We start from the raw sequence: 143,392 nt of genomic DNA, 5'->3' as shown, positions 1-143,392 counted from the left end.
GATTAGTTCGCTCCGTCTGTCCATTAGTCTGAGGATGGAAAGCAGACGAAAACGACAAGTCAATGCCCATCCTACTACAAAAGGATCGCCAGAATCTGGAAACGAACTGGGATCCTCTGTCTGACACAATATTCTCAGGGATGCCGTGCAAACGAACCACGTTCTGGAAAAACACAGGAACCAGATCGGAAGAGGAAGGCAGCTTAGGCAAAGGAACCAAATGGACCATCTTGGAGAAGCGATCACATATCACCCAGATAACAGACATGCCTTGAGACACCGGAAGATCAGAAATGAAATCCATGGAGATATGTGTCCAAGGTCTCTTAGGGACAGGCAAGGGCAAGAGCAACCCGCTGGCACGAGAACAGCAAGGCTTAGCTCGAGCACAAGTCCCACAGGACTGTACAAATGACCGCACATCCCTAGACAAGGAAGGCCACCAAAAGGATCTGGCCACCAGATCTCTGGTGCCAAAAATTCCTGGGTGACCTGCCAACACCGAGGAATGAACCTCGGAAATGACTCTGCTGGTCCACTTATCAGGCACAAACAGTCTGTCAGGTGGACAAGAATCAGGCCTATCAGCCTGAAATCTCTGCAACACACGTCGCAGATCAGGAGAAATAGCTGACAAGATAATACCATCCTTAAGAATACCAACAGGTTCAGCGACTCCAGGAGCATCAGGCACAAAGCTCCTGGAAAGAGCATCGGCCTTCACATTTTTAGAACCTGGTAAATACGAGACAACAAAGTCAAAACGGGAGAAAAACAATGACCAGCGGGCCTGTCTAGGATTCAGGCGTTTAGCAGACTCGAGATACATCAGATTTTTGTGATCAGTCAAGACCACCACACGATGCTTAGCACCCTCGAGCCAATGACGCCACTCCTCAAATGCCCATTTCATGGCCAACAACTCCCGATTGCCCACATCATAATTTCGCTCCGCAGGCGAAAACTTCCTAGAGAAAAAGGCGCAAGGTCTCATAACAGAGCAACCAGGGCCTCTCTGCGACAAACGGCCCCTGCTCCAATCTCTGAAGCATCCACCTCAACCTGAAAGGGAAGCGAGATATCAGGCTGGCACAAAACAGGCGCCGAAGTAAACCGACGTTTCAACTCCTGGAAAGCCTCCACGGCAGCAGGATCCCAATTAACCACATCGGAGCCCTTCTTGGTCATATCCGTCAAAGGTTTCACAATGCTAGAAAAGTTAGCGATAAAACGACGGTAGAAGTTAGCGAAACCCAAGAACTTCTGAAGACTCTTAACTGACGAGGGCTGAGTCCAATCAAGAATAGCTCGGACCTTGACTGGGTCCATCTCCACAGCAGAAGGGGAAAAAATGAACCCCAAAAAGGGAACCTTCTGTACACCAAAAAGACACTTTGAGCCCTTGACAAACAAAGAATTTTCACGCAAAATTTTAAAGACCATCCTGACCTGCTCCACATGCGAGTCCCAATTATCAGAAAAAAACAGAATATCATCCAGATAAACGATCAAAAATTTATCCAGATAGTTCCGGAAAATGTCATGCATAAAGGACTGAAAAACTGAAGGGGCATTAGAGAGCCCAAAAGGCATCACCAAGTACTCAAAATGACCTTCGGGCGTATTGAATGCGGTTTTCCATTCATCTCCTTGCTTAATGCGCACAAGGTTGTACGCACCACGAAGGTCTATCTTGGTGAACCACTTGGCACCTTTAATCCGGGCAAACAAGTCAGACAACAGCGGCAAAGGATACTGAAATTTGACAGTGATCTTATTTAAAAGCCGATAGTCAATACAAGGCCTCAAAGATCCGTCCTTTTTAGCCACAAAAAAGAATCCCGCACCAAGAGGGGAAGAAGACGGACGGATGTGTCCTTTCTCCAGAGACTCCTTGATATATGAACGCATAGCGGTATGTTCAGGTATCGACAGATTAAACAGTCTTCCCTTAGGAAATTTACTGCCTGGAATCAAATCTATTGCACAGTCACATTCCCTATGAGGAGGCAATGCACTGGACTCAGACTCACTGAAGACATCCTGATAATCAGACAAATACTCCGGAACTTCCGAAGGCGTAGAAGAAGCAATAGACACAGGCAGGGAATCCTCATGAATACCACGACAGCCCCAACTAGACACTGACATAGCCTTCCAGTCAAGGACTGGATTATGGGTCTGTAACCATGGCAGCCCCAAAACAACCAAATCATGCATTTTATGTAGAACGAGAAAACGTATCACCTCGCGGTGTTCAGGAGTCATGCACATGGTAACCTGTGTCCAATACTGCGGCTTATTTTCTGCCAATGGCGTAGCATCAATACCCCTAAGAGGAATAGGATTTTCTAATGGTTCAAGAATAAAACCACAGCGCTTAGCAAATGAGAGATCCATGAGACTCAGGGCAGCACCTGAATCTACAAACGCCATGACAGGAAAAGACGACAGTGAGCAAATCAAAGTTACAGACAGAATAAACTTAGGATGCAAATTACCAACGGTGACAGGACTAACAACCTTAGATATACGTTTAGAGCATGCTGAGATAACATGTGTAGAATCACCACAGTAGTAGCACAAGCCATTCCGGCGTCTATGAATTTTCCTCTCATTTCTAGTCAGGATTCTATCACATTGCATCAAATCAGGTGTCCGTTCAGACAACACCATGAGGGAATTTGCGGTTTTTCTATCACATTGCATCACATCAGGTGTCTGTTCAGACAACAACATGAGGGAATTTGCGGTTTTGCGCTCCCGCAACCGCCGGTCAATTTGAATAGCCAGGGACATGGTATCATTCAGACCTGTGGGAATGGGAAAACCCACCATAACATTCTTAATGGCCTCAGAAAGGCCATTTCTAAAATTAGCGGCCAGTGCACACTCGTTCCAATGTGTCAGCACGGACCATTTCCGAAATTTTTGGCAATACACCTCAGCCTCGTCCTGGCCCTGAGACATAGCCAGCAAGGCTTTCTCTGCCTGAATCTCAAGATTGGGTTCCTCATAAAGTAAACCGAGCGCCAGAAAAAACGCATCAATATCAGCCAATGCCGGATCTCCTGGCGCCAACGAAAAAGCCCAATCTTGAGGGTCACCCCGTAAGAATGAAATAACAATTTTTACTTGTTGAGCAGAGTCTCCAGACGAACAAGGTTTCAGGGACAAAAACAATTTACAATTATTCCTGAAATTCCTAAACTTAAATCGGTCTCCTGAAAACAGTTCAGGAATCGGAATCTTGGGTTCAGACCTAGGATTTCTGATAACATAATCTTGTATACTCTGCACACGAGCAGCAAGCTGGTCCACACTTGTAATCAAGGTCTGGACATTCATGTCTGCAGCAAGCTTAAGCCACTCTGAGGTAAAGGGGAAAAGAAAAAAAAAAAAAAAAAAAAATGAGAGAGGAAAAAAAAAACTCAAAATTTTCTTTCTTATAATCCCACTTCTGCAATGCATTAAACATTTAATACGGGCCTGGCATACTGTTACGACCCCAGTGGACAGGGTCTCAGAGGAACGTGTAAGTCTGCGAGATTCAAAAATCCAGCTCATAGGGCTGTGGTAACTGGGTTGACCAAATAGCTACTCCTAACGCCAACACTAGAAGTAGCTGGGGATCATGCCTACGGTGATCGCTAGATGACTCGCGCCAGCCGGAGAATCTAACTACCCCTAGGAGAAGAAAACAAAGACCTCTCTTGCCTCCAGAGAAAGGGACCCCAAAGCAAGATACAAGCCCCCCACAAATAATAACGGTGAGGTAAGAGGAAATGACAAACACAGAAATGAACCAGGTTCAGCAAAGAGAGGCCAGCTTACTAATAGCAGAATATAGCAAGATAACTTATCTGGTCAACAAAAACCCTATTAAAAATCCACGCTGGAGATTCAAGAACCCCCGAACCGTCTAACGGTCCGGGGGGAGAACACCAGCCCCCTAGAGCTTCCAGCAAAGGTCAGGATACAGATTGGAACAAGCTGGACAAAAATACCAAACAAAACAAAAGCAAAAAGCAAGAAAGCAGACTTAGCTTGAAATACAGGAACCAGGATAATAGGACAAGAGCACAACAGATTAGCTCTGATTTCAACGATGCCAGGCATTGAACTGAAGGTCCAGGGAGCTTATATAGCAACGCCCCTGAACTAACGGCCCAGGTGAGGATATAGGAAAAGACAGAAGCTCCAGAGTCAAATCACTAATGACCACTAGAGGGAGCAAAAAGCAAAATCACAACAAAGATCCTGTCTGCAGCCACCACTAGGGGGAGCTCCCTGTATACAGAGATACATGATAAGATCTTGTCTGCAGCCACCACTAGGGGGAGCTCCCTGTATAGAGAGATACATGATAAGATCCTGCCTGCAGCCACCACTAGGGGGAGCTCCCTGTATACAGAGATACATGATAAGATCTTGTCTGCAGCCACCACTAGGGGGAGCTCCCTGTATACAGAGATACATAAGATCCTGTCTGCAGCCACCACTAGGGGGAGCTCCCTGTATACAGAGATACATGATAAGATCCTGTCTGCAGCCACCACTAGGGGGAGCTCCCTGTATACAGAGATACATGATAAGATCTTGTCTGCAGCCACCACTAGGGGGAGCTCCCTGTATAGAGAGATACATGATTAGATCCCGCCTGCAGCCACCACTAGGGGGAGCTCCCTGTATACAGAGATACATGATAAGATCTTGTCTGCAGCCACCACTAGGGGGAGCTCCCTGTATAGAGAGATACATGATTAGATCCCGCCTGCAGCCACCACTAGGGGGAGCTCCCTGTATACAGAGATACGTGATAAGATCTTGTCTGCAGCCACCACTAGGGGGAGTTCCCTGTATACAGAGACACATGATAAGATCCTGTCTGCAGCCACCACTAGGGGGAGCTCCCTGTATACAGAGACACATGATAAGATCCTGTCTGCAGTCACCACTAGGGGGAGCTCCCTGTATACAGAGATACATGATAAAATCCTGTCTGCAGCCACCACTAGGGGGAGCTCCCTGTATACTGAGATACATGATAAGATTCTGTCTGCAGCCACCACTAGAGGGAGCTCCCTGTATACTGAGATACATGATAAGATTCTGTCTGCAGCCACCACTAGGGGGAGCTCCCTGTATACAGAGATACATGATAAGATCCTGTCTGCAGCCACCACTAGGGGGAGCTCCCTGTATACTGAGATACATGATAAGATTCTGTCTGCAGCCACCACTAGAGGGAGCTCCCTGTATACAGAGATACATGATAAGATCCTGTCTGCAGCCACCACTAGGGGGAGCTCCCTGTATATAGAGATACATGATAAGATCCTGTCTGCAGTCACCACTAGGGGGAGCTCCCTGTATACTGAGATACATGATAAGATTCTGTCTGCAGCCACCACTAGAGGGAGCTCCCTGTTTACTGAGATACATGATAAGATTCTGTCTGCAGCCACCACTAGGGGGAGCTCCCTGTATACAGAGATACATGATAAGATCCTCTCTGCAGCCACCACTAGGGGGAGCTCCCTGTATACAGAGATACATGATAAGATCCTGTCTGCAGCCACCACTAGGGGAGCTCCCTGTTTACTGAGATACATGATACGATTCTGTCTGCAGCCACCACTAGGGGGAGCTCCCTGTATACAGAGATACATGATAAGATCCTGTCTGCAGCCACCACTAGGGGGAGTTCCCTGTATATAGAGAAACATGATAAGATCCTGTCTGCAGCCACCACTAGGGGGAGCCCCCTGTATACAGAGATACGTAAGAGCCTGTCTGCAGCCTCCACTAGGGGGAGCTCCCTGTTTACTGAGATACATGATAAGATTCTGTCTGCAGCCACCACTAGGGGGAGCTCCCTGTATACAGAGATACATGATAAGATCTTGTCTGCAGCCACCACTAGGGGGAGCTCCCTGTATATAGAGATACATGATAAGATCCTGTCTGCAGCCACCACTAGGGGGAGCTCCCTGTATACAGAGATACATGATAAGATTCTGTCTGCAGCCACCACTAGGGGGAGCTCCCTGTATACAGAGATACATGATAAGATCCTGTCTGCAGCCACCACTAGGGGGAGCTCCCTGTATACAGAGATACATGATAAGATCCTGTCTGCAGCCACCACTAGGGGGAGCTCCCTGTATACTGAGATACATGATAAGATTCTGTCTGCAGCCACCACTAGAGGGAGCGCCCTGTATATAGAGATACATGATAAGATCCTGTCTGCAGCCACCACTAGGGGGAGCCCCCTGTATACAGAGATACGTAAGATCCTGTCTGCAGCCACCACTAGGGGGAGCTCCCTGTTTACTGAGATACATGATAAGATTCTGTCTGCAGCCACCACTAGGGGGAGCTCCCTGTATACAGAGATACATGATAAGATCCTGTCTGCAGCCACCACTAGGGGGAGCTCCCTGTATATAGAGATACATGATAAGATCCTGTCTGCAGCCACCACTAGGGGGAGCTCCCTGTATATAGAGATACATGATAAGATTCTGTCTGCAGCCACCACTAGGGGGAGCTCCCTGTATACAGAGATACATGATAAGATCCTGTCTGCAGCCACCACTAGGGGGAGCCCCCTGTATATAGAGATACATGATAAGATCCTGTCTGCAGCCACCACTAGGGGGAGCTCCCTGTATATAGAGATACATGATAAGATTCTGTCTGCAGCCACCACTAGGGGGAGCTCCCTGTATACAGAGATACATGATAAGATCCTGTCTGCAGCCACCACTAGGGGGAGCTCCCTGTATATAGAGATACATGATAAGATCCTGTCTGCAGCCACCACTAGGGGGAGCTCCCTGTATACAGAGATACATGATAAGATCCTGTCTCCAGCCACCACTAGAGGGAGCTCCCTGTATACAGAGATACATGATAAGATCCTGTCTGCAGCCACCACTAGGGGGAGCTCCCTGTATACAGAGATACATGATAAGATCCTGTCTGCAGCCACCACTAGGGGGAGCTCCCTGTATACAGAGATACATGATAAGATCCTGTCTGCAGCCACCACTAGGGGGAGCTCCCTGTATATAGAGATACATGATAAGATCCTGTCTGCAGCCACCACTAGAGGGAGCTCCCTGTATACAGAGATATGTAAGAGCCTGTCTGCAGCCTCCACTAGGGGAAGCACACTGTCAGTAACTGTGAAGTGGGCTCCCTCTAGTGGTAGCTGCATGTATTGTGTATGTTACATTTTAAATCTATACCCATCTAGGAAATATGGAGCTACTTAACCAAAAATATAGAGCTCAGGCCTTTCAGATCATAGAATTATTGATCTAAAAGTCATATCATGATGATAAATGGTTGGGATTCCCTTTAAGTTATATCTTGTGTTATGTTAATGTTTTTTTAAAATATTTTATTGGAGCTGCTCCCTAACATGGAAGCTCAGGCTCCAACTCTGTATTCCAGCTCCTTTCAGCCACTAGGGGGCGATGTGCTTGTGTCCTTTCAGATGAGCAGTTGCCAATATTACTGAATATAGTTTGCCCTCTAGAGGCTGAAACAAACTACTGCAATCTTTATATCCCCAGATTACTAGTAGTCACAGCCATCTCCATATTGTACATGGGGCACAGTGTTCGGGGGTCTGGCTCCCTCTTATAGATGTTGGATCAGGTGCCAGGAGCTGCAGTGATTTCTTTGATGCCATAAAAATTGGCCTTTTGATATGATTCTTCGTTAAGTCATCAGTATCAGATCGGTGATGGATTGTTCATTTTGCAATATTAAGAAGAACGTCCGTATCAAGGCGAAACCTCCATCAGTACCTGAAAATAAGATTTATGTGGATAATGTAATGCACACATTAAAACTTAGCCAGTAACCAGGATAAAATGTAATAATGCTCCAGTCACAACCAGAGCTGCATTTATAGTTCTGCTCAATCCATGCTGAAATGCTTCCAAACGTTAGAGACCACTAAGGCTCTGTATGCTCTGTCCTGTGCAGGTTTTGTAAGTGCAGCGCCCCCACTGCCGCAGGGCCGAGGGGTACCCGGGACCGGGCCTCTGAGTCTCTGCTCTGGGGTTGTCACGGTGGCTAGACCCGGTCCGTGACCCTGCTGAGGGGCGCCCAATGAAAGGTGTGGATGGTGGTAGTGGTGCGGTGCAGTGTCGGTCGCAGTTAATAACGAGGACACAAGGTTGCAGTCTCTTTACCTCTTTACTGAAGGCTTCTGGGTCCTCAGTCTGGAATATGGTTAACCGGACTGCGCAAGTCCGGCCGGTCCGATGGCACCTCCAGAGTTCCCTTTGCAGGTGGAAATCTGTGCCTTTCTTCTAGCGCTTGTGTGTTGTGGTCCTCCCCTGCTGTGCTTACGGGATAGTCCCCACAACTGTTGTGTCTGTTCCTCGTGTTCCCTCACAACAACTCGATTCTGATGTTCTTCTTAATCTCGTCCCCCAGATCTTATGGTAGGACGCACCCGTATGACGGGAAGGCTCGGAGCTCTTCCGGGACCCTAGAGTCGCCCCTCTCCAAAGGTTGCCCCCTATGTCTGCGTAGGTGATGTAGGTGAGACAGCCAGCCTATAGCTCTCTGCCCTGCCGTTGGTTTGAAGTAATGCCTAGAGCTCTGTACTTCCTCGGCGTTCCGGCCACCGGTTATTTACGCCTCAGTAGGATGTTGCCTCGGTCTAACAGCACGACTCCTACTGGTATTTCTCCCTGTTGCATTGATCTCGTTTCTCACTCAGCACAATAAATCTCGCTTCTTGTCCTTTCTTAGGGCACCGCCGCTATGAAGTGCAGGCGCGGTCCCGTAGCTTTCTCTCTGATTGCCAGGCCTCTGTCAGGATCCCACCCCTGACAGGGACCCTACCGAATCTTCCCCTACAACACCCTCTGCCACAAGGTGTTGCCTGGTTCCAACCCAGTCAGCGTTCTTCCCAACTTCCTGCCTAACCCCCAGTTTTACCAGACTGTGAGGAGTGGCCTAATGAATAGTACCCTTAGCTCCCCCTGGAGGCCAGACTGTGAAATGTATTGGTGTCTGTGATACCTGGTCAGATGAACTCCTTCAGTGCCATCAGACGTACCATAGCCCCCCTTAGCGGCGGAGCCACAGTACTGCAACGACCAGGACTCTGGGGCGCTGCATTCCCCCCCGGTTAAATCCAGTACTCCTGGACTGGGAAGAAAACAACAATACATGTCAGCAAAAAGACATACAATTTTGAAAATGCAAGTACAAGTCAACTTTTTAACAGAGCTTCCCTTTATGGGAGGTGAGGACTCTTGAACGTTACAAACATGGTTAAATACTTTTTAAATAACTTTACTATAAATAACTTTTCTTACCCAACCGGGTATTCTACTAAGTGCAAAATTTTGAACAATAATTTAACATTGCCTTTAAGGACGCACTCGCTAAATCCACTAAAGACCTTCTTATATCACATATAAGGCTAATTAACTTTTATGGATTCTCCTTCTTTAAATCTGCAGGACCGCCTGTCCTAACTGCTCCAGACCTACTGCCTCTCCTTTCTGTTACAGGACCGCTCCTTTCCGCCCGAGCCTACTGTCCTTCCACTACTATACACAGTATAGAACATATCATTTTTCTTTCAGTTTAAGATCACTGAGCCATCTCTATATGGCTCCTAGGAGGACTCACTACTAACCCCTACGGGTTCACTTCCTGTCCTCATCCTTCTATTAACATTATTGAACATTTCTTACAATCAACTAGTTGGTTACATTTAACTTTCACATATCAACATCATCAATACTTTCTTTTCAGGACATTATTGCCATTCAACCATCTTAAGGCAACACTGTTCATAAGTGCAGGATGTGAACATCCCCTTTAAGAGGGGACCAAGTCTCTATGAGGTAGTGCAACTTCTCAAGCTGCAAGTCCGTATGCAGCAAGGACTCCAGTACAAGTTCCAAGAACCGTATCTTCGCAAAGAGTCCGTCTTTTATATAAAACCAGTAGAGAGCACCTTTAAGAAGGTGCAAACTATATACAAGGAGTTTGTATCATGCATTGTTCATGATTCGGCAGTTCTTTGATAACTTGTGCAAACGTAGAAAACAAACAAAAATAAGAAACAATAGGGATCCCGGGTCAACAAAGGGATCCCTTTAAGAATAACCCTAGACGGGTTTTAGCAGCAAAATAGCAGAGGAAAACAAGGAACTATTTACAGTCATTAAAGCTTACTCACTACTCAGTTTCTGGCAGCCCCCACCGAGGCTTTACCTGGCAGGTGGCTTTCTGCGACCCAGATAGGCTGAATTCCAAGTTTACTCCCGCGGCCACGTGTACCCCATGGGTTCGGGTCTTCTGCACGACCAGGTCGTGCGCTGCGATGAGGGTCTGCGTGGGTCGATGGATGATGCTGGCGGCGGCGGCAGCAGCAGCTTCAGCGGCAAGCTCCTCCCCCTCGGTTCGGGATACCGCCAGAACGGCTGTGCAGCGCTGCATATCCCAGGCCCACCAGCTGCTCCCTTTTAGGTGCCGGCGATATGTGACCACATCCCCCGGCTTCAGGAAGGACTTGGCGCCGTCTCCACACAGGCAGGGCTCCACTTCATCCCGGGTGATGCGGACTCTCAGGGCTGTTCCGATCTCCTGCACGAAGCCTTTTCCTGTCTGGGGCAGGTAAACAATTACGACGCCCCACTTCAGCAGGGAGCCCTCTAGCAGCTCACCACGCGCCTCCCGCTCCACTTCCCGCTGGAACTCCGCAATCAGATGATTCCTGTACTCTCCCCAAGGGAAGGGTCCCATGTCTGGTCCTCTCGGTTCCTTGGGATCAGGCGGCAGGAATGCTGGGGCACCAGTGGCCACAGCGGCGGCCGAGCCTGGTGCAGAGGTGAGGCAGTCTCCCTGGGGGTCACGGCACTCAGTACCCCTACCTGGGGTGACTCCTCCAGCGTCACTCCTTTCCCCTGGGGGAGGCACACGGGCTGGGGACCGTGCAGGCGAAGGATGCCCCATCGACCGCTCCGACGGATCCAAATCCTCCAGCGGGGGCATATCAGAATAATCCTCTGGTGACGGGGGTCGATGCGGGGCCATCCTTTTCTGCAGGCCTTCTCTGGTCTCCAGTCCCACCTCATCTGAGTCATAGTTTCGTTTCTTCGGTCTCCGCCCGCCATAGAAGATTAGTAGGCGGATCTCCCCTGTTAACGGGCCCGCCCTTAGGATGCAACAATATTTAGACTGGGCGGCCATGGTCGTTCGCGCTCTCCAGCTTGTCTACGCCCACTCCACGCCCCTCTTCTTCTCCTGCGCTCTCCTCAGCGCTGTAATGGCGGCGGATTTTGGCGGAAAATGACACAGCACAGTCTTTGCAATAAATCACAGTCCAAGTATAATAAATCACAGTTCCAAGGCACACATGACCCGATTCCTCAGGCTTAAGTAGATCCTGTTCGTGATGCCAAGTTTGCAGCGCCCCCACTGCCGCAGGGCTGAGGGGTACCCGGTACCGGGCCTCTGAGTCTCTGCTCTGGGGTTGTCACGGTGGCTAGGCCCGGTCCGTGACCCTGCTGAGGGGCGCTCCAAATAAATAATAGGTGTTGGTAGTGGTGCGGTGTAGTGCCGGTCGCAGTTAATAACGAGGACACAAGGTTGCAGTCTCTTTACCTCTTTACTGAAGGCTTCTGGGTCCTCAGTCTGGAATATGGTTAACCGGGCTGCGCAAGTCCGGCCGGTCCGATGGCACCTCCAGAGTTCCCTTCGCAGGTGGAAATCTGTGCCTTTCTTCTAGCGCTTGTGTGTTGTGGTCCTCCCCTGCTGTGCTTACGGGATAGTCCCAACAACTGTTGTGTCTGTTCCTCGTGTTCCCTCACAACAACTCGATTCTGATGTTCTTCTTAATCTCGTCCCCCAGATCTTATGGTAGGACGCACCCGTATGACGGGAAGGCTCGGAGCTCTTCCGGGACCCTAGAGTCGCCCCTCTCCAAAGGTTGCCCCCTATGTCTGCGTAGGTGATGTAGGTGAGACAGCCAGCTTATAGCTCTCTGTCCTGACGTTGGTTTGAAGTAATGTCTAGAGCTCTGTACTTCCTCGGCGTTCCGGCCACCGGTTATTTACGCCTCAGTAGGATGTTGCCTCGGTCTAACAGCACGACTCCTACTGGTATTTCTCCCTGTTGCGTTGATCTCGTTTCTCACTCAGCACAATAAATCTCGCTTCTTGTCCTTTCTTAGGGCACCGCCGCTATGAAGTGCTGGCGCGGTCCCGTAACATTCTCTCTGATTGCCAGGCCTCTGTCAGGATCCCACCCCTGACAGGGACCCTACCGAATCTTCCCCTACAACACCCTCTGCCACAAGGTGTTGCCTGGTTCCAACCCAGTCAGCGTTCTTCCCAACTTCCTGCCTAACCCCCAGTTTTACCAGACTGTGAGGAGTGGCCTAATGAATAGCACCCTTAGCTCCCCCTGGAGGCCAGACTGTGAAATGTATTGGTGTCTGTGATACCTGGTCAGATGAACTCCTTCAGTGCCATCAGACGTACCATAGCCCCCCTTAGCGGCGGAGCCACAGTACTGCAACGACCAGGACTCTGGGGCGCTGCATAAGCTCCGCTCTGCTCCGCGCAGGTTCTGTAAGCTCTGCTCCACTCCGTGCAGGCTCTGTAAGCTCCGCTCCGCTCTGCACAGGCTCTGTAAGCTCTGCTGTGCACATGCTCTGTAAGCTCCGCTCTGCACAGGCTCTGTAAGCTCTGCTCCGCACAGGCTCTGTAAGCTCCGCTCCACTGTGCACAGGCTCTGTAAGCTCTACTCCACTCCGCGCAGGCTCTGTAAGCTCTGCTCTGCTCCGCACAAGCTCTGTAAGCCCTGCTCCGTGCAGGTTCTGTAAGCTCCGCTCTGCTCTGCACAGGCTCTGTAGGCTCTGCTGCCCTCCGCACAGGCTCTGTAAGCTCCGCGCCGTGCAGGTTATGTAAGCTCCGCTCCACACAGGCTTTGTAAGTTCTGCTCCGCTCTGCACAGGCTCTGTAAGCTCTACTCCCCTCCGCACAGACTCTGTAAGTTCTTCTCCGCTTCGCACAGGCTCTGTAAGCTCCGCTCTGCTCCGCACAGGATCTGTAAGCTCTGCTCTGCTCCACACAGTCTCTGTAAGTTTTGCTCCGCTCCGCACAGACTCTGTAAGCTCTGCTCTGCTCCACGCAGGCTCTGTAATCCCCGCTCTGCTCTGCACAGGCTCTGTAAGCTTTGCTCCACTCCACACAGGCTCTGTAAGCTCTGCTCCACTCCACACAGGCTCTGTAAGCTCTGCTCTGCTCCACGCAGGCTCTGTAAGCTCTGCTCCGTGCAGGTTCTGTAAGCTCCGCTCTGCTCTGCACAGGCTCTGTAAGCTCTGCTCCCCTCCGCACAGGCTCTGTAAGTTCTGCTCCCCTCCGCACATGCTCTGAAAGCTCCGCTCCGCACAGGCTCTGTAAGCTCTGCTCCGCACAGGCTCTGTAAGCTCTGCTCCGCACAGGCTCTGTAAGCTCCGCTCCGCACAGGCTGTTTCTTTATGGTATGTGCTTTTCTCAGTTTTTGTAGGTTTTGTAAGCTCCGCTCTGAACAGGCTCTGTAAGCTTTGCTCCGCTCCACACAGGCTCTGTAAGCTCTGCTCCACTCCACACAGGCTCTGTAAGCTCTGCTCCGCTCCACACAGGCTCTGTAAGTTCTGCTCCGCACAGGCTCTGTAAGCTCCGCTCCGCACCGGCTCTGTAAGCTCCGCTCCGCACAGGCTCTGTAAGCTCCGCTCCGCTCTGCACAGGCTCTGTAAGCTCCGCTCCGCTCTGCACAGGCTCTGTAAGTTCTGCTCCGCTCTGCACAGGCTCTGTAAGTTCTGCTCCCCTCCGCACATGCTCTGTAAGCTCTGCTCCGCACATGCTCTGTAAGCTCTGCTCCGTACAGGCTCTGTAAGCTCTGCTCCGCACAGGCTCTGTAAGCTCTGCTCCGCACAGGCTCTGTAAGCTCCGCTCCGCTCTGCACAGGCTCTGTAAGTTCTGCTCCGCTCTGCACAGGCTCCGTAAGTTCTGCTCCCCTCCACACATGCTCTGTAAGCTCCGCTCCGCACAGGCTCTGTAAGCTCTGCTCCGCACAGGCTCTGTAAGCTCCGCTCCGCACAGGCTCTGTAAGCTCCGCTCCGCACAGGCTCTGTAAGCTCTGCTCCGCACAGGCTCTGTAAGCTCCGCTCCGCACAGGCTCTGTAAGCTCCGCTCCGCACAGGCTCTGTAAGCTCTGCTCCGCACAGGCTCTGTAAGCTCTGCTCCGCACAGGCTCTGTAAGCTCCGCTCCGCACAGGCTGTTTCTTTATGGTATGTGCTTTTCTCAGTTTTTCTTTGCTGCCATTTTTGATATTAGTGTAGGACTGGCAGGTGTGAGGACCGTGACGTTTGGTTGCGAGATTTTATCTACTTTGGCCAAAATATCAACCGATACCTCATTTAATATATTTATCATGTGCATTCATTATTCTTCTTTTATTGCGCTTTTTATCATTTTTTGCAGGATGCAGCCAGGCCCCTTATAGTTGCATTTGGGGTAAAGTTGAAACTTCTCATAATTCAAATTAATAAGTAAAACTTTGTAAAGGCCGTGACTAGCAGGGAATGCTGGGAGATTTCAGCTCTGGAGTATAATACTGAATAGTAAAAGATGACGTATCTGCAGAGTTAATGTTGGGTCCTGATGTAGGACTGTTCCCCCTCCCTGCGGCTCCGGCCCTTCCCCCGCTCCCCTCACTTCATGACTTGCACTTTTTGTGGCTCTTTACATTGAGTTTTGCTGTGTAATGTCGGCGATTTCTGCTGCGTCATCCACAGAAACAGAACAAACCTGCTGAAAGGCCCGGGAACGCGGCGTCATGGCCGGAGGCGCTGGCTCCTCTGTAGCCTTCATTTTGCCGACTAATTTAGAGCTGAAAATATAAATGTAAAATGACACAACAAAATGAGAATCTAAAATCATCTAATAAATGTCCCATAATGTGATGCTCTAAATAATATAATAATACGGACATATGGTGTGATAATAGCGCCCTCATGTAATAATACAAGACAATGTGAAGACTGTAAAATAATCTAAAAAATATAGAAATGCAGTAATAGTAATCATGTAATACAGGAGAGGGGCGAGCGCAGTGTGCAGGCGGCTGCGGGTCACACCTTGGTATTCAGGGGGACAGTGTGGGGCATATTCTATTCAGGGGGACAGTGTGGGGCATATTCTATTCAGGGGGACAGTGTGGGGCGTATTCTATTGAGGGGGACAGTGTGGGGCATATTCTATTCAGGGGGAGAGTGTGGGGCATATTCTATTCAGGGGGACAGTGTGAGGCATATTCTATTCAGGGGGACAGTGTGGGGCATATTCTATTCAGGGGGACAGTGTGGGGCATATTCTATTCAGGGGGACAGTGTGGGGCATATTCTATTCAGGGGGACAGTGTGGGGCATTTTGTATTCAGGGGACAGTGTGGGGCATATTCTATTCAGGAGGACAGTGTGGGGCATATTCTATTCAGGGGGACAGTGTGGGGCATATTCTATTCAGGGGGACAGTGTGGGGCGTATTCTATTGAGGGGGACAGTGTGGGGCATATTCTATTCAGGGGGACAGTGTGGGGCGTATTCTATTGAGGGGGACAGTGTGGGGCATATTCTATTCAGGGGGACAGGATGGGGTATATTCTATTCAGGGGGACAGTGTGGGGCATATTCAATTCAGGAGGACAGTGTGGGGCATATTCTATTCAGGGGGACAGTGTGGGGTATATTCTATTCAGGGGGCACTGTGTGGGGCATATTCTATTCAGGGGGCACAGTATGGGGTATATTCTATTCAGGGGGCACTGTGTGGGGCATATTCTATTCAGGGGGACAGTGTGGGGCATATTCTATTCAGGGGGACAGTGTGGGGCATATTCTATTCAGGGGGCACTGTGTGGGGCATATTCTATTCAGAGGGACAGTGTGGGGCATATTCTATTCAGGGGGACAGTGTGGGGCATATTCTATTCAGGGGGCACTGTGTGGGGCATATTCTATTCAGAGGGACAGTGTGGGGCATATTCTATTCAGGGGGCACAGTGTGGGGCATATTCTAGTCAGGGGGCACATTGTGGGGCATATTCTATTCAGGAGGACAGTGTGGGGCATATTCTAACCAGGGGCACAGTGTGGGGCATATTCTATTCAGGGGGCACAGTGTGGGACATATTCTATTCAGGGGGACAGTGTGGGGCATATTCTATTCAGGGGGACAGTGTGGGGCATATTCTATTCAGGGGGACAGTGTGGGGCATATTCTATTCAGGAGGACAGTGTGGGACATATTCTATTCAGGGGGCACTGTGTGGGGCATATTCTATTCAGGGGGCACAGTATGGGGTATATTCTATTCAGGGGGACAGTGTGGGGCATATTCTATTCAGGGGACAGTGTGGGGCATTGTTATGATCTGGTGACCTTGGAGCCGCATGAAACTTTCTCTGGAGTCGGTGGAACCTGTACTGACCACAAATCCTGAACTAACACCGCAACTAGAAGTAGCCGTGGGGTGTGCCTAACGGACCCTAGACACCTCGACACAGCCGGAGGACTAAATACCCCTATAGATGGAAATAGGAATGCTACCTTGCCTCAGAGCAGACCCCCAAAGGATAGGCAGCCCCCCACGAATAATGACTGTGAGTAGGAGAAGAATAGACACACGCAGGTAAAAAACAGGATTTAGCAAAAGAGGCCACTCTAGCTAAATAGGAAAGGATAGGACAGAATACTAGACGGTCAGTATTAAAACCCTTCCAAAAATATCCACAGCAGATAATACAAAAAGTTCCACAATCTAACTAAAGACATGGAATGTATATCTGCCACTCCAGAGAATCCAGCAAGACTGAGAAAATACTGACACAATCTAAGCTGGACAAGAAAACACAAAGAATAGCACTGAATTGTGAAGCACATAGCATGTGTGCCACAGGAAAAAAAACACCAGACACTTATCTTTGCTGATTTGGCAGAAAGGCAGGAGGAACCAAGCAGAGGTCCAACACCTCCCAACAACAATTGGCAACTGGCAAGGACTAATGAATCCTGCACGCCTAAATACCCCAGTCAGAACTGCAATCAGCAGATACACCTGACCAGGACTGCAACTCAGGGGCAACTGCATTACCACCTACAACCACCGGAGGGAGCCCAAAAGCAGAATTCACAACAGTACCCCCCCTTGAGGAGGGGTCACCGAACCCTCACCAGAGCCCCCAGGCCGATCAGGACGAGCCAGATGAAAAGCATGAACCAAATCAGCAGCATGGACATCAGAAGCAAAAACCCAAGAATTATCCTCCTGGCCATAACCCTTCCATTTGACAAGGTACTGAAGCCTCCGCCTCGAAAAACGAGAATCCAAAATCTTCTCAACCACATAATCCAACTCCCCATCAACCAAAACAGGGGCCGGAGGATCAACAGAGGGAACAACGGGCACCACATATTTCTGCAATAAAGATCTATGGAAGACATTATGGATAGCAAAAGAGGCCGGAAGCGCCAATCGAAAAGACACCGGATTAATAATCTCAGAAATCCTATAAGGACCAATAAACCGAGGCTTAAACTTAGGGGAAGAGACCTTCATAGGAACATGACGGGAAGACAACCAAACCAAATCCCCAACCCGAAGCCGGGAACCAACACACCGACGACGGTTAGCAAAACGTTGAGCCTCCTCCTGAGACAACGTCAAATTGTCCACCACATGAGCCCAAATCTGCTGCAACCTGTCAACCACAGAATCCACACCAGGACAGTCAGAAGGCTCAACCTGCCCCGAAGAAAAGTGAGGATGAAAACCAAAATTACAAAAAAAAGGCGAAACCAAAGTAGCCGAAGTAGCCCAATTACTAAGGGCAAACTCGGCCAATGGCAAAAAGGCCACCCAATCATCCTGATCAGCAGACACAAAGCATCTCAAATAAGTCTCCAAAGTCTGATTAGTTCGCTCGGTCTGGCCATTTGTCTGAGGATGAAATGCAGAAGAAAAAGACAAATCAATGCCCAGCCTAGCACAAAAGGCCCGCCAAAACCTAGAAACAAACTGGGAACCTCTGTCGGACACAATATTCTCCGGAATACCATGCAAACGAACCACATGCTGAAAAAACAACGGAACCAACTCTGAAGAGGAAGGCAATTTAGGCAAAGGCACCAAATGAACCATCTTAGAAAACCGGTCACAAACCACCCAGATAACTGACATCCTCTGGGAAACCGGAAGATCAGAAATAAAATCCACACAAAAGAACGCACATCCCCCGACAAAGAAGGCCACCAAAAGGACCTACCAACCAAATCTCTGGTACCAAAAATACCAGGATGACCAGCCAACACAGAACAGTGAACCTCAGAAATCACTCTACTAGTCCATCTGTCAGGAACAAACAATTTCCCCACAGGACAGCGGTCAGGTCTGTCAGCCTGAAATTCCTGAAGAACCCGTCGTAAATCAGGGGAGATGGCAGAAAGAATCACCCCTTCTTTCAGAATGCCGACCGGTTCAAGGACCTCAGGTGCATTACCACCTACAACCACCGGAGGGAGCCCAAAAGCAGAATTCACAACAGGGCATATTCTAATCGTGGGGACAGTATGGGGCATATTCTATTCAGGGGACAGTGTGGGGCATATTCTAATCGTGGGGACAGTATGGGGCATAGTCTTATCAGGGGGCACAGTGTGGGGCATATTCTATTCAGGGGGACAGTGTGGGGCATATTCTATTCAGGGGGCACATTCTGGGGCATATTCCGATCCTTGCTGATACATTTCTCTGGGCCCGGTGTCTGGCACAGGGCAGAGGGCCAATGTTCTAGGAACGAGTCCAGCTTTTGGGAGTTATGTCACCTTTATTCTCCAGGTGGCATTGGCTTTGCGTTATTAACAATTAGCGGGCGCGCCCAAAATCTTATCCAAACAGAGCCGATCCCTTCTTCCCATACAACCTGCCCCCTGGGTACTGTGCTGAGTCACTGGGGCTGGCTGCAGTATAAGGAGCAGCCCCCTGTAGTGTACACCCCACTGCTGACTGGGGAGCTGCACGGATCCTCATGGCTGCCAGGAAGATTATCACAGTGTTCGGGGCCACAGGTGAGTGCAGGTCCTGTGGCTGCGGGGCCGCTATCCCTCATGGGCCTCTGTTCCTATAAAGGAACCCTAGGCCAAAAACTAAGGACCTGTGCAGACGGTGCGCTGCGCTGCGCAATTTACAGGGGATGCAGAAGTTGCAGTTGCACCTGGGCCCTGGTATCACAGGGCATCATCACTATCAACGGCATGGGGGTCCGGATAAACGTTTACCCCGAGCTGCGTGTCCGGGTGTGGACATTAGTAAGGAGGCGCACTAGCTGCAGCGGGGTCTCGAATGCTTTAGTGCTACCTCTACCTCACTTTTAAGGAGCTGCATCTTCACGGGTTAATATCACAGAAAACCAGATCTACAGCAAGTTTACATTGGAAATTCTTAGCGAGATTTGTGGATATAAACACATGAATATCCCGCAGGGCGATCAGTGACCATCCTATATCCCGCTGGTCGATCAGTGACCATCTTATATCCCGCAGGGCGATCAGTGATCATCTTATATCCCGCAGGGCGATCAGTGACATCTTATATCCCGCCGGGCGATCAGTGACCATCTTATATCCCGCAGGGCGATTAGTGACATCTTATATCCCGCAGGGCGATCAGTGACATCTTATATCCCGCAGGGCGATCAGTGACATCTTATATCCCGCAGGGCGATCAGTGATCATCTTATATCCCGCAGGGCGATCAGTGACATCTTATATCCCGCCGGGCGATCAGTGACCATCTTATATCCCGCTGGTCGATCAGTGACCATCTTATATCCCGCAGGGCGATCAGTGATCATCTTATATCCCGCAGGGCGATCAGTGACATCTTATATCCCGCCGGGCGATCAGTGACATCTTATATCCCGCAGGGCGATCAGTGACATCTTATATCCCGCAGGGCGATCAGTGACCATCGTATATCCCGCCGGGCGATCAGTGACCATCTTATATCCCGCAGGGCGATCAGTGACCATCTTATATCCCGCAGGGCGATCAGTGACATCTTATATCCCGCTGGTCGATCAGTGACCATCTTATATCCCGCCGGGCGATCAGTGACCATCTTATATCCCGCCGGGCGATCAGTGATCATCTTATATCCCGCAGTGAGATCAGTGATCATCTTATATCCTGCAGGGCGATCAGTGATCATCTTATATCCCGCCGGGCGATCAGTGACCATCTTATATCCCGCCGGGCGATCAGTGACCATCTTATATCCCGCAGGGCGATCAGTGACCATCTTATATCCCGCAGGGCGATCAGTGACCATCTTATATCCCGCCGGGTGATCAGTGACCATCTTATATCCCGCAGGGCGATTAGTGACCATCTTATATCCCGCCGGGCGATCAGTGACCATCTTATATCCCGCAGGGCGATTAGTGACCATCTTATATCCCGCCGGGTGATCAGTGACCATCTTATATCCCGCAGGGCGATTAGTGACCATCTTATATCCCGCCGGGCGATCAGTGATCATCTTATATCCCGCAGGGCGATCAGTGACATCTTATATCCCGCAGTGTGATCAGTGATCATCTTATATCCCGCAGGGCGATCAGTGACCATCTTATATCTCGCCGGGCGATCAGTGATCATCTTATATCACGCAGGGCGATCAGTGACATCTTATATCCCGCAGGGCGATCAGTGACATCTTATATCCCGCAGGGCGATCAGTGACATCTTATATCCCGCAGTGTGATCAGTGACATCTTATATCCCGCCGGGCGATCAGTGACATTTTATATCCCGCAGGGCGATCAGTGACCATCTTATATCCCGCAGTGTGATCAGTGACCATCTTATATCCCGCAGGGCGATCAGTGACATCTTATATCCCGCAGGGCGATCAGTGACATCTTATATCCCGCAGTGTGATCAGTGACATCTTATATCCCGCAGGGCGATCAGTGACCATCTTATATCTCGCCAGGCGATCAGTGATCATCTTATATCACGCAGGGCGATCAGTGACATCTTATATCCCGCAGGGCGATCAGTGACATCTTATATCCTGCAGGGCGATCAGTGACATCTTATATCCCGCAGGGCGATCAGTGACATCTTATATCCCGCAGGGCGATCAGTGACCATCTTATATCCCGCAGGGCGATCAGTGACATCTTATATCCCGCAGGGCGATCAGTGACATCTTATATCCCGCAGGGCGATCAGTGATCATCTTATATCCCGCAGGGCGATCAGTGACATCTTATATCCCGCAGGGCGATCAGTGATCATCTTATATCCCGCAGGGCGATCAGTGACCATCTTATATCCCGCAGGGCGATCAGTGACATCTTATATCCCGCAGGGCGATCAGTGACCATCTTATATCCCGCCGGGCGATCAGTGACCATCTTATATCCCGCAGGGCGATCAGTGACATCTTATATCCCGCAGGGCGATCAGTGACCATCTTATATCCCGCAGGGCGATCAGTGACATCTTATATCCCGCAGGGCGATCAGTGATCATCTTATATCCCGCAGGGCGATCAGTGACATCTTATATCCCGCAGGGCGATCAGTGACATCTTATATCCCGCAGGGCGATCAGTGCCCATCTTATATCCCGCAGGGCGATTAGTGATCATCTTATATCCCGCCGGGCGATCAGTGACCATCTTATATCCCGCCGGGCGATCAGTGATCATCTTATATCCCGCCGGGCGATCAGTGACCATCTTATATCCCGCCGGGCGATCAGTGACATCTTATATCCCGCAGGGCGATTAGTGATCATCTTATATCCCGCCGGGCGATCAGTGACCATCTTATATCCCGCAGGGCGATCAGTGACCATCTTATATCCCGCAGGGCGATCAGTGACATCTTATATCCCGCAGGGCGATCAGTGACCATCTTATATCCCGCAGGGCGATCAGTGACCATCTTATATCCCGCAGGGCGATCAGTGATCATCTTATATCCCGCAGGGCGATCAGTGACCATCTTATATCCCGCAGGGCGATTAGTGATCATCTTATATCCCGCCGGGCGATCAGTGACCATCTTATATCCCGCAGGGCGATCAGTGACCATCTTATATCCCGCAGGGCGATCAGTGACATCTTATATCCCGCAGGGCGATCAGTGACCATCTTATATCCCGCAGGGCGATCAGTGACCATCTTATATCCCGCAGGGCGATCAGTGATCATCTTATATCCCGCAGGGCGATCAGTGACCATCTTATATCCCGCAGGGCGATCAGTGATCATCTTATATCCCGCAGGGCGATCAGTGACATCTTATATCCCGCAGGGCGATCAGTGACATCTTATATCCCGCAGGGCGATCAGTGACATCTTATATCCCGCAGGGCGATCAGTGACATCTTATATCCCGCAGGGCGATCAGTGACATCTTATATCCCGCAGGGCGATCAGTGACCATCTTATATCCCACCGGGCAATCAGTGACCAAATGACCATCTTATATCCCGCAGGATGATCCCTGATCATCCTACATGTTGGCGATCGGTGATCATCGTACAGCTTGCACGGTGATCAGTGACGTTAACCCATTACCCATAAAAGCGCCTGGAGCTTCAGGAGCACAAGGCAAGATTTGGGACCATCATCTAGAATACTGCGCCCTCCTTCCCAGAGCCTGGGGTTGCTGCCTCCTCCTACAGTTGTGCCTCTGCCAGTATCAGACGCTCAGTGCAGGGATGGGCAGAGCGTTCTGTAATTTTTGCCCAGGGCCATGACAAGGATTTCTGGAGACAAGCGTCGCTGGGATCACCTTCCCTATTGTAAAACTAACTGGTTCTACTGGTTCTATATTTAGTGGGGCCAATGATGATTGGGGGCACTTGTATACATTGCGGTTAGTGTTGGCTTGCGAGATGGGTCACTTATGCTGGTGTTTGACTTTTTAGGGACCTATATACTATGTTATATGAAGAGTTGTCAGTTGCCAATCCAACCGAACATCTGTCGCTTGCCATAAGCATGTAATGTTTCTACCCAGAATCCACCGATGTTTTTCTTTTCCTCCTGAGTCTCTCCGTTCCTGAGATATGGCCCCTCTCGTCCCTGTATATAAATATTGTCTTGTTAAACAAGAAGGCGTGGTCTCACTGGAGACCACACCTACTTGGTTGAAAAGACTAGATTACTTGTAGGGAAGATCGGGGCCATATCTCAGGAACGGAGAGGCTCAGGAGCAAAAGAAAAACATTGGCGGATTCAGGAGAACAGCGGCATTTACACCAGATAGAAACATTACATGCTTATGGCAAGCGACAGGACTTCCGGGACATATCTGCAGACCAGTTGCTGACCGGTGGAGCGAGGTGAGGGAAAACTAACTTATTCAAGGTTAAAACGAGTGAAACATTCACAAGGATGGAATCTGAAGCAGAGTCAGGGATAGCGAGGGCTGCGCTTTGCAAGTCAGAGTTCAAAGGAAGAATAAAAAGTTCTTAAAGGGGTTTTCCAGGCCCCTAAAAATCATTATAGGATACCCTGATCCTCTAGCAGTTGATCCATCCTAGTTTTAGCAGCTTGAATTGTGACTAGATCTGTGTGTGGAGGGGACTGGCTGGTGGCCCACTTTAATAGTTAAGCCAGCCCCCAGTCAATATATTAAGGGGGGCTGGCTTAGCTATTAAAATGAGCCACCAGCCAGCCCCCTCCACACACAGATCTGATCCCGTACTGGCACAAGAAACGTGGTCTAACTGCCAGGACCCAATATGCGGCATCAGCCAGAAAACGCTATTATCTAGTCCTACATGGCATAAATGTGTGTTTTTTTTTTTTTTTTTTTCAGGGGCTCAGGGCGGATCGGTCGCCAGTGCCCTCTTAAAGGACCACAACTTTGCGGTCAGGGCAGTAACTCGTGACACCAGCAAACCGGCGGCTGTGAAGCTAAAGGAGGCCGGCGCGGAGGTCGTGTCCGCGGATCTGGAAAATGAGAAAAGTCTAGAGGCCGCACTGAGCGGGGCGTACGGGGCGTTCGTGGTCACCAACTTCTGGGATCACTTTAGTAAGGAAAAGGAGGTCAAACAGGTAAGATCAGTAGTCAGAAGTAGAAAAACTGTGAAAAAAATTGTTTAAAAATGCAATACCAGCAGTGACCACAAGGGGCAAACAGGGGATTGCATGTAATTTGTGCACTATGGAGGGCAGGGATCGGTTATACCGCGTGTTGTACTTTTGGTACTGGCCCGTGGTGGGCAGGTTGGGTTGTTTGCCCCAGGAGTTATATTATAAATTCTTGTATTCCAGGGTAAAGTCATCGCAGACTTGTGCAAACGCCTGGGCCTGCAGCACGTGGTCTACAGCGGACTGGAGAACGTCAACAAGTTGACGGGAGGGAAGCTGGACGTGCTGCATTTTGACGGTAAAGGAGAAGTGGAGGAGTATTTCCGAGCGATCTCCTGCTCCATGACCAGCGTCAGACTCGCCTTCTACTTCGAGAACTTTTTATCTGACTGCAAACCCCAAAAATCTAAGGACGGCACCTGCTACGACCTGGGTGAGACTTCAGCCAATCAGAGCTCAGCCTTCTTGTCATTGGCTGATTTTTACCGCCAAGGTTTCTCATAATTTTTTTTGTGGGTTTTTATTTTTTGCAGTTATTCCCATGTGTGACGTCGGCATGGACGGGATCTCTGTGGCGGATCTGGGCCCAGCAGTTGTCAGCATCTTGAAAAGTCCCAAGGATTATATAGGGAAGGACATCGGACTGAGTGCCGAAAAACTGACGGTGGCGCAATACGCCCAGATCATGTCCAAGGTCTCCGGGAAGACCATCAAAGACGCCAAGGTCCCTCATCTTGTAACAAGGCAGAAGACTCCTCAAGACTTTAGGAAAGGTTCCTTAATATTATTCTGTCCCTTTTTTTTTTCTCACAGATCCCCCCTGAGGTTTACGAAAAGCTGCCCTTCCCAGGGGCTCAGGAAATGGCCAACATGTTCAAGTTTTACATGATGAACCCTGATCGGAACGTGGCGCTCACCCATAAACTGAACCCCTGCACCAAGAGGTTCCAGCCGTGGTTGGAGGAGAAGAAGGAGGCCTTCAACAAAGCCTTGTGAAGGGGGGAAGATAGGAATTTGGGTTTTTTTTTGCAATTAAAACGTTATAAAAAAAAATCCGTGTGAATCCTTTATTGTTTCCCACCGGCAGAAGTCACCCAACCTGCTAATGCTCACACAAGGAGAGTCGGCCCTGTATATCTGACCGGTCTGTGCTGGGCGCGGCTGGAGGGGATATAGGAATCTTCCAGAGGGGTCTGGAGGGGGACAGAGGAGTCTGGGGAGGAACAGAGGAGTCTGGAAGGGAACATGGAAGGGAACAGAGGAGTCTGGGTGGGAACAGAGGAGTCTGGAGGGGATATAGGAATCTTCCAGAGGGGTCTGGAGGGGGACAGAGGAGTCTGGAGGGGATATAGGAATCTTCCAGAGAAGTCTGGAGGGGAACCAAGGAGTCTGGGGAGGAACAGAGGAGTCTGGAGGGGAACAGAGGAGTCTGGGTGGGAACAGAGGAGTCTGGAGGGGATATAGGAATCTTCCAGAGGGGTCTGGAGGGGGACAGAGGAGTCTGGGGAGGAACAGAGGAGTCTGGAAGGGAACATGGAAGGGAACAGAGGAGTCTGGGTGGGAACAGAGGAGTCTGGAGGGGATATAGGAATCTTCCAGAGGGGTCTGGAGGGGGACAGAGGAGTCTGGAGGGGATATAGGAATCTTCCAGAGAAGTCTGGAGGGGAACCAAGGAGTCTGGGGAGGAACAGAGGAGTCTGGAGGGGAACAGAGGAGTCTGGGTGGGAACAGAGGAGTCTGGAGGGGATATAGGAATCTTCCAGAGGGGTCTGGAGGGGACAGAGAAGTCTGGAGGGGATATAGGAATCTTCCAGAGAAGTCTGGAGGGGAACCGAGGAGTCTGGGGAGGAACAGAGGAGTCTGGAGGGGAACAGAGGAGTCTGGGTGGGAACAGAGGAGTCTGGAGGGGATATAGGAATCTTCCAGAGGGGTCTGGAGGGGGACAGAGGAGTCTGGAGGGGAACAGAGGAGTCTGGGGAGAACAGAGGCGTCTGGAGGGGATATAGGAATCTTCCAGAGGGGTCTGGAGGGGACAGAGGAGTCTGGAGGGGAACAGAGGAGTCTGGGGAGAACAGAGGAGTCTGGAGGGGATATAGGAATCTTCTAGAGAGGACAGAGGAGTCTGGGGGGAACAGAGGAGTTGGGGGGAGGGGACAGAGGAGTCTGGAGGGGAACAGAGGAGTCTGGAGGGGAACAGACCAGTCTGGAGGGGAACAGAGGAGTCTGGGGAGGAACAGAGGAGTCTGGAGGGAAACAGAGGAGTCTGGGTGGGAACAGAGGAGTCTGGAGGGGATATAGGAATCTTCTAGAGAGAACAGAGGAGTCTGGAGGGGAACAGAGGAGTCTGGGTGAGAACAGATGAGTCTGGAGGGGACAGAGGAGACTGGGGAGGAACAGAGGTGTCTGGAGGGGATATAGGAATCTTCTAGAGAGGACAGAGAAGTCTGGAGGGGAACAGAGGAGTCTGGAGGGGACAGAGGTGTCTGGGGATGAACAGAGGTGTCTGGAGGGGATATAGGAATCTTCTAGAGAGGACAGAGGAGTCTGTGGAGTCTTGGAGGGGACAAAGGACTGGAGGGGAACAGAGGGGGTCTAGAGGGCGTATAGGAATCTTCTAGAGGAAACAGAGGGGTCTTCTGGAGAGGAATGGACTCTGAAGAGGACAGAGGTGTCTTCTGGAGAAGACAAAGGGGTCTGGAACGAAAAGCAGTCTGGAGAGGACAGATGAGTATGGGGAGGACAGTGAAGTTTTGGAAAGGAGTCTGGAGGGACAGAGGGGTCTCAGGAGAACAAAGTAATTTGGGAGAGCACAGTGGAGTCCTGGGGGACAGGAGTTGGGAGGGTACAAAAGCATCAAGAGGGGATAGAGGAGATTTGACAGTGACTATCTGAAAACACTGGAACACTCGATCAATTTGCACGTTCCTGTTTATGGAGGTGATGGCTCAGTCTTTTCGGGTGGGTCCAGATTTGGGGGAGTTTCTCGGACACACAATTTTAAGTGCTGACAGATTCCATAATTATGTTTCACCCTAAAATGTAAAACCATATATTCACAACTTTAAAGGACAGGAATCAATGTTTCTCAATTGCACAGGTTTCATGGTCAAGCCCCCTTTTCCGGGAAACATCTCCTCTGTGCCAATAACATGCCGCCTCCACAACCCGTTACCAATGTCCTGAAGGTCCATGGTGGAGATCCTCAAGATCAGGCTAGAAAACTAACCGGAGCTCAGCTTTCTAGAGAAGTTCAGCAGCGCTTGGGGCATTTGCCATCTCTACCTGGAGATGGAGAGGTTTTGTCATTGGCTCCGGGGCAGCGCTCCGCTCCCTTCCTTTGACAGCCGCCCTTTGCTGTACTCCACCTTGGGTTTCGCAAGTTGCCTGGAAAACCACAACGATGTAATTACCCAAGGCCTTTTAATGCTGACATAGACACTCATGTGACGGGAGTATTTAGTAAGCTTTGTGTTTAGTTATTCCTCACCATTTTTCCTGCCAACCTGTACCACCAGTCAGTGGCAACTCCGAGGACTTAGCCCAATGACCCGGTGGTAGACCACATTCCTGCGAGGTCCTCTGGAACCTGATAGAGTAGCTAGCGCACAGCGTGTCCATGATTGACCTTTTTAGCGCTACCAGGTGACCACTAATAGTGGCCTTGTAACAGCTGTGATTTTTGGTCTACCACACATCTTCAGTTTCTGTGCTTGTCTACACCCATGGCTCTGGGTCTCCTGGTGTCATGTTCCGCTTCCTGTCTGTGGTCCAACTTACTGCATTGTCCTGGTCCTCACTATTCCATGTGTCATCCGGGAAGTCCAGGCCGCTGTGCCATCATCTTTGACCCAGATGGTCACCCTGACCTTCGGCTTAGTGAATCCACCTCACAACATGAGCCCTGCTAGGTGCGCCCTATTTCCGGGAGCCTCTCAAATGTTTTGGGAAGAATATGTAAAACATAACTGGTAAAGAAACCATGTTCAATCATTCCCTCCTAGGAAAGGGTCGGAAGACCCCCTTACGCATCAGTGCAGAAGGATCTGGCTTCCAATTTTCTAATGTGTACAAGGCCCTAACAAATGACAGGAATGAGGAACAAACTCAACCAGTAAACCCATCGGGGTGTGAAGACTTTATTGAGGGACACACAGACATTACCACTTGAAGGCCTCCTTCTTCTCCTCCATCCACTGATGGAAACTCCTAATTTTGGGGTGCAGTTTGCGGGTGTGCTCCACATCCCGATCGGGTTTCATCCTGTAAAATCTGAACATGTTGCCCATGTGGTGGTCTCCTCCACGCTCCTCAAATTTTTCTGGAAGAATCTAGAGGAAATAAATAAAAAATTAAACCAATTTGAAAAAGAAGTAATGGGTTCAACTGGAGTCTACTGCTGGAAAGGAGATGGCCTCTACTGGTGTCGGTGGCATAATACTGGGCAGGACCATCTCTGCTTGTAGGCTACTGTCTATGAATACACGCCACTCTCTTGTGCTCACCCTCACCTTGGCATCTTTGATGATCTTCTTGGAGATTGTGGACATTATCTTGGCATATTCCTCCACCAATAACTTCCCTGCGCTCAGCCCGATGTCCTTTCCTTTGTAGCAGGCTGGAGATTTCAGAATCGCAACAACGATTGGACCCAAATCTTCTACCGATATCCCATCCAGGGGTACATCACCCATCGGAAGACCTGGAAGAACACGCAATGCAAAATTCATCAGGATTGCAGCATTATAGTGGTTATATTCTTGTACATAGGGGCAGTATTATAGTAGTTATATTCCTGTACGTAGGAGCAGTAGTATAGTAGTTATATTCTTGTACATAGGGGCAGTATTATAGTAGTTATATTCTTGTACATAGGGGCAGTATTATAGTAGTTATATTCTTGTACATAGGGGCAGTATTATAGCAGTTATATTCTTGTACATAGGCGGCAGTATTATAGTAGTTATATTCTTGTATATAGGGGCAGTATTATAGTAGTTATATTCTTGTACATAGGGGCAGTATTATAGTAGTTATATTCTTGTACATAGGGGCAGTATTATAGTAGTTATATTCTTGTACATAGGAGCAGTATTATAGTAGTTATATTCTTGTACATAGGGGCAGTATTATAGTAGTTATATTCTTGTACATAGGAGCAGTATTATAGTAGTTATATTCTTGTACATAGGGGCAGTATTATAGTAGTTATATTCTTGTACATAGGAGCAGTATTATAGTAGTTATATTCTTGTACATAGGAGCAGTATTATAGTAGGTATATTCCTGTACATAGGGGCAGTATTATAGTAGTTATATTCTTGTACATAGGGGGCAGTATTATAGTAGTTATATTCTTGTATATAGGAGCAGTATTATAGTAGTTATATTCTTGTACATAGGGGCAGTATTATAGTAGTTATATTCTTGTACATAGGGGCAGTATTATAGTAGTTATATTCTTGTACATAGGAGCAGTATTATAGTAGTTATATTCTTGTACATAGTGGCAGTATTATAGTAGTTATATTCTTGTACATAGGAGCAGTATTATAGTAGTTATATTGTTGTGTATAGGGGCAGTATTATAGTAGTTATATTCTTGTATATAGGAGCAGTATTATAGTAGTTATATTCTTGTACATAGGGGCAGTATTATAGTAGTTATATTCTTGTACATAGGAGCAGTATTATAGTAGTTATATTCTTGTACATAGGGGCAGTATTATAGTAGTTATATTCTTGTACATAGGGATCAGTATTATAGTAGTTATATTCTTGTATATAGGATCAGTATTATAGTAGTTATATTCTTGTACATAGGGAGAAGTATTATAGTAGTTATATTCTTGTATATAGGGGCAGTATTATAGTAGTTATATTCTTGTACATAGGAGCAGTATTATAGTAGTTATATTCTTGTACATAGGGAGCAGTATTATAGTAGTTATATTCTTGTACATAGGAGCAGTATTATAGTAGTTATATTCCTGTACATAGGGGCAGTATTATAGTAGTTATATTCTTGTACATAGGGGGCAGTATTATAGTAGTTATATTCTTGTATATAGGATCAGTATTATAGTAGTTATATTCTTGTACATAGGGAGAAGTATTATAGTAGTTATATTCTTGTATATAGGGGCAGTATTATAGTAGTTATATTCTTGTACATAGGAGCAGTATTATAGTAGTTATATTCTTGTACATAGGGGGCAGTATTATAGTAGTTATATTCTTGTACATAGGAGCAGTATTATAGTAGTTATATTCCTGTACATAGGGGCAGTATTATAGTAGTTATATTCTTGTACATAGGGGGCAGTATTATAGTAGTTATATTCTTGTATATAGGAGCAGTATTATAGTAGTTATATTCTTGTACATAGGGGCAGTATTATAGTAGTTATATTCTTGTACATAGGGGCAGTATTATAGTAGTTATATTCTTGTACATAGGAGCAGTATTATAGTAGTTATATTCTTGTACATAGGGGTAGTATTATAGTAGTTATATTCTTGTACATAGGAGCAGTATTATAGTAGTTATATTCTTGTACATGGGGCAGTATTATAGTAGTTATATTCTTGTACATAGTGGCAGTATTATAGTAGTTATATTCTTGTACATAGGAGCAGTATTATAGTAGTTATATTGTTGTGTATAGGGGCAGTATTATAGTAGTTATATTCTTGTATATAGGAGCAGTATTATAGTAGTTATATTCTTGTACATAGGGGCAGTATTATAGTAGTTATATTCTTGTACATAGGAACAGTATTATAGTAGTTATATTCTTGTACATAGGGGCAGTATTATAGTAGTTATATTCTTGTACATAGGGATCAGTATTATAGTAGTTATATTCTTGTATATAGGATCAGTATTATAGTAGTTATATTCTTGTACATAGGGAGAAGTATTATAGTAGTTATATTCTTGTATATAGGGGCAGTATTATAGTAGTTATATTCTTGTACATAGGAGCAGTATTATAGTAGTTATATTCTTGTACATAGGGGGCAGTATTATAGTAGTTATATTCTTGTACATAGGAGCAGTATTATAGTAGTTATATTCCTGTACATAGGGGCAGTATTATAGTAGTTATATTCTTGTACATAGGGGGCAGTATTATAGTAGTTATATTCTTGTATATAGGAGCAGTATTATAGTAGTTATATTCTTGTACATAGGGGCAGTATTATAGTAGTTATATTCTTGTACATAGGGGCAGTATTATAGTAGTTATATTCTTGTACATAGGAGCAGTATTATAGTAGTTATATTCTTGTACATAGGGGTAGTATTATAGTAGTTATATTCTTGTACATAGGAGCAGTATTATAGTAGTTATATTCTTGTACATGGGGCAGTATTATAGTAGTTATATTCTTGTACATAGTGGCAGTATTATAGTAGTTATATTCTTGTACATAGGAGCAGTATTATAGTAGTTATATTGTTGTGTATAGGGGCAGTATTATAGTAGTTATATTCTTGTATATAGGAGGCAGTATTATAGTAGTTATGTTCTTGTACATAGGGGGCAGTATTATAGTAGTTATATTCTTGTACATAGGAGCAGTATTATAGTAGTTATATTCTTGTACATGGGGCAGTATTATAGTAGTTATATTCTTGTACATAGTGGCAGTATTATAGTAGTTATATTCTTGTACATAGGAGCAGTATTATAGTAGTTATATTGTTGTGTATAGGGGCAGTATTATAGTAGTTATACTCTTGTATATAGGAGGCAGTATTATAGTAGTTATATTCTTGTACATAGGGGCAGTATTATAGTGGTTATATTCTTGTACATAGGAGCAGTATTATAGTAGTTATATTCTTGTACATGGGGCAGTATTATAGTAGTTATATTCTTGTACATAGTGGCAGTATTATAGTAGTTATATTCTTGTACATAGGAGCAGTATTATAGTAGTTATATTGTTGTGTATAGGGGCAGTATTATAGTAGTTATATTCTTGTATATAGGAGGCAGTATTATAGTAGTTATATTCTTGTACATAGGGGCAGTATTATAGTGGTTATATTCTTGTACATAGGAGCAGTATTATAGTAGTTATATTCTTGTACATAGTGGCAGTATTATAGTAGTTATATTCTTGTACATAGGAGCAGTATTATAGTAGTTATATTTTTGTGTATAGGGGCAGTATTATAGTAGTTATATTCTTGTATATAGGAGGCAGTATTATAGTAGTTATGTTCTTGTACATAGGGGCAGCATTATAGTGGTTATATTCTTGTACATAGGAGCAGTATTATAGTAGTTATATTCTTGTACATAGTGGCAGTATTATAGTAGTTATATTCTTGTACATAGGAGCAGTATTATAGTAGTTATATTGTTGTGTATAGGGGCAGTATTATAGTAGTTATATTCTTGTATATAGGAGGCAGCATTATAGTGGTTATATTCTTGTACATAGGAGCAGTATTATAGTAGTTATATTCTTGTGTATAGGGGCAGCATTATAGTAGTTATATTCTTGTACATAGGAGCAGTATTATAGTAGTTATATTTTTGTACATAGGAGCAGTATTATAGTAGTTATGTTCTTGTACATAGGGGCAGTATTATAGTAGTTATATTCTTGTACATAGGGGCAGTATTATAGTAGTTATATTCTTGTACATAGGAGCAGTATTATACTAGTTATATTCTTGTACATAGGGGCAGTATTATAGTAGTTATATTCTTGTACATGGGGCAGTATTATAGTAGTTATATTCTTGTACATGGGGCAGTATTATAGTAGTTATATTCTTGTACATAGGGGCAGTATTATAGTAGTTATATTCTTGTACATAGGGAGCAGTAATATAGTAGTTATATTCTTGTGTATAGGGGCAGCATTATAGTAGTTATATTCTTGTACATAGGGGCAGCATTATAGTAGTTATATTCTTGTACCTAAGGGGCAGTATTATAGTAGTTATATTCTTGTACATAGGAGCAGTATTATAGTAGTTATATTCTTGTACATAGGAGCAGTATTATAGTAGTTATATTCTTGTACATAGTGGCAGTATTATAGTAGTTATATTCTTGTACATAGGGGCAGCATTATAGTAGTTATATTCTTGTACCTAAGGGGCAGTATTATAGTAGTTATATTCTTGTACATAGGAGCAGTATTATAGTAGTTATATTCTTGTACATAGGAGCAGTATTATAGTAGTTATATTCTTGTACATAGGGGCAGTATTATAGTAGTTATATTCTTGTACATAGGGGCAGTATTATAGTAGTTATATTCTTGTACATAGGAGCAGTATTATAGTAGTTATATTCTTGTACATAGGAGCAGTATTATAGTAGTTATATTCTTGTACATAGGAGCAGTATTATAGTAGTTATATTCTTGTACATAGGGGCAGTATTATAGTAGTTATATTCTTGTACATAGGGGGCAGTATTATAGTAGTTATATTCTTGTACATAGGAGCAGTATTATAGTAGTTATATTCTTGTACATAGGGAGCAGTATTATAGTAGTTATATTCTTGTACATAGGGGCAGTATTATAGTAGTTATACTCGTGTACATAGGAGCAGTATTATAGTAGTTATATTCTTGTACATAGGGGCAGTATTATAGTAGTTATATTCTTGTACATAGGGGCAGTATTATAGTAGTTATAGTCTTGTACATAGGAGCAGTATTATAGTAGTTATATTCTTGTACATAGGAGCAGTATTATAGTAGTTATATTCTTGTACATAGGAGCAGTATTATAGTAGTTATATTCTTGTACATAGGGGCAGTATTATAGTAGTTATATTCTTGTACATAGGGGCAGTATTATAGTAGTTATATTCTTGTACATAGGGGGCAGTATTATAGTAGTTATATTCTGGTACATAGGAGCAGTATTATAGTAGGTATATTCTTGTACATAGGGGTAGTATTATAGTAGTTATATTCTTGTACATAGGGGGCAGTATTATAGTAGTTATATTCTTGTACATAGGGGCAGTATTATAGTAGTTATATTCTTGTATATAGGGACAGTATTATAGTAGTTATATTCTTGTACATAGGGAGCAGTATTATAGTAGTTATATTCTTGTACATAGGGAGCAGTATTATAGTAGTTATATTCTTGTACATAGGGGCAGTATTGTAGTAGTTATATTCTTGTACATAGGAGCAGTATTATAGTAGTTATATTCTTGTACATAGGGGCAGTATTATAGTAGTTATATTCTTGTACATAGGGGGCAGTATTATAGTAGTTATATTCTTGTACATAGGAGCAGTATTATAGTAGTTATATTCTTGTACATAGGGGCAGTATTATAGTAGTTATATTCTTGTACATAGGGGGCAGTATTATAGTAGTTATATTCTTGTACATAGGAGCAGTATTATAGTAGTTATATTCTTGTACATAGGGAGCAGTATTATAGTAGTTATATTCTTGTACATAGGGGCAGTATTATAGTAGTTATATTCTTGTACATAGGGGCAGTATTATAGTAGTTATATTCTTGTACATAGGGGCAGTATTATAGTAGTTATATTCTTGTACATAGGGGCAGTATTATAGTAGTTATATTCTTGTACATAGGGGCAGTATTATAGTAGTTATATTCTTGTACATAGGGGCAGTATTATAGTAGTTATATTCTTGTACATAGGGGGCAGTATTATAGTAGTTATATTCTTGTACATAGGAGCAGTATTATAGTAGTTATATTCTTGTACATAGGGGCAGTATTATAGTAGTTATATTCTTGTACATAGGGGCAGTATTATAGTAGTTATATTCTTGTACATAGGGGCAGTATTATAGTAGTTATATTCTTGTACATAGGGGCAGTATTATAGTAGTTATATTCTTGTACATAGGGGGCAGTATTATAGTAGTTATATTCTTGTACATAGGAGCAGTATTATAGTAGTTATATTCTTGTACATAGGAGCAGTATTATGGTAGTTATATTCCTGTACATAGGGGCAGTATTATAGTAGTTATATTCTTGTACATAGGGGCAGTATTATAGTAGTTATATTCTTGTACATAGGGGGCAGTATTATAGTAGTTATATTCTTGTACATAGGGGCAGTATTATAGTAGTTATATTCTTGTACATAGGAGCAGTATTATGGTAGTTATATTCCTGTACATAGGGACAGTATTATAGTAGTTATATCCTTGTACATAGGAGCAGTATTATAGTAGTTATATTCTTGTACATAGGGGCAGTATTATAGTAGTTATATTCTTGTACATAGGGGCAGTATTATAGTAGTTATATTCTTGTACATAGGAGCAGTATTATAGTAGTTATATTCTTGTACATAGGGGCAGTATTATAGTAGTTATATTCTTGTACATAGGGGCAGTATTATAGTAGTTATATTCTTGTACATAGGAGCAGTATTATAGTAGTTATATTCTTGTACATAGGAGCAGTATTATGGTAGTTATATTCCTGTACATAGGGACAGTATTATAGTAGTTATATCCTTGTACATAGGAGCAGTATTATAGTAGTTATATTCTTGTACATAGGGGCAGTATTATAGTAGTTATATTCTTGTACATAGGAGCAGTATTATAGTAGTTATATTCTTGTACATAGGGGCAATATTATAGTAGTTATATTCTTGTACATAGCGGCAGTATTATAGTAGTTATATTCTTGTACATAGGAGGCAGTATTATAGTAGTTATATTCTTGTACATAGGAGGCAGTATTATAGTAGTTATATTCTTGTACATAGGGGCAGTATTATAGTAGTTATATTCTTGTACATAGGAGCAGTATTATAGTAGTTATATTCTTGTACATAGGGGCAGTATTATGGTAGTTTTATTCTTATACATAGGGGCAGTATTATAGTAGTTATATTCTTGTACATAGGAGCAGTATTATAGTAGTTATATTCTTGTACATAGGGGCAGTATTATAGTAGTTATATTCTTGTACATAGGAGCAGTATTATAGTAGTTTTATTCTTATACATAGGAGCAGTATTATAGTAGTTATATTCTTGTACATAGGGGCAGTATTATAGTAGTTATATTCTTGTACATAGGAGCAGTATTATAGTAGTTATATTCTTGTACATAGGGGCAGTATTATCGTAGTTATATTCTTGTACATAGGAGCAGTATTATAGTAGTTATATTCTTATACATAGGGGCAGTATTATAGTAGTTATATTCTTGTACATAGGAGCAGTATTATAGTAGTTATATTCTTGTACATAGGGGCAGTATTATGGTAGTTTTATTCTTATACATAGGGGCAGTATTATAGTAGTTATATTCTTGTACATAGGAGCAGTATTATAGTAGTTATATTCTTGTACATAGGAGCAGTATTATAGTAGGTATATTCTTGTACATAGGGGCAGTATTATAGTAGTTATATTCTTGTACATAGGAGCAGTATTATAGTAGTTTTATTCTTATACATAGGAGCAGTATTATAGTAGTTATATTCTTGTACATAGGGGCAGTATTATAGTAGTTATATTCTTGTACATAGGGGGCAGTATTATAGTAGTTATATTCTTGTACATAGGAGCAGTATTATAGTAGTTATATTCTTGTACATAGGAGCAGTATTATAGTAGTTATATTCTTGTACATAGGAGCAGTATTATAGTAGTTATATTCTTGTACATAGGGGCAGTATTATCGTAGTTATATTCTTGTACATAGGAGCAGTATTATAGTAGTTATATTCTTGTACATAGGGACAGTATTATAGTAGTTATATTCTTGTACATAGGAGCAGTATTATAGTAGTTTTATTCTTATACATAGGAGCAGTATTATAGTAGTTATATTCTTGTACATAGGGGCAGTATTATAGTAGTTATATTCTTGTACATAGGGGGCAGTATTATAGTAGTTATATTCTTGTACATAGGGGCAGTATTGTAGTAGTTATATTCTTGTACATAGGGGCAGTATTGTAGTAGTTATATTCTTGTACATAGGAGCAGTATTATAGTAGTTATATTCTTGTACATAGGGGCAGTATTATAGTAGTTATATTCTTGTACATAGGAGCAGTATTATAGTAGTTATATTCTTGTACATAGGGGGCAGTATTATAGCAGTTATATTCTTGTACATAGGGGCAGTATTATAGTAGTTATATTCTTGTACATAGGGGCAGTATTATAGTAGTTATATTCTTGTACATAGGAGCAGTATTATAGTAGTTATATTGTTGTACATAGGGGGCAGTATTATAGTAGTTATATTGTTGTACATTTTTATACCTAAAAGGAACACCTTCCCATCGTCGCTCTTCTGCGGTTTGAACTCGTGCAGCAGGTTCTCGTAGTAGAAGGCTACTCGGACACTGGCCATGGGACAACCAATTTCTCGGAAATACTCTTCCACCTCGCCTTTGCTGTCAAAGTGAGGCACGTGCAGCTTTCCCCCGGTGGTCTTCTTCACGTTTTCCAGTCCGCTGTAGACTACAATCTCCAGATTCAGGCGTTTACACAGATCCGCAACCAACTTTCCCTGTTTCACAAACAAGACAATGAAGGATGTTCTTGTTCTTTCATACACTTATTTGACTTTTCCAGACTCCTAAATGGCAGAATGGGTCTTTTACCCTCGTTGGTGCCTCCCTGAGGCTACGTTCACACTAGCGTTGTGCGCCGTTGCGTCGGCGACGCAACGCACAACGCACGCAAAAACGCGTCAAAACGCACGCAAAAACGCTGCGTTTTTGCGACGCATGCGTCGGTTTTTGCCGAAAATCGGACGCAAGAAAAATGCAACTTGTTGCGTTTTCTTGGTCCGACGCTTGCGGCAAAAAAGACGCATGTGTCGCACAACGCAACAAAAAAAACGCATGCGTCCCCCATGTTAAGTATAGGGGCGCATGACGCATGCGTCGCCACTGCGTCGCCGACGCAAACCCGACGCACATTAGCTTAACGCTAATGTGAACGTAGCCTTATTGCTTATGATGACGAAATAAAGATAAAGTACAGACACAGCGCGCAGACAGCACAATCTGCTCCACGGACGGGGTCACTGCAGAGCGTCACCTCTGCTCTCAGTTTGCCCCATAGGGAGGTACATGAGCTCGCTGAGACTCCTCACTTTCCTCCATGATCCTCTGGCTGCAGTTTTCCTGCAGACCATGGCGTCCTCATTACCTCACCTGGATAATTTCTTTGTCCTCCTTAGAGCCTTCAAAAGCATTGGTGACCACGAACGCCCCATACGCCCCGCTCAGGGCGGCCTCCAGGCTCTTCTCATCGTCCAGATCCGCGGACATGACCTCCGCTCCGGCCTCCTTTAGCTTCTCAGCTGCCGGTTTGCTGGTGTCCCGAGTCACCGCCCTGACCTCAAAGGTGCCATCATCCAGCAGAGCGGCAGCGACGGATCCGCCCTGAGCTCCTAGGGGGAGAGAGGCAAACACACAAGAAAGGCTAAACTAAAAGTATATTATGGTCCTGGTGGAAATTTGCAGTGACTGAAGACGTTCAGCCTCACCGCAGCGGTCCCTGATACAAGCTATGTATATAGTCACGAGGCCAATGATAAAATACCGTCTTACTGCAGCAACCACTAGAGGGAGCTCTTGAGCGGTCTGTATACAGTCCTATCACTGGCCTCTTCCTGAATCCACCACTAGAGGGAGCTCTGGAGCTGTCTGTATACAGTCCTATCATTGGTCTGCCTGCAGTCTCCACTAGAGGGAGCTCTGGAGCAGTCTGTATACAGTCCTATCATTGTTCTGCCTGCAGTCTCCACTAGAGGGAGCTCTGGAGCAGTCTGTATACAGTCCTATCATTGTTCTGCCTGCACCCACCACTAGAGGAAGCTCTGGAGCAGTCTGTATACAGTCCTATCATTGTTCTGCCTGCAGTCTCCACTAGAGGGAGCTCTGGAGCAGTCTGTATACAGTCCTATCATTGTTCTGCCTGCAGTCTCCACTAGAGGGAGCTCTGGAGCAGTCTGTATACAGTCCTATCATTGTTCTGCCTGCAGTCTCCACTAGAGGGAGCTCTGGAGCAGTCTGTATACAGTCCTATCATTGTTCTGCCTGCAGTCTCCACTAGAGGGAGCTCTGGAGCAGTCTGTATACAGTCCTATCATTGTTCTGCCTGCAGTCTCCACTAGAGGGAGCTCTGGAGCAGTCTGTATACAGTCCTTTCACTGGCCTCTGCCTGCAGTCTCCACTAGAGGGAGCTCTGGAGCAGTCTGTATACAGTCCTATCATCGTTCTGCCTGCAGTCTCCACTAGAGGGAGCTCTGGAGCAGTCTGTATACAGTCCTTTCACTGGCCTCTGCCTGCAGTCTCCACTAGAGGGAGCTCTGGAGCAGTCTGTATACAGTCCTATCATTGTTCTGCCTGCAGTCTCCACTAGAGGGAGCTCTGGAGCAGTCTGTATACAGTCCTATCATTGTTCTGCCTGCAGTCTCCACTAGAGGGAGCTCTGGAGCAGTCTGTATACAGTCCTATCATTGTTCTGCCTGCAGTCTCCACTAGAGGGAGCTCTGGAGCAGTCTGTATACAGTCCTTTCACTGGCCTCTGCCTGCAGTCTCCACTAGAGGGAGCTCTGGAGCAGTCTGTATACAGTCCTATCATCGTTCTGCCTGCAGTCTCCACTAGAGGGAGCTCTGGAGCAGTCTGTATACAGTCCTTTCACTGGCCTCTGCCTGCAGTCTCCACTAGAGGGAGCTCTGGAGCAGTCTGTATACAGTCCTTTCACTGGCCTCTGTGTTGTGAATTTGGATTCTGGGCTCCCCCGGTGGCTACTGGTGGAATTGAACTGGTGTCTTCATCTTCTCTGTTCACCTGTTCCCATCAAGATGTGGGAGTCGCTATATAACCTTGCTGCTCTGTTAGTTGCTTGCCGGTCATCAATGTTATCAGAAGCCTCTCTGTGCTTGTTCCTGCTCCTAGACAACTACTAGATAAGTTGGACTCTTGTCCATGTTTGTTTTTGCATTTTGTTCCAGTTCACAGCTGTAGTTTCGTTACTGTGTCTGGAAAGCTCTTGTGAACAGGAATTGCCACTCTGGTGTTATGAGTTAATGCCAGAGTTTTAAAGTAATTTCTGGATGGTGTTTTTGATAGGGTTTTCAGCTGACCATGAAAGTGTCCTTTCTGTCTTCTGCTATGTAGTAAGTGGACCTCAAATTTGCTAAACCTATTTTCATACTACGTTTGTTATTTCATCTCAACTCACCGCCAATACATGTGGGGGGCCTCTGTCTCCTTTCGGGGTATTTCTCTAGAGGTGAGCTAGGACTAATATTTTCCTCTGCTAGCTTTATTTAGTCCTCCGGCTGGTGCTGGGCATCTAGAATCAACGTAGGCATGCTACCCGGCCACTGCTAGTTGTGCGTTAGGTTTAGTTCATGGTCAGCTCAGTTCCCATCTTCCAAGAGCTAGTTCCTATATATGCTTATGCTATGTTCTCTTGCCATTGAGATCATGACACCTCTGCCTGCAGTCTCCACTAGAGGGAGCTCTGGAGCAGTCTGTATACAGTCCTATCATCGTTCTGCCTGCAGTGCGCTCTGTGGTCAGGTAGTTCGTTATTGACTTACCTGTGGCTCCGAAGACCACGACTACCCTCTTCCCGGCCATGGCGCACTGGGTCTGTACAGATGGGTTGATATGAAGCCTTCTCCTCCACTGTCTTCTCTCTTATAGCCGATCGCTGTGACTCAAAGGACAAACAATGCCCAGGTGACGGCAGATCCCAGGGGCGCAGCTCATTTTTGTAAGCGGTCCAGCCAACCAGATCCGCGATTCTTAAGTCTCCAATATTTACTGAGGAGCCCAGAGATGGCGGCGAATAATCCCTCCACCCCGAAACTGAGCTCCACGACCCGACCTCAGATTGTCCTCACTTCACCCGCACAATTAGCGCTCCCTATACCACCGAGCCGCGCTCCCTATACCACCGAGCCGACAACAGCCGAAATCTCTGCTACACGGGCTGTCACCGCCTCTGACCAACACTGGTGGGGACCAAACACCCAACACCCCGAACTATGTATCTAATCCTCTCCTGTGTGATACTGTCTGCTGAGCCGTGTATCTAATCCTATCTTGTGTGATACTGTCTGCTGAGCCGTGTATCTAATCCTCTCCTGTGTTATACTGTCTGCTGAGCTGTGTATCTAATCCTCTCCTGTGTGATACTGTCTGCTGAGCTGTGTATCTAATCCTATCCTGTGTGATACTGTCTGCTGAGCCGTGTATCTAATCCTCTCCTGTGTTATACTGTCTGCTGAGCTGTGTATCTAATCCTCTCCTGTGTGATACTGTCTGCTGAGCTGTGTATCTAATCCTATCCTGTGTGATACTGTCTGCTGAGCCGTGTATCTAATCCTATCCTGTGTGATACTGTCTGCTGAGCCGTGTATCTAATCCTATCCTGTGTGATACTGACTGCTGAGCCGTGTATCTAATCCTATCCTGTGTGATACTGTCTGCTGAGCCGTGTATCTAATCCTATCCTGTGTGATACTGTCTGCTGAGCTGTGTATCTAATCCTATCCTGTGTGATACTGACTGCTGAGCCGTGTATCTAATCCTCTCCTGTGTGATACTGACTGCTGAGCCGTGTATCTAATCCTCTCCTGTGTGATACTGTCTGCTGAGCCGTGTATCTAATCCTCTCCTGTATGATACTGACTGCTGAGCCGTGTATCTAATCCTATCCTGTGTGATACTGTCTGCTGAGCTGTGTATCTAATCCTATCCTGTGTGATACTGACTGCTGAGCTGTGTATCTAATCCTCTCCTGTGTTATACTGTCTGCTGAGCCGTGTATCTAATCCATCCTGTGTGATACTGTCTGCTGAGCCGTGTATCTAATCCTCTCCTGTATGATACTGACTGCTGAGCTGTGTATCTAATCCTCTCCTGTGTGATACGGTCTGCTGAGCTGTGTATCTAATCCTCTCCTGTGTGATACTGACTGCTGAGCCGTTTATCTAATCCTCTCCTGTGTGATACCGTCTGCTGAGCCGTGTATCTAATCCTCTCCTGTGTGATACTGTCTGCTGAGCCGTGTATCTAATCCTCTCCTGTGTTATACTGTCTGCTGAGCCATGTATCTAATCCTCTCCTGTGTGATACTGACTGCTGAGCTGTGTATCTAATCCTCTCCTGTGTGATACTGACTGCTGAGCTGTGTATCTAATCCTATCCTGTGTGATACTGACTGCTGAGCCGTGTATCTAATCCTCTCTTGTGATACTGTCTGCTGAGCTGTGTATCTAATCCTATCCTGTGTGACACTGACTGCTGAGCCGTGTATCTAATCCTATCCTGTGTTATACTGTCTGCTGAGCCGTGTATCTAATCCTCTCTTGTGTGATACTGTCTGCTGAGCTGTGTATCTAATCCTCTCCTGTGTGATACTGACTGCTGAGCCGTGTATCTAATCCTATCCTGTGTGATACTGACTGCTGAGCCGTGTATCTAATCCTCTCCTGTGTGATACTGACTGCTGAGCCGTGCATCTAATCCTCTCCTGTGTGATAGTCTGCTGAGCCGTGTATCTAATCCTCTCCTGTGTGATACTGTCTGCTGAGCCGTGTATCTAATCCTCTCCTGTGTGATACTGACTGCTGAGCCGTGTATCTAATCCCCTCCTGTGTGATACTGACTGCTGAGCCGTGTATCTAATCCTATCCTGTGTAATACTGACTGCTGAGCTGTGTATCTAATCCTATCCTGTGTGATACTGTCTGCTGAGCCGTGTATCTAATCCTCTCCTGTGTGATACTGTCTGCTGAGCTGTGTATCTAATCCTACCATGTGTGATACTGACTGCTGAGCCGTGTATCTAATCCTCTCCTGTGTGATACTGACTGCTGAGCTGTGTATCTAATCCTATCCTGTGTGATACTGACTGCTGAGCCGTGTATCTAATCCTCTCTTGTGTGATACTGACTGCTGAGCTGTGTATCTAATCCTATCCTGTGTGATACTGACTGCTGAGCCATGTATCTAATCCTCTCCTGTGTGATACTGACTGCTGAGCCGTGTATCTAATCCTCTCCTGTGTGATACTGACTGCTGAGCTGTGTATCTAATCCTATCGTGCATGATACTGACTGCTGAGCCCTGTATCTAATCCTATCCCGTGTGATACTGACTGCTGAGCTGTGTATCTAATCCTATCCTGTGTGATACTGTCTGATGAGCCGTGTATATAATCCTATCCTGTGTGATACTGTCTGCTGAGCAGTGTATCTAATCCTCTCCTGTGTGATACTGACTGCTGAGCTGTGTATCTAATCCTATCCTGTGTGATACTGACTGCTGAGCCGTGTATCTAATCCTCTCTTGTGTGATACTGACTGCTGAGCTGTGTATCTAATCCTATCCTGTGTGATACTGACTGCTGAACCATGTATCTAATCCTCTCGTGTGATACTGACTGCTGAGCCGTGTATTTAATCCTCTCCTGTGTGATACTGACTGCTGAGCTGTGTATCTAATCCTATCCCGTGTGATACTGACTGCTGAGCTGTGTATCTAATCCTATCCTGTGTGATACTGACTGCTGAGCTGTGTATCTAATCCTCTCCTGTGTGATACTGACTGCTGAGCTGTGTATCTAATCCTATCCCGTGTGATACTGACTGCTGAGCTGTGTATCTAATCCTATCCTGTGTGATACTGTCTGCTGAGCCGTGTATCTAATCCTATCCTGTGTGATACTGACTGCTGAGCCGTGTATCTAATCCTATCCTGTGTGATACTGACTGCTGAGCCGTGTATCTAATCCTATCCCGTGTGATACTGACTGCTGAGCTGTGTATCTAATCCTATCCTGTGTGATACTGACTGCTGAGCCGTGTATATAATCCTATCCTGTGTGATACTGACTGCTGAGCTGTGTATCTAATCCTCTCTTGTGTGATACTGACTGCTGAGCCGTGTATCTAATCCTCTCCTGTGTGATACTGACTGCTGAGCTGTGTATCTAATCCTCTCTTGTGTGATACTGACTGCTGAGCCGTGTATCTAATCCTCTCCTGTGTGATACTGACTGCTGAGCTGTGTATCTAATCCTCTCTTGTGTGATACTGACTGCTGAGCCGTGTATCTAATCCTCTCCTGTGTGATACTGACTGCTGAGCCGTGCATCTAATCCTCTCCTGTGTGATACTGACTGCTGAGCCGTGTATCTAATCCTCTCCTGTGTGATACTGACTGCTGAGCCGTGTATCTAATCCTCTCCTGTGTTATACTGACTGCTGAGCCGTGTATCTAATCCTATCCTGTGTGATACTGACTGCTGAGCCGTGTATCTAATCCTCTCCTGTGTGATACTGACTGCTGAGCTGTGTATCTAATCCTATCCTGTGTGATACTGTCTGCTGAGCCGTGTATGTAATCCTATCCTGTGTGATACTGTCTGCTGAGCCGTGTATCTAATCCTCTCCTGTGTGATACTGACTGCTGAGCCGTGTATCTAATCCTCTCCTGTGTGATACTGACTGCTGAGCCGTGTATCTAATCCTCTCCTGTGTGATACTGACTGCTGAGCCGTGTATCTAATCCTCTCATGTGTGATACTGTCTGCTGAGCCGTGTATCTAATCCTCTCCTGTGTGATACTGACTGCTGAGCCGTGTATCTAATCCTCTCCTATGTATACTGACTGCTGAGCCGTGTATCTAATCCTCTCCTGTGTGATACTGACTGCTGAGCTGTGTATCTAATCCTATCCCGTGTGATACTGACTGCTGAGCTGTGTATCTAATCCTATCCTGTGTGATACTGACTGCTGAGCTGTGTATCTAATCCTCTCCTGTGTGATACTGACTGCTGAGCTGTGTATCTAATCCTATCCCGTGTGATACTGACTGCTGAGTTGTGTATCTAATCCTATCCTGTGTGATACTGACTGCTGAGCCGTGTATCTAATCCTCTCCTGTGTGATACTGACTGCTGAGCTGTGTATCTAATCCTCTCTTGTGTGATACTGACTGCTGAGCCGTGTATATAATCCTATCCTGTGTGATACTGACTGCTGAGCTGTGTATCTAATCCTCTCTTGTGTGATACTGACTGCTGAGCCGTGTATCTAATCCTCTCCTGTGTGATACTGACTGCTGAGCTGTGTATCTAATCCTCTCTTGTGTGATACTGACTGCTGAGCCGTGTATCTAATCCTCTCCTGTGTGATACTGACTGCTGAGCCGTGCATCTAATCCTCTCCTGTGTGATACTGACTGCTGAGCCGTGTATCTAATCCTCTCCTGTGTTATACTGACTGCTGAGCCGTGTATCTAATCCTCTCCTGTGTTATACTGACTGCTGAGCCGTGTATCTAATCCTCTCCTGTGTGATACTGACTGCTGAGCTGTGTATCTAATCCTATCCTGTGTGATACTGTCTGCTGAGCCGTGTATGTAATCCTATCCTGTGTGATACTGTCTGCTGAGCCGTGTATCTAATCCTCTCCTGTGTGATACTGACTGCTGAGCCGTGTATCTAATCCTCTCCTGTGTGATACTGACTGCTGAGCCGTGTATCTAATCCTCTCCTGTGTGATACTGACTGCTGAGCCGTGTATCTAATCCTCTCCTGTGTGATACTGTCTGCTGAGCCGTGTATCTAATCCTCTCCTGTGTGATACTGACTGCTGAGCCGTGTATCTAATCCTCTCCTATGTATACTGACTGCTGAGCCGTGTATCTAATCCTCTCCTGTGTGATACTGACTGCTGAGCCGTGTATCTAATCCTCTCCTGTGTGATACTGACTGCTGAGCCGTGTATCTAATCCTCTCATGTGTGATACTGTCTGCTGAGCCGTGTATCTAATCCTCTCCTGTGTGATACTGACTGCTGAGCCGTGTATCTAATCCTATCCTGTGTGATACTGACTGCTGAGCCGTGTATCTAATCCTCTCCTGTGTGATACTGACTGCTGAGCCGTGTATCTAATCCTCTCCTGTGTGATACTGACTGCTGAGCCGTGTATCTAATCCTCTCCTGTGTGATACTGACTGCTGAGCTGTGTATCTAATCCTATCCTGTGTGATACTGACTGCTGAGCTGTGTATCTAATCCTCTCCTGTGTGATACTGACTGCTGAGCCGTGTATCTAATCCTCTCCTGTGTGATACTGACTGCTGAGCCGTGTATCTAATCCTCTCCTATGTATACTGACTGCTGAGCCGTGTATCTAATCCTCTCCTGTGTGATACTGACTGCTGAGCCGTGTATCTAATCCTCTCCTGTGTGATACTGACTGCTGAGCCGTGTATCTAATCCTCTCCTGTGTGATACTGACTGCTGAGCCGTGTATCTAATCCTCTCCTATGTATACTGACTGCTGAGCCGTGTATCTAATCCTCTCCTGTGTGATACTGACTGCTGAGCTGTGTATCTAATCCTCTCCTGTGTGATACTGACTGCTGAGCCGTGTATCTAATCCTCTCCTGTGTGATACTGACTGCTGAGCCGTGTATCTAATCCTATCCTGTGTGATACTGTTGTCCTCTGGTTACTTGTCTTGTTCCTTTGTCTGTGTTAATAAAGCTTTATAGAGAAGCCCCGCCCTCTCCTCTGACTGCGGGCTCGCGCTGCCGGTTGCTATGGGGACGAGCACTTCCTGTTTTCTGCCTCTTGGGGATTAGTAGGTCAGAGGTCAGCGGGGAGAGCGGAGCAGACGCGGGAGGCGCCGAGCACCGGTCAGTGACTGCAGCCTGGGCTTGTGACACGTGACTGACGGCTTATGTGACCGCCAGGGGGCAGGGGACCTGATCCTGCTGCGCCATGTAGTTCTCCTGTGTGTTCAGGCTGTTATACAACAAACGTTTAGTGTCTTTTTATTTTAGTCAGCAAATTATTTACAGCTTCGCAAAGTGTACACAAATAATACTGCCACATAGTGCTGAGACAATAGCACAGAGCCTAAATACTGCCACATGGTGCTGAGACAATAGCACAGAGCCTAAATACTGCCACACAGTGCTGAGACAATAGCACAGAGCCTAAATACTGCCACATGGTGCTGAGACAATAGCACAGAGCCTAAATACTGCCACATAGTGCTGAGACAATAGGACAGAGCCTAAATACTGCCACATAGTGCTGAGACAATAGGACAGAGCCTAAATACTGCCACATGGTGCTGAGACAATAGCACAGAGCCTAAATACTGCCACATGGTGCTGAGACAATAGTACAGAGCCTAAATACTGCCACACGGTGCTGAGACAATAGCACAGAGCCTAAATACTGCCACATGGTGCTGAGACAATAGCTCAGGGCCTAAATACTGCCACACGGTACTGAGACAATAGGACAGAGCCTAAATACTGCCGCATGGTGCTGAGACAATAGGACAGAGCCTAAATACTGCCACATGTTGCTGAGACAATAGGACAGAGCCTAAATACTGCCACACGGTGCTGAGACAATAGGACAGAGCCTAAATACTGCCACATGTTGCTGAGACAATAGCACAGAGCCTGAATACTGCCACATAGTGCTGAGACAAAAGTACAGAGCCTAAATACTGCCACATGGTGCTGAGACAATAGGACAGAGCCTAAATACTGCCACATGTTGCTGAGACAATAGGACAGAGCCTAAATACTGCCACACGGTGCTGAGACAATAGGACAGAGCCTAAATACTGCCACATGTTGCTGAGACAATAGCTCAGAGCCGAAATACTGCCACATGGTGCTGAGACAATAGCACAGAACCTAAATACTGCCACATGTTGCTGAGACAATAGCACAGAGGCTAAATATTGCCACACGGTGTTGAGACAATAGCACAGAGCCTAAATACTGCCACATGTTGCTGAAACAATAGGACAGAGCCTAAATACTGCCACATGGTGCTGAGACAATAGGACAGAGCCTAAATACTGCCACATGGTGCTGAAACAATAGGACAGAGCCTAAATACTGCCACACGCTGCTGAGACAATAGCACAGAGCCTAAATACTGCCACACGGTGCTGAGACAATAGGACAGAGCCTAAATACTGCCACATGGTGCTGAGACAATAGGACAGAGCCTAAATACTACCACATGGTGCTGAGACAATAGTACAGAGCCTAAATACTGCCACATGGTGCAGAGACAATAGGACAGAGCCTAAATACTGCCACACGGTGCTGAGACAATAGCACAGAGCCTAAATACTGCCACATGGTGCAGAGACAATAGGACAGAGCCTACATACTGCCACATGGTGCTGTGACAAAAGTACAGAGCCTAAATACTGCCACATGCTGCTGAGACAATAGGACAGAGCCTAAATACTGCCACATGTTGCTGAGACAATAGGACTGAGCCTAAATACTGCCACATGGTGCTGAGACTATAGGACAGAGCCTAAATACTGCCACATAGTGCTGAGAAGATAGCACAGAGCGTAAATACTGCTACATGGTGCTGAGACAATAGCTCACAGCCTAAATACTGCCACATGGTGCTGAGACAATAGGACAGAGCCTAAATACTGCCACATAGTGCTGAGAGGATAGCACAGAGCGTAAATACTGCCACATGGTGCTGAGACAATAGCACAGAGCCTAAATACTGCCACATGGTGCTGAGACAATAGTACAGCGCCTAAATACTGCCACATATTGCTGAGACAATAGCACAGAGCCTAAATACTGCCAGATGGTGTTGAGACAATAGCTCAGGGCCTAAATATTGCCACATGGTGCTGAGACAATAGCACAGAGCCTAAATACTGCCATATGGTGCTGAGACAATAGCTCAGGGCCTAAATACTGCCACATGGTGCTGAGACAATAGTACAGAGCCCAAATAATGCCACATAGTACAGAGCCTAAATACTGCCACATAGTGTTGAGAGGATAGCACAGAGCGTAAATATTGCCACATGGTGCTGAGACAATAGCACAGAGCCTAAATACTGCCACATGGTGCTGAGACAATAGTACAGCGCCTAAATACTGCCACATATTGCTGAGACAATAGCACAGAGCCTAAATACTGCCCCATGGTGCTGAGACAATAGCACAGAGCCTAAATACTGCCATATGGTGCTGAGACAATAGCTCAGGGCCTAAATACTGCCCCATAGCACTGAGATAATAGTACAGAACCCAAATACTGACCTGTAGTGTTCAGATAATAGTACAGAGCCTATCCGCAATCATATACTGCTGAAATAATACTACATGCTGAGCCCAAATACCACCATATAGTGCCTTATAGCACTGACATGTAGTGCCGAAATAATAGCAACAGCTCAGAGTCTAACTAACATTGTCCACTGCTGAAATAATACTGTAATATAGTGCTGAAACATTAGTACCTATAGTGCCTAATAGTACTGACATATGCTGCTGAAATAACAGTACAAAGCTCAATTACCATCATTTAGTACATAATGCCGCCACATGGTGCTGAGAAAATAGTAGAAAGCCTTACTACTGCCATCAAAAGCTGGGCGGCAGCGGTCATGAGAGCGATGTGCAGCATGTGACCAATGCCAAGAATTGATATTAAAGGGGGTGCGCGTAAAATAAAAATAAATAGTGGCATAGTCGCTTTCCAGCGCCTTCCACGGATTTGGCGGAGGATTGCGCCGGCTCTGGAAGCAATGCCTGCAGCATTGCTGTCTGTGATTGGCTGCAGCGGTCATGTGACTAGAGGAGCTTGTGATCGGCTGCAGGCTGTCCTCTGACTTCCCACAGGAGCAGGCATCGCTCGTTAGCGTCCGCTCTCCCTCCGTCTCAGTCTCGTTTATTGTTCTTCTTTGGTTTTTTATGTTCTTAGATTTTGCACTTTTTTACCTTTTTTTTGTATTGATTATAATATCTAAGTGACTGGTACAATCCGCAGCCGCCGCTTTCTGCTGAGTCACGCCACAATCACTCACACCACAATCACTCACTTCCTGTTTTTCGGGAGCCATTGGATCTGCTGAGTCACTTTTAGAAAAAAAAAAAGAAAATCCCTGACTGCAGCAGAGGAATACGGAAGTGAGTACGGAGGCAGCGGCTGGGATTGTATATATACAGGTCACCCTGCAGCCGGTCACCAGCTCTGCGCTGTACCCAGTAAGTGGCAGGTGAAGGGTGACAGGACCCCGGCGGGGGCACACGGGGGGTCGGCCTCTGGGCCCTAGAAGCTTTGTGCTCTCCTGCCTCATCCGCTTCTGTCTCTTTGTGTTTTAACAGACGGCTGAAACTTTTCCATCCTCGCCCAGAACACAGACGCCATGTCCTCCGCACAGGAAGAGAGCGGGACGTATGGATCCGCGTCCGGAGAGGAGGACCAGCAGCCCCTGAGGTGAGAGGGGGATCTGAGCACGGTATATGGCGCTGACACGTGCCCCCCATTGTCAGCACTCCGATATGGCGCAGATGTAGAGCACTGGTTCCGTCTGGGTCTGTGGCGACCTGTCACTGTCCACCTGGTCGTGCCCCGGCTCACGTATTACAGGCAGCCTTTATACGAGGCTTCGCCCTCCACCTGGTCGTGCCCCGGCTCACGTATTACAGGCAGCCTTTATACGAGGCTTCGCCCTCCACCTGGACGTGCCCCGGCTCACGTATTACAGGCAGCCTTTATACGAGGCTTCGCCCTCCACCTGGTCGTGCCCCGGCTCACGTATTACAGGCAGCCCTTATACGAGGCTTCGCCCTCCACCTGGACGTGCCCCGGCTCACGTATTACTGGCAGCCTTTATACGAGGCGTCGTTACATGAAAGATCCCGACGGCGGCTTCTGTCCACGTGACCGTATACGTCAGTCACACAAAGCTCGCGCTCGTCTTTGTTACAATGTGTCAGTGCAGCCAAAAGCGTATCAGTCCGGAGGGCGAGATATAGGAATAGGGAGGTCTCAGCCCCTCCTATCAGGACGGGAACAGGAAAAATAGGGAAAATAATGAGGAATTGAGACATAAAAACAGATTAGAAAGTCTGAGAATTTAAAATATATATATATATGTATATATATGTTTATATATATATATATACTTAGATATTTATTTTTATATATATATTTATGTAGATATATTTACTATTTACCGTATATACTCGAGTATAAGCCGACCCGTGTATAAGCCGACCCCCCTAATTTTGCCACAAAAAACTGGGAAAACTTAATGACTCGAGTATAAGCCTAGGGTGGAAAATGCAGCAGCTACCGGTAAATGTCAAAAATAAAAATAGATACCAATAAAAGTGAAATTAATTGAGACCTCAGTAGGTTAAGTGCTTTTGAATATCCATATTGAATCTGGAGCCCCATATAATGCTCCATACAGTTCATGATGGCCCCATAAGATGCTCCATACAAAATACGCCCCATATAATGCTGCACAAAGGTTAATAATGGCCCCATAAGATGCTCTATACAAACATTTGCCCCATACAATGCTGCATAAAGGTTGATGGCCCCATAGATGCTCCACACATTATGGCCCATTTGCTGTTGCTGCGATTAAAATAAAAAAAATCACATACTCGCCTCTCTTCACTCAGGCCCCGGCACTTGCTATAGTCACCTTCCTCGTTCCAGGCGCCGCTCTGTCTTCCATCCTCCGCACTGACTGTTCAGGCAGAGGGCGGCGCGCACACTAATCGCGCCCTCTGACCTGAACAGTAAACGCAGAGGATGGAAGACAGAGCGGCGCCTGGAACGAGGAAGGTGACTATCGCGCAATGCTCACCTCCCCCGATATACTCACCTGCTCCCGGACGGTCCCTGGCAGCGTCTCACTGTCAGATGGTCTCTGGGAGCCGGCGGCATCTTCCTGTGTTCAGTGGTCACGTACCGCTCATTACAGTCATGAATATGCGTGCATATTCATGACTTTAATGAGCGGTACCACGTGACCGCTGAACACAGGAAGATACCGCCGGCTCCCAGAGACCATCGGACATGCAGGGACTGCGCCAGGAACAGGTGAGTATGTCACCGCGCCGCTCCCCATTCCCCGCCAACCCCCCCGCTGCCAATGACTCGAGTATAAGCCGAGAGGGTCACTTTCAGCCCAAAAAAGTGGGCTGAAAATCTCGGCTTATACTAAAGTATATACGGTATTTGTATATATATATTTATTATTCATTTATACATATTATTTACATATATATTTACTATTTATTTTTATATATATATTTATTATTTAAATATATTTACTATTTATTTTATATATATATTTATTATTCATAAATATATATTATTTACATATATATTTACTATTTATTTTTATATATATTTATTAATCATTTATATATATATTTACTATTTATTTTTATATATATATGTGTGTATATATATATATATATATATATATATATATATATATATATATATATATATATATATATATATATTTTAATATATATATTATTTACATATATATTTACTATTTATTTTTAGTTATTTATTTTCATATATATAATTTTTCATTTCTTTTCTCTATCCGTATAGTTTTATGCCTTTTTTTTTTATTTTATAGAATTATTATTTATTTTCTATTTTGAGTCTTATTAGATGTAAAGTGCTAGAGGTGAATATTTGTGTTGTTTTTTACAGTGAAGGAAATAAGTATTTGATCCCTTGCTGATTTTGTACGTTTGCCCACAGACAATGACATGAACAGTCTGTAATATTATGGGTCGGTTAATTTTAACACTGAGAGATAGAATATCAAAAATACAATCCAGAAAATCACATTGTATAAATTCTAATCTTACTTTCTTTTCCCTTTTGTACGTGTTGTTTTACACTCATAACAGACCCCTGGGGGGAATCCACACTTAGTTTCCAGGTTTGGGGCATCTGGAGGGAATATTAGTGTCCGGAGGAGCATGTCGGGGTCCTGACTTTGGTCACTGGGACCAGTAGGAGCTGTGATATTGCCGCAGCTCATTGACCCATATGTAGAAGACAGAAGCGGTTATAAGCCTCCTCTGTCTTCTCCATTGGGCCTCACCTTTGTCTTTTATCCGAAAACCCAACCCGATAGAGTTCAGGCGCTTTACATTTATAGCATTTGATCCTAAATGGGGTAAATCGACAAAGGCTGGAGTGACTTTAATTTTTTATTTTTTTAATCTTTTTTTTTCTTTCCAATTACATCCAGAGCAGTTTTCAAAATTCTGCTCATGTCCTATGGTAAGAGACTGCAGTTTAGTTCCAGATCTACGAGTCTCGTGACATCTCTGCAGTGCTCTCCATTCACAGGAAACTGGCAGAATTCTGAATTCAGCTCTTAATGTGAACAGGAAAGAAATGCGATAAAACCTGCAAAGTAAACGATTTACAGTTACACAATCTCAGAATTTAGCTGACTCCAGATTTCTTGCAGATTTTGGCCGTTTCCCTTTTTGCAGAGATTTCCTGTAAATGAGAGCCATCATCCTCTTGGTAATATCCGATGCCGGCCATCTTGTCTGACCGGGTCGTCCTCTTGTCTTCTCTAGGCCGACAGATCTGTCCGAGCTTCTCAAGGAAGGAACCAAAGTGTCTCACGAGAAGGCGGAAAACACCAAGTTCGTGAAGGATTTCCTTAAGGGTCGGATCAAGCGAGAATTATTTAAGGTGGGTGAAGGCTGAGTGTAAAACACGGAGTGGTCGAGTCACCCAGTGCCAGAACAATTCGCCTGGTGCCGTCCCCTCCTGCCAGTATCTTCTACAGTCGTTTGTAAGAAAGCTGGGTGGCTCCAGCATCCAATATGGCCGCCGTCATGGCCGTCACCCAGCGCTAATAAACATAACTTTATTCTAAAATCTACAAATAACCGAACTGACATAACACATGGTGCACTCGTGTATTTCCATTCTTAGAGTGACACAGAGAATTTGAGACGGAGACATCTTATTTTTATGACTACAATAGATCACATCGGGTTTTTGTTTCGTGGAAATTTCTGTCACCGTAGGAATTGAAATAAATGAGTGCACCCTGTGCGATGTCAATAATATTTTAGAATAAAAGTTACTTTTTATTATCCCTTTCAGTGAGTCCTAATATTTCATGGCTAAATAAACCTATCATTGATATTATCACCCAGCTTTGCCTGACTCCTGAACAGCAATTTTCACTAAATGGAATTATTTATACCCAGGGTGATATCTCGTTACATACGGCTTCTTGTACTTTCTGGGATTAGTGCGGATCCCCGGAGCGGTGACATGACTAGGGGCCTGTGTATCAGGTTGCAGGCTGCTCTACATCCTCCTCAGTCAGTAACAGTGTGGAGAGACTAGCTCCGCTGTATAATAATAATATATGTATATGTGATGAATGTCTGCGGGATCACTCACCTACATATAGGGATAATGAGCCAGTCACAGAGCAGACCCACTTTCCGTCCCTCCCTTTTCCGTCCCTCCCTTTTCCGTCCCTCCCTTTTCCGTCCCTCCCTTTTCCGTCCCTCCCTTTTCCGTCCCTCCCTTTTCCGTGCCTCCCTTTTCCGTCCCTCCCTTTTCCGTCCCTCCCTTTTCCGTCCCTCCCTTTTCCGTCCTTCCCTTTTCCGTCCTTCCCTTTTCCGTCCTTCCCTTTTCCGTCCCTCCCTTTTCCGTCCTTCCCTGTTCCGTCCCTCCCTGTTCCGTCCCTAGCTTTTCTGTCCCTCCCTGTTCCGTCCCTCGCTTTTCTGTCCCTCCTTTTTCCGTCCCTCCTTTTTCCGTCCCTCCTTTTTCCGTCCCTCCTTTTTCCGTCCCTCCCTGTTCCGTCCCTCCCTGTCCCTCCCTGTCATGTCCCGTCCCTGTTCCGTCCCTCCCTGTTCCGTCCCTCCCTGTTCCGTCCCTCCCTGTTCCGTCCCTCCCTGTTCCGTCCCTCCCTGTTCCGTCCCTCCCTGTTCCGTCCCTCCCTGTTCCGTCCCTCCCTGTTCCGTCCCTCCCTGTTCCGTCCCTCCCTGTTCCGTCCCTCCCTGTTCCGTCCCTCCCTGTCCCGTCCCTCCCTGTTCCGTCCCTCCTTGTCCCGTCCCTCCTTGTCCCGTCCCTCCCTGTCCTGTCTCGTCCTTCGCTTTTCTGTCCCTCCCTTTTCTGTCCCTCCCTGTCCAGTCCCGTCCCTCCCTGTCCAGTCCCGTCCCTCCCTGTCCAGTCCCGTCCCTCCCTGTTCCGTCCCTCCCTGTTCCGTCCCTCCCTGTTCCGTCCCTCCCTGTTCCGTCCCTCCCTGTTCCGTCCCTCCCTGTTCCGTCCCTCCCTGTTCCGTCCTAGTTTTTGTGTAAAAACGCCAATATAAATGTGATATCGCTGTAATCGTACTGATCTGCAGAATGAAGCTTCCTTATCAATTTTACCACACGCGGAATGGCATAAAAAAAAAAAACCTGAATTTGCTAGTTTTTGTTAATGCTCTCTCCCAAAAATAAGAATAGAAAGAGATAAAAAAATGCATTGTGACCGAAAACAGTACCAATAAAACGTCAGCTCGTCCCGCAAAAAACAAGCTATCAAAATATGGCGATGCAAAAACTGGTTTTGAAGTTTAAGTGTGTGACAGCACAAGGAACGGCGTAAAAGAAATCAACTATTCTTCACCTGCTGTTCATTTTTTTATTCTGCCTCCCAAAGATCGCAGTAAGGCTCGGCGCACATTTATCCTGCGCTCTGCGCTGAGCGCTTACACCGGGGTTTCCATGTAAATCTCTGAAATAATTGATTCAGACGGAACCTCTGGTGGAAGGTTCCCTATAATGAGGCAGATGGAGGTACTGTGGACGCCTTCTGAACTGTGATCTGGCGGTGTTCGTTTTTTAAGGTGTATTAGTACAGATGGATCGACAGCCTATAAATTGTTCACACCCCCTTGTCTGCATCTTGTATACAGCTCGCCACGGGTGCTCTGTACTACACGTATTCTGCGCTGGAAGAGGAGCTTGACCGAAACAAGGAGAACCCGGCCATCGCTCCCCTGTATTTCCCTCAGGAGCTGCACAGGGCGGAGGCGCTACAGAAAGATGTCACCTACTTCTATGGTGAAGATTGGAAGGACACGATCCAGTGCTCCGAGGCCACACAGGCTTACGTAGACCGGATCCACCACTTGGGCCGTCACAAGCCAGAACTGCTGGTGGCTCACGCCTACACCAGGTACATGGGGGATCTGTCAGGAGGACAAGTCCTGAAGAAGGTGGCACAGAGAGCCCTGCACCTGCCCAACACCGGGGAAGGGATCCAGTTCTACATGTTTGATAATGTCACGAATGCCCAGCAGTTCAAGCAACTCTACAGGGCCCGACTCAACACGCTGGAACTGAATGCCGAGGCGAAGGAGGACATGGTGGAAGAAGCAAACAAAGCCTTCCAGTTTAATATGCAGGTTTGTGTCTAACAATGCCTGGAATTATGAGAACTATAATACTGCCCCTATTTACAAGAATATAACTACTATAATACTGCTCCTATGTACAAGAATATAACTACTATAATGCTGTCCCTATGTAGAAGAATATAACTACTATAATACTGCCCCATGTACAAGAATATAACTACTATAATACTGCCTCCATGTACAAGAATATTACTACTATAATACTGCCACTATGTACAAGAATATTGCTACTATAATACTGCCCCATGTACAAGAATATAACTACTATAATACTGCCCCCATGTAAAATAATATTACTACTATAATACTGCCCCTATGTACAAGAATATTACTACTATAATACTGCCCCATGTACAAGAATATAACTACTATAATACTGCCTCCATGTACAAGAATATATCTACTGTAATACTGCCCCTATGTACAAGATTATAACTACTATAATACTGCCCCTATGTACAAGAATATAACTACTATAATACTGCCCCTATGTACAAGAATATAACTACTATAATACTGCCCCATGTACAAGAATATAACTACTATAATACTGTCCCCTATGTACAAGAATATAACTACTATAATACTGCTCCTATGTACAAGAATATAACTACTATAATACTGCTCCTATGTACAAGAATATAACTACTATAATACTGCTCCTATGTACAAGAATATAACTACTATAATACTGCTTCTATGTACAAGAATATTACTACTATAATACTGCCCCTTATGTACAAGAATATAACTACTATAATACTGCTCCTATATACAAGAACATAACTACTATAATACTTCCCCCATGTACAGGAATATAACTACTATAATACTGCTTCTATGTACAAGACATAACTACTATAATACTGCCCCCATGTACAATAATATAACTACTATAGTACTGCCCCTATGTACAAGATTATAACTACTATAATACTGCTTCTATGTACAAGAATATAACTACTATAATACTGCCCCTATGTACAAGAATATAATTACTACAATACTGCCCCTATGTACAAGAATACAACTACTATAATACTGCTCCTATGTACAAGAATATAACTACTATAATACTGCCCCATGTACAAGAATATAACTACTATAATACTGCCCCTATTGTACTATAATACTGCTTCTATGTACAAGAATATAACTACTATAATACTGCTCCTATGTACAAGAATATAACTACTATAATACTGCCCCTATTGTACTATAATACTGCTCCTATGTACAAGAATATAACTAATACTGCTCCTATGTACAAGAATATAACTACTATAATACTGCCCTTATGTACAGGAATATAACTGCTATAATACTGCCCCTATGTATAAGAATATAACTGCTATAATACTGCTCCTATGCACAAGAATATACCTACTATAATACTGCCCCTATGTACAAGAATATAACTACTATAATACTGCTCCTATGTACAAGAATATAACTACTATAATACTGCCCCCTATGTACAAGAATATAACTACTATAATACTGCCCTATGTACAAGAATATAACTACTATAATACTGCCCCCTATGTACAAGAATATAACTACCATAATACTGCCCCTATGTACAAGAATATAACTACTATAATACTGCCCCTATGTACAAGAATATAACTATAATACTGCCCCCTATGTACAAGAATATAACTACTATAATACTGCTCCTATGTACAAGAATATAACTACTATAATACTGCCCCCTATGTACAAGAATATAACTACTATAATACTGCCCCTATGTACAAGAATATAACTACTATAATACTGCTCCTATGTACAAGAATATAACTCCTATAATACTGCCCCCTATGTACAAGAATATAACTACTATAATACTGCCCTTATGTACAGGAATATAACTATAATACTGCCCCCTATATTGAAGTGTTTGTGGTAATTTTGTACTTTTTCATTTTCTGAAGGTATTTGAGGAGTTGGATAAGATAGGAACCACCATCCCTGATGAAGCACAAGATGGCGGACTTCCAGTGCATGATGGGAAGGGAGATGTTCGCAAATGCCCGTATTATGCTGTAAAAGGTGCGTGTTGGTGTCACACCTTACATATGTACACATACGTAAATACGCACAGTATAGTGATGTGCCGGGGTCTCATCTCCTTCTCTCTCGCAGATGCGGCCTCCTCAGGATGTCCACTCCACGCTGCCCTGGCTCTAACAGGTCGCCCGGAAGTTAAAGCAGCACTAGCCGCTTTTGCCGCCGCCATCGCTGCCACCATCGCTTGGTATCTCATGTGATCTGGGTCACTATTTGGTTTTTCGGACTCTGTGTGGAAGATCTTGGCCACAAGGACATTAACATTCCCATTACAATGCCTCCTCCCCTGATGGCGCGTTGGTTTGTGATTTTTTTTTTTTTCCCTGCTGTGATCTTGTCTCGCTTAACCTATAGACTGCCATTAAAGAACTGCCGGGAAGGGGGTTTCTCGGCCTAGGGAGTATTAACCCCTTAATGTTCAGATTGAGGGGTTATATGCACTATAGCTGTGTTCTACTAGGTCGGTGAGCACAGCCATAAGCACACAATAGCTCTTACCCTAGAAGTCGCCATCGGCTGCTCATCTACCACTTATATTACGAGATGTGTTGAGAGGATTTAGCCATATGTATATGCAAGACTCCCAAAGATGATTTCATGATTTATTACGGATGAAGTATTAATGGTTTGGTGCTGCCACGTGAGGAAACCATCTTGTTTTTGGAGCTGTAGTTCCTCGTAGATTTTTAGATATACTGTGACGACAATATGGCCGTCCATCGACACAGCCCGGAATTTCGTGTCTCTTTGAGAATCCATTCACTTCTAACAGTTTACTCCTCAGATTTTACATATCGATCAATGAAGATCATCCATCCAATATGGCCGCCGTGACGCCTTTCCTGAGGGCTACAATGGGATTTTGCCTAGGGATGCATCTCCTGTATGCATTTTTTACAGTCTGACCACCACTGTTGCAGCCATATTGTGTTTGAACCAGATTTTCCAGAAATGGATTTCTAAGAAAGAAATTGCTAAGAATTTGGATTTTTCCGGGGGGGGGGGGGGGGGGGGGGGGGGTAGGGAATGACGCTGTGTAAATATCACCAGTAACAGAGACTGGGTGTAGGCGGCCATATTGGTGACCATAGATTACAACTAGAAAGGCGCAAATAACATTGTGCCTCATACCTCATTACTCCATCAACGGTTCGGCTAGAAAATGGCCGCCTTTTGCTGTCCTTAATTCTTCTAAGGTAACGGTTGTGTGAGTGTGCAGAGCTCGGATACCTAAGCGTATCGCTGGTCTGAGCCGTTCCTCGCTTGGAGATAACAAAAGGAGCTTTTTGTGTAACTCAATAAATTATATTAAAATATCGAATGTGTAAGTTGTTCCTCCTTCAGATGCTGTTATCGTGGATAAGTGGCGCCCGTATCAATCACTATTTTCCTCAATGACTCCCCGAGACACTTTCTCTGCCATCGACCTCAGTGGTATGAGACTGTCTGGTTGCTATTCACTCTTAGACAGTTTGTCCACAGCAACTGGTCTGTCAGACATGATTAAGATCCCTTGTAGTGATGAGCGAATATACTCATTACTCGAGATTTCTCGAGCATGCTCGGGTGTCCTCCGAGTATTTTTTTGTGCTCGGAGATTTAGTTTTTCTTGCCACAGCTGAATAACTTACATCTGTTAGCTAGCATAAGTACATTCGGGGATTCCCTAGCAACCAGGCAATCACTACAAGGGATCTTAATCATGTCTGACAGACCAGTTAAAAAATACTCGGAGGACACGCGAGCGTGCTGGGAAATCTCGAGTAACGAGTATATTCGCTCATCACTAATCTCTTTTCATCCGGCATTATTAATCAGATGTTTTCCCAAAATTTGACTCCCTTGCCTCAGGAAGAGAGCATCACCCCCAACAGCCGCCTCTATTTATTGTATTCATGTCATTAGTCAGGTATTATGTTGTGTGTCAGACTACATCGCCCCCATAGGCAGACGGAGGCTACGACAAAACATGGGGCACTGCACTCCGACCTTGTTTGTCAGAACGGTTTTATAAACCATGGCAACCAATCAGCTTCTTATTCCACCACAGAGCAACCAATCGGAGCTCAGCTTTCGTTTTACCTCAGCAGTGTAAGATATGACTGAGGTGGTCATCTACTTTCTGTCAGTCAGTGTTTCTCTGTGGAAGGCGGTAGGGTTGTGAATGTCTTCATCATGGCGAGTTGTGATAGTCAAGACCAATGTACCCGCCACATTGTAATTGGCCACCGGACACGGAGGTAGACGGCCATGTAGAGTCGTCACAATAGATCATGGCGGATGAATAATGATAATCTTTATTTTTATATAGCGCTAACATATTCCGCAGTGCTTTACAGTTTGCACACATTATCATGGATGATGTGCGATTCTATGGAACCGGGTGTGTTGCCTCACACGAAAAATAATTTCCCCTTTATGACCCCAAAATCTGCGTTTGATGCCCGGATGATGGGTTTTATATTCTGTGGTGAGAATGTGAACACGTCCGTGTAGGGGAACTTCTTCCTAAAATTTCTTGCACAGGGACCTGTTTGTAGCCCACCCTGGCTTTACTCCAATTGGAGACCACTTTAGTAATCTTTTATAATCTTTTATTTTTATATAGCGCTAACATATTCCGCAGCGCTTTACAGGTTGCACACATTATTATCGTTGTCCCCATTGGGGCTCACAATCTAAATTCCCTATCAGTATGTCTTTGGAATGTGGGAGGAAACCGGAGTACCCGGAGGAAACCCACGCAAACACAGAGAGAACATACAAACTCTTTGCAGATGTTGTCCAAGGTGGGATTTGAACCCAGGACTCCAGCGCTGCTGTGCTAACCACTGCGCCACCGTGCTGCCCCGTAAATCATTCTCCCCACAGCCAGGTCTCCGTATAATGATCTTTGGTTGCCAATAGAAATGGCTTTCTGTCCTACTTCTCCGGAAAGGATCAGAGCCTCTGCAGTAGATGGCAGTGTAAGTGAAAGGAAGATTATATTGTCATACAGTATGTGCATGAGTTGCCAGAGGGGGAAGGAGACTTATCTTCTCAAAAGCACAGAATGGCTTCATGTGGAAGCCAAAAATGTTTAAAAAAAAGTATCTTGATACTAGAAAAAAGATGACTCAAGGACTTACATTTACCGAGGGCTAAAACAAAGTTTTGTGGCTCATGTCGTGATATTTTTTACTTTGGCCATAACAAACCATAATGAGTGAAGTTTTTTGGCTCTATTTAAGTAATGGGAACTAAATATAAACCTACGGAATAAAAGCCACCTTGAGGAGCAGTGTAGTGGAAACTAATCCATAGACTGGCTGAAACGTTGGACATCTTGTTAAGTGTGGTACACTAGACATGCCGACAGATCAAGGAATGTAATTCACAGCAATGGAGGCGTGCTATGGGCTTTCCTACGTTGTAACCATAAGAGGGTATCCTCTACGTCTAGAGGAAGAAAGACAAACTTTCTGCACCAACATATATGAGGATTCCTTACTGTAAGAGCACTGAGAGCATGGAACTCTATGCCGGGGGGAGTTGTAGTGAATTAACTACAAGGGTTTATAAGGGGGCATGGATGCCTTTTTGAAAGTCATAATATCACAAGTTATGGCTACTAGACTTCTAGAAATGCAGCAGGTCATTATTCTGAGTGTCAGATTTGGAGTCTGGAAGGAATTTTTCCATTTTAGGATGAGGAAAATTGACTTTTGCATTGATGAGTTGGGGGGGGGGACATGCTGAACGAGATGTCCTCAAGTGTTGTATTTTGCCATGCGTGGTATATTACGAAGTTACACCATCGTTCCTCATGGTTTCGCTGCCTCCTCACGTTTCTGCTGAGTCACAATCACTTTTAGGGAACCATTGGATCTGTTTAGTCACATTTTTATTAAAATAATAAATAAACCCTGACTACAGCAGAGACTTACGGAAGTTATCATGGGAGGTAGCTGCTGGGATTGCATATATGGAGGTCACCCTGCATCTGGTCATGTGCGCTGCTCTGAACAGAGGGTTGGGACGATGGGTAGGCTTGTGCAAACAACACTGGCAGGCACGGTACCGCATAGGGAATGTGCCTCGGACTGCGGAGCCCCTATGTAAAAAGCTAGTAGGAAACTGCAGTTCCATTTCCCCCCTCCCACTACTCCCCCAGGTGATGCCATAATTAGGACGCCCAGATGACCAATGGGAAGAGAGAGGAAGGGGCGTCTTGCCACACCCACAAAGGTAAATCCAGGTGCCGGGGTCAGCACCTTCCTCTTTCTCCCCGGCGGACCCTCTGGAAGCGTTTGTCCCACCCTCTGTCCCTTACATATTCACTGATGTTTTGTGCTGTTAGGATAAAGAAAAATGTTTTAATATTTGAAATTTAAAACTGATGATGATAATACTGTTAGTAATGATTATAAGGGATAACTCAGGAGACTCTTAGCATGGAACAAGACAACTACAGGACACAGTTTTATAAGTGGACTGGTAAAGTCTATATTATCACACGGTGATTCAAACAGGTGCAGAGAGAAACTCAAGTCCACAACACTTGGTGTAAATATTAAACGCAGCTTAGCATTCTATAAGAAACTTCAGAAGAAAATGCAATCAAGCAGAAAGTCTATGAAGCACAGTTATTCTTGAGGATACTTGACACGAATAAGTCCTTGGTAGTCCAAACACATAGATATGCTTATAAGGCAGTTCAAATAATATCTTAGCTCAACCAGGGAGGCCTGGGTAATAGTCTCAGGTTTAAGCAGAGCAGCAAACAGCTTACATGTCCAGCAAATGCAGATGGAAACAAACACAAGCAGCCAGATGGAGGATTACTGGAACTGGTGTATGCAGCAGGAACTCAGAGCAGAGTAGCAGGATCACCACACAGGAGCAGGTGCAGGTGCAAAGCCAGGGAGTCATCAGGAGCTGGATGCAAGGCAGAATACTCTAGCACAGACTAAAGGCTTGGGTGGAGTTTTATAGCAGGAAGACAGTGCACATGAGACCAAAGAGGCCATCTTGGAAAAGGGCAGTAATGCACAAAAGGTAATAAAAATGTTCAGAGTCCTGACACTGTTATTATTAAGTCACAGCGGAAGTGGAGGGAGGGGCGAAGGTTCGTAGCCGCTCATTGGCTGCCCACCTGCTGGTCGCTGACTGGGCCCACGGCTGTGAGCCCGTTGTGAAATGTAATTGCCCCTCCCTGCTTATCAAATTAATAAACTGTGACCGACTCGTTTCAACCCATCTAGGCCTGTTTGTGTTGTCTTTTCGGGATCAGGGGGAGGGGGGAAGGCACTGTTTACGGCACACAGGTCCCCGCAGTCTTAATTTTCAGGGCACCATGTCGGGATGTGCTGCAGAAGATTGGAGAAGAAGGAAGTCTGCAGAGAAGAGCTGTGGATGTTAAAAGTCACCATGGCATCTGGACAAGATGGAGACAAAAAGAAATAAATGACTCAATTAGAGAAGATGGCATCTATAAGGTACTTGTGTGTAAATGTTTACTTGTTGATACTGGCTACGTCTCGTGAGTACTGTGGTTCTTGTATGGTCCACAGTCTGATAATGATATAACAACAACTCCCAGCATCTTCTTACTATTGTTAAGGACATACTGGGAGTTGTACATTCATGAAATATAAATGTAAATGGGCCTGACTTGATATTACAATTGATAGCTGTACTAAGCTTTATGATGTATTAATGTACTGATGGTGATTCTGGTGCTGTGTTCGTGTACTAATTATATTTAAATAGCTTCCCATTTGCTGTGTGTCCATGTTCGGGACTAGGTCATGCTCATCCCTTATTCACATAGGGTGAATAGGACTAAATCCATGCCAATTTATATGGAAACTGGGGATGGATCACCTTTATCTTCTGGACCTGTTAATCATGAGACAATTGCAATAGAAATCTGTATTGAACCTGATCATTGTGTAACTGTTAGTTTTCATCTTATTTCTTCTCCAAAGTTTCTATTTTAGGAATTCCCTGGTTTTCAATTCATAATTCTTTTATCAATTGGGCATCAAGGGCCATTACCTTTCCCTCTGAGTGCTGTAAGGACAATTGCGACACTAATCAATCTGTTCTCAAACAAATCCAAGTCTCCGAGATTTCTCGTCAGAGTTACAGTTATGGTCGAAAGTGTTGGCACCCTTCACTTTGTTCCAGAAAATGAAGTATTTCTTCCAGGAAATTATTGTAGTTACGGTACATATATTTTGTTTTATACGTTTATTTACTTTGTGTATATAGGAACAACACCCAAAAAAACATAATCAATAGGAAAATTGGACATAATTACATCAATATACAAAACCCCAAAAATGGGCCAGACAAAATTGTTGGCACCTTTCCAAAATTCTGAGTAAACAACTTTGTGTTCAAGATGTGATGCTCGTTCAAACTCGCTTGTGGCAAGTAACAGGTGTGGGCAATATGAAAATCACACTTGAAACCAGATTAAAAGCTGAGAAGTTGACTCAATTTCTGCATTGTTTGTATGTGTGTGCCACCCTAGGTATGGAGAACAGAAAGAAGAGAACTGCTTGAGGACCTGAGAACCAAAGTTATTGAAAATATCAACAATCTGAAGGTTACAAGTCCATCCCCATATATCTTTATGTTTCTTTGTCGACGGTGTGCAGTCTAAACAACCTAATCAAGAAGTTTACAATACATTTCACAGTAGCTAATCTCTCTTTAGGTGGACGGCAGAGAAAAATCGATGACCAGATGCAACGCAGGATAGTCTGGATGGTGGATAGCCCCAATAAAGTTCCAAATAAATTCAATCTGTCCTGCACACCCACGGTACATAAGTGTTGGAGCAAACTATCCGTTAGCATCTCATTTCATTCAAATGTCATGTCAGGAAACCCAGGAGGTTTCTCACATAGAGATATAAAAAAGCTGGACTGTAGTTTGCCAAAATATTCATGCGTAAGCCAAAATCTTTCTGGGAAAGTATTTTGTAGACAGATGAGACCAAGATAGAGCTTTTTGGTAACGCACAGCATTCTATTGTTTACCGAAAACAAACAGTAGAAACAAAAAAGTGGAGTTCAATACACAATAATAAAGTTTAAAAGAAAAAAAACTTTATTACACATGATACTACAAAAATGTCACAACATGAAGCACAAACATAGAACATAAAAACCCTAGTGAGAAACAAATGGGTCCAAGGCAGAAAAAATAATAAGCATCACCATGGTGCTAGTGCGGGGCACTATGAACTTCAACAACATGTGGTGTAAACCATGTATGTCAATAAAGCATTAGGTATTAATGCAAACCTTAGCGCTAGCAATTATATAACAAAGATACCCCTCTAATAGTGAATTTCCCTGAGGCTGTCACAGTGACAATACACCCCCAGAGGGGAAAAAGAAGAAAGTGCCCTTAGTAGCCATAAAGCTTACCCATGATGGACGTAACAAGATGCCGAGGAACCAGATCCACTCCAATCCTGCTGCCCCTACGCGCGTTTTGCCGTGTCTTCTCCTTTTCATGATGGATCCCTTGTTCATTCCTGCTTTGGTAGCGATACTCTGTCTGGACTTGTTTTTATAATGTATTAATTTATGTTAATAAAATTTATACTATGGTTGAATATACTTTGTGAAATTTTATACTAAATTTTATTAACATACATTAACACACTATAATAACAAGTCCAGACAGAGTATCGCTACTAAAGCAGGAATGAACAAGGGATCCATCGTGAAAAGGAGGTGAAGACACAGCGAAACGCGCGTAGGGGCGGCAGGCTGTGATCCTCTTACTGTATAACCTAGTGAGTATTAGCCTAGTACATGCACCTTATGACACTTTTTGTTACTCTGCCGGGACACATGCATTCTGTTGGACTCTGACTTCCACTCCCTCACGTGAGGATGTCACCCTGTGTTTAGGTCGTATGAGTGGGTGTCAGATCTAACCATGACTTTGTGCAGACTCTAACTCTCTACTGTTTCCCTATACATACACATTGATTAACTGCCTCATGATATATTTTTATTTTGATCTTGATCAGCATCTATTTTACTATAACACACATGGCTTCATACTTTGTCTAAACTTACCTGATTTATATATTTATATTCTGGCTATACTTTTCACGATGGATCCCTTGTTCATTCCTGCTTTAGTAGCGATACTCTGTCTGGACTTGTTTTTATGTGTTAATTTATGTTAATAAAATGTATGTCTTTTGGCCTTAACAGAGCCCCTGCAATTTTTCAGCATTTCATTAATGATGTGTTTTGAGATTTCTTGGACCAATTTGTTGTTGCTTACCTCGATTACCTTCTTATATTTTCAGACACCTTGGAGTAATATGGCAGGTACGTCCAGTCTTGGAACATCTACAGGAAAATCATCTCTAATATCAAACTCGAAAAATGTGAATTTGAACAAGCCAGGATTCAATTTCTTGGATATATCATCTACCTAAAAGGTCTGAGTATGGATCCTAGCAAAATCAGAGCCGTGGGTGACTGGCCTACTCCAAGAAATGTAAAAGACGTCCAGCGCTTCTTAGGCTTTGCAAACTTCTACAGAATATTCATAAAAAAAATTTGAAGATCATCTTACCAATCACTTCCGTCACAAAGAAAATTTCTTCTCCATTACTAGTCCATCCAAACCCCGAACTGCCGTTTGTTATCGCAGTAGACACCTCAGACTCTGCGGTGGGAGAAGTTTTGTCTCAACGAGTTGGAGATAGGATGCAGCTTCATCCATGTGCATTCCCTTCTCGTAACATCTCATCTGCGGAAAAGAACTATGACATTGGAAGATTGTAGACGACTATAAACAAGCAGCAGATAACCATCGCTGAACCTTTCAGGCTAGTTTTAAAAATCTCTTGTGTACCGTCTTCTAAACTGGGTCAAAAATTCATAGGACCTTTTCACAGCCTGAAAATTCATCATGCATCCTTGCTCAAACCATTCAGTTCAGTGAGAACCCATTTCCAGGAAGAACTCAGCCTCCTTCTCCACCACAGCAAAAGATCCAAGATGAAGGAGGGTATCTCGTTGACAAAATTCTGGATTCTAGAAGATTTGGAGGCAGATTACAATAGTTGGTGCAATGGAGGGGTTACGCACCAGAAGATTGCTCTTAGGAGAAAGCCTGCAATGTTCATGCCCCTAGACTTACAAGAGCTTTTTATCAGAGGCATCCAGAGAAACCTTCCCCTGAGGTGTCCTGAGGCCATCCTGGAAGGAGAAGACTACTGTCAGGACTCAAACTTAGCGATTCTTGTGCATCAGGGAGCAACTCTTCCTTCTGAGCTACTCAGCTCTATGGACAGCTCCTTGCTTTTTTAGCCACCAGTACCTGTTGTTTCTGTTTGGCTCCACCTTGTGTTTTCCTGATTGGATTCCAAATCGAACACCCTATTTAAGCCTGATCTTGCACAACTTTGTGAAATTATTGAGTTTCCAGCCTTTAGTGGAGCGCTCTCACCTGTTGCTCCTCCATATCATACTGCTGCACCTGTTTTCCGACCTCCGACTACGGTACCTACCTATGCTACCACTAGTGGTTGCCATATTAAGTCTCCAATCCAACCCCAGGTCGTTACACAACTGTAAGTGTCAGGGGGCAACTTAGTCACACAGTAGATGGCAGCTACAGGGTGACATAGGGGCCCGGCAGAGGTCCGGCTGCCTGCACGGGAAGGGCTGTGCTTCTGGATCATCTAGGCTTCACGTTCTCTTGCCTCATCGACTTCTATCTTTTTTTGTTATTAGGATTGGACCTTTTTTATCCTCTCACGAAACACAGACACCATGTCCTCCGCACAGGAAGAAAGTGGGATTTATGTTGAGAAGGACCACCAGCACCTGAGGTGAGAGAGGGATCTGCGCACGTTATGTGGCGGTGACACATTCTGCAGCGATGTACAGGATTACGTCTTAGTAGCGGAGCTGTATCCCCCATGTCATCTTAGATTGCCAGCTCTTCTATCCTGTATGGCAGTATGTGGGAGATATAGAAATGAGTGCTAGTTCTATAATTCTATGCCATCATGATAACCCTCAGGTTATACAGGCAGGGTTGGAGCTCGGACTATGTAACCGTCCACCTGTACGCGTCCCGGCACACCTTGGGTTATTAAAGTCACTACATTAAAGATTCTGGCTTTGGCTTTTGTTTGTGCTGGTTTTATTCATGACACCTTATTTTTATAGTTTTTTTTTTTTCTTAATTTGACACTTTAGATCAGTGTTTCTCAACTCCAGTCCTCAAGACCCCACAACAGGTCATGTTTTCAGGATTTCCTTAGTATTGCATAGGCGATGGAATTAATGCTTGAGCAGGTGATGAAATTATCACCTGTGCAATACTAAGGAAATCCTGAAAACGTGACCTGTTGTGGGGTCTCGAGGACTGGAGTTGAGAAACACTGCTTTAGACAAAGTACTAAAGGTAAATCTTTGCATGCTTTTAAGTTGTTTTATATTTCTTGTACCTTTTGTCAGTGCTTTTAACATTATACGTCCCCCTGCCCTCTCTATGGCATCATAGCAGACCTCTGGGGGAAATCCACACTTATTCTACTGTTTTCGACTAAATATGGGGGCCTCCAGGAAATCCCTGTACAGTCTGGTGACATTAATCCCTGGTGGTGCTTTTCGGGGTCTTGCCTTTGATCACCAGGACCAGTAGCAGCTGTGATATTACCGTAGCTCATTGGCCCATATGTAGAAGACGGAGACGGTTATAAACCTCCTCTGTCTTCTCCATGAAACCTCTATTTTGTCTTTTAGCCAAAACCCAACCTGATAGAGTGCAGGGGCTTTAAACCCGCTCTGCACTTCTACAGCATGTGGTCCTAAACGTAATGAGTCTACACAGTGTGGAGGGACTTTATAGTTTTTGAAAGTTTTTCTCCAGTTACTTCCAGAGCATTTTTTGTTATAAACTCTGCTGCATTTATCACATAAACATACTTCCATTTTCTACCAGTCTCATGACTTCTTTCCGAGCTCTCACAATGCACTACTCTCTTTTGAAAGAGAACATGGAAAAAATTCTGAATTGAGCTCTAAACGTGAGTGGGAAAGAAAACGTAATGAATCTGGCAAGTAAACTATTAACTCTTAAGTCTCATTCGGACGTTCGTGCCAATCAGTCTGAGTATGGAACGCTAAAGCAGGGATTGGTCGTGACAGCTTCATTTACTATAATTTCACAAAAAAATTTCCTTTAGACCTAATTTATTTTTACTTTCGCAAGGGAAAGAGGAGAAAATGGACCATACAATTTGTTGTGAAATTTCTCCTGAGCATGCTGATACCCCATATGTGGGGGAAAACTACTGTCTGGGCGCATGGCAGGGCTTAGAAAGGAAGGAGCTCCATTTCACTTTTTGAATGTAACATTTGCTGGCATAATGGGCGGATGCAATGTCATGTTTGGAGAGCCCCTGTTGTGCCTAAATAGTGGAAACTCCCAACAAGTGACACCATTTTGGAAACTAGACCCTTTAGGGAACTTATCTAGATGTGTATTGAGCACCTTGAACCCCCAGGTGCTTCATAGAAGTTTATAGCGTAGAACCGCTTCGCGTTGTCCTGATGGAAGCACACAGGGAAATCATTCCCTGCGCGATGCTCTTTTATGTTGCTGTCACTACTGACAGCGGCATCAGAGGGGTTAAATGCCCACGATCAGTGCTAGCACCGATCGTGAGCATTGCTGCAGTGTCAGCTCTCACATAGGGATACTGTAGTCAGTGAAGACAGATTGTTACATTACTGATATAGGAGATGGCGATTGGTGCTAATAACATTCTATGATGGGAGGAGCTTTACTTCTAGCTCCTCCCCTCCTACATATATAGAGCTTTATGAGCACCAATTGTCATCTTCTATGTCAGTAATATAATAATCTGTCTTCACTAATTACAGATTTTACCTGTGAATTGAGAATGAATGATCAATCCTGGAGGAGAAAGAAGCAGATTTCTCTGATAAGATATTACAAAGTTTATTATTTTCATGTGAACTATTGAATCATGAAATAAAAATTAAAACAACATCGAACCAGAAAGAAAACATAGCATAACTCACAATCCGATTCAGTGTTACCCAATTTCTTGCAGATTTTAACCGCTTCCCTTCTGTCATGATCCAGACTGGGTTTGGAGTCCTGCCTACCCCTTTCCCGGTCTGGTCATATCAGGGGTTAACTTTTCTCTGCCTCATTCTGGGTTCGGGTTTGCTTTTTATCTCCGCTGCATCCTGCAGGCGGTGTCAGTTATAGTTTCTCCGTACGGCGTGAATAGCTGACCCTGCTTAAACCCTGATTTGCCCTGCTGCCTTTGCTGACTGTGCCCGATTCTGTTTACTCCCCTCTTCCCGTCCCGACACTGTGTTTCCCTTTCGTGAGTGGACTCCCAGGTACTTGGTTCGGCTTGGACCCTGACTTGCTTTTGTCTCTTGTCTTTGGTATTTCCACTCCTGACCAGTATTGACCTTTTTGGCTTGTCTCTGACTCTGTGCTTGTTTATTCCTTTGGTACTGCGCTATGGACTAATATTGACCCGGCTTGTTTGACTATCCTGCTGCCACCTGGTGGTAGCCTGACTGCTGTGCTGCAGGTCTGCTCTGGCAGTGTGCAGTCCTCCCGCCACTATATTGCCATTTAGTGGAGCTTGCATCTCCCTGCATAGGACCTTCTTTGCTAAGATTTCCTTTAATCCCTTCATGACCTATGACATATAAGTGCATCATAGATCGTGTATTCCCCTTTGATGCGGGCTCCGGGGCTGAGCCCGCATCTTTTTCTGAATATGACAGCTGATCTGATCAGGCTGTCATGTGTCTCTAACAGCTGCGGGTGGAATCCCGATCCTCCTGTTAACATGTTAAATGCCGTTGTAAATCTTGGACAGCGGCATTTAACATAATAGTGATGGAAGCTCATCACAAACCCCGTCCATCGGCACCTCTGTCACATGATCGCGGGGTGCTGATGGGTTGGCATGACCACTGGGGTTATGTTTGTCACTGCAGATGTGCTATGATTGTAGGCCGTTGATGGTTTTGGCTGTGATAGAAATGATGATTTCTGCTCGTGCTACATTTCTCCTATGTGTAGCACAAGCAAGTGGAAGATCACAGCTTCAGGTCTCCTCAGGAGACTATTGAAGCAAGTAAAAAGTAGAAAAAGTAGAAAAAAAAAGTTTTAAAAAATATTAAAAAAAAAAAAAAATTAAATGCTCAAATATCTGCCCTTTTGCCCCATTCAAAATAAAACAATAAAAAAATACCCATATTTGGTATTGCCGCATTCAAAATATAAAGTAAATTAATCTGATCGATAAATGGCGCAACGAGAAAAAAAGTTAAAACCTCAGAATGACAAATTTTTGGTCGCCGCAACATTGCAATAAAATGGAATAACAAGCGATGAAAACATCATGTCTACCCCATGATGGCATCAATAAAAACGACATCTTGGCGCGCAGCCCCAGATCCTGAAAAATGGAGACGCTACGAGTCTCCGAAAATGGCACCATTTATTTTTATTTTTTTTTACAATTTTTTTTTTTTCAACACTTATCATGTCTGATATCTGTGAACTGGGATACTGGCCTGGACAATCATAAGGGCAGCTCAGTTTTATCATTTTGCGATCATGGTAAAAAAAAAAAAAAAAAAAAAAACATTTGTGAAATTGCAGTTTTTTTGCAATTTCACTGCACTTGGAATTTTTTCCCAATTTCCAGTACACTATACGGTAAAACCAATGCTGTTGTTCAAAAGTTCAACTCGTTCCGCAAAAAAACAAGCCCTCACACGGCCATATTGACGGAAAAATAAAAAAAAAGTTATGGGTCTGGGAAGAAGGGGAGCAAAAACGGAAAATGCAAAAATGGAAAATCCCAAGGTCGTGAAGGGGTTAAATGAGAGCCATCGTCCTCTTAGTAATATCCGATGCCGGCCATCTTGTCTTCTCTAGGCCGACAGATCTGTCCGAGCTTCTCAAGGAAGGAACTAAGAAATCTCACGATGATGCACAAAATACCAAGTTCATGAAGGATTTTCTCAAGGGTCGGATCAAGCGAGAATTATTTAAGGTGGGTGAAGGCTGAGTATAAAACACGGACTGGTCAAGTCACCCAGTGCCAGAACAATTCACCTGGTGCCGTGCCCTCCTGCCAGAATCCTGTTCATTCGTTTGTAAGAAAGCTGGGTGGCTACCAACATCCAAATATGGCTGCCGTTATATATATTATATAAGGATAATGAACCAGTCACAGAGCAGATACAGTACAGACCAAAAGTTTGGACACACCTTCTCATTTAAAGATTTTTCTGTATTTTCATGACTTTATTCAAGAGAATGCCAAGAGTGTGCAAAGCAGTCATCAAAGCAAAAGGTGGCTACTTTGAAGAACCTAGAATATAAGACATAATTTCAGTTGTTTCACACTTTCTTGTTAAGTATATAATTCCACATGTGTTAATTCATAGTTTTGATGCCTTCAGTGTGAATGTACAATTTACATAGTCATGAAAATACAGAAAAATCTTTAAATGAGAAGGTGTGTCCAAACTTTTGGTCTGTACTGTAGATTTCTTCTTCTCTTGTTTTGGATGAATGCGGCCGGCGTACATACACTGACGAGCAAAAAGGTAACAATGATTTGAACTTTTGGCTTCCAGTCTCCATACCTCGGCATCTACTACTGCTTTGATCGTGAGTCTATTTTATAGACAATCATCTTGACTATCTCATAAATAAAAATTTGACTTGCAACTACAGTGGTGTGAAAAAGTGGTCGCCCCCTTCCCGATTTCCTATTCTTTTGCATGTTTCCCACACTTAAATGTTTCCGATCACCAAACAAATGTGAATATTAGAGAAAGGTAACACAATAATCACAAAATGCAGTTTATAAATGAATGTCTGTATTATTAAAGGAAAAATAAATCCAAACCTACAGGGTCCTGTGTGAAAAAGTAATTGCCCCCTAAACCTAATAACTGGTTGGGCAGCCCATAGCAGCAACATCTGCAATCAAGCGTTTACAATAACTGGCAATTAGTCTTTTACAGCACTCTGGAGGAATTTTGGCCTACTCATCTCTGCAGAATTGGAGGGTTTCTGAGCATAAGCCGCCTTTTTAAGGTCATTACAGCATCTCATTGGATCAAGGTCAGGACTTTAACTAGGCCACTCCAAAGTCTTAATTTTGTTTTTCTTAAGCCATTTAGAGGTAGACTTGCTGGTGTGTTTTGGATCTTTGTTCTGCTGCAAAACCCAATGCTTCAGCTTGAGGTCACAAGCAGATGGCCGGACATTCTCCTTTAGGATTTCTTGGTAGACAGCAGAATTTATAGTTCCATTTAACACAGCAAGTCTTCCAGGTTCTGAAGCAGCAAAGCAGCCCCAGACCATCACACTACCACCACCACCACCACCATATTTTACTGTTTGTATGATGTTCATTTTCTGAAAAGCTGTGTTACTTCTACAACAGATGTAATAGGACATACACCTTCCAAAAAGTTCAATTTTTGTCTCGTCAGTGCACAGAGTATTCTAAAAAAGTCTTGGGGATCATCAAGATGTTTTCTGTCAAAACTTAGACGAGCCTTCGTGTTCTTATTGCTCCGCAGTGGTTTTCGTCTTGGATCCCTGCCATGCAGGCCATTTTTTTCCAGTCTCTTTCTTATGTTGGAGTTATGAACACTGACCTTAACTGAGGCAAGTGAGGCCTGCAGTTCTTTGGATGTTGTTTGGGGTCTTTTATGACTTCTTGGATGAGTCGTCGCTGCGCTCTTGGGGTAATTTTGATTGGCCGGCCACTCCTGGGAAGGTTCACCACTGTTCCATGTTTTCGCCATTTGTGAATAATAGCTCTCACTGTGGTTCACTGGAAAGCTTTAACCCCTTCATGACCCAGCCTATTTTGGCCTTAATGACCTTGCCATTTTTTGCAATTCTGACCAGTGTCCCTTTATGAGGTAATAACTCAGGAACGCTTCAACGGATCCTAGCGATTCTGAGATTGTTTTTTCGTGACATATTGGGCTTCATGTTAGTGGTAAATTTAGGTCGATAATTTCTGAGTTTATTTGTGAAAAAAAGGAAATTTGGCGAAAATTTTGAAAATTTTGCAATTTTCACATTTTTAATTTTTATTCTGTTAAACCAGAGAGTTATGTGACACAAAATAGTTAATAAATAACATTTCCCACATGTCTACTTTACATCAGCACAATTTTGGAAACAAATTTTTTTTTTGCTAGGAAGTTATAAGGGTTAAAATTTGACCAGTGATTTCTCATTTTTACAACAAAATTTACAAAACCATTTTTTTTAGGGACCACCTCACATTTGAAGTCAGTTTGAGGGTTCTATATGGCTGAAAATACCCAAAAGTGACACCATTCTAAAAACTGCACCCCTCAAGGTGCTCAAAACCACATTCAAGAAGTTTATTAACCCTTCAGGTGTTTCACAGCAGCAGAAGCAACATGGAAGGAAAAAATGAACATTTAACTTTTTAGTCACAAAAATGATATTTTAGCAACAATTTTTTTATTTTCCCAAGGGTAAAAGGAGAAACTGGACCACGAACGATGTTGTCCAATTTGTCCTGAGTACGCTGATACCTCATATGTGGGGGTAAACCACTGTTTGGGCACACGGCAGGGCTTGGAAGGAAAGGAGCGCCATTTGACTTTTTGAATGAAAAATTGGCTCCAATCTTTAGCGGACACCATGTCGCGTTTGGAGAGCCTTTGTGTGCCTAAACATTGGAGCTCCCCCACAAGTGACCCCATTTTGGAAACTAGACCCCCCAAGGAACTTATCTAGAAGCATAGTGAGCACTTTAAACCCCCAGGTGCTTCACAAATTGATCCGTAAAAATGAAACAGTACTTTTTTTTCACAAAAAAATTATTTTAGCCTCAGTTTTTTCATTTTCACATGGGCAACAGGATAAAATGGATCCTAAAATTTTTTGGGCAATTTCTGCTGAGTACGTTGATACCTCATATGTGGGGGTAAACCACTGTTTGGGTGCACGGCAAGGGTCGGAAGGGGAGGCGTGCCATATGACTTTTTGAATGGAAAATTAGCTCCAATCGTTAGCGGACACCATGTCGCGTTTGGAGAGCCCCTGTGTGCCTAAACATTGGAGCGCTCCCACAAGTGACCCCATTTTGGAAACTAGACCCCCCAAGGAACTTATCTAGATGCATAGTGAGCACTTATAACCCCCAGGTGCTTCACAGAAGTTTATAACGCAGAGCCGTGAAAATAAAAAATAATTTTTCTTTCCTCAAAAATGATTTTTAGCCCAGGATTTTTTAATTTTCCAAGGGTAATAGGAGAAATTGGACCCCAAATGTTGTTGTCCAGTTTGTCCTGAGTACGATGATACCCCACATGTGGGGGTAAACCACTGTTTGGGCGCACGGCAGGGCTCGGAAGGGAAGGCACGCCATTTGACTTTTTGAATGGAAAATTAGCTCCAATCGTTAGCGGACACCATGTCGCGTTTGGAGAGCCCCTGTGTGCCTAAACATTGGAGCTCCCCTACAAGTGACCCCATTTTGGAAACTAGACCCCCCAAGGAACTTATCTAGATGCATAGTGAGCACTTATAACCCCCAGGTGCTTCACAGAAGTTTATAACGCAGAGCCGTGAAAATAAAAAATAATTTTTCTTTTCTCAAAAATGATTTTTTAGCCCACAATTTTTTATTTTCCCAAGGGTAACAGGAGAAATTGGACCCCAAAAGTTGTTGTCCCGTTGCTCCTGAGTACGCTGATACCCCATATGTGGGGGTAAACCACTGTTTTGGCACACGTCGGGGTTCGGAAGGGAAGTAGTGACGTTTTGAAATGCAGACTTTGATGGAATGCTCTGCGGGCGTCAGGTTGCGTTTGCAGAGCCCCTGATGTGCCTAAACAGTAGGAACTCCCCACAAGTGACTCCATTTTGGAAACTAGACCCCCAAGGGAACTTATCTAGATGTGTGGTGAGCACTTTGAACCCCCAAGTGCTTCACAGAAGTTTATAACGCAGAGCCGTGAAAATAATAAATGTGTTTCCTTTCCTCAAAAATATTTTTTTAGCCCAGAATTTTTTATTTTTGCAAGGGTAACAGGAGAAATTGGACCCCAAAAGTTGTTGTCCAGTTTCTCCTGAGTACGCTGATACCCCATATGTGGGGGTAAACCACTGTTTGGGCACATGCCGGGGCTCGGAAGGGAAGTAGTGACGTTTTGGAATGCAGACTTTGATGGAATGGTCTGCGGGCGTCACGTTGCATTTGCAGAGCCCCTGATGTGCCTAAACAGTAGAAACACCCCACAAGTGACCCCATTTTGGAAACTAGACCCCCCAAGGAACTTATCTAGATGTGTGATGAGCACGTTCAACCCCCAAGTGCTTCACAGAAGTTTACAACGCAGAGCCGTGAAAATAAAAAATCATTTTTCTTTCCTCAAAAAAGATGTTTTAGCAAGCAATTTTTTATTTTCACAAGGGTAACAGGAGAAATTGGGCCCCAATGTTTGTTGCCCAGTTTGTTGTGAGTACAGTCATACCCCATATGTGGGGGTAAACCACTGTTTGGGCGCACGTCAGGGCTCGGAAGGGAAGTAGTGACATTTGAAATGCAGACTTTGATGGAATGGTCTGCGGGCGTCACGTTGCATTTGCAGAGCCCCTGATGTGCCTAAACAGTAGAAACACCCCACAAGTGACCACATTTTGGAAACTAGACCCCCCAAGGAACTTATCTAAATGTGTGATGAGCACGTTCAACCCCCAAGTGCTTCACAGAAGTTTACAACGCAGAGCTGTGAAAATAAAAAATCATTTTTCTTTCCTCAAAAAAGATGTTTTAGCAAGCAATTTTTTATTTTCACAAGGGTAACAGGAGAAATTGGGCCCCAATGTTTGTTGCCCAGTTTGTTGTGAGTACAGTGATACCCCATATGTGGGGGTAAACCACTGTTTGGGCGCACGTCAGGGCTCGGAAGGGAAGTAGTGACATTTGAAATGCAGACTTTGATGGAATGGTCTGCGGGCGTCACGTTGCATTTGCAGAGCCCCTGATGTGCCTAAACAGTAGAAACACCCCACAAGTGACCCCATTTTGGAAACTAGACCCAAGGAACTTATCTAGATGTGTGATGAGCACGTTCAACCCCCAAGTGCTTCACAGAAGTTTACAATGCAGAGCCGTGAAAATAAAAAATAATTGTTCTTTCCTCAAAAATTATGTCTTAGCAAGTAATTTTTTATTTTTGCAAGGGTAACAGGAGAAATTGGACCCCAACAGTTGTTGCCCAGTTTGTCCTGAGTACGCTGGTACCCCAAATGTGGGGGTAAACCACTGTTTGGGCGCACGTCGGGGCTTGGAAGGGAGGGAGCACCATTTGACTTTTTGAATGCAAGATTGACTGGAATCAATGGTGGCGCCATGTTGCGTTTGGAGACCCCTGATGTGCCTAAACAGTGGAAACCCCTCAATTCTAACTTCAACACTAACCCCAACACACCCCTAATCCTAATCCCAACTGTAGCCATAATCCTAATCCCAACCCTAACCCCAACACACCCCTAACCACAACCCTAACCCCAACACACCCGTAACCCTAATTCCAACCCTAACCCTAATCCTAACCCTAATCCCAACCCTAACCCTAATCCCAACCCTAACCACAACTGTAACCCCAACACACCCCTAACCCTATCCGTAACCCTAACCACAAGCCTAATCTTAACCCTATTTCCAACCCTAACTCTAATTCCAACCCTAACCCTAAGGGTATGTGCCCACGTAGCGGATTCGTGTGAGATTTTTCCGCACGACTTTTGAAAAATCTGCAAGTAAAAGGCACTGCGTTTTACCTGTGGATTTACAGCAGATTTCCAGTGTTTTTTTGTGCGGATTTCACCTGCGGATTCCTATTGAGGAACAGGTGTAAAAACGCTGCGGAATCCGCACAAAGAATTGACATGCTGTGGAAAATACAACGCAGCGTTTCTGCACGGAATTTTCCGCACCATGGGCACAGCGGATTTGGTTTTCCATAGGTACACACGGTACTGTAAACCTGATGGAAAACTGCTACGAATTTGCAGCGGCCAATCCGCTGCGGATCCGCGGCCAATTCGCTGCGGATCCGCGGCCAATCCGCTGCGGATCCGCGGCCAATCCGCTGCGGATCCGCGGCCAATCCGCTGCGGATCCGCGGCCAATCTGCTGCGGATCCGCAGCCAAATCCGCACATGCCATAACCCTAACCCTACCCCTAACCCTACCTGTAACCCTACCCCTAACCCTAACCCTACCCGTAACCCTAACCCTAGTTCTAACCCTAACCCTAGTTCTAACCCTAACCCTAGTGGAAAAAGAAAAAAAAAAATATTTTCTTTATTTTATTATTGTCCCTATCTATGGGGGTGATAAAGGGGGGGGTTTATTTATTATTTTTTTTATTTTGATCGCTGTGATAGAACCTACCACAGCAATCAAAATGTACTTGTAAGGAATCTGCCGGCTGGCAGATTCGGCGGGCGTACTGAGCATGCGCCCGCCATTTTGGAAGATGGCGGCGCCCAGCGAGGAGACGTACGGACACCGGGAGGATCGGTAAGTATGAAGGGGTGGTGGGGGGGTGGATTGGAGCACAGGGGGGGTGATCGGACCACAGGGAGGGTGAATCTAAACAAGGAGGGAGCGGACAGCAGGACGGGGGAGCCGGCAGGCGGACGGAGGGGACCGGACCCCATAACGGAGCACTGGGGGGGCGATCGGTGGGGTGGGGGGGTCACATTAGTGTTTCCAGCCATGGCCGATGATATTGCAGCATCGGCCATGGCTGGATTGTAATATTTCACCAGTTTTTCAGGTGAAATATTACAAATCGCTCTGATTGGCAGTTTCACTTTCAACAGGCAATCAGAGCGATCGTAGCCACGGGGGGGTGAAGCCACCCCCCCTGGGCTGAAGCACCACTCCCCCTGTCTCTGCAGATCGGGTGAAATCGGAGTTAACCCCTTCACCCGATCTGCAGGGACGCGATCATTCCATGACGCCACATAGGCGTCATGGGTCGGATTGGCACGGGTTTTCATGACGCCTACGTGGCGTCAAAGGTCGGGAAGGGGTTAAAAATGGCTTTATAACTTTTTTCAGACTGAGAGATCTCAATTACTTTATTTCTCATTTGTTCCAGAATTACGGCATGATATCTAACTTTTGAGAATCTTTAGGTCTACTTCACTTTGTTAGGCAGGTCCTATTTAAGTGATTTCTTGATTGAGAACAGGTGTGGCAGTAATCAGGCCTGCATGTGGAATTTGAATTCAGCATCCCAAGGAAGGTGACAAACCACAGTTAATTTATGTTTTCAGCAGGGGCAATCACTATTTCACACAGGGCCCAGTAGGTTTGGATTTCTTTTCCCTTATTAATAAAGACCTTCTTTTAAAAACTGGATTTTGTGATTGTGTTATCTGTGTCTAATATTTAATTTGTTTGGTGATCTGAAACACTTAAGAGTTACAAACCTGCAAAAAGAATAGGAAATCAGGAAGGGGGCGAACACTTTTTCACACCACTGTATAACTATATGATTAGTTATGCAGATTCTTGTCATGTCACTGCATTGTTCTTGTTTTACGCCTGAAAATCTAAATGTTATTTTTTACTAGTTTGTAAATCCACCTTTGGATTTCAACACTGCCTGAATCCTTCTGCTCTCGATCAGATTTGAGCATGTTTCGACTGAAATCTGATCTCTGATCTCTTCTACATGTTCCCAAACTTGTTGCATAATGGTTGACTCACTTGGGTATGTGCACAGCTTTTTATTTTTTTAGTGTTTGATTGGGTTGAGGTCAAGGGACTGTCGGGGACAATCCAGGACCTCTGATTCATTGTTATTGCACCATTTCTTTGCCAATCTCGGCATATGCACCGGGATATTGTCTGGTTGTAGGAGTCTCACATAAGCTCAGCATGGAGACCACCATCAATTCTGGTCAAGTATCCAACGCCTTTGGCTGCGAAACAACCCCATATAATCAGGCATATATATTGATGTTGTTATTTAAAATAATAAAAATAACAGGGGTTTTTTTCGTGTCAAAGAAAACCTACCGAGAAGACTAATTTCAGAACTTTTCCCACCTTTAATATCCCCTATACTTCTTACAAATCAATTTAGAAACAAACTGAAATCATTTTGAGGGGGCGGAATAAAAATCATGAACTAACACAATGCGGTTGCATAAATCTGCACACTAATATTTTGTTAAAGACCACGTTGAATTTTTGACAGCATTCATTATTTTCGGGTTAGAGCCCATCATCATGGCACATCTAGAATTGGCTATCGTTGCCCCCCTTTTCCTTGCAGTACCTCCACTTCTGTTAGATTGCGGGAGCATCTCCTGTATACAGCACCCTCTTCAGGTCGCCCACAGATTCCAAAACTCTCATCTTTTCCAGGCACAGCCATTCTTGTGTTAATGTACAGTTCACATATGGTTGTCATTGCTCTGAAAGGTGAACTTCATCTTCAACTTTTTAGCAGTGGCCTGGAGGTTTTGATGCAAAATTCACTGATATTTGGAACTGTTCATAATTCCCGTCACCTCAACTTAAGCCCCAGTTCCAGCTGCCAAACCCCCCTCAAAGCATAATGCTGCTTCCACCATGCTGCACTGTGTGCGTTGTATATTATGTCCAAAACGTTCTCAGACATAACATGTTTTCATACTTTTGCCAGCCAAGATGTAGGTGCTGGCAAACCATAGCCTGGCTAGGATGTTTTTAACTTATAAGAAAACGCTTCCTTCCTGCCCCCCTAACCCACAAGCTGGACATATGAAGTATACGGGAGATTGTTGTCACATGCTGTACACAACCAGTACTTGTCAGATATCCCTGCAGCTTCTTTAATGTTGCTGTCGGCCTCCTGGAAGCCTCCCAAACCAGTGTTCTTCTTGTCCTTTCATGAATTTTTGAGGGATGTCCAGTTCTCAGTAATGTCACTGTTTTACCAAATGTAAGCCACTTCTTGATAACGTCTTTAGATTAACTATGGTAGATTTATAGTCTTGGAAATCTGTTTTCTCTTTTTCCTGACTGATAACTTTCAGCAATGAGATCCCTTTGCTGTGTTGTCAGTTGTTTACAGACTATGGCTTTTGCTGTAAAATTCAACTAAGAAAATGTTAGAAAAATCCTTCTAGAACAGCGAGACTTTCTCTGGGGTTAACTAGAATAGCTGTAAATGATGGCGGCCGCTCACTGACTACTATGTAACGGAGGGGTAAATGTGATTCACAAGCAACCATATTATTTTATTTCTATTATTTTTATTTGCCCCCTCAAAAGAGTGTATATGTGTTTGTATATATATAGAATAAGTATACATATATTTCAATCAGGTGGATCGATAGCCTATAAATTGTTCACACCCCCTTGTCTGCATCTTGTATACAGCTCGCCACGGGTGCTATGTACTACACGTATTCTGCGCTGGAAGAGGAGCTTGACCGAAACAAGGAGAACCCGGCCATCGCTCCCCTGTATTTCCCTCAGGAGCTACAAAGGGCGGAGGCGCTACAGAAAGATGTCACTTACTTCTATGGTGAAGATTGGAAGGACACGATCCAGTGCTCCGAGGCCACACAGGCTTACGTAGACCGGATCCGCCACTTGGGCCGTCACAAGCCAGAACTGCTGGTGGCTCACGCCTACACCAGGTACATGGGGGATCTGTCAGGAGGACAAGTCCTGAAGAAGGTGGCACAGAGAGCCCTGCACCTGCCCAACACCGGGGAAGGGATCCAGTTCTACATGTTTGATGACGTCACCAATGCCCATAAGTTCAAGCAACTCTACAGGGCCCGACTCAACACACTGGAACTGAATGCCGAGGTGAAGGAGGACATGGTGGAAGAAGCAAAGAAAGCCTTCCAGTTTAATATGCAGGTTTGTGTCTAACAACGCCTGGAATTATGAGAACTATAATACTGCCCCTATTTACAAGAATATAACTACTATAATACTGCCCCTATGTACAAGAATATAACTACTATAATACTGCCCCTATGTACAAGAATATAACTACTATAATACTGCCCCTATGTACAAGAATATAACTACTATAACACTGCCCCTATGTACAAGAATATAACTACTATAATACTGCCCCCTATGTACAAGAATATAACTACTATAATACTGCCCCCTATGTACAAGAATATAACTACTATAATACTGCCCCTATGTACAAGAATATAACTACTATAATACTGCCCCTATGTACAAGAATATAACTACTATAATACTGCTCCCTATGTACAAGAATATAACTACTATAATACTGCCCTCTATGCACAAGAATATAACTACTATAATACTGCTCCTATGTACAAGAATATAACTACTATAATACTGCTCCTATGTACAAGAATATAACTACTATAATACTGCTCCTATGTACAAGAATATAACTACTATAATACTGCCCCTATGTACAGAATATAACTACTATAATACTGCCCCCTATGTACAAGAATATAATTACTATAATACTGCCCCTATGTACAGAATATAACTACTATAATACTGCTCCCTATGTACAAGAATATAACTACTATAATACTGCCCTCTATGTACAAGAATATAACTACTATAATACTGCTCCTATGTACAAGAATATAACTACTATAATACTGCTCCTATGTACAAGAATATAACTACTATAATACTGCTCCTATGTACAAGACTATAACTACTATAATACTTCTCCCTATGTACAAGAATATAACTACTATAATACTGCTCCTATGTACAAGAATATAACTACTATAATACTGCCCCTATGTACAGAATATAACTACTATAATACTGCCCCCTATGTACAAGAATATAACTACTATAATACTGCCCCTATGTACAGAATATAACTACTATAATACAGCTCCCTATGTACAAGAATATAACTACTATAATACTGCCCTCTATGTACAAGAATATAACTACTATAATACTGCTCCTATGTACAAGAATATAACTACTATAATACTGCTCCTATGTACAAGAATATAACTACTATAATACTGCTCCTATGTACAAGACTATAACTACTATAATACTTCTCCCTATGTACAAGAATATAACTACTATAATACTGCTCCTATGTACAAGAATATAACTACTATAATACTGCCCCATGTACAGAATATAACTACTATAATACTGCCCCCTATGTACAAGAATATAACTACTATAATACTGCCCCTATGTACAGAATATAACTACTATAATACTGCCCCCTATGTACAACAATATAACTACTATAATACTGCCCCTATGTACAAGAATATAACTACTATAATACTGCTCCTATGTACAAGAATATAACTACTATAATACTGCTCCTATGTACAAGAATATAACTACTATAATACTGCTCCTATGTACAAGAATATAACTACTATAATACTGCCCCTATGTACAAGAATATAACTACTATAATACTGCCCCTATGTACAAGAATATAACTACTAAAATACTGCTCCTATGTACAAGAATATAACTACTATAATACTGCCCCCTATGTACAAGAATATAACTACTATAATACTGCTAGTTTTGTAATTGTTTTCTGTAGTTATTTGAGGAGTTGGATAAGATAGGAACAACTCTCCCTGATGAAGGACAAGATGGCGGAGAAGGGAAGGGAGATATTCACAAATACCTGTAATATTCTGCTAAAGGTGAGTGTTGGTGTCACACATTACATATATACGCGTACATAAAATACGCACAGTATAGTGATGTGCCCGGGTCTCATCTCCTTCCTTCTCTCTCACAGATGCGGCCTCCTCAGGATGTCCACTCCACGCGGCGGTGGCTCTAACAGGTCGCACGGAAGTAAAACCAGTGCTAGTCGCTGGCACCACACAGACATTTACGTTCCCATTACAATGCCCCTGTTGTAATCTTGTCCCGCTTAATCCATAAATTGCCATTAATGAACTGCCAGTTGGGTGGCTCGGCCTAGGGAGTATTAACTCCTTCATGTCTAGATTAAGGGGGTAAATACACTATAACTGTGTTATAATTGGTCGATGAGCACAGTCATAAATGCACAATAGGTCGTCATCGTTTCTATCCACTAGCCATGGCGGCAGGGGGGCTGCTCATCTACTTGTATTACGTGATCTGTTGAGAGGATTTAACCATATCTACAGTTCAAACCAGAAGTTTACGTCCACTATATAAAGACACATCTGCAGGTTTTTCTCGATATCTGACGTGAAATCAGAATTAACATTTTCCCGTTTTAGGACAATTAGGATTACCATAATTATTAATATTTGCCAAATGCCAGAATAATGAGAGAGAGAGAGACAATGTTTTAAGGCATTTATATTACATATTGCAAAGTCAGAAGTTTACATACACTAAGATTACTATGCCTTTAAACAATTCTAGACTGCCCATATGATGATGTCATGTGTTTGGAAGCTTCTGATAGGCTTTTTTGGCAACATCTGAGTTAATTAGAGACACACCTGGGGCTGTATTTTAATGCACACCTGAAACACACTGCGTCTTTATGTAGCATCATGCCAAAGTATAAAGTAATCAGCCAAGATATCAGGACTGAATTGTGGACTTTCACAAGTCTGACTCATCCTTGGGTACAATTTCAAGATACCTGAAGGTGCCTCGTTCATCTGTACAAACAATTACAGTATATGCAAGTACAAGCAAGATGGGAATGTCCTGCCATCATACCGCTCAGGAAGAAGATGGGTTCTGTGTCCCAGAGATGAACGTGCTTTGGTCTGACATATGCATATCAACCCAAGGACAAAAGCAAAAGACCTTGTGAAGATGATGGTAAAATTGTGTCAATATCCACAGCGAAACGAGTACTGTATCAACATGGGCTGAAAGGCCACTCTGCCAGGAAGAAGCCATTACCCCAAAATAAACATAAGCCAGAATAATGTTTGTAAATGCACACAGGAACAAAGACCTTAATTTTTGGAGACGTCCTGTGGTCTGATGAAACTAAAATTGAACTTTTTGGGCATAATGATCATCGACACATTTGAAGGAAAAAGGGAGAAGCTTGGAAGCCTAAGAACACCATCCCATCTGTGAAACACGGTGGTGGCAGAATCATGTTGTGCTGTTCTTTTGCTGCAGGAGGGACTGGTGCACTTCATAAAATAGATGGTATCATGAGAAAAGAAGATTATGTGGCAATACTGAAGCAATATCTCAAGACATCAGCCAAGTTGTTAAAGCTTAGGCGGAAATGAGTCTTCGAAATGGACAATGACTGGAAGCATACTGCTAAAATGGTAATGGTTTAAGGATAACAAAGTCAATATTTTAGAGCCGCAATCACAAAGCCTATTGAAAATTTAGTGGGCAAAGCTGAATAGGCCGGTGCGAGCAAGGTGACCTACAAACCTGGATCAATTACACCAGTGCTGTCTGGAGGAATCGGCCCAAATTCGGATCAACTATTGTGAGAAGCTTGTGGAAGGAGATCCCAAACGTCTAACCCAAGTCATTCAGTGTAAGGGCAATGGCGCCAAATACTAATGAAATGGATGGAAACTTTTGACTTTGCAGTTAGTAATAAAAATGCCTTAAAACATTCCCTCTCATTATTCTGGCATTTGGCAAATATTAATAATTATGGTAATCCTAATTGTCCTAAAGAGGGAAAGGTTTATTCTGATTTCATGTCAGATACTGAAAAAAACCTGCAGATGTGTCTTTATATACAGTGGATGGAAACTTCTGGTTTCAACTGTAAATGCAACACTCACAAATATGTTTTGATGATTTATTAAGGATGAAGTATTAACGGCTTGGTGTTACCCTCTTGTTTTTGGAGCTGGAGTTCCTCGTAGATTTTTAGCTACTCTGTGTACAGTGGCTTGTGAAAGTATTCACCCCCTTGGCATTTTTCGTGTTTTTCTACCTCACAATCTGGAATTTCACTGATTTTTTTAGGGTTTGCATCAGTTCATAAAGAGAACATGCCAACGACTGTGAACATTTGATTTTCTTTTTATTGTAAAGCAAACAACAAATAGGACAAAGGAAATGAAAACTTCAGTGTGCATAACTATTCACCCCACTAAAGTCAGTCCTTTGTGTAACCTCCTTTTGCAGCAATTACAGCTGCAAGTCGCTTTGGATAAGTCACTATGAGCTTTCCACATCTGACCACTGGGATTGTTTTGCCCATTCCTCTAGCAAAACTGCTCCAGCTCCTTCAAGTTAGGTGGTTTCCTTTGGTGAACAGCAATCTTCAAGTCTGACCACAGATTCTCCACATTTACACGTTTCTCTTTAAACCACTCGAGTGTTACTTTAGCAGTATGCTTTGAGTCATTGTCTTGTTGAAAGGTGTCCCAGTCTCAAATCACTGACAGACTGAATCAGGATTTTCTCAAGAATATCCCTGTATTTCACACCATCCATCTTCCCCTCGACTCGGACCATTTCCCTTGCTGCCGAAAAACATTCCCACAGCACGATTCTGCCACCACCATGTGTCACTGCGGGGATGGTGTTCTTGGGGTTATGAGCTGTGTTGGTTTGGTGCCAGAATAGCATTTACTTTGGTGGCTAAAAAGATAAATTTTGGTCTCATCTGACCAGAGCACCTTCCTTCATACATTTTTGGAGTCTCCCACATGTCTTTTGGCAATCTCAAACCGAGCCTTACAATGTTTGTGTGTAAGTAAAGGCTTTTTTTCTGCCCTCTTTTCCATAAAGGCCACCTCTATGGAGTGTACGGCTTATAGTGGTCGTATGGCCAGAAACTCTGGCCTCCGCTTGGGAACTCTGCAGCTCCTTCAGGGTTACTTTTGGTCTCTGTGTTGCCTCTCCAATTAATGTCCTCTTAGTTCTGGCAGAGAGGTTTGGTGGGAGGCCCTCTCTTGGTAGGTTTGTTGTGGTGCCATGTTCTCTCCATTTGATGATAGTGGATTTGATGGTGCTCTGGGAGATCATCAGATATTGGGATTTTTTTATAACCCAACCCTGACTTGAACTTCTCAACAACTTTGTCCCCGATTTGCGTGGAGATCTCCTTGTTCTTCATGGTGTTGTTTGGAGATCTCCTTGGTCTTCATGGTGTTGTTTGGAGATCTCCTTGGTCTTTGTGGTGTTGTTTGGAGATCTCCTTGGTCTTCGTGGTGTTGTTTGGAGAGCTTCTTGGTCTTCGTGGTGTTGTTTGGAAATCTCCTTGGTCAATATGGTGTTGTTTGGATATCTCCTTGGTCTTCATGGTGTTGTTTGGATATCTCCTTGGTCTTCATGGTGATGTTTGGAGCTCTCCTTGGTCTTCTTGGTTTTGTTTGGAGCTCTCCTTGGTCTTCATGGTGTTGTTTGGAGATCTCCTTGGTCTTCATGGTGTTTTTTTTTAGATCTCCTTGGTCTTCTTGGTGTTGTTTGGAGATCTCCTTGGTCTTGGTGGTGTTGTTTGGAGATCTCCTTGGTCTTCGTGGTGTTGTTTGGAGATCTCCTTGGTCTTCATGGTGTTGTTTGGATATCTCTTTGGTCTTCATGGTGTTGTTTGGAGCTCTCCTTGGTCTTTATGGTGTTGTTTGGAGATCTCATTGGTCTTAGTGGTGTTGTTTGGAGATCTCCTTGGTCGATATGGTGTTGTTTGGAGATCTCCTTGGCCTTTATGGTCTTGTTTGGTTAGTGGTGCCTCTTGTTAATGGTGTTGGAGCCTCTGTGGCCTTTCAGAAAAGGTACGTCCTGTCACTAAGCATGGGACTTATGAAGCTAATTGCTTGCGCCTGAAATTTTTTAGTGGCTTCATCTCAAAAGTGGGTGAATACATATGCCCAGGCCAATTTTTAGTTATTTGATCCCATAAATTTAATTTATGCCTATATTTTTCTCACTTGCCTATATTTTTCTCACTTCACCATCTTGGAGTATTTAGTGCTGATACATCGCGCACAAATCAGATTGAGAAAAATATTTACACACAGGTTGTAATGTAACAAAATAGATAAATAGCCAAGGGGGTGAATACTTTAGAATGCTGCTGTATTTCCAATGCTCCCAAAGATGATTTCATGAGTTATTATGGATGAAGTATTAATGGTTTGGTGACGACAATGCGGCCAGCCATCGACACAGCCAGGAATTTTGTGCCTCTTGGAGAATCCATTCACTTCTAACGTTTCACTCATGTCCTATGGAGATCATCCAAACAATATGACCTCCGTGACACCTTTGCTGGGGGCTAAAATGTGCTTCTGCCTAGTGGTGTGTCTCCTTGATTACTACAAGAAGGCAGATTTGACATTCAGGAGTCTGACCACCACTGTTGATGGCCATATTGTTTGCTCATTCAAAATGCTTGTTCGTTGAGTGAAATGTTCTGTTACGCAGTGCAAAACATGATCGTTTTTGGCGGTGCATTGACCTGTGAAAGGAGTTGTGCTGCCGAGAACCATGGCAGCCTATATGTCGGGGGTCTAAAACACGCGGACCTCATGTGGCCCCTGAGGCTGCCTTATGCAGCCCACAGGCACTTTAGCTCACGTGATGATCATGGCCCTGTCCTGGAGGCCACCAACGTGAGTGAATCTTTGGACGCATATGCAATTGAACATATCGTGGAGCAGACACCAGCTCTCTGCACCGCAATGCCAATACCAGCCAATCAGAGGCCAGCACGGGCAGCATGTGACGTCACTGCCATGCGCCACCCAGGCTGCGGAGGGGAAGAGGACACGTTTCCGAGGGAGTGGAGGTCAGGTGAGAAGGATTACTACAAGATTGCATTACTACAAGATGAAGAAACTACTACTAGATGGGGACATTACTAAAAGATGTTGGTCAAAATTACTGTATGGTTCTAATTGTAAGACAAAATTACTGTATGTGGCCAATTGGGGGACACAAAAAGAAAATACATATTGTAAAAATGTAAAAAAAAAAATCAAAATAAAGTATAAACATTTTTGGGGACAATAAAAATGCAGTTTTATGTATAAACTAAAGTAAACAAAAATAGTGCAGGTTTGTTATCGGTGCACCAATAATTACTGACGTTCTGAAAAGACCATAACCCATACGATGAATGCCATTTAAAAGAGTAAAATAAAAATCAAGACAAAAATGTTGAAAAAAATGATTAAAAGGTGTAAAGAAAAAATATTATGGTATCACTGAAAATGTCCTCTTGTCGTACATAGAATGTGGCCCTTCAGATTCACCTTTTTTCTATGCGCGGCCCATATACCCAGACGAGTTTGAGACCCTTGCTTGTCATCTACTGCGGGCTGACTGTGTAGACGGGCTAGTAAAGGACCGCCGAGCGGTAAGGCTTTACAGACCGGCGGTCGTTTAGTGCTGTCGGTCAGTTCATGTAAATGGGCTCTAAAACCTCTAGAGATAATTAACTTTTCTCTATGCCTTTTCCGAGAAAAGCATCATTTTTCCTGACAGATGTGTCCGATGACACTTCATGATGTTCGGCTACGTGACACAGGTTCTAAAGGTCGTCAGTGCTACATTCCATGTGAGGGAGGTAGGATCAGGACTGGATGATCTTTTGGCTGAGTCTGGGGACAAGAAAAGAAGATTTTTATTCCACTCCATTTTACACCTTCAGTTCTGCCCACTTATTTTTTGCATCTCCATAGCTCAAGTCCTATTTACAAAGGTGGTGGAAGATGTGGCTACTCGCAGAAGAGGACAAAGGAATCTTTTGTTCCTTATCACTATGACCTTAAGATCAACTCTCCAGAGCCATACAAATGTTAAGCAAACTAGGATGGATAATAAATCCGGAAAAAGTCTTCTTTAAATCATTCTCAAGTGCAGGTCTTTCTTTTAAGCAGAAGCTCCAAGTTTTGAGGAAGATTTTGGATAGTTTCCTCAAATTCAGCAAAAAGACTCTGTAGGTAAAAAAAAACTAAAGTCCCCCCTGCCCTCCTCATAGCTTCTCAGTTCTCCTAAACCAGCTTCTCTGTCATGACTGAAGGTCAACTTTGCTAACTACTCTCCAGATCACATCTAACCACCCGTGCTCTTGACCCGATCCAGTCCCACCTCATCCCACACCTCACCACAGCCTTCATCCCAACCCTAACCCATCTCTTCAACCTGTCACTAACAACTTGTGTCTGCCCCTCATATTTCAAACATGCCTCGATCACACCCATCCTCAAAAAGTCATCCCTTGTCTCATCCTCTCTGTCTAGCTAATGCCCCATATCACTTCTCCCCTTTGCCTCAAAACTACTTGAACAGCACTTTCATTTTGAACTGTCCTCCCACCTCTCCTCCCGCTCCTCTTTGACTGCCTACAATCTGGCTTCCCATCACATCAATCCACTGAAATTGTCCTGCCTTTGACAGTGGACCACTTCCTCTTGCTACAGACTCTCTCATCCCTTGGCATCACTGACTTGGCCCTATCTTGGATCGCATCATACCTAACAGACCGGACATTCAGTGTCTTCCACTCGCACACCTTCTCCTCACCTCTGTTGGTATCACCCAAGGTTCATTTCTAGGGCCCCTGCTCTTCTCCATCTACAACTTTGGCCTGGGACAGCTCATAGAATCTCATGGCTTTCAGTATCATCCCTATGCTGATGACACACAGATCTACCTCTCTGGACCCAATATCCCACAATGTCTGTCCGCTATTTCATCTTTATTCTCTGCTAGATTTCTAAAACTTAACATGGATAGAACAGAATTTATCATCTTTCCCCCATCTCACTCAATCCCTTCAACAGACCTGCCCACTCTCCCCAGTCCCGCAAGCTTGCTGCCTCGAGGTAACCCTTGACTCTGATCTCTCCTTCAAACCACACATTCAACCCTCTCCACTTCCTGCCAACTCCATCTAAAAAATATTTCCAAGATCCGCACATTCCTTAACCAAGAATCTGCAGAAATACTAGTCCATGCCCTCATCATCTCCCACCGTGACTACTGCAACCTCCTACTCTGTGACCTAACACTCTTGCAACCCTTCAATCTATCCTGAACTTGCTGGCAGGATCCTCTCTCCTCCTGTTCCAGTCAGTGACTTGTATTGTTCAAGATTATTGTCCTTGTTTTTATTATGTATACTAGTGATGAGCGAGTATACTCGTTGCTAGGGTTTTCTCGACACGCTCGGGTGGTCTCTGAGTATTTGTTAGTGTTCGGAGATTTAGTTTTCATCAACGCAGCTGAATGATTTACAGCTACTAGCCAGGCTGAGTACATGTGGGGGTTGCCTGGTTGCTAGGGACAGATGTTATACACCGGAGGCGGGGGAGGGCTGGATGTTATATTATCAGGAGTGAGGGGTCATATGTTACACACTGGAGGCGGGAGGGGCTGGATGTTATATTATTGGGAGTGAGAGGTCAGATGTTATACACCGGGGGCAGGGGGGGGCTGGATGTTATATTATTGGGAGTGAGGGGTCAGATGTTATACACCGGGGGTGGGGGGACTGGATGTTATATTATTGGGAGTGAGGGATCAGATGTTATACACCGGGGGTGGGGGGACTGGATGTTATATTATTGGGAGTGAGGGGTCAGATGTTATACACCGGGGGGCGGGGGGGCTGGATGTTATATTATTGGGAGTGAGGGGTCAGATGTTATACACCAGGGCGGGGGACTGGATGTTATATTATTGGGAGTGAGTGGTCAGATGTTATACACCGGGGGCGGGGGGGCTGGATGTTATATTATTGGGAGTGAGGGATCAGATGTTATACACCGGGGCGGGGGACTGGATGTTATATTATTGGGAGTGAGGGGTAGATGTTATACACCGGGGGCGGGGGGGCTGGATGTTATATTATTGGGAGTGAGGGGTCAGATGTTATACACCGGGGGGCGGGGGGACTGGATGTTATATTATTGGGAGTGAGGGATCAGATGTTATACACCGGGGGTGGGGGGACTGGATGTTATATTATTGGGAGTGAGGGGTCAGATGTTATACACCGGGGGGCGGGGGGGGGGCTGGATGTTATATTATTGGGAGTGAGGGGTCAGATGTTATACACCGGGGGTCGGGGGGGCTGGATGTTATATTATTGGGAGTGAGGGGTCAGATGTTATACACCAGGGCGGGGGGGCTGGATGTTATATTATTGGGAGTGAGAGGTCAGATGTTATACACCGGGGGCAGGGGGGGGGGCTGGATGTTATATTATTTGGAGTGAGGGGTCAGATGTTATACACCGGGGGTGGGGGGACTGGATGTTATATTATTGGGAGTGAGGGATCAGATGTTATACACCGGGGGTGGGGGGACTGGATGTTATATTATTGGGAGTGAGGGGTCAGATGTTATACACCGGGGGGCGGGGGGGCTGGATGTTATATTATTGGGAGTGAGGGGTCAGATGTTATACACCAGGGTGGGGGACTGGATGTTATATTATTGGGAGTGAGTGGTCAGATGTTATACACCGGGGGCGGGGGGGCTGGATGTTATATTATTGGGAGTGAGGGATCAGATGTTATACACCGGGGGTGGGGGGACTGGATGTTATATTATTGGGAGTGAGGGGTCAGATGTTATACACCGGGGGGCGGGGGGGGGGCTGGATGTTATATTATTGGGAGTGAGGGGTCAGATGTTATACACCGGGGGTCGGGGGGGCTGGATGTTATATTATTGGGAGTGAGGGGTCAGATGTTATACACCAGGGCGGGGGGGCTGGATGTTATATTATTGGGAGTGAGAGGTCAGATGTTATACACCGGGGGCAGGGGGGGGGCTGGATGTTATATTATTTGGAGTGAGGGGTCAGATGTTATACACCGGGGGTGGGGGGACTGGATGTTATATTATTGGGAGTGAGGGATCAGATGTTATACACCGGGGGTGGGGGGACTGGATGTTATATTATTGGGAGTGAGGGGTCAGATGTTATACACCGGGGGGCGGGGGGGCTGGATGTTATATTATTGGGAGTGAGGGGTCAGATGTTATACACCAGGGTGGGGGACTGGATGTTATATTATTGGGAGTGAGTGGTCAGATGTTATACACCGGGGGCGGGGGGGCTGGATGTTATATTATTGGGAGTGAGGGATCAGATGTTATACACCGGGGCGGGGGACTGGATGTTATATTATTGGGAGTGAGGGGTCAGATATTATACACCGGGGGCGGGGGGGCTGGATGTTATATTATTGGGAGTGAGGGGTCAGATGTTATACACCGGGGGGCGGGGGGACTGGATGTTATATTATTGGGAGTGAGGGATCAGATGTTATACACCGGGGGTGGGGGGACTGGATGTTATATTATTGGGAGTGAGGGGTCAGATGTTATACACCGGGGGGTGGGGGGGGCTGGATGTTATATTATTGGGAGTGAGGGGTCAGATGTTATACACCGGGGGGCGGGGGGGCTGGATGTTATATTATTGGGAGTGAGGGGTCAGATGTTATACACCAGGGCGGGGGGGCTGGATGTTATATTATTGGGAGTGAGGGGTCAGATGTTATACACCAGGGGTGGGAGGACTGGATGTTATATTATTGGGAGTGAGGGGTCAGATGTTATACACCGGGGGGCGGGGGGGCTGGATGTTATATTATTGGGAGTGAGGGGTCAGATGTTATACACCGGGGGGGCGATGGGGCCAGAGGTTATTCGCTGGGGTAGGACATTGGGCTGGACATTATACACCAGGGGTGTCTGGAGCCCATTTTAGATAACTGTAATCTGAGCCGTGACGTGTAGTAATTACAGCGTGACATGAGGGTGGTTGTAGTACTACAGACAGGCTTCAGGCCTGCAGCTCTCTGCTGTCACCATGGCAATGCCTGCTCCGACCACAAACATATAGCAGGAGGCTGGGCCTTGTCACTGCTGCTTCCCTCTGCAGCCGGTGATTGGTTGCCCCCGGCAACCCATAGACTCCTGTTACCACTGCTGGGGGAGACTTTATTGTACGCAGCTTTGGAAATGCAGCCGGTGACGCTGGATCCTGGGAAGATTCGCCCGAGTCCTGAGGTTGCTCCAGTCTGCGGTGACGTATTCACTATTCCTCCGATTACCTGTTAGATCTAACTGTAGATGAGACTCAAGTTACAGGAGAGAAAGTCAATGTAGAGACCAGAACTGGGCCGCACTAGACCCCTGAAGGGTAACGAGCATAACGAGGCCACTGGCTATCCTGGACCCTGGTGGGCATGATGTTATCACATGATCTTACATTACTTCTTTATACTATTGTGTTATCACATAGAATATACTCTGTGCCCAGTGCGGACCCCCCACCCGAAATCTAGGCCCCCGCCTGGCAGTGACATGTCCACATTTATCATCAATCATTACCTTTCTGTAAATTCCTGTCCCGCCGTCCGCCTGCGGTCAGCGCCGAGCTGGTAAATATTGACTAGAGATTAGCGGAGAGAAATATGGTGCACGGATGTGATCACAGCACCGACACCGAGCGCGACCCACAGTGTCCGCACAAGAGCTCAGCACCCGTTATCTGCTAACTGCTTAGTCTGAAATCTTCTGGTTTGGCTTAATCCCAAAAACCATTAGTTTACATTACCTATACTGTACTATCACATGTAACATTACACTCCAGAGCTGCACTCACTATTCTGCTGGTGCAGTCACTGTGTACATACATTACATTACTGATCCTGAGTTACATCCTGTATTATACCCCAGAGCTGCACTCACTATTCTGCTGGTGCAGTCACTGTGCACATACATTACATTACTGATCCTGAGTTACATCCTGTATTATACCCCAGAGCTGCACTCACTATTCTGCTGGTGCAGTCACTGTGCACATACATTACATTACTGATCCTGAGTTACATCCTGTATTATACCCCAGAGCTGCACTCACTATTCTGCTGGTGCAGTCACTGTGTACATACATTACTGATCCTGAGTTACATCCTGTATTATACCCCAGAGCTGCACTCACTATTCTGCTGGTGCAGTCACTGTGCACATACATTACATTACTGATCCTGAGTTACATCCTGTATTATACCCCAGAGCTGCACTCACTATTCTGCTGGTGCAGTCACTGTGCACATACATTACATTACTGATCCTGAGTTACATCCTGTATTATACCCCAGAGCTGCACTCACTATTCTGCTGGTGCAGTCACTGTGTACATACATTACATTACTGATCCTGAGTTACATCCTGTATTATACTCCAGAGCTGCACTCACTATTCTGCTGGTGTAGTCACTGTGTACATACATTACATTACTGATCCTGAGTTACATCCTGTATTATACCCCTGAGCTGCACTCACTATTCTGCTGGTGCAGTCACTGTGTACATACATTACTGATCCTGAGTTACCTCCTGTATTATACTAAAGAGCTGCACTCACTATTCTGCTGGTGCAGTCACTGTGTACATACATTAGATTACTGATCCTGAGTTACCTCCTGTATTATACCCCAGAGCTGCACTCACTATTCTGCTGGTGCAGTCACTGTGTACATACATTACATTACTGATCCTGAGTTATATCCTGTATTATACCCCTGAGCTGCACTCACTATTCTGCTGGTGCAGTCACTGTGTACATACATTACTGATCCTGAGTTACCTCCTGTATTATACTAAAGAGCTGCACTCACTATTCTGCTGGTGCAGTCACTGTGTACATACATTAGATTACTGATCCTGAGTTACCTCCTGTATTATACCCCAGAGCTGCACTCACTATTCTGCTGGTGCAGTCACTGTGTACATACATTACATTACTGATCCTGAGTTATATCCTGTATTATACCCCAGACCTGCACTCACTATTCTGCTGGTGCAGTCACTGTGTACATACATTACATTACTGATCCTGAGTTACCTCCTGTATTATACCCCAGACCTGCACTCACTATTCTGCTGGTGCAGTCACTGTGTACATACATTACATTACATTACAGATCCTGAGTTACATCCTGTATTATACTCCAGAGCTGCACTCACTATTCTGCTGGTGCAGTCACTGTGTACATACATTTCATTACTGATCCTGAGTTACATCCTGTATTATACCCCAGAGCTGCACTCACTATTCTGCTGGGAGATTACTGATCACAGTTAGAGATGTACTTATATGATGACACCTTATAAATGATAACAGAATAACCTTACATCCCGGGATGGAGAAGTATGAGAAATTGGCCAAGATTGGAGAAGGATCCTATGGAGTCGTCTTCAAATGTCGGAATAAGGAGACCGGGCAAGTGGTGGCCATCAAGAAGTTTGTGGAGTCTGAGGACGACCCCGTAATTAAAAAGATTGCGCTGCGAGAGATACGGATGTTAAAGGTGAGGCTGCTCTGTGACATGAACGTACATGGTATACTGTGCTGATCTTTTCAGGGGAGTCTATACTGCCTCCATGCTGATGGTTTCCACAGAACAGCCTCCATGCTGATGGTTTCCAAAGAAAAGCCTCCATGCTGATGGTTTCCGCAGAACAGCCTCCATGCTGATGGTTTCTACAGAACAGCCTCCATGCTGATGGTTTCTGCAGAACAGTCTCCATGCTGATGGTTTCCGCAGAACAGCCTCCATGCTGATGGTTTCCACAGAACAGCCTCCATGCTGATGGTTTCCGCAGAACAGCCTCCATGCTGATGGTTTCTACAGAACAGCCTCCATGCTGATGGTTTCTGCAGAACAGCCTCCATGCTGATGGTTTCTACAGAACAGCCTCCATGCTGATGGTTTCCGCAGAACAGCCTCCATGCTGATGGTTTCTGCAGAACAGCCTCCATGCTGATGGTTTCTACAGAATAGCCTCCATGCTGATGGTTTCTACAGAACAGCCTCCATGCTGATGGTTTCCACAGAACAGCCTCCATGCTGATGGTTTCCACAGAACAGCCTCCATGCTGATGGTTTCTACAGAACAGCCTCCATGCTGATGGTTTCCAAAGAACAGCCTCCATGCTGATGGTTTCTACAGAACAGCCTCCATGCTGATGGTTTCCACAGAACAGCCTCTATGCTGATGGTTTCCACAGAACAGCCTCCATGCTGATGGTTTCCGCAGAACAGCCTCCATGCTGATGGTTTCCACAGAACAGCCTCCATGCTGATTGTTTCCACAGAACAGCCTCCATGCTGATGGTTTCCGCAGAACAGTCTCCATGCTGATGGTTTTGGCAGAACAGCCTCCATGCTGATGGTTTCCGCAGAACAGCCTCCATGCTGATGGTTTCCGGAGAACAGCCTCCATGCTGATGGTTTCCGCAGAACAGCCTCCATGCTGATGGTTTCCGCAGAACAGCCTCCATGCTGATGGTTTCCACAGAACAGCCTCCATGCTGATGTTTTCCGCAGAACAGCCTCCATGCTGATGGTTTCCGCAGAACAGCCTCCATGCTGATGGTTTCCGCAGAACAGCCTCCATGCTGATGGTTTCCACAGAACAGCCTCCATGCTGATGGTTTCCGCAGAACAGTCTCCATGCTGATGGTTTCCGCAGAACAGCCTCCATGCTGATGGTTTCCGCAGAACAGCCTCCATGCTGATGGTTTCCGCAGAACAGCCTCCATGCTGATGGTTTCCGCAGAACAGCCTTCATGCTGATGGTTTCCACAGAACAGCCTCCATGCTGATGGTTTCCACAGAACAGCCTTCATGCTGATGGTTTCCGCAGAACAGCCTTCATGCTGATGGTTTTCAGGATGGTTTTTGTAGATAGGTGGAAACCAATGTTTATATAGAGAATGTCACCGCCATGATCTCGTCTGTTGCAGCAACTGAAGCACAGTAACCTGGTGAACCTGCTGGAGGTTTTCCGGAGGAAGAGGAAGCTGCATCTGGTGTTCGAGTATTGTGACCACACCGTCCTCAACGAGCTGGAGAAACACCCCAACGGGTACGTCCATGACCGCGTGACTGCTGCCCAGAGGGTGGGACCGTCAGCACCGCGCAGGCTGCCGCTAGTCTGTCTGTGACAAGTTGGTACTTGTTGTCTTAAAGGGCCAGTATCCATTAAGTCTTGCTCTTATAACAGTGCTGGAGCATTATAAGAGGGTCTCACGTTAACCCTTCCATGACTTCTGTTTCAGGGTTCCCGAGATGATGACAAAAAACATTGTGCAGCAGATCCTGCAGGCCGTGAACTTCTGCCACAAGAACAGTGTAAGGAGCCGCGGCCCCTACAGAGGACCTCCACTGTACGATATCTCATGATTCAGGGCCCAGATGGAAATCTACAGCCCCGCAGATCACGTACTGAGCATTACTGCGTTATCAAGTCGTGGGGTCCCAGATCACATACCCCCAATTCTGTCATCTGCCTCTAGACATGACAAAAAGTAGACCTCCCCTTTAATTCTATTTGTGTTGAGTATATTTGTCCCAATCATATCAATATATTCTTCTACAGTGCATTCACCGAGATGTAAAACCAGAGAATATTCTGCTCACCAAGCAGGGAGTCATAAAACTCTGTGATTTTGGCTTCGCTCGAATATTAAGTAAGTATGGCACAATGATTACTGCAACCCTCTCTGCCACCACATTCATCAACACATGCAATGAAAACTGTCTAAATCCACAGCAGACTCCCCATAGTGGTGGCTGCAGACAGGATCTTATCATGTGTCTCTGTATATACATGGAGCTCCCCCTAGTGGTGGCTGCAGACAGAATCTTATCATGTATCTCTGTATACTGGGAGCTCCCCCTAGTGGTGGCTGCAGACAGGATCTTATCATGTATCTCTGTATACTGGGAGCTCCCCCTAGTGGTGGCTGCAGACAGGATCTTATCATGTATCTCTGTATACAGGGAGCTCCCCCTAGTGGTGGCTGCAGACAGGATCTTATCATGTATCTCTGTATACAGGGAGCTCCCCCTAGTGGTGGCTGCAGACAGGATCTTATCATGTATCTCTGTATATACAGGGAGCTCCCCCTAGTGGTGACTGCAGACAGGATCTTATCATGTATCTCTGTATACAGGGAGCTCCCCCTAGTGGTGACTGCAGACAGGATCTTATCATGTATCTCTGTATACAGGGAGCTCCCCCTAGTGGTGGCTGCAGGCAGGATCTTATCATGTATCTCTGTATACAGGGAGCTCCCCATAGTGGTGGCTGCAGACAGGATCTTATCATGTGTCTCTGTATATACAGTTAGCTCCCCCTAGTGGTGGCTGCAGACAGGATCTTATCATGTGTCTCTGTATACAGGGAGCTCCCCCTAGTGGTGACTGCAGACAGGATCTTATCATGTATCTCTGTATACAGCGAGCTCCCCCTAGTGGTGGCTGCAGACAGGATCTTATCATGTATCTCTGTATACAGGGAGCTCCCCCTAGTGGTGGCTGCAGACAGGATCTTATCATGTATCTCTGTATACAGGGAGCTCCCCCTAGTGGTGACTGCAGACAGGATCTTATCATGTATCTCTGTATACAGGGAGCTCCCCCTAGTGGTGACTGCAGACAGGATCTTATCATGTATCTCTGTATACAGCGAGCTCCCCCTAGTGGTGGCTGCAGACAGGATCTTATCATGTATCTCTGTATACAGGGAGCTCCCCCTAGTGGTGGCTGCAGACAGGATCTTATCATGTATCTCTGTATATACAGGGAGCTCCCCCTAGTGGTGACTGCAGACAGGATCTTATCATGTATCTCTGTATACAGGGAGCTCCCCCTAGTGGTGGCTGCAGACAGGATCTTATCATGTATCTCTGTATACAGGGAGCTCCCCCTAGTGGTGGCTGCAGACAGGATCTTATCATGTGTCTCTGTATATACATGGAGCTCCCCCTAGTGGTGGCTGCAGACAGGATCTTATCATGTATCTCTGTATACAGGGAGCTCCCCCTAGTGGTGGCTGCAGACAGGATCTTATCATGTGTCTCTGTATATACATGGAGCTCCCCCTAGTGGTGGCTGCAGACAGGATCTTATCATGTATCTCTGTATACAGGGAGCTCCCCCTAGTGGTGGCTGCAGACAGGATCTTATCATGTACCTCTGTATACATGGAGCGCCCCCTAGTGGTGGCTGCAGACAGGATCTTATCATGTATCTCTGTATACTGGGAGCTCCCCCTAATGGTGGCTGCAGACAAGATCTTATCATGTATCTCTGTATACAGTTAGCTCCCCCTAGTGGTGGCTGCAGACAGGATCTTAACATGTATCTCTGTATACAGGGAGCTCCTCCTAGTGGTGTCTGCAGACAGAATCTTATCATGTATCTCTGTATACAGGGAGCTCCCCCTAGTGGTGGCTGCAGACAGGATCTTATCATGTGTCTCTGTATACAGGGAGCTCCGCCTAGTGGTGACTGCAGACAGGATCTTATCATGTATCTCTGTATACAGGGAGCTCCCCCTAGTGGTGGCTGCAGACAGGATCTTATCATGTATCTCTGTATACAGGGAGCTCCCCCTAGTGGTGACTGCAGACAGGATCTTATCATGTATCTCTGTATATACAGGGAGCTCCCCCTAGTGGTGGCTGCAGACAGGATCTTATCATGTATCTCTGTATATACAGTTAGCTCCCCCTAGTGGTGGCTGCAGACAGGATCTTATCATGTGTCTCTGTATATACAGTTAGCTCCCCCTAGTGGTGGCTGCAGACAGGATCTTATCATGTGTCTCTGTATATACATGGAGCTCCCCCTAGTGGTGGCTGCAGTCAGGATCTTATCATGTATCTCTGTATACAGGGAGCTCCCCCTAGTGGTGGCTGCAGTCAGGATCTTATCATGTATCTCTGTATATACAGTTAGCTCCCCCTAGTGGTGGCTGCAGACAGGATCTTATCATGTGTCTCTGTATATACAGTTAGCTCCCCCTAGTGGTGGCTGCAGACAGGATCTTATCATGTGTCTCTGTATATACATGGAGCTCCCCCTAGTGGTGGCTGCAGTCAGGATCTTATCATGTGTCTCTGTATATACATGGAGCTCCTCCTAGTGGTGGCTGTAGTCAGGATCTTATCATGTATCTCTGTATACAGGGAGCTCCCCCTAGTGGTGGCTGCAGTCAGGATCTTATCATGTATCTCTGTATACAGGGAGCTCCGGAGCTCCCCCTAGTGGTGGCTGCAGACAGGATCTTATCATGTATCTCTGTATACAGGGAGCTCCCCCTAGTGGTGGCTGCAGACAGGATCTTCTCATGTATCTCTGTATACAGAGCTCCCCCTAGTGGTGGCTGCAGACAGGATCTTATCATGTATCTCGGTATACAGGAAGCTCCCCCTAGTGGTGACTGCAGACAGGATCTTCTCATGTATCTCTGTATACAGGGAGCTCCCTCTAGTGGTGACTGCAGACAGGATCTTATCATGTATCTCTGTATACAGGGAGCTCCCCCTAGTGGTGGCTGCAGACAGGATCTTATCATGTATCTCTGTATACAGGGAGCTCCCCCTAGTGGTAGCTGCAGACAGGATCTTATCATGTATCTCTGTATACAGGGAGCTCCCCCTAGTGGTGGCTGCAGACAGGATCTTCTCATGTATCTCTGTATACAGAGCTCCCCCTAGTGGTGGCTGAAGACAGGATCTTATCATGTATCTCGGTATACAGGGAGCTCCCCCTAGTGGTGGCTGCAGACAGGATCTTATCATGTATCTCTGTATACACGGAGCTCCCCCTAGTGGTGACTGCAGACAGGATCTTATCATGTATCTCTGTATACAGGGAGCTCCCCAGTGGTGGCTGCAGACAGGATCTTCTCATGTATCTCTGTATACAGGGAGCTCCCCCTAGTGGTGGCTGCAGACAGGATCTTATCATGTATCTCTGTATACAGGGAGCTCCCCCTAGTGGTGGCTGCAGACAGGATCTTCTCATGTATCTCTGTATACAGGGAGCTCCCCCTAGTGGTGACTGCAGACAGGATCTTATCATGTATCTCTGTATACAGGGAGCTCCCCCTAGTGGTGGCTGCAGACAGGATCTTATCATGTATCTCTGTATACAGGGAGCTCCCCCTAGTGGTGGCCGCAGACAGGATCTTATCATGTATCTCTGTATACAGGGAGCTCCCCCTAGTGGTGGCTGCAGACAGGATCTTATCATGTATCTCTGTATACAGGGAGCTCCCCCTAGTGGTGGCTGCAGACAGGATCTGACCATGTATCTCTGTATACAGGGAGCTCCCCCTAGTGGTGGCTGCAGACAGGATCTTCTCATGTATCTCTGTATACAGAGCTCCCCCTAGTGGTGGCTGCAGACAGGATCTTATCATGTATCTCGGTATACAGGAAGCTCCCCCTAGTGGTGACTGCAGACAGGATCTTATCATGTATCTCTGTATACAGGGAGCTCCCCCTAGTGGTGGCTGCAGACAGGATCTTATCATGTATCTCTGTATACAGGGAGCGCCCCCTAGTGGTGGCTGCAGACAGGATCTTATCATGTATCTCTGTATATACAGTTAGCTCCCCCTAGTGGTGGCTGCAGACAGGATCTTATCATGTATCTCTGTATATACAGGGAGCTCCCCCTAGTGGTGGCTGCAGACAGGATCTTATCATGTATCTCTGTATATACAGTTAGCTCCCCCTAGTGGTGGCTGCAGACAGGATCTTATCATGTATCTCTGTATACAGGGAGCTCCCCCTAGTGGTGGCTGCAGACAGGATCTTATGTATCTCTGTATACAGGGAGCTCCCCCTAGTGGTGGCCGCAGACAGAATCTTATCATGTATCTCTGTATACAGGGAGCTCCCCCTAGTGGTGGCTGCAGACAGGATCTTATCATGTATCTCTGTATACAGGGAGCTCCGCCTAGTGGTGACTGCAGACAGGATCTTATCATGTATCTCTGTATACAGGGAGCTCCCCCTAGTGGTGGCTGCAGACAGGATCTTATCATGTATCTCTGTATCCAGGGAGCTCCCCCTAGTGGTGACTGCAGACAGGATCTTATCATGTATCTCTGTATACAGGGAGCTCCCCCTAGTGGTGACTGCAGACAGGATCTTATCATGTATCTCTGTATATACAGTTAGCTCCCCCTAGTGGTGGCTGCAGACAGGATCTTATCATGTGTCTCTGTATATACAGTTAGCTCCCCCTAGTGGTGGCTGCAGACAGGATCTTATCATGTGTCTCTGTATATACATGGAGCTCCCCCTAGTGGTGGCTGCAGTCAGGATCTTATCATGTATCTCTGTATACAGGGAGCTCCCCCTAGTGGTGGCTGCAGACAGGATCTTATCATGTGTCTCTGTATATACATGGAGCTCCCCCTAGTGGTGGCTGCAGTCAGGATCTTATCATGTATCTCTGTATACAGGGAGCTCCCCCTAGTGGTGGCTGCAGTCAGGATCTTATCATGTATCTCTGTATACAGGGAGCTCCGGAGCTCCCCCTAGTGGTGGCTGCAGACAGGATCTTATCATGTATCTCTGTATACAGGGAGCTCCCCCTAGTGGTGGCTGCAGACAGGATCTTCTCATGTATCTCTGTATACAGAGCTCCCCCTAGTGCTGGCTGCAGACAGGATCTTATCATGTATCTCGGAATACAGGAAGCTCCCCCTAGTGGTGACTGCAGACAGGATCTTCTCATGTATCTCTGTATACAGGGAGCTCCCCCTAGTGGTGACTGCAGACAGGATCTTATCATGTATCTCTGTATACAGGGAGCTCCCCCTAGTGGTGGCTGCAGACAGGATCTTCTCATGTATCTCTGTATACAGAGCTCCCCCTAGTGGTGGCTGCAGACAGGATCTTATCATGTATCTCTGTATACAGGGAGCTCCGCCTAGTGGTGACTGCAGACAGGATCTTATCATGTATCTCTGTATACAGGGAGCTCCCCCTAGTGGTGGCTGCAGACAGGATCTTATCATGTATCTCTGTATCCAGGGAGCTCCCCCTAGTGGTGACTGCAGACAGGATCTTATCATGTATCTCTGTATACAGGGAGCTCCCCCTAGTGGTGACTGCAGACAGGATCTTATCATGTATCTCTGTATATACAGTTAGCTCCCCCTAGTGGTGGCTGCAGACAGGATCTTATCATGTGTCTCTGTATATACAGTTAGCTCCCCCTAGTGGTGGCTGCAGACAGGATCTTATCATGTGTCTCTGTATATACATGGAGCTCCCCCTAGTGGTGGCTGCAGTCAGGATCTTATCATGTATCTCTGTATACAGGGAGCTCCCCCTAGTGGTGGCTGCAGACAGGATCTTATCATGTGTCTCTGTATATACATGGAGCTCCCCCTAGTGGTGGCTGCAGTCAGGATCTTATCATGTATCTCTGTATACAGGGAGCTCCCCCTAGTGGTGGCTGCAGTCAGGATCTTATCATGTATCTCTGTATACAGGGAGCTCCGGAGCTCCCCCTAGTGGTGGCTGCAGACAGGATCTTATCATGTATCTCTGTATACAGGGAGCTCCCCCTAGTGGTGGCTGCAGACAGGATCTTCTCATGTATCTCTGTATACAGAGCTCCCCCTAGTGGTGGCTGCAGACAGGATCTTATCATGTATCTCGGAATACAGGAAGCTCCCCCTAGTGGTGACTGCAGACAGGATCTTCTCATGTATCTCTGTATACAGGGAGCTCCCCCTAGTGGTGACTGCAGACAGGATCTTATCATGTATCTCTGTATACAGGGAGCTCCCCCTAGTGGTGGCTGCAGACAGGATCTTCTCATGTATCTCTGTATACAGAGCTCCCCCTAGTGGTGGCTGCAGACAGGATCTTATCATGTATCTCGGTATACAGGGAGCTCCCCCTAGTGGTGGCTGCAGACAGGATCTTATCATGTATCTCTGTATACACGGAGCTCCCCCTAGTGGTGACTGCACACAGGATCTTATCATGTATCTCTGTATACAGGGAGCTCCCCAGTGGTGGCTGCAGACAGGATCTTCTCATGTATCTCTGTATACAGGGAGCTCCCCCTAGTGGTGGCTGCAGACAGGATCTTATCATGTATCTCTGTATACAGGGAGCTCCCCCTAGTGGTGGCTGCAGACAGGATCTTCTCATGTATCTCTGTATACAGGGAGCTCCCCCTAGTGGTGACTGCAGACAGGATCTTATCATGTATCTCTGTATACAGGGAGCTCCCCCTAGTGGTGGCTGCAGACAGGATCTTATCATGTATCTCTGTATACAGGGAGCTCCCCCTAGTGGTGACTGCAGACAGGATCTTATCATGTATCTCTGTATACAGGGAGCTCCCCCTAGTGGTGGCCGCAGACAGGATCTTATCATGTATCTCTGTATACAGGGAGCTCCCCCTAGTGGTGGCTGCAGACAGGATCTTATCATGTATCTCTGTATACAGGGAGCTCCCCCTAGTGGTGGCCGCAGACAGGATCTTATCATGTATCTCTGTATACAGGGAGCTCCCCCTAGTGGTGGCTGCAGACAGGATCTTATCATGTATCTCTGTATACAGGGAGCTCCCCCTAGTGGTGGCCGCAGACAGGATCTTATCATGTATCTCTGTATACAGGGAGCTCCCCCTAGTGGTGGCCGCAGACAGGATCTTATCATGTATCTCTGTATACAGGGAGCTCCCCCTAGTGGTGGCTGCAGACAGGATCTTATCATGTATCTCTGTATACAGGGAGCTCCCCCTAGTGGTGGCTGCAGACAGGATCTGACCATGTATCTCTGTATACAGGGAGCTCCCCCTAGTGGTGGCTGCAGACAGGATCTTCTCATGTATCTCTGTATACAGAGCTCCCCCTAGTGGTGGCTGCAGACAGGATCTTATCATGTATCTCTGTATACAGGGAGCTCTTCCTAGTGGTGGCTGCAGACAGGATCTTATCATGTATCTCTGTATACACGGAGCTCCCCCTAGTGGTGACTGCAGACAGGATCTTATCATGTTTCTCTGTATACAGGGAGCTCCCCCTAGTGGTGGCTGCAGACAGGATCTTCTCATGTATCTCTGTATACAGGGAGCTCCCTCTAGTGGTAACTGCAGACAGGATCTTATCATGTATCTCTGTATACAGGGAGCTCCCCCTAGTGGTGGCCGCAGACAGGATCTTATCATGTATCTCTGTATACAGGGAGCTCCCCCTAGTGGTGTCCGCAGACAGGATCTTATCATGTATCTCTGTATACAGGGAGCTCCCCCTAGTGGTGGCTGCAGACAGGATCTTATCATGTATCTCTGTATACAGGGAGCTCCCCCTAGTGGTGACTGCAGACAGGATCTTATCATGTGTCTCTGTATATACATGGAGCTCCCCCTAGTGGTGGCTGCAGACAGGATCTTATCATGTATCTCTGTATACAGGGAGCTCCCCCTAGTGGTGGCTGCAGGCAGGATCTTATCATGTATCTCTGTATACAGGGAGCTCCCCCTAGTGGTGACTGCAGACAGGATCTTATCATGTATCTCTGTATACAGGGAGCTCCCCCTAGTGGTGACTGCAGACAGGATCTTATCATGTATCTCTGTATACAGGGAGCTCCCCCTAGTGGTGACTGCAGACAGGATCTTATGTATCTCTGTATACAGGGAGCTCCCCCTAGTGGAGGCTGCAGACAGGATCTTATCATGTATCTCTATATACAGGGAGCTCCCCCTAGTGGTGGCTGCAGACAGGATCTTATCATGTATCTCTGTATACAGGGAGCTCCACCTAGTGGTGGCTGCAGGCAGGATCTTATCATGTATCTCTGTATACAGGGAGCTCCCCCTAGTGGTGACTGCAGACAGGATCTTATCATGTGTCTCTGTATATACATGGAGCTCCCCCCTAGTGGTGGCTGCAGACAGGATCTTATCATGTATCTCTGTATACAGGGAGCTCCCCCTAGTGGTGACTGCAGACAGGATCTTATCATGTATCTCTGTATACAGGGAGCTCCCCCTAGTGGTGGCTGCAGACAGGATCTTATCAAGTATCTCTGTATACAGGGAGCTCCCCCTAGTGGTGACTGCAGACAGGATCTTATCAAGTATCTCTGTATACAGGGAGCTCCCCCTAGTGGTGACTGCAGACTGGATCTTCTCATGTATCTCTGTATACAGGGAGCTCCCCCTAGTGGTGGCTGCAGACAGGATCTTCTGATGTATCTCTGTATACAGGGAGCTCCCCCTAGTGGTGGCTGCAGACAGGATCTTATCATGTATCTCTGTATACAGGGAGCTCCCCCTAGTGGTGACTGCAGACAGGATCTTATCATGTATCTCTGTATACAGGGAGCTCCCCCTAGTGGTGACTGCAGACTGGATCTTCTCATGTATCTCTGTATACAGGGAGCTCCCCCTAGTGGTGGCTGCAGACAGGATCTTCTGATGTATCTCTGTATACAGGGAGCTCCCCCTAGTGGTGGCTGCAGACAGGATCTTATCATGTATCTCTGTATACAGGGAGCTCCCCCTAGTGGTGACTGCAGACAGGATCTTATCATGTATCTCTGTATACAGGGAGCTCCCCCTAGTGGTGACTGCAGACAGGATCTTATCAAGTAGCTCTGTATACAGGGAGCTCCCCCTAGTGGTGGCTGCAGACAGGATCTTATCATGTATCTCTGTATACAGGGAGCTCCCCCTAGTGGTGACTGCAGACAGGATCTTATCATGTATCTCTGTATACAGGGAGCTCCCCCTAGTGGTGACTGCAGACAGGATCTTATCAAGTATCTCTGTATACAGGGAGCTCCCCCTAGTGGTGACTGCAGACAGGATCTTATCATGTATCTCTGTATACAGGGAGCTCCGCCTAGTAGTGGCCGCAGACAGGATCTTATCATGTATCTCTGTATACAGGGAGCTCCCCCTAGTGGTGGCCGCAGACAGGATCTTATCATGTATCTCTGTATACAGGGAGCTCCCCCTAGTGGTGGCTGCAGACAGGATCTTATCATGTATCTCTGTATACAGGGAGCTCCCCCTAGTGGTGACTGCAGACAGGATCTTATCATGTGTCTCTGTATATACATGGAGCTCCCCCTAGTGGTGGCTGCAGACAGGATCTTATCATGTATCTCTGTATACAGGGAGCTCCCCCTAGTGGTGGCTGCAGGCAGGATCTTATCATGTATCTCTGTATACAGGGAGCTCCCCCTAGTGGTGACTGCAGACAGGATCTTATGTATCTCTGTATACAGGGAGCTCCCCCTAGTGGAGGCTGCAGACAGGATCTTATCATGTATCTCTATATACAGGGAGCTCCCCCTAGTGGTGGCTGCAGACAGGATCTTATCATGTATCTCTGTATACAGGGAGCTCCACCTAGTGGTGGCTGCAGGCAGGATCTTATCATGTATCTCTGTATACAGGGAGCTCCCCCTAGTGGTGACTGCAGACAGGATCTTATCATGTATCTCTGTATACAGGGAGCTCCCCCTAGTGGTGGCTGCAGACAGGATCTTATCAAGTATCTCTGTATACAGGGAGCTCACCCTAGTGGTGACTGCAGACAGGATCTTATCAAGTATCTCTGTATACAGGGAGCTCCCCCTAGTGGTGACTGCAGACTGGATCTTCTCATGTATCTCTGTATACAGGGAGCTCCCCCTAGTGGTGGCTGCAGACAGGATCTTCTGATGTATCTCTGTATACAGGGAGCTCCCCCTAGTGGTGGCTGCAGACAGGATCTTATCAAGTATCTCTGTGTACAGGGAGCTCCCCCTAGTGGTGACTGCAGACAGGATCTTATCATGTATCTCTGTATACAGGGAGCTCCCCCTAGTGGTGACTGCAGACAGGATCTTATCATGTATCTCTGTATACAGGGAGCTCCCCCTAGTGGTGACTGCAGACAGGATCTTATCATGTGTCTCTGTATATACATGGAGCTCCCCCTAGTGGTGGCTGCAGACAGGATCTTATCATGTATCTCTGTATACAGGGAGCTCCCCCTAGTGGTGGCTGCAGACAGGATCTTATCATGTATCTCTGTATACAGGGAGCTCCCCCTAGTGGTGACTGCAGACAGGATCTTATCATGTATCTCTGTATACAGGGAGCTCCCCCTAGTGGTGACTGCAGACAGGATCTTATCAAGTATCTCTGTATACAGGGAGCTCCCCCTAGTGGTGACTGCAGACAGGATCTTATCATGTATCTCTGTATACAGGGAGCTCCCCCTAGTGGTGGACTGCAGACAGGATCTTATCATGTATCTCTGTATACAGGGAGCTCCCCCTAGTGGTGACTGCAGACAGGATCTTATCATGTATCTCTGTATACAGGGAGCTCCCCCTAGTGGTGACTGCAGACAGGATCTTATCAAGTATCTCTGTATACAGGGAGCTCCCCCTAGTGGTGACTGCAGACAGGATCTTATCATGTATCTCTGTATACAGGGAGCTCCCCCTAGTGGTGACTGCAGACAGGATCTTATCAAGTATCTCTGTATACAGGGAGCTCCCCCTAGTGGTGACTGCAGACAGGATCTTATCATGTATCTCTGTATACAGGGAGCTCCCCCTAGTGGTGGCTGGAGACAGGATCTTATCATGTATCTCTGTATACAGGGAGCTCCCCCTAGTGGTGGCTGCAGACAGGATCTTATCATGTATCTCTGTATACAGGGAGCTCCCCCTAGTGGTGACTGCAGACAGGATCTTATCATGTATCTCTGTATACAGGGAGCTCCCCCTAGTGGTGGCTGCAGACAGGATCTTATCATGTATCTCTGTATACAGGGAGCTCCCCCTAGTGGTGACTGCAGACAGGATCTTATCATGTATCTCTGTATACAGGGAGCTCCCCCTAGTGGTGACTGCAGACAGGATCTTATCATGTATCTCTGTATACAGGGAGCTCCCCCTAGTGGTGGCTGCAGACAGGATCTTATCATGTATCTCTGTATACAGGGAGCTCCCCCTAGTGGTGACTGCAGACAGGATCTTATCATGTATCTCTGTATACAGGGAGCTCCCCCTAGTGGTGGCTGCAGACAGGATCTTATCATGTATCTCTGTATACAGGGAGCTCCCCCTAGTGGTGACTGCAGACAGGATCTTATCATGTGTCTCTGTATATACATGGACCTCCCCCCTAGTGGTGACTGCAGAAAGGATCTTATCATGTATCTCTGTATACAGGGAGCTCCCCCTAGTGGTGACTGCAGACAGGATCTTATCATGTATCTCTGTATACAGGGAGCTCCCCCTAGTGGTGACTGCAGACAGAATCTTATCATGTATCTCTGTATACAGGGAGCTCCCCCTAGTGGTGACTGCAGACAGGATCTTATCACGTATCTCTGTATACAGGGAGCTCCCCCTAGTGGTGGCTGCAGACAGGATCTTATCATGTATCTCTGTATACAGGGAGCTCCCCCTAGTGGTGGCTGCAGACAGGATCTTATCATGTATCTCTGTATACAGGGAGCTCCCCCTAGTGGTGGCTGCAGACAGGATCTTATCATGTATCTCTGTATACAGGGAGCTCCCCCTAGTGGTGGCTGCAGACAGGATCTTATCATGTATCTCTGTATACAGGGAGCTCCCCCTAGTGGTGGCTGCAGACAGGATCTTATCATGTATCTCTGTATACAGGGAGCTCCCCCTAGTGGTGGCTGCAGACAGGATCTTATCATGTATCTCTGTATACAGGGAGCTCCCCCTAGTGGTGACTGCAGACAGGATCTTATCATGTGTCTCTGTATATACATGGACCTCCCCCCTAGTGGTGACTGCAGAAAGGATCTTATCATGTATCTCTGTATACAGGGAGCTCCCCCTAGTGGTGACTGCAGACAGGATCTTATCATGTATCTCTGTATACAGGGAGCTCCCCCTAGTGGTGACTGCAGACAGAATCTTATCATGTATCTCTGTATACAGGGAGCTCCCCCTAGTGGTGACTGCAGACAGGATCTTATCACGTATCTCTGTATACAGGGAGCTCCCCCTAGTGGTGGCTGCAGACAGGATCTTATCATGTATCTCTGTATACAGGGAGCTCCCCCTAGTGGTGGCTGCAGACAGGATCTTATCATGTATCTCTGTATACAGGGAGCTCCCCCTAGTGGTGGCTGCAGACAGGATCTTATCATGTATCTCTGTATACAGGGAGCTCCCCCTAGTGGTGGCTGCAGACAGGATCTTATCATGTATCTCTGTATACAGGGAGCTCCCCCTAGTGGTGGCTGCAGACAGGATCTTATCATGTATCTCTGTATACAGGGAGCTCCCCCTAGTGGTGGCTGCAGACAGGATCTTATCATGTATCTCTGTATACAGGGAGCTCCCCCTAGTGGTGACTGCAGACAGGATCTTATCATGTATCTCTGTATACAGGGAGCTCCCCCTAGTGGTGACTGCAGACAGGATCTTATCATGTATCTCTGTATACAGGGAGCTCCCCCTAGTGGTGGCTGCAGACAGAATCTTATCATGTATCTCTGTATATAGGGAGCTCCCCCTAGTGGTGGCTGCAGACAGGATCTTCTCATGTATCTGTGTATTATTAGTAGTATATATAGTATTTGTGGTTCCTCAATATCTCTTTTGCATTCTCTCTCGTCTTTACAGCTCGGCCTGGTGACGATTACACAGATTATGTGGCCACTCGTTGGTATCGGGCCCCGGAGCTGCTGGTCGGGGATACACAGTATGGAGCCGCGGTGGATGTGTGGGCTATAGGCTGCGTGTTTGCTGAGCTGCTGTCCGGTCAGCCCGTGTGGCCGGGGAAATCAGATATGGACCAACTCTACCTCATCATTAGGACCCTGGGTGAGAACACCTCGTGTGTATACACCGAGGGGCCAGACCGGGGGGCTGCAGAGGAAGCCAATCATTTTCCTTGGAAGGTGTGAGCCTTCTGGGGGGGAACTTCGTGTGATCGTTTATAATACGACATTCTGTCTGCTGCCACCAGGGGGAGCTCACCACATGTCCGTATATTGCTGAGCTCCCCCTAGTGGTGGCTGCTGGAGTTACACCGACTTCGCAGAGGATTTGGAGCTTTGTGTCAGGGGTTATTAAAGTAACTATACAGATTTGGTTTATATTCTTGTCTTACCTCCAGGAAAACTAATTCCGAGACACCAGTACGTCTTCCACAGTAACCAGTTTTTCCATGGTGCCAGTATCCCTGAACCAGACCCCGGTGATGTGGTGGGTACCCGCTTTCTGTCATGTGACTTTGCAGCTAAGCTTTTTCGGTCGTTATAATTCCATATTTTCTTATCCTAAAGGAAACCTTGGAACAAAAATTCCCAAATATTCAGCCCAAGGCGATGACATTCATGAAGGTAAAGTGGAGAATTCTGGTATTTCTTGTTATTTTAGTGCAGCGCTGACTTACAGAGTCCTGCAGATGTGGCGCCACCTGGTGGCAGGCGTGTATAATGTACGTGTATTTTCACGTCTCCGGCTCTTCCCCCCGCAGGGCTGTCTCCGCATGAATCCCGATGATCGTCTCACTTGTGAGCAACTCTTAGAAAGCGCTTACCTAAACCCCGCCCGCGAGGAGCCGGAGAAGAGGAAAGGGAAAGCAAGGCGGAGACAGGTGAGACCCTCGCCAGAAACTGGACTACTGTTCGGGGGCAGCGGCGTTTGACCATTTTTCTTTCTTTTTCAGACTCAACTGTTGCCTCAGATTCCAGGAAACGGCGTCTCGCCTGCTCCGGAGGGCAAGAACAAGCCCCGGGCGCAGAGGTTTGACCACTTCCCCAATATTTAACGCTTTTACGGGACCAGAACTTCTCAGGGAAGGGTCCGGCGCTGATGACGACGTCACCTCTGCTCTACGACCAGTAAAATGTCAGAACCTTTAACCAATACCAGGACTCGACCACCTTTCTGTAGTGATGTGAGAAACGCTGCCCCTCCTGCGACCGGCCTGAGCGTTAACAGGAAGGCAGCAGGACTCTGAACTGGATGCAGCTTTGGCTGTGACTGGAGGACGGCCACATCTTAGCCCTGTAGCGCTCACGTTCATCCCCTTCTGTTCTTTTATTCAATAATTACTTTGATTTTCTGATCTCGGACCAAATATATTTATTACAAAAAAAAACACAGTAACGCATGGGAAGAATGTACAGATCACCCAGAACCTGCGCTCGAGGGAAACCACAGTGTGATCGGACCGTGACGGTCACATGATAATGAAAAACGTATCCGTATGGATGGCCAAGAGCGGGAGAAGTGGGGACCCACGGGTCAGAAGCCCCCAAATCAATCCCCTAGGACACAGTAATGGCCCTCGTGACTGGCGGCAGCGTTTATGGAGAGCGCGGAGCATTGAGCAGGAGGATTACGCGCTCCTCTTGTTCATCCTCATGTTAGGACTCCCCCTGATATCAGTTTATTGTGAGGGTCTTCACGAGACCCAGCCTTCCTCATCCTGTTTTGTCATCTCTAAGATGTCGGTGACGATCCCGGTGCCGATGGTCCTGTTCCCGTCTCTCAGGGTGAAACGCTGCCCCTTCTCCAGGACCATGGGCTGCCGCAGGGTCATCATTAGGCTGGAGTCCTCCCCGGGCATTACCATCTCCTGGAAGGGAAAGAGTTAACATCAGCATGGTGTAATGTGGCAGGAGGGGAGTTAAAATCCTGCTAATCAGAGTCTCGGGAGTGGATGATGGGGATGTATTACAGGGACTGACCTTGCCCTCGGGCAGCGTGATCCGGGCGGACATGTCCCACGTCAGGGAGAACATCACAGGCAGGAAGTTGCTGACAAATGGCTTGTGGCGTCCGCCTTCTTCCTTGCTGAGGATGTAGACCTGAAGAAAGCACGAAAAGCGTTAGCACCACTCCCAGGACTAGTTACCACACAGCCGCCATGTTGCCCCGTACCTGAGCCTGCACCTTCTGGTGAGGCCTGATGGAGCCGGGTTTGCACATCACCATCCCTCGCCGGACGTCTTCTCGCTTTAACCCTCTGACCAGAGCCCCGAGGTTATCTCCGGCCTCCGCCCGGTCCAGGCTCTTATGGAACATCTCTATGCCTGTGCCAGAAGAAATGTCAGGTGAGGCCAGAGAATATGAGCGTGACTGCTGGGGTCCGACTGACGCACCCTCGCCGGCCATGGTGGTCAGACCTTGTCCATATCTCCTATTCATGCCATGTAGAGTGACGGCACAAACATGGCCGCCTCTGTGCCCCGAAAGGAAAACAGGACCATCATTTCAATAGGGTAAAAGAGCCAAAAAACCCTTTAATTAGCGATTGGACGGGCATCTACCTGTCACTACCGACTTCAGCTGCTTACTGCGCCCGACAAACTCGCAGTCATCGCCCTTCTTGATTGTGCCGCGCTCCAGGGTCCCGGTCACCACCGTGCCACGGCCTGAAAGGGAAGCAGTGGAGGAATCGGTATGAAGGCGCCTACTGAAGCCCACCACAGACGGGGGCCATGACACGCACCTGGAATCGAGTAGACGGACTCCACCGGCAGCAGGAAGGGCTTGTCCAGGTCCCGCTCAGGGATGGGAATGTAACTGTCCACGGCGTCCAGGAGCTTCATGATCGAGTCCAAGCCGATGTCCGTATTGCGGTTCTGTAAGATAAAAGCTGCGGCTCAGTCCACAGAGGAACTCTCCATTATACAGACTTCCCACCACTGTCCAATAACCCAGAATATTCCATGATCCAGCAGATCTCTCCCGTCCCACGGATGAGGAATAAAAGGGCTGAATTAGTAATTAAAAAGAAAACCCAAAAACCTCGCTCCTCCCTTCTCTGCAGGTCTCGGCGCTTCCTGTTCTAGCAAGGATTTCACTGATAAATTCATCAAAATAAAAAGAACACAAAAACTAAAAAATATTAAACATAGTGTTTTCGTGGTGTCTGAAAAACTGTACAGAAAGTATAAAAAATATTTAAACCATATTTTAAATACAGAAAAAAAGAATGACTTGCCACCCTTGAGAAAAATACTAAAAAAAAAAATCCAATAAAGAAGGATAAAAATATTGAATGTACCCCAATTGCAAATCAATAAAAAGAAAAGAACGGCAGAAAAGGACGGCAGGAAAACAAACAAACAAAAAAATAATACACAACTCTGGGGAAATAAAGTTACAAGTTCTCAGAAAATGACGTCAAACTTTTTTTTTTTTTTAAATTCAGGTTCTCATTTGTTAACAATTACCATATAAAAAAACCTTTCTACGTTTATGATCGCTGTCGTCGCTCTGATCTGGACACTCATGTCGGGTTACTGGTGCAAGAGAATAAACACCATAAAAAAACAAACAAACAAACAAAAAAAAACAATGGTGACTGTGCGTTTTTTTTTCCCACCATTTCACGGCAGTTGGATTTTTTTTCCTGTTTTTTTCAGCACCTTACATGGGAAAATGGATGGTGTCAGTCAATAATATATCTCGTCCTGCAAAAAACAATCCCTCGCACGGATGTGTGGATAAAAGTAGTAATAAATATTTATAAAAAAAAAAAGGGAAAAATGCCAGAATCCATAAAGGGTTAATGAGATTCTCCTATAGACTGCTGTAATTGTGTTCCTTGTTTTGCTCACACTCCCGTGTGACGTGTGGTCAGGCTGCCGAGCATCATCTAAGTGCGGCACTGAAGTGCACGGCAAGAATTAGCCCAGAAGGTGGCTGGATACATGGAGCAAACAATGTTCGCTTGTTGTCACTCTCACCCCCATAGTCCTACACTTTCTACTGAACCCCCAAACCCGACACCTGGTGATGACCTGCTCATATCTACCCCCTCCATCCATCCATTTCATGCCTCTCCTGGTCCTCCTCACTGCCGGTGACATTTCTCCTAATCCTGGTCCTCCTCCCCACATCCCCACAGTCTCTTCTTCCTCCCATCCACGCTCTATCACAACTTTCCGTAACCTCTCTATCCTTATACCCATCCGCCCAGCCCCCGCTTCCCCAGTCCCTCTTCTCCATTTACACCTGCGGCTCATAGAATCTCATGGCTTTCAGTATCACCTCTATGCTGATGACACACAGATCTACATCTCTGGACCAGATATCACCTCCCGACTAACCAGAATCCCTCAATGTCTGTCCACTATTTCATCCTTCTTCTCCGCTACATTTCTAAGACTTAACATGGACAAAACAGAATTCATCTTTCCCCCATCTCACGCGACTCCCCCCAACGAACCTATCCATTACAGTAAATGGCTGCCCACTCTCCCCAGTCCCACAAGCTCGCTGCCTCGGGGTAATCCTTGACGCTAATCTCTCCTTCAAACCACATATCCAAGCCCTTTCCACTTCCTGCCGACTTCAACTCAAAAATATTTCCAATATCCCACAAATTCCTCAACCAAGAATATGCAAAAACCCTAGTCCATGCCCTCATCATCTCTCGCCTTGACTACTGCAACGTCCTGCTCTGTGGCCTCCCCGCTAACACTCTCGCACCCCTCCAATCTATTCTAAACTCTGCTGCCCGACTAATCCACCTGTCCCCCCGCTATTCTCCGGCCTTTCCCCTCTGTCAATCCCTTCACTGGCTCCCCATTGCCCAGAGACTCCAGTACAAAACCCTAACCATGACATACAAAGCCATCCACAACCTGTCTCCTCCATACATCTGTGACCTCGTCTCCCGGTACCTACCTACACACAACCTCCGATCCTCACAAGATCTCCTTCTCTTCTCCCCTCTTATCTCCTCTTCCCACAATCACATACAAGATTTCTCTCGTGCTTCCCCCATACTCTGGAACCCTCTACCACAACACATCAGACTCTCGCCTACCATCGAAACCTTCAAAAAGAACCTGAAGACCCACCTCTTCTGACAAGCCTTCAACCTGCAGTAACCACTGATTGACCAAACCGCTGCATGTCCAGCTCTATCCTCACCTACTGTATCCTCACCCATCCCTTGTAGATTGTGAGCCCTCTAGTAATCGCCACCGAACTGCAAATTAACCCTGCAGATCCCGCACCCTCCTCACAGGTTCTTACCTCGAGAGCGCACAGCGCCGACCCAACCACGACCGGGGTGCTCTCGCCATCGTAGCCAAACTCAGACAGCAGCTCTCGGATCTCCAGCTCCACCAGGTCCAGCATCTCCTTGTCATCCACGGCGTCGGCCTTGTTGATGTAGACGACAATGTGCTTCACCCCGATCTGCGGCAGGACGGCAGGGGTTAATAATGGCCAGAGAAGGAGGCCGGGTTCCCCTGAGAACGACACCTCCCTGAGCGCAGCATTACCTGTTTGGCCAGCAGCAGGTGCTCCCGTGTCTGCGGCATCTGCCCGTCTGTGGCGGCCACGACCAGGATGCAGCCGTCCATCTGGGACGTCCCTGTGATCATGTTCTGTGGAGGGGAACGTTATTGTGTAATCCGGAGAGCAAGATGCGCCCCGACCCCACCGTGCACGCAGCAACCCACGACCCGCACTGCACCGTGCACGCAGCAACCCCCGACCCGCACTGCACCGTGCACGCAGCAACCCCCGACCCGCACTGCACAGCAAGCAGCACCCACCTTCACATAGTCCGCGTGCCCCGGGCAGTCTGTGTGTGCATAGTGGCGATTGGCGGTGGTGTACTCCACATGTGACGCGTTTATGGTGATACCTCGCGCCTTTTCTTCAGGGGCGTTGTCGATTTCTTCATATTTCTTAAACTGCGCCCCTCCGGCCTCGGCCAGGACTATAGAAGAAAAAGACATGTCCGCGTCACTAGAGAGCAGTGAAGAGTACGGGCAACGCAGCGTCCAGAGGTGGCGCTCATCCGCCACTGCTCTGATCAGAGACTCCAGATCCCTCATTGTCTACTGCAGTCTCAGGTCGTCTGTTCCGAGGCTCAAACTCCAGCACTGCCCTCCATGCTTTACACTGCAGCGCTGCATCAACCCAACCTCAGCAGGAAACCACACGGAGAAGATAGGAGGGGCCTGGAGAGGGGGCGTGGCCTCAATAAGGCGGGAGGGGATGTGAGATTATAGACAAATGGGAGGAGAGCAGACTTCCACCAATAAAGGGGAGCAGCCTTTCATAATCAAGGAGGAGGGGCCAGGGCAACAGCTTTTTTATGGACAAAAAGGAGTGGCCTGGAGAAGTAGCCTTTCATAGACAGAGGGGAGTGGCAAGGAGAGATTTTTATATACAAAGAGGTGTGGCCATGTGCAGCCTTTCATCAATAGAGAAAGGCCAGCCTTTTATAGACAACGAGGATTGACCTTAATAAAGGGGAGGAGCAAGGAAAGCTTATTTTATAGACAAAGAGGCGGGGCCAGAAACATATTATGGACATAAGGGAGTGACTTTACTAAAGAAGAGGGGCAAGAAAGCCTTTAGTGCCAAGAAGGAGTGGCGTCAATAAAGATGGAGGGGCCGGGTAAGGACGTGGTGTCTGTGAGGAGCCTCGTGAGCTCATGTGTCCCCTCCCCCGATCATCACTCACTCTTTGTAATGGCGGCCGTCAGCGTGGTCTTGCCGTGATCCACGTGCCCGATGGTCCCGATGTTGATGTGCGGCTTCTCCCGGGAGTAGGTCTTCTTGGCCTCCACAGCGTAGCTCCTGTACAGCAGGGGGCAGTAGCGGGCGGCGGGGCTCGGCCACGTCTGCAAGGAGACCGCAGTCACTAATCTCCGTATGGAAGGACAGATAACATCTCTGCTGCGTGTCGGTTCTCTTCTTGCTGTCATCAGCACCTGACCCATGACTGCTCACAGCTGAGGGTTTGTCACAGGTGCATCTGGTGCAGACGATGGCAGCAAGCAGAGGTGCCGAGAACCATGAAGCCTCGCGGCTCGTCCTCTCCGCCATTTACTCACCGCAATGCGCGAACCGTGGAGCCGGCAGAAAACTGCGGAAAGAAGAGGAGAGAGGCGAGGATAAAACAAGGTGGGACACAGTGATGAACCGTCATGTGGGCGGAGCCTGACAGACAAGTGGGCAGAGACGAAGGCAGAGACGCAATATTATTATTATACATTTTTATAGCACCTTTTATTCCATGGCGCTTTACATGTGAAAGGGACAAATGTAGACAAGTACAATAAATATGAGCAAAAAACAAGGCACACAGGTACATAAGGAGGGAGGACCCTGCCCGCGAGGGCTCACAGTCTGCAGGGGATGGGTGAGGATACACTAGGAGAGAGCAGAGCTGGTTGTGCGGCGGTTCAGTAGGTTGAGGATCACTGCAGGCTGTTGGCTTGTCGGAAGAGGTGAGTCTTCAGGTTCTTTTTGAAGGTTTCGATGGTAGGTGAGAGTCTGATGTGTTGGGGTAGAGGGTTCCAGAGTAGGGGTGATACGCGAGAGAAATCTTGTATACGATTGTGGGAAGAGGAGATAAGAGGGGAGTAGAGGAGGAGATCTTGTGAGGATCGGACGTTGCGTGTAGGTAAGTACCGGGAGACGAGGTCACAGATGTATGGAGGAGACAGGTTGTGGATGGCTTTGTATGTCATGGTTAGGGTTTTGTACTGGAGTCTCTGGGTGATAGGAAGCCAGTGAAGGGATTGACAGAGGGGAGAGGCCGGGGAATAGCGGGGGGACAGGTGGATTAATCGGGCAGCAGAGTGTAGGGTGGATTGGAGGGGTGCCAGAGTGCAGGCCAGAGAGCAGGAGGTTACAGTAATCGAAGTGGGAGATGATGAGGGCATGGACTAGAGTTTTTGTGGTGTCGCAGTCAAGGAATGCGCGGATCCGGGAAATATTTTTGAGTTTGAGTCAGCAGGAGGAGGCAAGGGCTTGGATATGTGGCTTGAAAGAGGACAGAGTTGAGGATCACCCCGAGGCATCAAGCATGGGGGACTGGGGAAAGTGAGCAGCCATTGACATTGATGGATAGGTCTGGTGGAGGGGTAGAGTGAGATGGGGAAAGATGATGAATTCTGTTTCGTCCATGTTCAGTTTTAGAAAATGAGCGGAAAAGAAGAAGGATGAAATAGCAGACAGATAGTGCGGGATTTTGGTAAGTAAGGAGGTGAGGTCGGGTCCAGATAGGTAGATCTGCGTGTCATCTGCGTAGAGATGGTACTGCATACCATGGGATTCTATGAGCTGTCCCAGGCCGAAGGTGTAGATGGAGAAGAGTAGGGGTCCTAGAACAGAGCCTTGGGGAACACCGACCGACAAGGGGCGAGGTGAGGAGGTGGTGTGGAGAGGGAGACACTGAATGTCCGATCTGTCAGATATGACGAGATCCAGGATAGGGCCAAGTCTGTGATGCCAAGAGATGAGAGGATCTGTAATAATAGGGAATGGTCCACTGTGTCAAAGGCAGAGGACAGGTCCAGGAAGAGGAGGACAGCAGTGTAGAAGGCAGAGGACAGGTCCAGGAGGAGGAGGACAGAGTAGTGTAGAAGGCAGAGGACAGGTCCAGGAGGAGGACAGGTCCAGGAGGAGGAGGACAGGTACAGGAGGAGGAGGACAGGTACAGGAGGAGGAGGACAGAGCAGTGTAGAAGGCAGAGGACAGGTCCAGGAGGAGGAGGACAGAGCAGTGTAGAAGGCAGAGGACAGGTCCAGGAGGAGGAGGACAGCAGTGTAGAAGGCAGAGGACAGGTCCAGGAGGAGGAGGACAGAGTAGTGTAGAAGGCAGAGGACAGGTCCAGGAGGAGGAGGACAGAGTAGTGTAGAAGGCAGAGGACAGGTCCAGGAGGAGGAGGACAGAGTAGTGTAGAAGGCAGAGGACAGGTCCAGGAGGAGGAGGACAGCAGTGTAGAAGGCAGAGGACAGGTCCAGGAGGAGGAGGACAGAGTAGTGTAGAAGGCAGAGGACAGGTCCAGGAGGAGGAGGACAGAGTAGTGTAGAAGGCAGAGGACAGGTCCAGGAGGAGGAGGACAGAGTAGTGTAGAAGGCAGAGGACAGGTCCAGGAGGAGGAGGACAGAGTAGTGTAGAAGGCAGAGGACAGGTCCAGGAGGAGGAGGACAGAGTAGTGTAGAAGGCAGAGGACAGGTCCAGGAGGAGGAGGACAGAGTAGTGTAGAAGGCAGAGGACAGGTCCAGGAGGAGGAGGACAGCAGTGTAGAAGGCAGAGGACAGGTCCAGGAGGAGGAGGACAGCAGTGTAGAAGGCAGAGGACAGGTCTAGGAGGACGAGGACAGCAGTGTAGAAGGCAGAGGACAGGTCCAGGAGGAGGAGGACAGCAGTGTAGAAGGCAGAGGACAGGTCCAGGAGGAGGAGGACAGAGTAGTGTAGAAGGCAGAGGACAGGTCCAGGAGGAGGAGGACAGAGTAGTGTAGAAGGCAGAGGACAGGTCCAGGAGGAGGAGGACAGAGTAGTGTAGAAGGCAGAGGACAGGTCCAGGAGGAGGAGGACAGAGTAGTGTCGCTTGCTCCTGGCGGTTAGTAGGTCATTGGTGACCTTAGTTAGGGCAGTATCAGTTGAGTGATGGGGTCGGAAGCCAGACTGTAAGCGGTCAGAGAGGGAGCAGTATAGGTGGGAGGACAGATCAAGATGGACGTGTTGTTCCTGTAATATTGAGGCATAGGGGAGAAGAGATATCAGGCGATGGCAGGACACAGAGGATGGGTCAGGGAGGGCTTTTTAATGATGGGTGTGATTGGGAGGATGCTTGAAGGATGACGGGAAGACACCAGTTGTGAGTGAGAGGCTGAAGACATGGGTTAGGGTTGGGATGAGGACCGTGGTGAGGTTTGGGATGAGGTGGGACGGGCGCGGGTCGAGCGTGCAGGTGGTGAGGTGTGATCTGGACAGGAGGGCGGAGAGCAACATTTAATTCTGGCAATAAATCTCCATCGTCATCAATAGAAAACACTAGTTGCTGGCACTGAAGAGGTTAATCCAGGAGCACAGAGCAGAGGTCAGACTCCTGGGGGGTCAGAGGTCACAGGAGGGGTCACCCTGCACCACGTGTCTTCTACAGTCACAGGACCTCCAGTGGCCACCAGGGGGCGCCCGGCCCTCGCCTCCTCCCCAAGGTCTGATTACACCCCCTCCCCCGCCGCCACACGGTCTCCTCCTCACCGGCAGATCTGCACGCCGACAACACCACACGCGCCGCCATCTTGGTAGACTGCGGAAGTGACGAGCCGGAACCGGAAATACATCGAGTCAGTCCTCTAGAAATATGGCCGCCGCTGGAAAGTTGACATTAGGCGCCATCTTGGTGGTGGCAATTTTTCTCTTTAGAATTAGTAGGTAGTTGCGCCCTCCTCCTCCTCCCACAAAGCGATGTTTGTTTTACTGTCTGGGATGAAGTCTGTATATGATAAACCAATAGAAAACTGGTCCAGCTGTAATACAAACGGCGCTGTCAGTCACAACCAATCAGATTGCAGCTTGTAGCAATCCAAAGCGTGGTCTGAAATGAAAGAGGAGATCTGATTGGTTCTTATTGGCAATACATTTCCTTACAAACCAATAAAATGGCCCTTTCAGCATCAACTAATCAGATTTCTGCTTACACCTTCCCAAAGCTTAGTTTAAAATGAAAGAGGAGATCTGATTGGTTAGTGGATAATATTTTTTTCCTTATAAACGAATATTGATAAGGGCCAGCGTGTTACATATTGATTTGTCCTTAGAATTGATGCAAAGTGTCATCAGTATGAGCCGAGCCCGTATCTACACAATAAGCAATGTCCAGCAGCGCCCCACCTGTGCACAGGCTCTGTCCGGCATTGCAGCTGATCACTATGACCAATAACTATGAATGCACTGAGCTGTAAGACCGGACTATGCCACAGTCAGAGGTACCGAGCCGGACCGTGGGGTCCATCAGGGACGGGTCACACAGACCCGAGCACCACACGTCATACACGGACCACAATGGCCGGACTGACCTGCCCAGCAGGTCGGGAAACTCATCAGCCCGGACATTGTGGTCCTGGTGTCCTGCAAAATGTGGGCAACCAACTAACGTCTAAGGGGGGAGGCCCCGTATGTATGGTCCCTGGAGCCCCCATGAGCCGGGGCACAGGGGTCTCGGATGGGAATATAACACATCATCACACATTACTGACAACCGGCCATTCACAGGGACAGATCTGTAACAGACACAAATGGTGCCAGTGTCACCTGAGCTCAGTACAGCGGTCACACATGCTCAGTACAGCAGTCACCTGAGCTCAGTACAGCAGTCACACGTGCTCAGTACAGCGGTCACCTGAGCTCAGTACAGCAGTCACACGTGCTCAGTACAGCAGTCACACGTGCTCAGTACAGCGGTCACCTGAGCTCAGTACAGCAGTCACCTGAGCTCAGTACAGCAGTCACACGTGCTCAGTACAGCGGTCACCTGAGCTCAGTACAGCAGTCACCTGAGCTCAGTACAGCAGTCACACGTGCTCAGTACAGCGGTCACACGTGCTCAGTACAGCGGTCACCTGAGCTCAGTACAGCAGTCACCTGAGCTCAGTACAGCAGTCACCTGAGCTCAGTACAGCAGTCACACGTGCTCAGTACAGCAGTCACACGTGCTCAGTACAGCAGTCACACGTGCTCAGTACAGCGGTCACCTGAGCTCAGTACAGCAGTCACACGTGCTCAGTACAGCAGTCACACATGCTCAGTACAGCAGTCACCTGAGCTCAGTACAGCAGTCACACGTGCTCAGTACAGCAGTCACACGTGCTCAGTACAGCGGTCACCTGAGCTCAGTACAGCAGTCACCTGAGCTCAGTACAGCAGTCACACGTGCTCAGTACAGCGGTCACCTGAGCTCAGTACAGCAGTCACCTGAGCTCAGTACAGCAGTCACACGTGCTCAGTACAGCGGTCACACGTGCTCAGTACAGCGGTCACCTGAGCTCAGTACAGCAGTCACCTGAGCTCAGTACAGCAGTCACACGTGCTCAGTACAGCAGTCACACGTGCTCAGTACAGCAGTCACACGTGCTCAGTACAGCGGTCACCTGAGCTCAGTACAGCAGTCACACGTGCTCAGTACAGCAGTCACACATGCTCAGTACAGCAGTCACCTGAGCTCAGTACAGCAGTCACACGTGCTCAGTACAGCGGTCACCTGAGCTCAGTACAACAGTCACCTGAGCTCAGTACAGCAGTCACACGTGCTCAGTACAGCGGTCACACGTGCTCAGTACAGCGGTCACCTGAGCTCAGTACAGCAGTCACCTGAGCTCAGTACAGCAGTCACACGTGCTCAGTACAGCAGTCACACGTGCTCAGTACAGCAGTCACACGTGCTCAGTACAGCGGTCACCTGAGCTCAGTACAGCGGTCACCTGAGCTCAGTACGGCAGTCACACCTGCTCAGTACAGCGGTCACATGTGTTCAGTACAGCAGTCACCTGAGCTCAGTACAGCAGTCACCTGAGCTCAGTACAGCGGTCACATGTGCTCAGTACAGCGGTCACCTGAGCTCAGTACAGCAGTCACCTGAGCTCAGTACAGCAGTCACACGTGCTCAGTACAGCGGTCACACGTGCTCAGTACAGCGGTCACCTGAGCTCAGTACGGCAGTCACACCTGCTCAGTACAGCGGTCACATGTGTTCAGTACAGCAGTCACCTGAGCTCAGTACAGCAGTCACCTGAGCTCAGTACAGCAGTCACCTGAGCTCAGTACAGCGGTCACATGTGCTCAGTACAGCGGTCACCTGAGCTCAGTACAGTAGTCACCTGAGCTCAGTACGGCAGTCACACCTGCTCAGTACAGCGGTCACGTGTTCAGTACAGCAGTCACCTGAGCTCAGTACAGCGGTCACCTGAGCTCAGAATAGCAGTCACCTGAGCTCAGTACAGCGGTCACCTGAGCTCAGTACAGCAGTCACCTGAGCTCAGTACAGCAGTCACCTGAGCTCAGTACAGCAGTCACCTGAGCTCAGTACAGCAGTCACCTGAGCTCAGTACAGCGGTCACCTGAGCTCAGAATAGCAGTCACCTGAGCTCAGTACAGCGGTCATGCGAGCTCAGTACAGCAGTCACACGCGCTCAGTACAGCAGTCACCTGAGCTCAGTACGGCAGTCAGACGTGCTCAGTACAGCGGTCACACGCGCTCAGTACGGCGGTCACCTGAGCTCAGTACAGCGGTCACACACGCTCAGTACAGCGGTCACCTGAGCTCAGTACAGCGGTCACACACGCTCAGTACGGCGGTCACCTGAGCTCAGTACGGCGGTCACGCATGCTCAGTACGGCGGTCACGCGAGCTCAGTACGGCGGTCACGCGCGCTCAGTACGGCGGTCACGCGAGCTCAGTACGGCGGTCACCTGAGCTCAGTACGGCGGTCACGCGAGCTCAGTACGGCGGTCACGCGAGCTCAGTACGGCGGTCACGCGCGCTCAGTACGGCGGTCACGCGCGCTCAGTACGGCGGTCACGCGCGCTCAGTACGGCGGTCACGCGCGCTCAGTACGGCGGTCACCTGAGCTCAGTACAGCGGTCACACGCGCTCAGTACGGTCACCTGAGCTCAGTACGGCGGTCACGCGAGCTCAGTACAGCGGTCACGCGCGCTCAGTACGGCGGTCATACGTGCTCAGTACAGCGGTCATACGTGCTCAGTACGGCGGTCACCTGAGCTCAGTACGGCGGTCATACGTGCTCAGTACGGCGGTCACCTGAGCTCAGTACGGCGGTCACGCGCGCTCAGTACGGCGGTCATACGTGCTCAGTACAGCGGTCATACGTGCTCAGTACGGCGGTCACCTGAGCTCAGTACGGCGGTCATACGTGCTCAGTACGGCGGTCACCTGAGCTCAGTACGGCGGTCACGCGCGCTCAGTACGGCGGTCACCTGAGCTCAGTACGGCGGTCACGCGCGCTCAGTACGGCGGTCACGCGAGCTCAGTACGGCGGTCACCTGAGCTCAGTACAGCGGTCACACGCGCTCAGTACGGCGGTCACCTGAGCTCAGTACGGCGGTCACCTGAGCTCAGTACGGCGGTCACACGCGCTCAGTACGGCGGTCACCTGAGCTCAGTACGGCGGTCACACGTGCTCAGTACGGCGGTCACGCGAGCTCAGTACGGCGGTCACCTGAGCTCAGTACAGCGGTCACACGCGCTCAGTACGGCGGTCACCTGAGCTCAGTACGGCGGTCATACGTGCTCAGTACGGCGGTCACCTGAGCTCAGTACGGCGGTCACGCCTGCTCTGTACGGTTTTACACAGGGGACCATTAAACCTCTCATCTTGTTTTCACACATGACGGGTCTTGGCAATAAGTTACAAATGGCCGATTGAAGAGCAGGTCACGTGTGCGGTGTATGGGAGCAGCACAAATGTGCGAGTGGGAACCATTATCAGTGCATAATAATAATAATTTTTATTTATATAGCGCCAACATATTCCGCAGCGCTTTACAACTTATAGAGGGGACTTGTACAGACAATAGACATTACAGCATAACAGAAATCACAGTTCAAAACAGATACCAGGAGGAATGAGGGCCCTGCTGCTCGCAAGCTACAAACTATGAGGAAAAGGGGAGACACGAGAGGTGGATGGTAACAATTGCTTTAGTTATTTGGACCAGCCATAGTGTAAGGCTCGGGTGTTCATGTAAAGCTGCATGAACCAGTTATCAGCCTAAGTATGTAGCAGTACAGACACAGAGCTAGTAACTGCATAAAGTGTATGAGAACATGATGCGAGGAACCTGATTATGGTTTTTTTTTTTTTTATTAGGCCACACAGGGATAGTTAGGTTAATGCGTTGAGGCGGTAGGCCAGTCTGAACAAATGAGTTTTTAGGGCACGCTTAAAACTGTGGGGATTGGGGATTAATCGTATTAACCTGGGTAGTGCATTCCAAAGAATCGGCGCAGCACGTGTAAAGTCTTGGAGACGAGAGTGGGAGGTTCTGATTATTGAGGATGCTAACCTGAGGTCATTAGCAGAGCGGAGGGCACGGGTAGGGTGGTAGACAGGTAGGAGTGCACACATTTTATTTTCAGTTTGGCATTTTTACCCATTTTCTTCCTGCTTCTATGCTTAGCTTTGTCTCTGCACTGTAAGGGACGCCGTCACATACATTGGACCGTAATGCCCGGCGGCTCTCCCCACCCGAGTGGGACAACTTCATGGATTTCTGTGCACCGCGGTCTGATTTATACGGCTGAGCCCCAAGCCCATGGTGTTGCCTGCTCCTGCCGTCATGGGAGTGGGACTATGGCAGCGGCGGGAGCGAGTGGCCAGGTCTCATCCAGCCCATCTAACACTCCGCTAATATTCCGCACACAGCCGTCAGTGTCGTTTCGGCCCATGTGTGTGAACAGCGCCATTATTTCAGCCATATTCTGGGTCCTCTGCACCATTATGTATGGGAACCTCCACCAGCACCTAGTGCAGAGCCGCCCGCTCTCATCAGATTGGTCCAGGCGCTCGGATCTCCCTGTGAGGGCCGGAGTCCATAGCCCGGCAGAAAGTAATGGCTGCTGAAGATTTTATCCTTTAAAGCCGTATTCACAAGGTGCGTTTTTGCTGCAGCAGGTTGTGTTTTTCAGGTACATTTGTCTCTTGCGCACACTGATTGTCTAGTTCCATGTTCAGCACCAAAACCTGATCCCTGCGGGGTTTTTTCCCCTCATTGCTTTCAATGGGTGCAAAAAAGCTGAAAGTAGAAGCAACATGCTGCAATTCTCCAATTCAGGCAGGAAAAAAAAAACAAAAAAAACAAATACATACATGAGATTTGACATTTCCGCTTTTGCTGGTGCTGTAAAACACAGTTTTTAATTTGCATTAAAAAAAAAATGCAACATGTATTTTAATGAAGAAACGCATAAAAGCCAAAGCACCCGAAAAATAACCTGCGATGAATCTTGGAAAATGGTGACAAACGAATTTTGAAATTTTTCTTCACCACTTAAACGATAACCCTATAGATTGTTAGTATCTGAACACTCAGTGACTGGGGGAATCAGATATACCACTAGTGATCATGGTAAATAGATTAAAAAAAAAAAAGTTTTGGCTCTGAGAAGAAGGGAAGCAAAAACAAAGCACAGAATGGCCCCTTTCCGACATTGGGTGTAATAGTACGCCATCGGAATCCTTCCCTTTGATGTGGGCTCAGCGCCAAAGCCCACATCTTTCACAGCACATGTCAGCTGTTCAAAATAGCCGACATGTGCCTCCAACAGCCACAGGTGGAATCGTGATCCACCCACGGTTGTTAACTAGTTACATGCTGCTGTCAATATCCGACAGCAGCATTTAACTTGCGCTTTCTGGAAGCGCGTTGAAAATCCCACCTATTGTGACCCTGACACGTGATCGCGGGTCACCGATGGGTTGGCATGACAACCAGAGGTCTCCAGCAGATCCCTTTAGTGGTCATAACTGGATTGCTATGAGCGCTGCCTGGTGGTCGGTGCTCATAGCAAGTGAAAATTTCTGCTACACACAGGCGATCTGTATGCAGCAGGGCCAATCAGACAACTGCAGCTTATAGTAGAAACTATTGAAGGATGCAAAAAGTAAAAAAAAAAAAAAAAAAAAAAAAAAAGAAATGGAGACGCTACAGGTATCGGAAAATGGCGCTTTATTTTTTTCTTTTGTTAACCAAAGTTTGGAAATTTCTTTTCACCACTTCAATAAAAAAAAAAAAAGAACCTAGACATGTTTGGTGTCTGAACGCGTAATGACCTGGAGAATCATAATGGCAGCTCAGTATTAGCATTTAGTGAACATGGTAAAAAAAAAAAACCCAAAAAAACCACAAGTGTGGGATTGCACTTTTTTGCAGTTTCACCACCCTTGGAATTTTTTTCCCGTTTTCCAGTACACGATGTTAAAACAAATGTCCCGCAAAACCAGCCCCCACATGGCCATATTGATGGAAATAACAAAAAGTTATGGCTCAGAAAAGGGGAGCAAAAAAACGAAAACAAAAATACCGCAGGCTCTTAATAGAAGTAGGGGCAGATTCATCAATATGGTCAAATTCAGATTTTTACACCCCCCCCCCGTAGTCAGACACGTCGGTACCACGTGATGTGGTGTCGGCCATGAGGCTTTTCCCCAGATGGACCACCAGCATTCTGGCTTCTTTCGGTTGATGACCGTGCCCCCTATAACACTCAGGAACCAGAGGAGTCCTCATCAGCCCCACGCAGGCAGCCGACCACCTCTAGTCCTCGCCGGCGGCCCCTTCTGTAGGTACTAACCCCCCCACAGCTACTCTCCATCACACTCACCTACTGGAATAATAATCCACCAGATCCAGAGTTTTAGTTTAAAACTTTTATTTTTGTGTTTTTTGTATTTTGTATTTTTTTTGTACGGCTTTTTAAATTTTTTTTTTTTAATTTTTTTAAATATTTTATTCAATAAAAAGTAAAAGTAGTCCATCACTCCGTTCAAGTTGAGGGGGGAACTGGGGAGATGAAGGATAAGGGTGGGAGATGAAAGTGGACCATCTCAAAAACTGCCCGATTTTTATAGTTATAAATAAAAAATAAAATCTTGTGTCTTTTTTCCAGTCTCTGTGGAGCGAGGGGCTGCGCCTCCCCCCTCCTCCGCTGCATTAATAACCAAAAACTAAAACAAACATTCTCCTGGTGCCAATCGGGGGACAGACTGCCTCCACCGCCGCCTCTGGTGAACCCTCCGTGTGGCTGCAGTCGTCCCCCCTTTGTCGCACGACCTGGGTGCAGACCCCGCAGAATCACTGCGTCAGGAGGTCTCCGTGCCGGGCCCCGGAGGCAGGACTGGCTATAGGGTTATGACTGTGGAAGTCGGAGTCACAGCTTAGGAAGATCAGTTACCGGGAGGATGAAATGGAAGCTGCTGGGACGGATGAGACTGAACTGAAACAAATAAAAGAATATAGAATTACACAAGATAGTTAATCATTATTTCACACAAATTACAGAAAGGTCGGACTTTATAGCCCATCACCAGTGAGAGCCTTTTTAATTTTTTTTTTTTAGTGTATACAGCTTTTATGAAGGCCTATGTGTTTCCTTGGTAACAGACTACAGTGCGGTCCTGAAGTCACCCCATCCAGGGGGCCAACAAGGAGCGATGGACGACACCTGCAGGATCTGACTACACGAGTTTGTAGTCTGTTACCATGGAGATACAGTGGTCTACACTGGAGCTGTTAAAGGCCACCCATCATCCTAAACTGAGCAGAGTCCCCAAGATACAAGACTGTCCGGCTGGGGGACGTTTTAGCTCGTCCCGCGCTACTCACCTTGGGGATGTGGTATATAGGTATATGGAGAAGGGGTGGACACCCCGGTCTGTGAGACTGCCGCTTGTGGGGGGCCACCGTGTGTCTGTGAGGGATGCAGGAGCATTACGGGTGTAGGGTGGGGGGCACCGGGATGTGATGGGTGAGGAGCTCCGGGGTGGGGAGGTGCTCCAGTAACCCCACTCTGTAAATGTGCCTGGGGACAAAAACAGATATTTGGAGGGCTATTCCCATTCTGGACATACCCTTCAATTCTGCAGGCTCCTTGCATTACCTGGGCGACGTGAGACATGTTTGCATAGCTGTGCTGCAGCTGCTGGTGGGCATGGATGGCGTACACGGCCTGCTGTGGGTAGCTGTTCTGCGGGGACTGTGCGGTGGGTCCAGGAGTCAGGGAGGGTGGCGTTGCCGTCAAGGCAGCTGTGTGGTACAGATTCTGCTGGGGCTGAGCGCTGCCGAGGTGCGGAGGTTGGCCGGCCTGGTGCTGGAGAGAAGGAGACCGGGCTCAGACACCAATATCCATGTGACGGGCTGTGGAGATGGAGGACGCTCCAACACTCACCTGCACAGGGCTGGGGTTGGCATGCTGAGACTGCTGCGGGCTCTGGGTGGGGGTGCTGGCCGGCTGGGGGTGCAGCTGAGGTGCGTGGTGGGAGTACGACTGGTGCACAGTTGCTGGAATGACAAGAAGCAGTTGACAGGTATCAGACATGGCGCGAGGCAGCTGAACCCCCCCGAACTCCAGGTCCTGCCGCTCACCATATAGTGTCTGGGGGGTGGGCTGCTCGGTGGGTTGGTACTGCGGGTTGGAGGAAGAAACTAAGGCTTGTGGATGATTCCCGGATGCAATCATGCGAGGATTACCCTGCAGCATCTGGGCAAATACAGGCTGGAAAAAAAAAAAAAAAAAAAGTTAAAAAAGAACATTAATGAAACAGAAGAGCAGCATCAGTGCAAGTGCGAGTCCTGCCGTCCGCCTCACCTGTGAGGGGTAATGAGCCATGGGCTGCATCATGGTGGGCTGCCCAGGAAACTGCTGGGGGCTGTAGGAGATGTAGGAAGGATAGGGGGTAGCAGCCACCAGGGGCGGGCCGGCCGCAGCTGCTGCCTGCATGAGGGAGGTGGCAGCGTTCTGCTGGTCAGAGCGCTGGGGAGGACCTGCGAGAGAGAACGGCAGAATGAGGGGCGAGGTGCGGAGCGCAGGGCACCAGCGGGCGAGGTTGTCGCAGGCGAGGGCTGCTTACCTTTTGTTCTGTATTTTCCCTGCTGGCCTGGCACAGAGTTAGATACGGGGTACGGATACATCTGAGGAGCCTGAGGACAGAAGAGATCACTAAACTCCTCTACCTGCAGATTAGTCCCGTGCTGACAGAGGGGCCAGTTATAGAGCGGGGGTCTCACCTGCACGGCCGGGCTCATGTGCAGCGGATTGATGTAGGAGATGTACGGGCTGTACACACCGCTCTGGCCGGCCGTCAGCATCGGGATTGTGGTAGTGGAGGAATGGCTTCGGGGACCGGGCGATGTAGGCGTGCTAGTCGCTTTGTTCTGGAAGAAATACATGAGCAGACTTGAGTGCCATCAGGGTCAAGACTGAAAAGTTAGGGGGGATCCCAACTAAAACCACAACTTATCACGTATCCACCAGACACTAGAATGGGGATGGGGTCCGTGGCCAGCGATCATGTGCACCACAACCAGATAGCGGAGCGCTGTACTCACCACTGCCAGGAGGATCTTGGTGGGATTAAACTCCTTCGCGTTGGGATTCAGAGTGGATTTTTTCACTTGGCTAAAAAAAAACAAAAAAAAACAAACAAAAAACACGAATTAAAAAAGTCACCTCTTAAAAAAAAAAAAAAATTTGGATAGAGAAGTTTCTCAGTAAGTCTGCCGCCAAGTGTCACGGTTCTAGACGGCACACGGACTACCCGCCTGCAGCTCGGCTCCTCGCCCCGCTGTCCCGGACCTTACCCCCGGTATACGTACTCGCACACCACTTGCTCCTCCTTTTCCTCGGTGTCCCCTTTGCTGGCAGGACTGGCCGCCTCTTCTGGGCGCTCGTTACTCTCACATATACGCTGCTCCTCCTTGGTCTCTTCAACCGACTCGGGGATTTTCGGCCCCAGGTCCCGCGATTCAGGGATCTCCAAGTGAACGGGATCCAGTGGGGCCATTTTACTTTCTAGTTGTTCCCTTTGTCTCAAGGAGAAAGACTCTAATGAGACGTCTGGACATGGAGTCGCCTGAAGCTGAAGAGGAAAAGGAGGAACGTTACTGAGCATCGGATCGGCCAAGAAACAAGTTAAAGTGTGCAGATGTAAAGATGGTGATCGCGTAACACCGGCCCCGGAGATAATAGCGACATCTGTAAAGACTTGTGGTCTCCTCAGCTTCACATCTCACCTCCTTCCCACACAAAACATAACTTACCCGAAATTCGGCCCCAAATTTGCGCAGTTCGTCCAGCTGGTTCCTCTTCTGCTCAGTCTGCAGCACTGCGGGGAGGAAGAGAGATCAGTACAGAAATCCGGCAGCGATGGGGACCGGCCGAGACGGACGCGGCACACAGACCTTTACACGGCGGCTTGGCAATCTCACACGGGGAGCTCAGCTCTTTCACCGGCACTTGGGTATCTTTACCTACATTTAGAAGAAACAAACAAATTACACAAGAAGAGGACAGAGAAATTCTATCTTTAACATTGCTCAATGGCAAAAAAAATAAAAATTACACCTAAAGAAACGATTCCTTCTCTGCAAATCAGCTCTGTATTTTGACTTCAGGAGCATTAAAGTCTTGGAAAGAGCCATGCTGAAACGAAGGAGCGCCATTCTCCTCCCAGACTGAAATCTCAGCGGAACAATTAACAAGTCGGGATTCTCAGAGGAGACGAACAATTGGCACGCCTGGACGTCAGCCTCACTAACCTCTACAGCTAACTAGAGGGGGCTGTAACCCCCAGACACAGGCGGTGTGCTACAAACTGCATCTCTACAAGAGTGCCACCTGTCAGTGTTTATAGACCACCTCCATATCACAATCTCAACCTGGTGACAATTTTCACACATATTTCCCCCTTTTTTCCCCAAACAGCACCACTGCCAGGTACAGGCCGGGTCTGGTATTGCAGTACCAGACATGGGTGCAAGTTTCTGGAAAGATTCAATCTACATTGCAAAGCAAGAAAAGCAAATTTGGTAGCGCTGAACGTCGGGGGTTCCTACAAGTCACTAGAAAAATATCTGGATTTCTGGACTCTTGTATATGGACCACATTTGGTAGCCACAGGTCAGTACGCGGGCGGCAGAAGAAAAAATCTGAAAGTTTATTCGCTTCATAATCTACATATAAAAACCATGTATTACAAATCAAACAGTGGCAAAGTGACTCCGGCACAGCACCAAAAGGTATAAAATACAGGCATACACTTTCTACACAGGTGTAAGTACCACAGTGTCATCAGGTGCTCATATAATCTATGTGCTATACATCGTCATGAAGAAAACTAAACCATGGCTGCTGCCTCCATTATCACTTTCTTCTCCAGCCCCGCCCCACGTGGTCGAGGAGACCGCCCCGGTTCACGAGCCGGCAAGCTTTCCTCACCTTCCGAGCTGGGAGCGACGGTCTTCGGAGACGCAGGTTTGGTAGAGATACTCGTCTCCGCCGCAGGCCGGGGATCTGGGGTCGAAGACTGAGAAGACGAGTCCATGGAGCTAGCAGAGGAGGCAGATTTTGGAGACAGGGGGGTGTAGACTCGGGAGGAACCTGGACAAGAAAAAAAAAATAAAATAATGAGCAATCAGGAATCATTATAAAACCCAACAATATAAAAACAGCTCATAAGCAAAACATGAACCTGATGGGGAGGTTGAAACTTCTACAGGGCGGCTGGACGGAGAGGACATGGGCTTGGTGGATCGGGGGATAGGACGCTGCGATTTGGGGGACATCCTTGAGGGCCCTACAAAAAGAGAAGACAATTCAGGAAACAATCTGTTTGCAGTGACCTCCTATTTTGGGTGTGTGGCTGCAGTCTGGGCCCATGTGGCTACCACTGTGGTTTCTGCACAGTAGTCGCTTCTATATGAAGACTAGCACACGGATTTCAGTGAGACAAATGCATAAATCATCCTGAAGAAACATTCCAGGGGCACATCACCACTTACCACCATTGATGCCCCGCTGCTCGGGGATGGGGCTGGAGCTCGTGTCAGGATAATGCTGAGGGGGCGCACGGGACGTCATCCCCATCCCTGACCGGCCTCCTCTGGAGGAGTTTGTTCGTAGGGCTCCTCGTGATCCGTCTCGGACCCGCTGTGGTAGAGGATTGTACTTTCCATCCCTGGTGGAGGAAAAGAAACAATCATGAACATAAAGGAGACCACAGCATTGACTAACACTTAGATGACAGAGGCCACCATATTTGCCCCCATGCTGAAGACGATCACACTGACCTGGAGCCGAGGCTGGGGCTGTCTCGGTCGGAGCTGGGCCTCTGCACCGCGCTGTGCTTCTCCTCCTCTGTCCGGCATTCGTCGTTCTCGATAGCGATCCGCGCTCTGTACTGCGGGCTGGACTCGATCTCCCGGGCTAGGAGAGTTGCCCGGGCCTCCCGCTGCCTGAACTCCTCAGAGTTGTCTTTTTCTAGAGGTACTCTGTAAGATGAGGGTGGAGGTAGTACACAAGGTACGAGGGTGACGGGAGCCACCTACACAAGCACCACAACTCACGTGTATGAGGACAGACTGCTGTCATACGTCGTCTTCACCCCATGGATGTCCTCATTAATCTTGAACATCTCATTGGCGTCCCAGCCATTGGACTGCAAAGGAGGAAGAACATTTACATTTGTCTTACTCATCTCCTCAAATACTCTGTGCTGCAGAGGACCCTGCGTAGAGGCAACAACGGCCGCCTACAGAGCGCCGCTCGCCAACAGAGAGGGGCGACAACGGCCGCCTACAGAGCGCCGCTCGTCAGCAGAGAGGGGTGACAAAGGCCGCCTACAGAGCGCCGCTCGTCAGCAGAGAGGGGTGACAAAGGCCGCCTACAGAGCGCCGCTCGTCAGCAGAGAGGGGTGACAAAGGCCGCCTACAGAGCTCCGCTCGTCAGCAGAGAGGGGTGACAAAGGCCGCCTACAGAGCGCCGCTCGTCAGCAGAGAGGACAATGGCCGCCTACAGAGCGCCACTCGCCAGCAGAGAGGACAATGGCCGCCTACAGAGCGCCACTCGCCAGCAGAGAGGACAATGGCCGCCTACAGAGCGCCACTCGCCAGCAGAGAGGACAATGGCCGCCTACAGAGCGCCACTCGCTAGTCAGGGGACATTCTTTTCTTGATGTCTCGTTGTGGACCATGACTCCCCAGTAGTCACAGCGTCTCGTGCCTATAACAAAAAGCACTTACTACATCAGAGTCCAGGTCGTAGTCGTCGCTGTTTTCTCCTCCATCCCAGCGCATCAGAACCTTGTCCTTGTGTTCCCCATTCACCTTGGAGTTCATGGCGATTGCAGAATCTGTGAACTTATCTGCAAAGGATGGATCACAAGGGAAAGAAAGAGTCAAACCATTTCTGGAAACTACTGAACGGAAAAGGACTCATCCATGATTGCAACAAGCTAAGGAGATGAAGCAGCAGCTCACATCATTAATCAGATTCCTCCTGCTTACTGTGGAGTACATGCCTGTAATGGAGCAGCATTATAGGATGAACAGATCATGTGTGAACAGGAGCCTCCTACCTTTCGTAGCGTAGCTGAAATCCACATTGTGGAAGTGGACGAGCATCACATCCGAGTGCTTGAAGATCATGGTGTCCACGATCTCCTCGCGCTTCGGCCCTGGCACCTGGTCGCTCGTCTTCTTGTGCACAGCATCAATGGCCAGCTCAAACTGTGGCAAAGAAGGTTTAAGTAAACTGCGAGAGCAGGAAGGCGGCCATCGATACACAGCCAGAATCACCAGATCCTCTCACCTTAGAGCTCAAGGTCTTGAAGATGCCTTGGTACGTGGTACCGTTCTTCACCTTCACATCACATGTCGAGCCCTTAGGGGGAAAAAAAAAATAAAAAATGTATTTTATTATATATATCTGTAGTGTTGGGAACATTGTGGCATTATACATAGCGCAGGGAGCATATAGGGGCATGTCCACCTTTGACCTTGCAGCATTACTTGGGATCAGTGCTGGCAATGCCATCCTGGCCGACTAGTTACTCCTCTGCCCACATTACTTACCACTACAGCAGTTAAAAAATGCAGCATCCTGGAGTTATTATAAATGCCTTCAAAGACCTGCGGAGAAAAAGCGGAAACACCGATGAGTCATAACCTGAGGACGGCATCAGAGAAGCCTCGAAAACCCAGTACGGTGACAGCATCTACACGAGCTGCCCCTGGACCCATTCAAGGGAATCCGTCAGTAGGATCGCCCCTCCTGAGCCGTCTGTGGGCACGCAGGCCATAGGACGCTGAATAAAAAGATACCTTGCTATCTGCGATCCGTTCTCTAAGGCCTCATTCACACGTCTGCGTTTCCAATACTTGTGGTGAGTTTTCACACGTACAGCACACACTGACACCCGCACCCCCATTATAGTCTATGGGCCTGCACACATGGCCGTGTGTTCAACAGGATTGTGTTTTTCAGGCAGCACAGACATCTGTGTGCAGGATGTATTTACAAAAGTCATCTGTGTGACAATAGAAATGACAGACGTTTAGGTTTTAAAGATTTGCAAAAATAGAGACCGATAGAAAGATGTCCAAGAGAGATCTAATTAGTGCCATGCGTATTTTATTGTATTTTTTTGGCTAAAAACGACACTATGGGGTCCCCTTTTTTAATAACCAGCTAAGGGAAAATAGACAGTTGTGGGATGATATTAATAGGCTGGGAAGGTCCATGGATATTGGCCCCTCCCCAGCCTAAAAAGACCAGCCCTCGACCACCCCAGAACTGGCACATCCATTAGATTGCCCTGGTGCATTGGCAATCGGGGTACTATTAATCTTTATTTTTTTATTTGTTGGGCTGTCATCAACAGCTGTCAATGACATCAAGCCCAGGGGCTGGTAATGGAGAAGCATCTGTAAGACTCCCATTACTAACCCCGGAGTCAAAAGAACACAAACAAAAGTTCTTTATTTGTAAGAATCACTCCCAACAAAATTTCCCTCTCACCATTAAAAAAAAAATAAACAATCCAAATGGAGGTCCCCTGACAATCCCAGTCTTCAGCTATATGAAGCTCCATACACTGGAGAAACAGCCACTGACAGTTCTCACTGCGGGAACCCAGCTGTGACATCAGTAAGGTTACCGCAGTTCACAGCTGTCGGGTCAGAGAGGGCAGCACGAGAGCCGGAATAATGAGCACTTACATCACCACTCATCATACCAGCCCGCGCGGGACCTGAAGGCTGTGAACTGCGATAACCTTACTGACCTCACAGCAGTCGGGATCTCACTCTGCGCAAGAACGGGCAGTGGCGGCTGCTGTGTATGGAGCTGCGTTCTCTGAACGGGGCTCGTCGTGGGACCTCCATTTGGATTACGCCGGACCAGTGTGGATTTTTTTTTCTAAATGGGTGAAAGAGGGAAATTTGTTGGGGAGTGATTTTTACAGACCTGTGTGCTCATTTTGACTAGGGGGTTAGTAATGGGAGTATCTGACAGACGCCTCTCCATTACAAACACCACGGATTGAGGTCAGAGACAGATGCTCATATCAACTCCACAAGCCCCAGAGCAATCGGGAAGAGCAGAGGCAAAGAGCTAAAGTTTATACATCCAATGGATGTACCATTTCTGGGGCTGGTCTTATTAGGCTGGGAAGGGGCCAATAACCATGGAACTTGACAGACTGATATCAGCCCACAGCTGTCTGCTGGACCTTTACTGGTTATTAAAAACACAGGGGGACACCACGTCTTTTTAGGGGCTCCGATTTTTAATAACCAGCCAAAGTAAAGGAGACAGCTGGGAGAAGATACCAATAGGCTGGAAAGCTCCATGGTTATTGGCCCCTTCCCAGACCATTAAAAGGATTGTCCACTACTAGGACAACCCCTTCTTGATCTAAAATCTTTGGCACCAATAAAATAAAAATAAAGCTTACACGCACAGCCCATCCAGCGGTGTAGGCACATTTGTGCAGTTACAGACACATGAGCCAAGTGCTTATCAGCATTGGACTCACTGGCCCTCGCCTTGGGACCAATCGATTATCAAGAGGAAGTGAGGGCTGCCACAACCCAGACTTCCTCTTGATACTCAATTTGTCCGAAGGTGGGGCCAGCGACTGATTGGGCACCGGTCTCATGTGTCCTAACTGGGAACGCAAGTGCCAAAACCGGCACGGGAGATGCATATAAGCTTTTAATTTTATCAGCCCCAAGTATAAGGGGCTGTGCAAGTATTGGATAACTTCTTTAAGACCAGCCCCTGGCTGCTTTCCCTTAGCTGGTTATTAAAAATAGGGGGCACCGCACGTGACTCATTTATTAGCTAATTACATGTGCAGTAAATTACACACACATGGCATTATGTATCTCACGGACACCTTTCTACCTCTATCTTAGCATAGCTAACACCTAAACCTTGTCCTTTCTATTCCTGTACCGAGCGCACTGTTGGCGCACACAGATGCCACATGTACAGCACAGACACAATGACAGCACCTGTACTGGTTTATCCAGTGCCGGAAATATCAGCACATGTGAAGGAGGCTTTAGGATGAGGAGCAGAAGGTCCGCATCTCTTGGGAGGGGAATACGCTGCGTTTCATACACAGTTTTGGTGCAGATTCTCCTCCACTCATTAATCTGAAACGTTGAAAGAATTGACAAGCTGGAGATATAAATCTGCAAGTCATAAATAAGCACTGAGTGCGGGACACCAGGATTGTCACTTAGCTGCCATCAGGTAATCCTTCAGGGTTTGTGACAAACCTGCACAGGAACAAAAAAAAGGGGACAAATCCACAATTATCTAATATGTAAATGAGGTGGTAAGATCTATGGGCTGGACAGAGATCTCCCCGAGACTCCACCTCCACAGAGTAATTTACATATTTAAAAAAATGGTGGATTTCTCTGGAATAAGACATCGGCTCGCAGATATCAATGAGTCACTGTATTCAGCTTTCGGCGCCCTGTGTGCTCCTACAGACAGCCCAGGAGTCACACTGTCAGTAACGGCAGGGATGGGAGGAATAGGCCGATATTCAGCATCTGCCTGTGATCAGACATGGAAACCCTGACATAAGCAGCTGCAATCATTTCATCCTGACTTACCGGAGGCTGAAGACCCTTCACTATGCTCCGACCCCTGCAAAGAGCAAAAAAAATAATTAACAACAGTGCAGTATACTGGGAAATAAGACGAGGTGGGGGGCAATCAGCTCTGCTACGTGGGACCCTAATGGAATCACGTGCCCATCACATGTGCACAACAGCTACACAGATGAACGTCAGAGGCCGGGGAGACACTGGAGCTGCTGCGTGCCCCCCTGTACTCTGGGGTCTTACACCAGGGTCCTCCATCCAGCTCACTGCACCAGTGTAAAGGACCTGATCTCTATAGATCCACCAATCCTCCCCGACATCAGTACAGACCACAAGACTGGGCTCCACCATACTTTACACTGCAGGCAGCATCCTGGTAGCCACTCACTATGGGGTCTATTATAGATGCCCTGTAACTGCGCTCATTCATAGGCTCTCCCCATAACATCCCAGCGGGGTCCGTACACAGGAGGGGTCCGCCGTGCCTGGACCAGTGAGCAGCGCCGTGCGGACCCCCTGCTGACCATTCTCCACAAAGCAAAATTCAAGTGAAAAACAACATAAATGCAGATCTATTCTGCAGCAGCCAAAAACCTTATTTTCTTGTAATTTGATGCATTAAAAAAGGCAAAATAGCAACATGAAAAAAAAAAAGTGCACCCCCAGAGCTGGAGAGGACGGGCAGTATGGGGGGGAATACATAATTCACCGGTAATAAGGTGAGGCCGACCCGGCACCGCGGCCTCCGGCCGGTAGGGGAGCGATGGCGGCACGCACTGGTCACCGTCCGCCGCCCGCAGCGATCAGGACCGGGATCCGTGCAGTGCAGGCCCGAGGATGCCGGAGCATGCGCACAGCCGGTAACGGGGAAGCCTCAGCTCGCACCACGTGACGCCGGGACTCGCAGACACGCCCCATCTCCCGCGCTATTGGCCGCCCCGCGCGTCAATCACCCGCAGTCTTTCCGTTACCGGCAATGGTGGCTCTTACCTGCCCGCTCCAGGCCTCTCCTGGCTCCGGCTCCCGGCCGGGGGGAGGCTGCCGTTGGGGCTCCCGGGAGAGCCGCCTCCTGGCGTGGACACAGCCATGGCCGCTGCTGGGGTGGCAGGTTTGCGGGTGGCCTGAGAGGACTGCGGCTGCTTCAGCATAGTAGGAAGAAAGCGATAACGAGCTCCGTCACTGGCGGGAGAACGCGTAACCGGGCGGAAGGAGGAGGGCCTGCCGGGAGAACGGAGGCTCGCCTCACACTCGCTCCAACCGCTGCTGCCGCCGACTGTGCGTGCACTCCCGGCGACGAATAGCAACAGCCCGACTAGGGGGAAGGCGGAGCTAATGATCGACCAATCCGCTCGGCGGCAGCTGACCCGTTCTGGCCAATGGAATGGAGCGGCTTCCTCAGCGCGCGGCAAGAAGAGGAAGGGCGGGGCTTCCACTGAGGAGGCGACCAATAGGACAACGAGAAAGTGGGACCCGGCGGCCAATAGCAATCGTCGTCTGTGGGTGAGGGCGGGATCACGGCTGCCTACCTGGCGGCTGCTTCCACAGAAAGAGGAGGAGAGGGAAGGGGCGGGGCTACAAAATGGCGGCAGCCTGCGCTACGAGTGACGTCACGAAACCAAATCTTCAGGTGGCGCCGGGATACGGAGTGTCCTCAGAGCTGTGGGACGTGACCAAGGGCACGTCACGGCTCCTCCCACCTGCTGGACGGAGAAAGTGCCGGGGCCGGTCCTAACCTCTACCGTAACCTGAGCGAGAACATCACGTGCGCCTTACATGTGACGTCACCATCTGTCAGCGATAAATAATCAATTAGGTTATTGATCTGACTCGTTCGTGAGGCCAAATATCGCAATAACTGAGCAGTGCGGGGTCTCATAGTGACCAGATGTGCTGCGCGGGGTCTCATAGTGACCAGATGTGCAGTGTGGGGTCTCATAGTGACCAGATGTGCAGCGCGGGGTCTCATAGTGACCAAAGGTGCAGTGCGGGGTCTCATAGTGACCAGATGTGCAGTGCGGGGTCTCATAGTGACCAAAGGTGCAGTGCGGGGTCTCATAGTGACCAGATGTGCAGTGCGGGGTCTCATAGTGACCAAAGGTGCAGTGTGGGGTCTCATAGTGACCAGATGTGCAGCGCGGGGTCTCATAGTGACCAAAGGTGCAGTGCGGGGTCTCATAGTGACCAGATGTGCAGTGCGGGGTCTCATAGTGACCAAAGGTGCAGTGCGGGGTCTCATAGTGACCAGATGTGCAGACCGGGGTCTCATAGTGACCAGATGTGCAGACCGGGGTCTCATAGTGACCAGATGTGCTGCGCGAGGTCTCATAGTGACCAGATGTGCAGTGCGGGGTCTCATAGTGACCAGATGTGCTGCGCGGGGTCTCATAGTGACCAGAGGTGCAGCGCAGGGTCTCATAGTGACCAGATGTGCAGTGCGGGGTCTCATAGTGACCAGATGTGCAGCGCGGGGTCTCATAGTGACCAGATGTGCAGCGCGAGGTCTCATAGTGACCAGATGTGCAGTGCGGGGTCTCATAGTGACCAGATGTGCAGTGCGGGGTCTCATAGTGACCAGATGTGCAGCACGAGGTCTCATAGTGACCAGATGTGCAGTGCGGGGTCTCATAGTGACCAGATGTGCATTACGGGGTCTCATAATGACCAGATGTGCAGCACGGGGTCTCATAGTGACCAGATGTGCAGCGCGGGGTCTCATAGTGACCAGATGTGCAGTGCGGGGTCTCATAGTGACCAGATGTGCAGCGCGGGGTCTCATAGTGACCAGATGTGCAGTGCGGGGTCTCATAGTGACCAGATGTGCATTACGGGGTCTCATAATGACCAGATGTGCAGTGCGGGTTCTCATAGTGAAGATGTGCAGCGCGGGGTCTCATAGTGAAGATGTGCAGTGCGGGGTCTCATAGTGTCCAGATGTGCAGCGCGGGGTCTCATAGTGACCAGATGTGCAGTGCGGGGTCTCATAGTGACCAGATGTGCAGCGCGGGGTCTCATAGTGAAGATGTGCAATGCGGGGTCTCATAGTGACCAGATGTGCAGTGTGGGGTCTCATAGTGACCAGATGTGCAGTGCGGGGTCTCATAGTGTCCAGATGTGCAGCGCGGGGTCTCATAGTGAAGATGTGCAATGCGGGGTCTCATAGTGACCAGATGTGCAGTGTGGGGTCTCATAGTGACCAGATGTGCAGCGCGGGGTCTCATAGTGACCAGATGTGCAGTGCGGGGTCTCATAGTGACCAGATGTGCATTACGGGGTCTCATAGTGACCAGATGTGCAGTGCGGGGTCTCATAGTGACCAGATGTGCAGCGCGGGGTCTCATAGTGACCAGATGTGCAGTGCGGGGTCTCATAGTGACCAGATGTGCATTACGGGGTCTCATAGTGACCAGATGTGCATTACGGGGTCTCATAGTGACCAGATGTGCAGCGCGGGGTCTCATAGTGACCAGATGTGCAGTGC

The 143,392-nt window shown here is 46.9% G+C and overlaps 7 protein-coding genes across 10 annotated transcripts; 4 read left to right on the top strand and 3 right to left on the bottom strand.

Annotated features, from left to right (window-relative positions):
* Window positions 1-19,041: 19,041 nt before the first annotated feature.
* Window positions 19,042-25,274, top strand: LOC143784377 (nmrA-like family domain-containing protein 1). Its single transcript, XM_077272584.1, has 5 exons — window positions 19,042-19,166; window positions 23,942-24,180; window positions 24,400-24,649; window positions 24,750-24,940; window positions 25,030-25,274. Exons 1-5 carry the CDS (start codon window positions 19,127-19,129, stop codon window positions 25,210-25,212), a joined length of 903 nt encoding a protein of 300 aa, XP_077128699.1. The 5' UTR covers window positions 19,042-19,126; the 3' UTR covers window positions 25,213-25,274.
* Window positions 25,275-28,253: 2,979 nt separating this feature from the next.
* Window positions 28,254-40,933, bottom strand: LOC143784376 (nmrA-like family domain-containing protein 1). Its single transcript, XM_077272582.1, has 5 exons — window positions 40,799-40,933; window positions 38,396-38,634; window positions 37,494-37,743; window positions 28,725-28,915; window positions 28,254-28,544 (listed from the first exon to the last, which is right to left on the bottom strand). The coding sequence occupies exons 1-5, from the start codon at window positions 40,836-40,838 to the stop codon at window positions 28,374-28,376; spliced, it is 891 nt and encodes a 296-aa protein (XP_077128697.1). The 5' UTR covers window positions 40,839-40,933; the 3' UTR covers window positions 28,254-28,373.
* A 5,856-nt stretch (window positions 40,934-46,789) lies between these two features.
* Window positions 46,790-59,909, top strand: HMOX2 (heme oxygenase 2). Of its 3 annotated transcripts, none has more exons than XM_077274152.1 (6): window positions 46,790-46,918; window positions 50,408-50,519; window positions 53,666-53,783; window positions 56,017-56,508; window positions 58,458-58,575; window positions 58,669-59,909. In XM_077274152.1, exons 2-6 carry the CDS (start codon window positions 50,449-50,451, stop codon window positions 58,791-58,793), a joined length of 924 nt encoding a protein of 307 aa, XP_077130267.1. In that variant the 5' UTR covers window positions 46,790-46,918; window positions 50,408-50,448; the 3' UTR covers window positions 58,794-59,909. The 3 variants fall into 3 exon arrangements, with proteins under 3 accessions (XP_077130267.1, XP_077130268.1, XP_077130269.1); XM_077274153.1 differs by lacking the exon at window positions 46,790-46,918 and adding an exon at window positions 49,784-50,287; XM_077274154.1 differs by lacking the exon at window positions 46,790-46,918 and adding an exon at window positions 49,876-50,209.
* A 785-nt stretch (window positions 59,910-60,694) lies between these two features.
* Window positions 60,695-84,876, top strand: LOC143785362 (heme oxygenase 2-like). The gene is made up of 5 exons (XM_077274150.1): window positions 60,695-60,833; window positions 72,577-72,694; window positions 82,106-82,597; window positions 84,285-84,390; window positions 84,489-84,876. The coding sequence occupies exons 1-4, from the start codon at window positions 60,769-60,771 to the stop codon at window positions 84,375-84,377; spliced, it is 768 nt and encodes a 255-aa protein (XP_077130265.1). The 5' UTR covers window positions 60,695-60,768; the 3' UTR covers window positions 84,378-84,390; window positions 84,489-84,876.
* A 9,670-nt stretch (window positions 84,877-94,546) lies between these two features.
* Window positions 94,547-113,723, top strand: CDKL4 (cyclin dependent kinase like 4). The gene is made up of 10 exons (XM_077274149.1): window positions 94,547-94,685; window positions 96,791-96,977; window positions 98,417-98,538; window positions 98,732-98,804; window positions 99,052-99,142; window positions 112,118-112,318; window positions 112,614-112,702; window positions 112,783-112,839; window positions 112,977-113,096; window positions 113,169-113,723. The coding sequence occupies exons 2-10, from the start codon at window positions 96,810-96,812 to the stop codon at window positions 113,268-113,270; spliced, it is 1,023 nt and encodes a 340-aa protein (XP_077130264.1). The 5' UTR covers window positions 94,547-94,685; window positions 96,791-96,809; the 3' UTR covers window positions 113,271-113,723.
* TUFM (Tu translation elongation factor, mitochondrial) lies at window positions 113,573-122,625 on the bottom strand. Its single transcript, XM_077274148.1, has 11 exons — window positions 122,482-122,625; window positions 119,320-119,351; window positions 118,947-119,106; window positions 118,027-118,193; window positions 117,751-117,855; window positions 117,500-117,664; window positions 114,960-115,092; window positions 114,778-114,882; window positions 114,389-114,540; window positions 114,196-114,315; window positions 113,573-114,083 (listed from the first exon to the last, which is right to left on the bottom strand). The coding sequence occupies exons 1-11, from the start codon at window positions 122,519-122,521 to the stop codon at window positions 113,910-113,912; spliced, it is 1,353 nt and encodes a 450-aa protein (XP_077130263.1). The 5' UTR covers window positions 122,522-122,625; the 3' UTR covers window positions 113,573-113,909.
* A 7,025-nt stretch (window positions 122,626-129,650) lies between these two features.
* On the bottom strand, window positions 129,651-141,303 carry ATXN2L (ataxin 2 like). Of its 2 annotated transcripts, XM_077274146.1 has the most exons (23): window positions 140,905-141,303; window positions 139,924-139,957; window positions 136,864-136,920; window positions 136,601-136,672; window positions 136,368-136,518; window positions 136,033-136,154; window positions 135,358-135,449; window positions 135,082-135,282; window positions 134,794-134,969; window positions 134,484-134,588; window positions 134,231-134,392; window positions 133,195-133,263; window positions 133,054-133,118; window positions 132,610-132,872; window positions 132,343-132,412; window positions 132,022-132,168; window positions 131,865-131,934; window positions 131,603-131,778; window positions 131,380-131,509; window positions 131,183-131,295; window positions 130,895-131,104; window positions 130,621-130,816; window positions 129,651-130,231 (listed from the first exon to the last, which is right to left on the bottom strand). In XM_077274146.1, exons 1-23 carry the CDS (start codon window positions 141,060-141,062, stop codon window positions 130,182-130,184), a joined length of 2,889 nt encoding a protein of 962 aa, XP_077130261.1. In that variant the 5' UTR covers window positions 141,063-141,303; the 3' UTR covers window positions 129,651-130,181. The 2 variants fall into 2 exon arrangements, with proteins under 2 accessions (XP_077130261.1, XP_077130262.1); XM_077274147.1 differs by lacking the exon at window positions 130,621-130,816.
* Window positions 141,304-143,392: the final 2,089 nt, after the last annotated feature.

This window comes from Ranitomeya variabilis, chromosome 7 (genome assembly GCF_051348905.1).
Source record: "Ranitomeya variabilis isolate aRanVar5 chromosome 7, aRanVar5.hap1, whole genome shotgun sequence".
In the NCBI taxonomy this organism is placed as follows: Eukaryota; Metazoa; Chordata; class Amphibia; order Anura; family Dendrobatidae; genus Ranitomeya; species Ranitomeya variabilis.
The sequence above is the reverse complement of the archived record's forward strand: the minus strand, read 5'-3'. Positions and strand labels throughout refer to the sequence as shown.

Excerpts from the sequence above, each read along its gene's own strand:
- LOC143784377 (XM_077272584.1), top strand. The coding sequence starts at position 19,127 with ATGGCTGCCAGGAAGATTATCACAGTGTTCGGGGCCACAG. Across the intron at positions 24,181-24,399 it reads AGGAAAAGGAGGTCAAACAG|GGTAAAGTCATCGCAGACTT; the intron begins GTAAGATCAGTA and ends CTTGTATTCCAG. Across the intron at positions 24,650-24,749 it reads CGGCACCTGCTACGACCTGG|TTATTCCCATGTGTGACGTC; the intron begins GTGAGACTTCAG and ends TATTTTTTGCAG.
- LOC143784376 (XM_077272582.1), bottom strand. The coding sequence starts at position 40,838 with ATGGCCGGGAAGAGGGTAGTCGTGGTCTTCGGAGCCACAG. Across the intron at positions 37,744-38,395 it reads AGGACAAAGAAATTATCCAG|GGAAAGTTGGTTGCGGATCT; the intron begins GTGAGGTAATGA and ends TTTGTGAAACAG. Across the intron at positions 28,916-37,493 it reads TGGGAAGGTGTTCCTTTTAG|GTCTTCCGATGGGTGATGTA; the intron begins GTATAAAAATGT and ends GTGTTCTTCCAG.
- HMOX2 (XM_077274152.1), top strand. The coding sequence starts at position 50,449 with ATGTCCTCCGCACAGGAAGAGAGCGGGACGTATGGATCCGCGTCCGGA. Across the intron at positions 50,520-53,665 it reads GAGGACCAGCAGCCCCTGAG|GCCGACAGATCTGTCCGAGC; the intron begins GTGAGAGGGGGA and ends TGTCTTCTCTAG. Across the intron at positions 58,576-58,668 it reads CCCGTATTATGCTGTAAAAG|ATGCGGCCTCCTCAGGATGT; the intron begins GTGCGTGTTGGT and ends TCTCTCTCGCAG.
- LOC143785362 (XM_077274150.1), top strand. The coding sequence starts at position 60,769 with ATGGCGAGTTGTGATAGTCAAGACCAATGTACCCGCCACATTGTAATT. Across the intron at positions 60,834-72,576 it reads ATTGGCCACCGGACACGGAG|GCCGACAGATCTGTCCGAGC; the intron begins GTAGACGGCCAT and ends TGTCTTCTCTAG. Across the intron at positions 72,695-82,105 it reads TCAAGCGAGAATTATTTAAG|CTCGCCACGGGTGCTATGTA; the intron begins GTGGGTGAAGGC and ends TCTTGTATACAG.
- CDKL4 (XM_077274149.1), top strand. The coding sequence starts at position 96,810 with ATGGAGAAGTATGAGAAATTGGCCAAGATTGGAGAAGGATCCTATGGA. Across the intron at positions 112,703-112,782 it reads AACCAGACCCCGGTGATGTG|GAAACCTTGGAACAAAAATT; the intron begins GTGGGTACCCGC and ends CTTATCCTAAAG. Across the intron at positions 112,840-112,976 it reads AGGCGATGACATTCATGAAG|GGCTGTCTCCGCATGAATCC; the intron begins GTAAAGTGGAGA and ends TTCCCCCCGCAG.
- TUFM (XM_077274148.1), bottom strand. The coding sequence starts at position 122,521 with ATGGCGGCGCGTGTGGTGTTGTCGGCGTGCAGATCTGCCG. Across the intron at positions 119,107-119,319 it reads TCCACGGTTCGCGCATTGCG|ACGTGGCCGAGCCCCGCCGC; the intron begins GTGAGTAAATGG and ends GTCTCCTTGCAG. Across the intron at positions 118,194-118,946 it reads GACGGCCGCCATTACAAAGA|TCCTGGCCGAGGCCGGAGGG; the intron begins GTGAGTGATGAT and ends TTTCTTCTATAG.
- ATXN2L (XM_077274146.1), bottom strand. The coding sequence starts at position 141,062 with ATGCTGAAGCAGCCGCAGTCCTCTCAGGCCACCCGCAAACCTGCCACC. Across the intron at positions 136,921-139,923 it reads TGAAGGGTCTTCAGCCTCCG|GTCTTTGAAGGCATTTATAA; the intron begins GTAAGTCAGGAT and ends TTTTCTCCGCAG. Across the intron at positions 132,413-132,609 it reads GAGGAGCAAGTGGTGTGCGA|CCAAGTGAAAAAATCCACTC; the intron begins GTACGTATACCG and ends GTTTTTTTTTAG.